This window comes from Toxotes jaculatrix, chromosome 18, assembly GCF_017976425.1.
Source record: "Toxotes jaculatrix isolate fToxJac2 chromosome 18, fToxJac2.pri, whole genome shotgun sequence".
Lineage (NCBI taxonomy): Eukaryota > Metazoa > Chordata > Actinopteri > Toxotidae > Toxotes > Toxotes jaculatrix.
In genome coordinates, this window is record NC_054411.1 from 9644530 (window position 1) to 9783388 (window position 138859).

Genomic DNA, 138859 nt, shown 5'->3' on the forward strand with positions numbered 1-138859 from the left:
CTTGGGATATGATATTTGTCTAAGTTTACAATCCCCTCTTGGCACCAGTTGATTTTGCTCACTGTTGGAGTAGACTTAGGAAGTGAGACTTTGCCCCACAGCCATCTATCTTGCGCTGGCCCCATGAGGACATCAGCCTGTGCCAAGAGGCCGAGCTGGGCCAGTCTGCTGGAACCCTTGGTGAGCTCCCTGCCTTTGTCTGAGGATGTGGAAGAAACCTGGCACCGGCCCGAGGTCAGCGTCACAAAATTATATTACCATAATCCCATTAAGTGTGTCTGAGGCCTCATGAGCCCCAGCTCAGTGTGGGAGGAAGGTAGGTGAGGGCTGGCAGTGGGTGGGTTTGTACTGAGGAACAGTCAGTGGGTAATATGAGATCAGGGTTTACCTGCACTTTTGACATGTAAATTTTAGCCCCCATGTGATATTTTTGTCAGTAATGCTAAATTCAAAGACATAATGAATTTATATATTAGTGTAGATCTCAGCTGAAACCTTCCCAAAGCATGTGTTTTACCACAGTATGTGGTAAACTTTTGTCTATAACACCAACATATTAGAGTTAAAAAAAAAACAAAAACAAAACATATACATGTAAATGTTCCTATGAGCAACATTTACATGTATATGTAAATGTTCCTATGAGCAAGACAACTCTCCATAATTGAATCCAGGAGCCTAAACAAGATGATGGATCAAGTGGGCTTGTCTATAAGCTTTATATAATCAAGATTTCTCATCCTTATCTTTATTATCCCATGCCCTTCAGAAAAGCTTTCTCTCCAATAACAACAAGATTTTCCATCCATCTTTGCATTTGTTTCCAATTCAGACACTGAGCAAAAAGTATGGGCTGTCCAAGCAACCACTGATACAGTAGTTTGTCTTCACTAATTCTCTTGTCTGTACCTGGTAAATCTCCACAGAACATATCATTTTACCCACTCTCCCACAGGCACACGCTGTTTGGGAGAAGGCAAGTCGACATGTCAGAAAAACCGATACCATCCTCAAGCGGCATGAGAGCTGAATATAAGCCGAGTTCTGTCAGTTGATCCTTGAGGCATAACTGTGGCTGTAATGTACGGTATGTAGAGATTATCTGACGTGTAACACAGGAATGCAGCTTAGTTTCTGTGTTGTTTCATTGTTTTAAGTTGTGACCACAACTATGTATAAAATAACCAAAAATGGATCTAATGACCTATTTTTCCCTCATCCATTCAGTCTACTATTTATACAGACATGTTCGGCTACTGACTTACAAACAGGACTGATCCAAAGTTTCTGTTTATTGTCTGTCATAATTATCTTTCACAATTGTCTTCTTCTGGATAATAGAAAGAAAAACAATGTAAATTGAAGACTTTAGAGTAGTTGCACATGAGGTGGACTGTGTGCATATGCATATCTTTTCAGGGGAGCAGAGGTATTAGTTGCTGGTTCTTGTGGTGACTACAGTGAGCCAAGTTTCAGTGTATTATCAGTGGCCATCTCTTTTCTCACAGGGCCCAGTACCTCAAACATACCTCCCCCATGTTTGTCCATTCCATCCACGGGACAACGAGGAAGACTTAATCCCTTGTCCAAATAAGTTAATACCTCAACTAACATGTAAAAGTAAAGTTCAGGGCCAAATGCAGATTCCTGAGAGACAGACAGTCCCTAACCTGGCAGTAAACCAATTAATTACACACAGTGACTCAGTTTGTCATGGAGACACACACACACACACACACACACACACACACACACACACACACACACACACACACTCTCTCTCTTTCTCTCTCTCTCTCTCTCTCTCTCTCTCTCTCTCTCTCTCTCATAGTCACACACTCTAAGGGAGAAAATGAAAAACCATTTTTTTCTTTCAAACAAAAATTTCAGGTTTTCCAAAACTCTGTGTTTTGCGTGGTAGTTTGTGTTTATGTGAGTGTATGTGTATATGTCTGTGGGTTTTCTTTGCTCTGCTTCTCACTCTCTTTCCTTTGCTGACCCCCAGCCCCGGCATGTGTTCTGATATGGTTCGTCTCTGTGGCCTTTTCCTCTGGGAGAAGAGCTTAGTGAAATATGGGCAGAATGCCTAACGGTCAATGGGGTCTTCACCAGCCTCATTTCCTCCGTGCAGAGCGATGTCAATGAGCACTAAGCAGAGCCCCCAGGCCTGATGCTGACAGCACCAGAGGAAGCAGACAGTATTAAGTTCCCTTAAAATTAAAGCAAATATCACTTCACTGTAACAGATAGAAGCAGTAACTCAATTTGAGTAAAGAGGCTAATAAGACACAAGTGTCTTGTGATTCACTGCTTATAGTTTGCTGGCAGATTTTTGTAGCATGACAGCTGACTGCTCCCATAACTGGGTGACAGGAAGGACGGGTGGCAAGTTAAGTCTGCATTAGCTTTTAAACAAAAGCTAAAAGAAGCAATAATTATAATGAACTGTAAGATAATGTAATGGATTTTCAAAAATTTAAACTGCTCAGGCTCCCATTGTGCAACTTTCACAAAGTTCAGTGTGCAGCCTCTTAAGTGTATTAATTGGTAGCAGTTCTGGGATGGGGGTTGGGCAGAGTTTGTGTTTGTTCTGCTCTGTGCCCCTATTATTTTCTCCACAGGCAGTTTAGTGCTTTCCAACTACCTCTGAAGCATCATCAGTTTTGGCCTCATCGTGTGCAGAAGGGAATAGTTTGAAACTAGGCGCAGGGGGACTCTCTGCAGGAAGCTTTTATGTGCCTCTAATTTTAGAGAACAGTTACTTTTACGGACACCAATTCCTTATCTGACAGTTTTATCTTTTTAATAGTCATGTTCCTTTTGTGGCAGGCTATCATTTAGCACCACCCAAGCATTAAAAATTTTAAGATTTAAAACTTGTCCTAATTCAGCAGCTGTCTTTCCAACAAAAATCAAACCTCTTGTGAATCTTTTTCTGTGCTCTTTTTCTCTGCCAGGGGCTTAGAGAACATGGATTAGCATTGTCTCCCAGAGTGCCTTGCAGCAGCAACTGGGGAGAACAGGTGTGTGTGGTGAGTACATAGAGAGGGCGATGAAGTCTGCCACATGTTAAATGCATAAAACAAAAAGAGATGCTAACCTCTACTGGAACTATGGTTTTGTGTCTCTGTCAGATTAGAGTTGAGGACACTAGCCAATACATCTGGAGAAAGAGACAGTGGGGGGAAAAAATTAGAAAAAGGTGCCAGTTAAGTGTCTTTTTGATGTGAGGCTAGATGAAGGAGAAATCTGAATCTCTCGCTTTAGAGCAGGGTCACACAGTGGGATTTCAATAAATGAGTGAGTGCTGTGCCCAAGTACAGAGCCAAAGCTGCCAGACGGTACATCCAGCCCTCTCTCTCTCTCTCTCTCTCTCTCTCTCTCTCTCTCTCTCTCTTTCTGTCTGTCTCAGCCTTTTTCTCAAGTCACTTTCTGTAACTTGCTGTGAAATTCCAAGGAGACGTCAGGAAGAGAAGAATCAGGAGGCAGACATTTGGTTTTTATGTGCAGTAAAGCCAACTTCTTGAATGCATGGCAGGATGTTTAAAAGATTATTTTTCTTGCAGGAGACATTTTACTTCTTCTTGTCTTGTTTCTGTTATCTTTTAACGCTACAGTTCTGTCCCTACCTGATAAATGTCATCTTTGCTTAGTTTAACCCCCAACAGATGAGAGGGGAAGGCCTTGGAATCAAACTGCAGAAAAGCATTTCCCCTTACTCTATTACCACTGGTTGCCACGGTAATAAAGCCTACTATCGTTCATGGTTCTCGATAGCCTCTTGGCAGTGGCTGGTAGCAAGTGAGATGAGGCTCCTAACCATGGGAAAAAATCATGCCCTCTCCTGATTTATGATAGCTGTGAAAACTTCAAAATTCTCTCCCAGACGTGTCAACAAACATCACAGCGCAGGTTCAGATATGCATGTGCTCATGTGCAAAGATCCAACAGTCCTGTTTGACACCTTGTTAAGGTTTTCCTCTCCTTCCTCCTGCCCTCTGTGCCCCTGCACATCCATGCCCCTGTGGCCCTTGGGGCTTTGGGCACTGACCCCAAAGCCCTGAATATCACTGAAAGGAGCCTCCTAACCACCGCAACAATGTGGCAACATTTGGCCTCCAGATTTTTGCCCTGAGGTATCCCCCCAGGAAAAAAAAAAAGCTTGTCTTTATTGTTGTACGGCAAATTGATACGTGAGCAGTGTTTCAGCTGCTCTCTGTTTTTACTGCTACTTTTGACTCTATTAATGATAGGTATCAAGCACAACCTCATCACCTCAGAATCACAAACTCACAGGATTGGTCAAGAACTGAGAAAACAAAACTATTTCTCTACAGCTGTAACTTTGTTTTAAATGAAAATTTTAAAAAAAAATAGTATAAATCAAACTAGGTATTTTACATTTCATTTTTGTTTTTGTTAGTCTGCATTCAGTTATACACCTGATAATTCAGGGGTCTGTTAACCTCTACATTCACAGGTTTTATGTCCTACCTAGATCATAACAAGAGTCCAAGGACCTGTGTCCATGTGTCTAATCTGCCAAAGTACTCCACAATAACCATGAGAACAGACTCTCCTGTAAGATCCAGGAATGCACTGTTGCATATCAATGACCCACATCAACAGAGAAAGACAGGGAGAGAGAGAGACAGAGAGAGAGAGAAAACAAAAAGAGAGGATAAAAGGGCCCCTTACCAACACAGGCACACACACAAACACATTGCAAACACACACAGGCAGGCAAGTCTGTGAAATATGACAGCCCCACGGTGAAGAAGGTGGGGGTGAGGGAAGCCATATTGTAACAATCTTATTCTGTGGTCATTAATCGTATCCTGCTGTTCCAGCCTCCCTGACCGTGTGCGCTGAGCGTATGTCAAACACATTTCCCCTCTCTCGGTGGGCGCACTCCCAGCCAGCTCTAATGCTGCACAAAGACACAAACCCTGAGAGCTCCTGAAGGCAGACAGGCCAGATAATCTCCCTCTCGGACTCCAGCGCCAAGTCCAGAGCCAGGCATAAAGACACAGAGAGACACAGGCCCACAGGGAATGTCCTCTGGCCTGAGTGCTGCTGATGCTGCCATGCTACACTGACAACAAAAGCCACAGACAAATCATACACATTGTGAATGACAAGGAAATATTTCAGCAAACTTCTTCATCTCTGTCCCTGCAGGCCTGATGACTTAAAGTTGTGAAATGCTACTGTTTAAATGTACATTGCCTCATGGTTGCTTTTACCATATGGCTTTCCGTGAGTGGGCTCCAAATTGCAGTGCAGATGGTTTAGCTCAACTATCTGTCCTAGGTAGGCTTATATGATCAGTACAAAGGGACACTATAATGCGACATTGGGTTGGAATGATGAACAAAAGTAATCATTTGAGATACACTTCTGTTATATAACTGATTACAGTTTTAGTATTCCACAGCAATCCCAAAATCTGTTCATTGATAAACATAGACAATATCTGGGCAACCATGGTTATTTGGCAACAGCAAAGTGGTCTTCTCTCTCATCCTTTTTATCCATCCCTCCATCCATACTGCTTGTATTGCTCCCTCTTTCCCCCTCCTGCTGTGAGCTGCCTCATTAGGGAAGTGATGATGTAACCCCTCTGTTTCATCAAGCGCTGCCATTTGTCATTATGACTGACAAGTGCTGAGGTGAGCCAACTGAGCGACAGGAAAAAAGGCCTCCCATTGGCCCTGTAACTAGTTTTATCTATTGTTTCACCTTTCTCTCACCTTTCTTTTGACAGTGCCTCAATGCATAAAGAACCAACTATTTACTTATTATTACTGTTTTGCGCTGTAACTATCATCACTGTCAAATAGCAGTACATAAAAAATATTGTGATCGTCACAGATTCTACATTTCCATATTGTAAGTAGGTCTACATGTGTCTCAAAAGCTGCATCTGAGAACTGTTGCCAGAAATCTGAGAAGTGGAGTCTCCAGAGCAATGGAAAATCAGTCTGAAACCCCATCAATCACGGCACAGGAGATTGGTTGAAAGACCTTCTTTTCACTACCAGTCCACTCTGAGATCCTGACAAGATAATAGATTGTGAAACTGTCAAATTGGCTTGATTGAGAAGATGTATTGATCGTAAATCAAAGACTTTCCAGACTGTGCAGCTACTGTAAGTGATATACTGGAATCACTTCTGTTGTTATTAGAAGAAAATCGTTTTTTATTGGTTCCATTAGACCTGTTGAAGTGGATCATTAAGCAGGCTGAAGCATGGGATATTTTATCCAGAAAAATTTGTCTTTTGTGATATTCCCACCTGACACTTACATCACTTTGTCTTTTCTCGGGAGCTACAAAAACACTGTAAACTAACACAGAAACCCAAGGCCAGCCCACAAGGAAAACAAAAGCTAGTAAGGGCCAACAGTAAAGTCATAGCAAAGAATAAACAACTATCTGAATGTGACAGCAACAAGTAGATGCACAATGAACACTCCTAACATAAAGACACACTTAACATGATCAAATTAGTTTGCCTGTGGTCAAGGGACGAGTATAGGGATCTGGAGATGCCTTGACAGAACCCTTGACCTGTAGGTCTTGGTTGGGGTGGGTTCCCGTCAGTGGGGACAGGAGGGGGGTGATTGATTGTGTCCCTGTCGGCAGGCTCAGCTGGACATCCTAGAGAGATCTCCCCATCCATCAGATAGTTCAGACTCAGTAGAAGCTGCTTCCAGATGGGAAGCATTGTTCCGTGGGCCACCCTGGCAGACGTCCGGAGCACTCTGCAAGACCCAAAATGTTACTGACAGCAGCCACGGACAGCCCACAGCCTCTGCATCTGTGCCTGTCTGTCAACACGCTTCAGGAGTCGTAAGACACACCCAGCCTAATCAATACCATACACCAGATAGGACTTTCAGAAACAATAGCTGTCATTACAATCACTAACCATAGCTCACTGTTCATCTACAGAGTGGAGATAAGAGGTAGCAGTGATGGTGCGTTGGCAGTGATCACTGTGTCTAGTAACTAGTGAGGCGTAACATGCGGACTTAATTGTGGTGCAAGGCCTAATTGCACGGTCAGAACAGGGGGTAATGAGTTAATCCCAAGCCAGTCATCCATGATGAGAATAAGCAAGTCCTCAGCTCAGTAATTACACTGCTGCTCATTAACCTCTAAGCTTCAGGACACGGGAGAGTGTTACGTGTAAGATTTTGATGATATTTTACTTACCATGCAAGTATGTTTGATAACAGGTTGGGTATTTGTTAGCGGTGGTCTTAAAGCTTAAGCAACAGTCCTAACAGCATCCACCAGCCAATCCAGGGAGGCCAGAGGTTCAGTCAGTGATTTGGAAGACCAGGAGTGCTTGCCAGGTTGCAAGCCCTGTTGACAGATTTGAATGTAGTTCCTAGGAGGGGCCATTCAGGGGAAGAGGACCTGGCAGATATTTAGGGGAATGGGTGGGGATATATGTGATCCCCTGGCCCCACTATGACAGGCGTCACGCCGCTCTTTACGTGATGATCTCTTCCATATGGACCTAGGAATGGTCAGTCTGTGTTTACATGAGCTGATCCCCGAAACGTGTCCCAAGACCTGTTCTCTGGCACCACAGTCGGGGTGGAGAGCAGACGAAAGGCGCTTGGGCAATCAGGACACCCCCTACTGACAATCCATTAACACACTGCACAGTGGCACCAAGCAGAGCAGCAACCTGCCAAAAACACCCACAGTTCCACATGCACTCATACACATACACTTAAGTACACACCAAGCACTGTTAAAGATTACACCCATCATATTTTCATAATTGTTGGAGGCACCTGAAGTCAAGGCCAAGTCAACACATTTTGCCTGGCAGCCTATGAAAAGGGCCATTTGTGCGGAATGTATATCAAAAGCATTTCATCTGTGTTTGCTTCAGCAAATTGAAGAAAATATCAGGGTGTCATATTCAGATGGCATCCTTACAGAATCTGAGCGTCTTTGTCAGCCTTGGACTGAAGAAGGTGTCATATAATTTTAATGAGGTGGAAGTCTGAAGTCTTCTAAGCTTCACTGCCAAACTAAATCCTGGCAGCTGAACTTCAGACTGGTACCGGCCACTGCAAAGGTACCTACAACCTCCTGCACTGAAAAAAAGGTGAAAATGTTGAACATTTAGGACCATTTGGTCCTTTCCCGCTAGTATACGAAGAAAGGTGCATTTAAGAGCCTGAGAGAGATGTGTGAGAGATTTCACAGTGACAGAGAAGTCTGCAAACTGAATTTATATGAGAGTTCAGACTCCATCAGCTGAGCTTTTACACAGAAAAAAATGACTGACCTGAAGCCACCAATCTCCCCTCTTTTCTCTCCCTGATAGCCTCTCCTCTATTCAAAACATCAATTCACCCTCAGAGTATAAACCCCTCTATGGATGTTTGGAAAGGGGGGCTCTCCCCATAGTCTACTTAAATAACCACTTCCCCTGGAATGAAAACAGATCCATTATAAGACACTGGTATCTCCTCTACAACTGGGGCACCTCTCTCAGTCTCTCCTGACTGAGTTCAGGGACTGGGCTTAGCAATGGGCGCTGTAATGGCGGAAAACTGCCCCTTCTCTGTTGACTCAGAGCTGGAAGTGAGTAAGCTGAACTCAGGCCTTGTCTCACTTGGGACCAGCCGCGCCCCGCTAATGACATCCAGCCTTGACATTCTTAAAAAGTCTCTGGTTATTAAGGAAAACAAACAAGGACATCAGACTCACTCACTCTCTGTGCTAACAAATACCATCCCCAGGCAATCCAGTGGATTGCTGGTGCAACTCAATAGTCCCCTGTTGAAAATCAAATCAGGTTATGGTGATTTGGAATGTACAGCGACTATAGCCCAGCATCTCTCTTGTGAAGTGAATGAAAGAGACAGCCACAGATTTGATAACACGCAGAGCACGCAGGAAGTGAGTGTGCCTACCTGACTTATGGATTCAAGTTTTAACACACACACACAGATTTGTAGTCTAAAGTGATGTGTCCTCATTACAAGGGGATCTGTGGTGGGATGTGGGTCTCATCCCATTGGAGGGAGCTCTCCCGCCCCCTCCACCTGCCCCCACATCCCTCGCGTCCCACCCGCCCTCCCCCATCTTGCCACACATCATTGCCCCGCTAAACGCTGACAATTGGTGACAAATGGACTGCACTGCACACTGTGCGGCAGTTGCCCCGGGAGACGGTGGCGGACTCGGGACAGGGAAGGAGAGCAGAGGAGGAAGGGAGCAGGGAGTCCTCGCAGCAGCAAGGCGCCTGGCACAGGTGGCTGAAAATCAATACAGATCCGGCCTCTGATTGGGCCTGACAGCACAAGGGCAGTGGAGTGTGGGAATCCACTGAGTACCACACACAGCTAAATTGGATGATGAAGGGCAAAAGAGCAGAGGAGGAGCAGAAGGAAGAAGGAGGGGTGAAGACACGTTATTCCACATTATCAGAATGACATTTTGACAGAGTGACAAGGACACGCTCCGAACGCATGCACACATAATGCAAGATTAATGAGAAAGACACTTTAACAGATTGCATCTGGACAATTCATATTTTGTGTGTTTCTGTAGTTTGTTTAATTACACTACCGTCTCAAGGGAATTACACTGCTCAGGATGAACAATGCAGCTACTAACAGTAGCTAATAGTAGACTAAATGCTCTGGTATAGTGCAAATATCAATGACTCAAGCATGCATGTACACACGCAGCTGACGGCTTGCTTTCTGTCATGCACACACACACACAAACACTTGCTGAGCTTGCAGTCACACTAATTTCCAACAAGGCTAAGTGCACGCAAAAGTGTGGCACTGTGACCGTTTTGCTGTTGCTTGGCCTAAACATGTGATGAGCTATTCTTGCAGACCCAGAGTCAGTGAGCAAAATGAAATGAATATAAAGAACAAGAACCTGAAAAAACGCTTTGTAAAATATGATTACCAGTGCTTGTACAAGGCTGTCATCACCTCTGTCGTGTCTTGGAAGAAATACATTGGAAAGTACACACAAACGAGTGACAAAATTGTTTCAGCACCATAAAGCACACTGTTAAAATTAATCCACTTTACGTCCAAGGAAAAAATAATAAATGTTTCTGGATTTTCCATTGTTTACTTACATGATCATAATTCATCCACACATGGAAAATGGAATAATTCTAAATTTCTCTAGGAGACAGCTTTACCTATCAAAATAAAGTTGGTGATATCACACTTTATCACAGGGATCGAGAAGTACAATTCCTACAGAAAATAAAAGATAAGTGACACAAGGAGGGGTGTTTAATCAAACTTTTATGAGAAAGAATTGCCACAAGAGGTTTTTGGCCTGTGCTCAAACTGTGATGTTGTGATGAATGGATGAGTTCACCGTGACTAAATATAACGTTCTACACAAATCTACATACTGTACTTTCTGGCTGTGGATAAGTCATTTGAGCAAATATGAATCAATGCTGATTAACTCAGGCTCAAGCCAAATGTTTCTTAATCAGATAGTTGGAACCCACTCATGGAGAACCCAGTTCACTGTCAGTCTGTTTGACAGGGAGGAACCTAGAGTTGAGTAAGTGACATTCCCATCCTGCACCCCCTAGAAAAAGACCCCTCCCACATATGACATTACAAATTAATCAAGATCCCAGACAAACCCTCACCCTTCCTGCAACAAAAGGATTTTCCCCAGACCTCTATCGCCTCACCAGGCAATTAAACTACATGTGCAAGTATATGTGCATGTGCTCATGCATATATGCATCTATATCAACAACTGCATCCCATGTCATAAATTCTTATTCATGCATTAAACATGAGCAAATATCTATGTCGGACCAGCAATGTATATTTATGTGCATGTGAGTGTTTGCTTTGTAAGAGTGTGTGTGTGTGTGTTTGTACATGCGTGTAGAGGAAAGTGTGTTTTGTGTGAAAGGGGGGCACAGAGGGGGGCCTCGATCAGCTGTGTGCAGGTTGCCGTCTTTGAGGGGTGGCTGGGTGGGGGTGTGAGGACATGTCGGCCCTGTGTGTGGGAACCCCGCGCTCCTCACTTCTCATACATTGTTCTCCTGCTCCTACAAACCGTTAATGCCACAAAAGATGCTCAGCCTATTGTGGCCCAGGACAGCTGAGGGGGGAGGGCAATGGGGCGGAGGCAGGCGAGGGAGGAGGGGTCTGGCCCAGCCTGAGCCTGGTATGGCTGTGTTGGCTACCTCCCCTCCTTTCCTCTCCTCTCCTGTCCTCTCCTGTCCTGTCCTCTTCCCTCTCTGCTCCCCTGTCCTCTCCTCTTCTCTTCTTTCCTCTTCTCTCTTCACTCAGCTCTGCCACTTAGCCCCTCTCAAGAGGATTTGGCCAGGCCGGATTTAGGGTACCGATGCTTATCACACAAAAGAATTAAACCAACTCAAGGTCCGAGCTTTCTCTTCCAGTCCGCTATGCCTAATCTGAGAATCTGTGAAGGAGGGCTTAGGTGATGTTACATTTTCATTAGACTTCTGATGGCAAACGGGCCACTAATGGTAAGAGCCCCGGGTGCCATTGTGATGCAAATCCTGATTATTTCTTTAATTAAAGCGTCGGAGGGGGGTAAGAGGGGAGAAGGGGTGGAGTTGATAGAAGTGACAGAACTGCATGTCCTTGCCCCTACTAGACAAGGATTCTCACGTCCGTCCCAGACTGGAGATCTGGGGCTCTGGGGGATTTGGCTGGTTTATGAAGGGCTGGTTCGGTTAGGGGATTGGGGCTGAGCCTTTGAATCTGTGACACAGGTCACTTATATTGGTTCAGAGGATATAATTTCATCAAAGCCTCAAACAAGATTTTTGTTTCAATTACTGCAAGAAAACCGACAACATACAAGTGCACATACATATTAAATTGGTACATCTGCAATGATCAGTGCCCATCTGAGGTTTCCATGCTTGTATCATCATTGTATTTTAAGAATGAGGTTAGATTACCTCACAAGAACAAAATGTTCCTTGCCGCTGTTTATATCGAATCATGTTTATCATTGCAGCATTAATTCCTAAAAAAAAAAAAAAAAAAGCCAAACCCCAGAGAAAATGGATTCAGTGGAATAACTGTGAGCTGAACTGGAACCATTCACAACAAACGAGTAAACGGATTGATAGCTGCGATGACTGTCTGTTACTGCAGGGTGAAAATTACGCCAGTTGCTGCTGGTTTCTGTCCTGTTCCCCTGAGATAATGTGTGCCACAAAAGAGGAAGGCAGCAAAACATTCAGTGTTGGGTAGATGAGCGATCCACCCTGAGGATCTGTATTGTTTGTCCTTGCCACGATTGTGGTATTCATGGGAAGACTCTGTGTACCCTTGTGCGGCTGTAGACCAGATGTGGTCCTGAGCTGACTGTGGTGCAGGACAGGGACCAGTGTAGGCATGGGAGACAGAGGGAGAAAGAGAGTGAGAGAGACAGAGTGGTGGGTCAAATGTGTTTAAGACACCTCCCAAAACACCCCTGACCACCCTCCAGTAGTGAGTGAGAACTACGGGTCTGCATGTGTGTGTGTGTGTGCGCACATGTGTCATGGTTGGTGGTGAGTGTGCACTCCTGGAGATGACTGCTGGAGGTGGAGCGATGCTGGGGGGGGGAGTGGAGGGCAGGAGAGGAAGGGGTGTGTGTGGAAACCCTGAGAACTTTTTTTTTTTTCTCTTGGCGTAGCAGCACTGCTATCCAGGACCATGGAGTGTTGCCCCCCTGCAGCTTAAGCCTCTGTCTCTTTTTGTCCCCGGCACAACAGCCTGTGGCATTCCATGGCAGCAAATCTGGCTGTGCTGTCACATGGGGGAGATTAGCCAAACTAAGACCTCAATAGAATGCTCACTTTACTCACCCATTCCAGCAGTGGCCGCCCCCCGTGCCCAAACACCCTCACACACCCAATTTAACCGTTCCTCGTCTAGACAGAGTGCAAAGCGATTATTATTGGCATTATTAAGACTTATAAGCAATGCTCTTTTTTGTCATTGTCACATTCCCAGCGGTACACATGAGCTGCCAAGCAATGAGCCCTATTTCCCACTGCGAAGGCCATTTCCTCGTTGTGCAGTGCTCCACTGGCCAAACTGCAGCTGTTGGGACTAGATGCAAAATATCTTGCAGTGGATTTACATCTACTTCCTATCCATTTTCTTCTGTAACTGTGGTTTGTCATGCCTTCTGGCTCCTCCGGTCCACCTCCCCTTCATAATGCAGTTATTCTGGGCTTGGTCACAGATATTTAGAGTTATTCTAGCCACACCGCCACTACCCACACACACACACCATCCTTATCTGGCGGGGGACACTTAGAGGAGGATCTTCCAGGAAACGAAGCTCCAGCAGGCTCGAGAGGTCTGTGGCTGCCTGAAGGGACCTAGGATGAACTGGAAAGGGGACAGGGGGGAAACAGTGGAGATCTGGGTGGAACAGAACCCTCTCCTAGGGGGTACTGCAAGAACAAAGCCATCTGACTACATTTATAGACAAAGAGGGAAACACATATGGTTCATGTTTGTAGCATGTCAGACTTACACCATTTGCCCCTTTTACGCAACCTCTCCATCCTCATTTACATATGTATTCATGCCCAAATGGGAATTATTAGATTAAGATTTACCAGATATGTTCACTGGTTACGTATTTTTTAAAAAAACGCTTCCATCAGGTTGCAGTTAATGCACTGAAAGAGGACACTTAACAGATTATTATAGTCGACAGAATCTGATGACGGTTATGACATTAGAGTTAAGACCATTGTTCCAGTTATTGGTTAAGTGAATCAATCTTACTCTTTGGGTTGCAGAGATGGGGAAGGCTGAGCTTCACTAGGTCGTGGAGCTGTGGTCAAAGCATGAGTCTGAGCTTGCAGCTGGAGACTGGGGGCCACAGTTGCAGCGGCACAGAAAATAATTAGGTTTATTTTCATGTAATGGTCTACTGCCCAGAGCACCACCATTGCTAAGCATAGGCAAAAAGCTATTTTATCGCTGCCACATAAAAGGACCTCTCTTACCGCCTCTCAAAATGGATGTCATTAATGGACCAGGTCTGGTTGAAAAGGGGTGAGGGTAGGGACATTGCAGGCAGGAGAGAAGGATATATGGGAACGAGCTGCCCAATCCAAACTGGCGAGCCACTCAGGCCGTGGATCAGTGGCACTGCCTCCTTCACCTGTTTTACATTACAGGCAGAGAAAAAGCAACAGTAAACCATGAACCATGAAGTTTAACCATTAAGCACTGCAATATAATTGCCTTCCATATTATATCTGCTCTGAAGTCACGTACTTTAGCTGATGCACATATTGCTGAACAGCGGCATTCAAAATCTGAGCTAGATGTTGACCATTAGGGAGCATACTCCAATCCACACTACTTATGATCTAATCACAGTTCCCTCCCAACACCATGACAGGTCATTTATTTCACTGAAATTAAACATCACAAATAACAATATATTGTTTACTTTCATCAACACATGCACATGAAGTTCTGATAATATCTATGTATTTTAGCTTGTGCTTCCAAACACATCAGGCTGATTTTGTTTATCCTCACCACTCAGTCCTTTGCTTGCTTCTGACGTAGCTATCTGGCAGCCAGCTGTAGCCAACCCAGCACACCGCAGCCCAGCACAATCTCAGCCAAACCTAGCCAAGCCTGCTGTAGTACTGGGCCTGCTGGCTTTTACTGGACACATTAAGTCATGCTATTGCGTCTGGAAGACATTGCGAGACTCGGCGATCATCTAAGCCACCAGTGATCTAACACAACCAGTGGAGGGGACCACCAGTGACGTACATGAATCACATCATTCCTCGCTGAATGCAAAGCCCTGTATCTCATGGACAACTCTGACTCTCCAGAGGGCGTAGCTCACCTTGCACCTCTGGCTCCAGAGTTGGACTTGAATCCACAAGTCATGTTTGTCAGCAATTTTTGCAATAAAATGCTGTATAGTCAAGAAGTGGTAATAATAATGTAAGGCAGAATAAGTCCAAGATGAAAGTAATAGCTTTGGATCACTGCAGAGCTGGGGGTCATGAGTGTGGGGTACTCCTCCTTTGTAGGTCTATGGGTTTTGGGTGGGTGCCTTCATTTTTCACCTCTGTAAGAAATAAGGCGCCTGAGTTAAGTTTGCCGCTTGTCAGGCTCTGGGTGCCTATCAAACAGACAAACCTTAATCACCTCCTCTTGGCAGTTGACCCAGTTCTTATAGGCAGGGTTTGCAACATGGAAGCTGTGGGCATATCTAACATATACATTAAGTATGGATTAATCCCAACTCGTTACATCCCCGGGGGCATGGGATTATCAAAAAAAAAAAAAAAAAAAAAAAAAACAAGAAAAGAAGGAGCGGATTATTTATGGGGAGACCAGGGAATGTTTTTGTCACAGATGACCTCTTGCCACTCTTGTGACGCACATGCACAGAAACACACACACAGATGGACACACAGGAGAAGGAGTGAAGTCAGCGCTTGGCAAAGCAAGGTAGTGTGGGTACCTGAGATGTCAGGCTCCTGGCTCTACTCATTCAGGCTCTTATTGCCCCTTCCTATTCCTTCCATCCTTCCCACTTTCCACTCACAAGAGCAGTGCCTTGCCAGTAGGGTCACCATTTCACACAGCAGTCTCACAATGCTGTATTTGTCCATGATATGCTAATGTTGGTGGTAAAAGCAAGTGATTTTACACAAAAATTGACCAGAGGTTTGTGATGTTGCTCTAACAACTATTCCCCCCCGTTCAACAGACTCTGCTATCAAGCATTTTCCAGCTGTCTCATGTGGTAGCCTTTTGGCTAATAGCACCAAAATTAGTATTCATGAAGCATCCTACACTTCCCTGCTTGTTTGCTCTCTGCTGTGTTCTCACCATAAATTTGGCTCCCGGAACAGCAACTTACAATGGTTGAAATACTTCTTGTTTTTGTGACTTTGCTCATGCTCATGTGTGTGTGAAAGTGTGCACATGCGTCTGTGAACATATGCTTGATATACGTTTGATACATTCTAAGATGTGAATCTGGAATTTCCACTATAACTTATGACCTTTTGATGTGTAATTGTTTTTGTAGTTCACAGGAAAGCTTTTGGAACTTTCTTTCAGTTCTGCTCTTGACAAATTTCTGACCTTTTAATTGTAGTCACACAAACATTTACTGCAACCCTGAGGAGCCATTGGGAATTTTTAACCCTTGCGCTGGTTTGGAAAACATAGAACTACAGAGGCAGACTGGACATGGAAACAAAGGAGTAAGCATGCTGAGACAAAAGCTGTGAATCCCCACTCCTAGAAGGCTACGGCTGGGAATGTGTGAAGTTTTGTACTCCCCGTGGCAAAGGGAATGCACCACTGGAAGCCGCAGGACACCCCCAGCCAGCTCGGGAGAAAAGAGAAGCACAAACCACAGAGGTCTCAGAATATTGCTCAGACACAAATTGTCACAATCATCACGTCACTTCACAGCATGAACGACTGAAAAGCCAGTGTATTTAGACAGACAGACTCAGAACTTCCCCTTTAGAGGCTGGTGAAAAATGAAAATGTGTCTGTATGATATCACTCATGTCAGGCAGACGCGAGAAAGCAGAGAGAAGTGAAAGCGCAGAATGTCAGTGTTCAGCCCACAGTGATGATGTCAAAGAGTCTCATGAAGATCAGACATCTGATCATTCTGAGAATGTCAGACAAATTAAATCAGCAACATCTGACAAAAAAAATTAGGACTGAAACTAGGTTTTCCTTGATTTTATAATGAGAAGTAACATATAATATAATAAAGTAAAATCTAATCTACAACACTACTGACTCAACTTGCTTTTTGTTCTCTTTAGTAACCAGAATTATTCATGTTTTTTTATTTTAATTCTAATAATTCAGTTATACAGTTATTTCTATCACATTCAACTATTTCAGGAAGAATGAATTAATATTACGTATGAGATGTTAAATTACAACTTAAAATAAAAAAAATTCAAACTTTCTAACTTGGATACTATTTGTAGTTACTGCATCTGTGAACATTATGCATCTCTCTGAGCCTGTCTTGTCTACTGACAACAACAGTAACCCTGGCCCTTATTTCTTACAGCTTCTATCCCAGACTTTGTACACCTACTCAACCAACGCAATACAACAAATAGTGCAGCAAATGTGTCACAAAGTCTTCGAGCAAACGTGGGCATGCTACGAGGGAAACACAGAAGTTGTGGCCATAGTACAAGGATTTTTCCAGCACCCTTTCCTGAATGCAGTGGAACTAAAGTCTCATACCGGGTATCAGTTTCCACTTTCCAGCTCCCTATAATTGAACAAATTGCTTTGAATCAGATTTACTTGCATGGTCTGTTCTTTGTTATATGGATTCAGAGTGATTACAGGATCATGACTGAGCTTTGCCTCAAATGATGACAAACTACATGGATTCTCCTAGTAATGTATGTTGTATGTTCTCCTTTGGCCAGCGTTATGTTGCTATACTGCTTGCTTGTTGCTGCAGTATGAAGAGGCCTGCTGACTAGTTTAGGTATTAAAGGAAGGATGAGGATGTTTGTGTTGTTGTTGTGCAAAAACTTAATAATTAAAAGCATAAGCCTTAGGACAAACGTTTGAGAAAATGGCCTTCCAAAACTCACTGAGTTGTTACTGGCTCCAAGGAGCTGCACTTGAATTGAGAACAAATGTTTTCATTATAAAAATTATTTGGAAAGTATTTTTCAGCCAAGCTGCTAAGTTATTAATTGCCCACTTGCTGCTAGTTACTAATCAGGTTACTATACCTTGCCTAAAAATTGCCTTTATGTGAATTGTTTGCCAAATGCAACTAAACCTCCATCTGAACTTCCACACTTAACATCTAATATTATCTTTCTCTGATACTTGCACAGAACTGCCCCATTTAAGTGCATTTAAGTGCCAAAGTGCCACACAAACAGACACACACTTACACAGAGATACAAAATAGACTCTGTTTGAAAGTGAGTATCTTTATTGCAAAGCCTGTGAGGAGACGCTGGCCGACAGCCAGGATGTCACCTCAGAAAAGCTTTCTAACATTTCACTTCATAAGAGAACTTCAGGGAGGCAAACATTTCAATAAAGAAGCTCTATTTTATATTGCATTACTTCATTAAAAAAAAAAAGATATTGTATCCTCTGTCATGTTGCCCAACATTATACATGTAGAAACATGATACAGCAAAAGAAATATTCTTTTCTTTATGTCATTTGAGGAACAATGAGGCTTACACTTTGGATCATCAGTTGCACTGTCCAACAGCAAATCTGCTGGCATCTCAATATCACATTATTCAATAAGTGAAGAACTGAATAGGAAGAACAACAATACACACAATCCCACAAATCCTGCAAGTCATCTTGATCAATTCATTAAGGATTCAGAGCTGCAACATCTTCCCCTTTCCCATAAGAAAACCTCTCCAACAACGTATACACAATAATAGAGTACAGTGCAATAATAGAAATGCATGAGAGTTTCTATTGGAGAGACATTCCCATGGTTTCAGCTGTCCTAGGTGCCTGCCAGGATGTTGCTAGCCCATGCTTCACAGAGCCATTTCCTCCCAGGGTCAGGTGATTGACAAAGACACAACAGGCCACAGAGCCAAGACGACCCACTGCTCCACTGCCAAGCACTCAGGGTGATAGTGCCATTCCCATACTGAACAAAAGCATTGAGCAACTGGAGATAGAGAGGCATATCAATTTCAGTTTTAATGAGCACCTTCTGTACTCAAGATTAATAAGCAGAGTCACCAGCTATCATCCAAGTGTGTTCCTTACAAGAGCATGAAAAAAAACAACTTTTTATGATTACAGTTGTTACTCAAAGACCAACATGAAGTCAACCAGTGGCAGATTTATACTTTGATAATGACAGCATAGTTTATATGGAAGAGAGTAAATCATGTCTTTCAGCTATCATATTTATCTCAACACAGCACAAAACACGATTGTGAAGTGACATGCATCGGAAGTGAGGGAACTTCGTCACGAAAAAAAAAAGTGAGCAGACGCGACAGAGGACCCAACCCTGGGATTTTGGCCTGCTTTGTGTTGTAAACAGCAGCATGTTATCCAGCTTACGGCAATGAGACGTGACCAAGCCTCCCTCCCTGCTGCACATCTCCCAAGATCACTTCAAGGTGAGATACCATCAGATGGCAGTGATAGCATCAGATGCAGGCCCCAAAACATCCCCCCGCGAACAATATCGCTAATTTGTTCCTCTCTCTCACTTCCCCAGAGTTCCACTGAGTGTACGTAAGCTTTTGTTTTGTCAAGTGGAGACAGCGAGACAGATTCCTTGTCAAAACTCTTTTCCTTCAGGCCTCTTTCATGAAGAGTTTGACTTCCAATCTGTTGACTGCACTGACTCCACTCATCTGTAAAGATCTGTGTGTGTGTGTCTGTGTGTGTGTCTGTGTGTGTGTCTGTGTGTGTGTGTGTGTGTGTGTATGTGTGTGTGTGCAAGCATGACCAAACATAAGCCTCCGCATTTCCTTGCAGTAGCTGTTGAGCTCATCAGGTTTGGAAGAGACGGCTTCTCTGACAGGTGTCGTTAAAGTATGAGTAAGTGTATATGTGCACGGGGACGCTCACGGGCTAACAGTTGCCTATTATTAAAGAAAACATTCTCTCGTCACCATAGCGATGGCAGCGCTCTGAGATGACTGCTGGGAGTGCTGACAGGCCTGTGTCAGTGCAGAATTTCCACCCTGCCATTTAGGATCACTCCATCCCTCCACCCCTCTTCTCTTTTCTTTTGTCAAACCACCGACTCTCTCTCTAATACAACTCTTTCTTTTTTTTTCTCTTGTCTTCTTACTTCCCCTACATGCATTGTCATTTTCTGTCTTTTCACTGGACTCATGTCCACACCACTCTTCTTGGCAGTCTCCAACACTCACAACACTATTAGGTCTCAGAATGAGAGACAGGCAGCAGCAGGTAGAGCTGCCTCAGCTTTCACTCTCCACCTCAGGCAACTACCATGTCTTCCCAAGGCAGGTTTTCATGGTTATCATACAGGCTCATTACTTCACTGTAAACAAAGCTGTCATCTTTCCATCAGTCTCCATAGACGTGGGCATATATAGAGGGCATTTATGAATTTGTGGGCAGCTATTTATTGTGTAAAAGGAGCTCTTAAATGTGTTATGATCTGAATGAAAGAGGTTCAAAGAGTTCAACAAACATCAAGTCCTCAAAACATGCATATGTTGCATTCTCACTTTTAAGCTGGCAGACATAGCCCAAAATTCACAGTCACTTGCTGCAATGTTTATTAAGTAGGAAAATAATGGTGGCTAAAGATACTTGTGTGAGTATGGCATAAAGTAGCACATACCAGTTCATGTGTCTCACCCACCCAGCACAGTTTACTGGGCACAAGCTGTCAGCTTATGTGTTCTGCATGACTCAGATTTTCAGATTAGTGGCCTGTTTGCATAGATACAGTGCAACAAGAAACAAATGGGGCTGAAGAATAACTAATGGCAGCTCAAGGGAAAGGACTGGTTTAATGAAACTGAAGGTTCAAAGTACAGTCACTGCCAAGTACCTTTAACATCTGACATCAAAACTAACATTAATTTATATGTGCATAAGATATATAGTGTATATGTATTGTAAATTGTAGTTCAGAGGTGTGTCACCTCACAGAAGGACTGGGCTAATCCATGTCAGTCTACATATGAGTCCTGCAATGTATTGGCAGACTATGGAGTGGTTGGCCTGCGTGCTTGGATAGAGTGCAATTGCCATATCTTTACATTATAGTATAAAGTATAATATAATCGATTAATGAGCGTGCATGTTTGTTGTGGTATATGTCTAATCTACCATTAAACTGTTTTCCTGGTGCTCTCCCTTGCATGATATTTTTGATAGAGTACAGAGAAAAATCCTATGTGTATTTCATTCCTACTACTGACGTAAAAAATGTGATGAACAATCCATCAGTCAGCTAAATAGAGAACCAGGTTCAAACCACCAGCTTAAGTTTGTTGTTTCACTTCATCCAAAGTTTGTTGTAGTTACGACAATGCAGAGAAAAAAACACTGATGATGTATTGCACCTGTAGATGTGTTGACACGTCACCTCACTGAAAGATGACAAGTCTCCAGGCCTTCTCAAATCCCTCAGTCACATGTAACTGAGAGTGGGAGAAAAGCTCAACTCAATGTGCTCAGTATGGATTATATTCCTCAACCTATATGATTCTTCTAACTTCATAGCAATATCTTGCTCCTTTCAATCAGACAATTATAATTCTAGCTGCAAGCTGCTTGTCTATCTTTGTGACTGATCACAAATTACAGAGTCATAAATGTGCTCATCTATTGAATATCTATCTTGTTAAGCACGTCCATCTCAGCATCACTTAGACAGGATGACATTTTTGTGATCTATCTATATTAGGATTTTTCAGGAATTAATGTTCTACCTCTGTGTAACCTGTTGAACTCTGTATGGTTTACTTTGAATATGTTGTAACATACTTGTCTGTTTACAAGTCATGGACGTGTAAAAGGGAGCCTCGGAGAGATTTGTCATTGTACGGCTACGTGATTTATGAATAATTTTCCACCAGTGTGAAATCATCACCAGTTTGCTTTTACAAGCAGGATAATATCATAAAACTTTGGCACCCCCACCCACATCCTTTCATCTCATTCTCCTTTCCCCCCTTAATTTTCCTCTTAATTTTTAAGGCGCATGGTAATAAAGTAGCTAGTAAGAATTGGAACTGCTGCAATCTGTCGACAGATTTATGATGATTTTAGGAAGAGGCTTTTTAAGTGATGCACAATAAAATTGTTACACTTCAAGGCATAGATGGAGATTGGAAACCTTGGTGGATCCAATCTGTTAATGAGCCACGACTGTCTAAACTGTCATGGACGGGGAACAGTATGTATGGTGAGGCGCCATTATATAAATGTAGGGCAACAAACATGTACTTTATTTCTCTTAATCGTCCATCTTTGCTCTCTCACCCAACTCACACATGTGCATGCCAGTACATACAAGTGTGCAAACACTCACGCACACACACAAACGTGTGTGCACAGAGCCATCAGATACAGAGCTGCTGACAGTTCCTTTGGACTGCGACTCTCCAGCTACAGTGACAGGCCAAACAAGTCTGAGCAGCATATATTCATACACCTTTCATTACCGTTGGCCTGAGGCCTTCGACACAGTAGGCAGTTGCAGCAGGGTGGGTCTCACGTACCTATTACTGTGGCACCAAACCTGGCAAGGCAGCACAAAACATTAGAGTCCTTTAGATTCAACACATGCATGATTACGTCAAACCCATTTTACCAATGATAATTTTAACAGTGATTATTTTGTGTAAATGGGGAAGTGAAGGTTCAGTTACTTCATGTTCTACAACAGGAATGCCTGAATCTCAAATCCTCAAAAATTTGTGAAATTCAAGACATCATGCAATTGTTTAAGTCACTGCTGAAATGTTTTATCACGTAGAGCTGCGACATCCCCTCTTACTGACTATGGCCGTACATGACATCCCATAAATTACAATCCTGTCTCATTCTCAAGTGGTTGTGCATCACCAAGACAACATCTATATAAGCCTGTCCTCCCAGTGAACTGTGCTCTGTGCTCTGACGAAGCGAGGGGGAACAACCGCCCTCATGGCTATGGGACAGGTAAATTGCACTGCGAGACAAGGGGCTGTTTGTGTGAGACAGAAACATGACACGTTCTGATGCAGGAAGTGAGTTTTTTTTTCCTCCCACAGTAAAATAAAGAATTAAACCCTGGGAAGAGGGAGCATTATAGAAACAATACTGGCACCTTTGTGTCTGTGAAGGTGTTAGAACAAGGTAATGTATGACTGACAAGCAATATGTTCCCTAGCCATGCATGTCTTGTCATGTGTAAAAGTGCAGTACAGTTTGTACAACAGAGGGATATTACCATTCAAAACTGTATGGTACAACAAAATTGCCCTTGGAGCTTGCCCAGGCAGTAACCGAGCTGTGGAAGTGTAACAATCTTCTGTGTGCAAGTCACTGCAGAGCAGACATGGAAGGAAATCTAAAGTTCTCCTCTTTCTTCTTTACAATTGCTTGGCATGCTGTTGCACTGGGCAACATTAGCAGACCAAATACTAGAAAGCAGGATCCAGCATGCATAATATCTAATTTGGAGGATTCAGCTATTTTATTTTGTCCCATTGCCACTCATCAGCTTCCTCTTGTCCCCTGAGAGAAGTTCTTGCCTCTCCCAACATGTAAAGCAATACCTCCATCATCCATAGTAAATCTCTATGTCTTTATGTCTCTCTCAACTCAATGTAAAAAATACTTAATGTCAGGTGTAACAAGAGAGCTTTTAAGAAATCTGAGGGATATAGTGTCTTCTGAGAAAGCTATAGGTTTGGCTGAAAAGCTGATACCCTTCGGTGACATGTAACAGAATCTAAATATAAAATCCTGTCTGCCTCACCATACAGCCCTGTTTGGCAGCATTGCCGTTATGCTAACATATCACGTCATGGCACCATTTTGTAATGCCAAAATGCAGAGACACTAATGATTTGTGCTGTGTGGGAAAGCTGGTGCAGCATGCATGGATGGGATCTTGAGAGATTCAAAGATGAGTAATATATGACCATGATATAGATACCATATGTTCCTCTGCCTCTCTGCGAGACCAGGAGGTTGAAGGATGATGAGGTGCTAGGATGTCAGATCCTTGACACTCAGAAAGCTGGGTGATAGAGGAGAGGAAAGGAAAGAGATGGAGAAGAACAGGGGATAGGAGGTATGGGTGCTGAGAGAGATTCAAAGACAGTTCCCATACATCATGCCAAGTGCTAGGCTGGGGCATGCAGTCAATGACCTCACTGCTCTGTGGCGGGGTAAAGCTGCTCGGCAACCTCACAGCATCAGCCCCTCCACTTTTGTGGTTTTGTTTGGGACGGATCAAGAAAGCCCAAATGGAGCACAGAACATGGAGGTGGGCTGGCGGCCCAAAAATGAGCCGGAGCCAGCCAAGTACTTGTGGTCGTCTAGTCAGGTCAACCCTGGTCAGGGCAGAACATCGCCCCATCCATCCAGCAAAGAAGGCTTACCCTGGTTTGTGAAATGACTGCGTCACAAGAGAGAAACCCCTTTTTCTGACCCAGACCCTTAGTCTGTGCAACCCTTTTGGACTGAGCTGCCATGCTGCTGTACTGGTGCAGAAGCTGGAGCCGGAACAGGGGCCACAGCCAACTGGCTATGGAGGTGGAACTACTGCTCTAACCCTGCACTAATGTGAAAAGTAAGGCTGTATGTGAGAGCAAGGGGAAGGACCATTTTGGGATTAGGGCACAGTACCCTTTTACTGGATACATTTAAGTGCTGATAGAATACATCCTGCTGGGAGACAAATGGAAAAAAGAAAAATGATGAGGGATATATATTTTAGAAATGAATAGGACATGTGCTGGGCAGAAAAAAAGGTGCTTCAATCTTAAATCACAAATCATCCTCTTGTAGCCATTCTACATGTGCAAAACTCTTTAGCAACCCTGAAGAACTGCAATTCTGTCCCATTTTCTAAGTTGTAACTGCTACAACACAACTGATGAAGCTTGTGTGGTAATGTGAGTTTGCTGGCAATCTTAAAAGCAATAAATAGAACAGTAACATCTGATTTGCACATTCCTATTCCGACTAATGGCATGTAAACATATAAACATTAACATTGTTTGCCTTATTAAATCAGCCTATTAATTACCAAACAGTTATGTTGTATCTCTTTTTCTAGCCCATTTGTTTTGTTTTATTTGTACCCCTGTGCAGCTATAAACCATGGACTGATCTATGTAAACTAAAATGCATTTTGTGTTATTCATGTCCGCTCTATATGATGTACAGAAATAGAGAGATTAGGTGGCACACGTGTAAACTGATTTGTAGGTTTGAAAATGTTCATGGGATGTGTGGCAGCATTCACGTCATGCTTACATTAGAAATCTCTTTCTTTCTTTGTAACTTTTATTCCTCTCCCACAGAGCTGAACTTTGTCCAGCAGCTCTGTCTTGCTCTAGCCAGGATGCTAACCAGTCCCAGGTGCTGTCAGAGCTATGCTAACACAGTAGGCCCACCTAGACTCTGAGGCCTTGGGTTTCACCTCAAACCGCAGGCAGCCCTCACTCAAAGGTCCAAACTATACCATAAAAATGCTGCGGCTAAATCCGGCTAGCTCTTGTGCAAGCATGTCCCGTCATGTATTATAAATCTATCTACATTTCCATCATGCACTATGAATCTCAAACATATTTCTAAGTTATATGGATCAATTTGTTTACTCTTTCTAAATCTTCTTTGAACAAAGGGGATTGCTCAATGCTCTCTGCCAACCAGAGGGACAGCAAATAAAAGATTAACATGACGAAGGGATGCAAAACCTGAAATTAGACAGGTCCTTTCAAATCTAGATTTATTTGTTGTCTTTTGTAAATCCTGATCTTGCTGAATGAGAGTTAAGCTGTCAGTCCCTGTTTGAGGTGTATATTCTGTGTATGGTTGATAAAAAATTAAGAGGCAGAAATAATTTAATTTTTCTTTTGACTTGTTGGTCTGAATGCTGTCCACATAATATTAGTCTTTAAAACCCCAAAAATGTAACATCAATGAGCAGACTGAACATGCTGTGTGCTGTTGAAAGGTAAAGTAAGGCAGATGCTACTTTGATACTCATAATTCTCCACCACTTTGTGCCTGTCAGGTGTGGGTATTCGGCCATGCAGGCAAATGCAGTCTGCACATTGGCTTCATGGCCTTTTGCCAGCAGTGTGTGAAGGCAATGTGGTTGCAGACACAGGTAGGGGAAGGGAGGGGTTCAGTGGCTACGTGCCTGTAAAATGGTTTTACAGGGGCCAAGCTATAGGGGCAGGAGAGAGAACGGAGGGAGGAGGAGGAGAAGGAGGAGAGGATGTACTATGATAAATCTCCTATACAGTACACTAAGCTCTGCCACCATGCTGTGCATATAGATATGTCATACGCATCATGCACAGTGCATATGAAGAATAAGCTAAATAACACGTAATCCCCTCCATATCACATCCATCATAGCCCTTCACATCTGCGTGCGCTCAAATAAACTCCCCTCCACCTCACCTAAAACCTCTTGAGCACCTTCCAACCTTATCTCTCATTCCACCCCCTTTCGTCTTTTCCTCAAGTTAAAGCTAGCACCTTCTATGAAACCAGTGGGTCTAGATAGCAGCCAAAATGCCTTAATGACATCATTGTTTCCACAGCTACTATCGCCCCCATTACCCAAAATCCTGTTCGGCGGTATCATTATCTCACCTGGCATCGGGCCCATGACTTGTTGCCTGTGGTTCTTGCCACTCCCCCCCATCCCCCATTAAAATACACAAGCATGTACGTACACACTCACAGTGCCACCTCTACCCTGGAGTCTGAGCCAAAACCTGCAACAGGCAGCACTGTGAGAACATGTCCCCACACATCCACTTTCTTGGAGGCCATTTTAGCTTGTTTAGCTTGTCTAAGCCTGAGCAGAGGAGACAGTTCAAACCTGTTCTGAATTTGACTTCCAATACAGCAAGGATCTTTTTGATATCACTTTACATCAGCAACACCACGCAGTGAATTGCACAAGGAATGGTATACATCTCTATGACCTCAGCTTTAAGACAAAAATTATGTCACGGTGCCAAGCCGATCCCACCCCACAGCTGCAACGCTAGAGCTTTTGGCCTGTGCTGGAGGCACAGACAGACATCAACCATGCAAGCCCTCAAAGACAAATAGAGGAATACACCCCCACACTCCTAAATATGAATGTAATTGAATCATTGCAAGCGACACATCTCTACTCTAACATAATGAGGTAATTTCCCTCATTTTTTATGTTTTTCTCCAAACCAGAATTGTATCACTTCATCTTAAATGTTTGATGAATCTTCTGGGTTTTTATCTCTCCATTGTTTTGTTGTTACATGGCAGGGTCAGCCACAGGCTAACTGATGTCATGTTTTTTTTTTTTGTTTTTTTTTTGGTAGTGTCTCTATCTGTAGTTATCTCATTCAACTACTGTTTGCTTTTCAACCCCACACAGACACAAGATTCTTGTCAGTACACATACATGACATCATGAATGAGAGGCAGCTCATTAGGGTGTGAGATGTTAAAGAGGTAGGACAGAAAGAGAAGCAGGATACAGAGTGAAAGAGTCAGGAGAGAGGTAGAGCACACAGTAGGCCATGAGTTATGGGGAAATGAAACATAAGCCCCCTTTTAAAGCCACATCCTGTGGAGAGGAGCCCTACAGAGTGTGGGGAAGAGGCCTTTGGTGCCCTCTGTCATCTCTCTGACAACAAGGATTCCTCCTTAACCCTTAACAAACACAAGGATCTGTATAATCATGCAAACCACATTAAAAAGTTGCACTGCTAATCTCAAAATAACTTATTAGAGTGATCTTAAGCTAGCACCAACATTAAAGAAATGTTTATACACGCGGGCACATACAGAACTTGTTTAGGGTAAGGTTATTTTTATATTGTGGTAATTTAAAAGTGAAATGGTACCTAAAGAAAGGACCAAATAAATTCTAATAAACTCTTTGCTCAGACTGTCAATACAGCTGTAATGAGGGCGTCTTATCTTGACAGGTTTTACAGGGGCCATTATACATTATATGTCTCATTACTGAGTGTCATGTCTGAGTTGATTAGTGGGTGATGAGTGACTGAGTGAGTGAGTAACCAAGGAAGAATTAGACAGAACATGAAAAACAAGTATTGCGCAACAATTAAAAAAAAGATCTATAACGCACTTCCGTTCATGCACCTTTGGCAAACATCCATTCATTTCACAGAAAGTGTTTGGCTATGGTGGCTGCCTGGTAATCAGGTGATCAGTGTGTGTGTGTGTGTGTGTCAGTTTGTGTGTAAAATGCTGCCAAAAGCATCGATTGGACTTCACACAATATGTCAATGTGTTTCAAGAAAATTGTCATATCTGTAGCCTGATATGTGTGTCTTCGCACTGTGTTACGCAGGTGCAGGGTTGAGGCGAGGGGGAGAGGGGGTGAAGGACTGCACGGTGTTGCATTGCGAGGAGGCAGTGGGTGGTAGGGGTGGAAGTGCAGTGGAGATAATCCCCGGCTTTTGCCCTAAGCCCTGTGCACGCTGGGCAGATCAGGGACTGAGGGAGGAGTGGTGCTACCCCGTGGCAGTCACCCAGCCCCGAGCCTTCCACCTGACCAACCTGGCAGCCCTGCAGCCTGCAGGCCCGGAGACTCAGAGTTAAACTTCAATCAGGAGCTGCAGAATAGTTATGGCTAAGTCTGGCTGAACAGACTTAGATCCTGCTGTTGCCTCGACTGTGTCCTAAACTGCCCCTGTCCACACAGCATTAGCATGTTTTCTCTCACATGCAGGACCTCCATTTCCTGGTCACCTCAAATGCTTCTTCACAACTCACAGTTGAAGTTTCATACTTCATAATTATGTGTCTTGAGACATATAATAATAGCTTTTGTTACTAGTGAGTAAGGATGAAGTGTTCTGTGTACCAATAAGCAGGACAGAGGGGGTCAGTGGGTTAATGTGTTCAGTATGGCTATGCATTTGACCCGGGGGAGACATGAAGTTGAGAGGTCAACACAGGGGTCAAAAGGTCAGGTAACCCCAGAACACTACTCCAGGCCAAGCACTGATTCAGCTGGAGACCCTGAGGAGAATCTCCTTCAACCCACACATCACCCTGCATGCAGTTGGGAGCACCAGCTGTTAAGAGGAGCAACCAAGGGAAGTAAGGAGGGAGAGGTAGAAAGGGAGCTCAGCTGACAGGATGTGCTCCAGTCCCAAGACACTCTTTCACTCCCACTCACCCCACACTATGTGTTTGTTATCAATCATATTAAGGACTTTCTATGTTCATTGAAAGCTATTTCCCCCATAACAGCAAAGTTTTAACATTTTATGTAGTCTTATAAAACAGCTATAAATAATGCCTTTAAATGGCGTTAAATGACACCAATTTCTGAAGAAGTTCTAGATGTGAAACCGAAAAAACATTGTGGTGTCACAGTTAATTGGTCCCCCCAGTGGCAATAAACCTTGGCTTGTCCTCAGCTGGTCGTAACCTCTCGGTAACCCCACCACCACTGCTGTCATTATGGCCATCACAGGAACTCTAATCATGTGATATGCGAAGTTTGGCTCCAGCTGTGAAGCCACAGCTTCACACCCATGTCCATCGGCTTGCTGTGTGACTCCAACATGCCCTGACTGTAAACACATAAACAAGAACCTAGCACATTGATGCGCTGGAGGGATTCTTTCGATAGCTAAGATGACTGTTTTCCCAGTCTACACCACAAAGTCACTGTCACTTCCCTTTTCCATCATTGTGAATAACACCCTCTCTTGCTTTCCCTCTCTCAGGGGAGTTCCCAGGTGCTTTAAATGAATGTAGGGGGTGAAATACGAGAAGACTGTATCAAAACAGGAAGCAGGCACCTTGACTTTGACTATGGGGTATTTAATGGTTTGATTCTCGGTATATGTCAAGTAGGAGCACAGCAGTGTGATCAGACTGAATTTGAAACAGGTCTCTTAGGTGTAGTTTGAACAAAGGAAGTGTAGTAGTGGGTGAAAAAAATAGCTTAGCATGTTCTTTTCTCACAAGATCGAAAAGCAGAAAATGAAAGGACTCCTGTTAGAGCACCTTCATACACTAATTGTAATTTCTAATTAGACCAGAAGATATTAGCATTATATCCCATGAGAAACTTAGTCTGATCCCAACAGGTGCCAAATTACCCTCACCTGCAAAGATGGCAATGTCATTCAGACTGCTTCAGGTGGAGAGGGGACTATTTGCTAATGGCCGTTCTCAGGAGGATTCAGTGTGGGAATGCTTATTATCCGTCAGTGAGCACAATGAAACTTTTCACATTTGCATTCATGGAAAGAGCTGAATCATACCGTGCAGAAGTTATACTGAAACACACCTGACAGAAGCACACAAACAAAGTAACAAAGGCACAATTAGACGTTTCTGCATTTTCTCAAGCTGGACAATATACAGAATCAACAGCCAGTGTACTAGGCAGCATTTTGTCATGACCAGATTTTCAGAGGAGGCTGGGAGGCACACAGCCCCCCGATCCTGCTCTCCCACACAAACATGTCCCAGGAGAGAGGACACATGGAGCCAACCACTGGAAAATTTTGCACAGTCCTGACTTAGTCACATCAGGCACCCACCCTAAAACACCACTTGCTGTCAGCGATTGATGTGTTTTCATACAGGCCCCAGAAAATCAAAACGTGCCTCAGCATATGAGCATGTCACACAAAACATCCATATTCATGGTGCCTGGCCTTTTGGACTGAAAAGGGGGTTTTTAGTGCCCCACTTTGCCTGATCGGGCTGTGTTATGTGTCGTATGCTGCCACTGACTGACGCTACTGCTGCACTTTACTCCACAACTCTCACTGATTGGACAAAGGCCAGTGCAATGCTTTTATACATCCAAATAAAATTCCCCTAAAATGAATGAATTCATGTTTGTTTCTGAGCACAGTGAGAGTAAACTCTGGGGAGTAGCACAGCTCAAATCGGTGTTGTTTTAGCAAATGGACTTTCTGATTCGTATCCAGACACTTCTGCACTGCTAAAATGTACAGAGCTTAAATTCTAGAAATACTGTGCAGATGTTTTGAAAATATCCATAAAATGATTCATGATTTGACAGAAATTGAAATTAGTATCATCATTTGGAGGATATTAAAACGTCACAATTGAAGAATTGACCAATATCCTTACTGCAAAATCCTATATCATGATTCTGCACCATCTGTACTATAAATAAGTTTTGTGCTATAGACTGATCTCAGCTTAACTTTTTGAAACATTTTCTCATTTTCCCTCATTTGAAGATAGATTTTGATCTCTAGTAGTGCCATGGAGTAATGTAAACAGTTGAAGTTAAACTTTGTTTACAAGGAAACTCCACAGAGCACCTTCAATGATAAAAAGACAGACATCACAGATGTTATTTGCCCTGTTTATCATGCTCATGTACACTGTGCATCTATCTGTGGCCACTATATTTTACACACCATCACATCAAATTATATTTAACTCAGAAGTAGAAAATGAGAAAAAGTTCAACATTAAAAACACCGAAATACTTTCTCTGGTGTATATGCAAAAAAGATCTATAATTCACAGCAGATTCTGATGAACTTCAAATGGGTCTGTTACTGTTATTTGAAAATACAGCTAATGTGTGAATGTGATAATTAGGTAATGTTTTACTCTTCTTATTCAAGATACAACATGAAATGCACCCAAAATGGATTAAACATGATATGCTCTAAAGAATCATGAATGGTGTTGACCCTCGCGCTTTCAAAAAAGTAGGAAGCGTTTTAAATTTCTGGCGAGGACAAGAACATTCTGGGGATCGCTGATAAGATCACACACCGTCAACTTTCTGGGCTACATTTCAAGCGGGATGAACAGGAAGACAAAGCTGCCTTTGAAATACAAACACAAGTGAAGAAAAACCCTGAGTCTGCAGTATTTTGATCATCCTCTGTTTCAAGATAAAAAGCAGGCCTAATTTTGACTTGGATTCCTCCGATTACTGCCTTCAGGATGCACGATGGATTTAACCTTTGCCCTGTTTGGTATTATTTACAGCTTATATATGAGGTCATTAAAATGTGACAAGAGTCATGGCACTTTTTTGTTTTGCAGAGGGAATATTTAATTCGGCCTGTAGCTTACTTTTCATTGCATTGTATTGATTAAAACCATACTGTGGTCAGCGACAGAAGGTGGGAAAGGAGTAGATGGTGTTGATTTGCTCTATGTGTTATGTCCTTGGCTGTGCGCAAATCAGAAGTGTGTGTGCTGAGGGCCTCACTGCATGTGTAAACAGGGCCTAACTACACTGACAGCTGATAGCCATCGGCCAGCCCAGACCCAGGAATGATAGGTCTTATCTGGAACCTGGGTTGACTATGTGAGATACATGTCTGTGTGTGTGTGTCTGTGTGAACAATAACTACAGTATGTTTAAGGCACTCTTTGTTCAAAGAATAGGTTCAGATTTTGTGCCATAAGACATGGGAGTTGCACATAATGCTGCTACAGCAGTGACACACCAACACCATCTTGTTTGTCCTATCATTGTGATAGATGGTTGTGTGAGTTCTAGTTGTTCCTCACCCCTCTGCCAGCTCTACACATCACGAAACGAAATTCAAGTGCTGCATGTAAAAAGGAACTTTGTGTGTGTGGGTCAAGGGGTCACTCCATTCCCTGACCAGAGGATTCTTGCAGTGTGGGATGCAGTAAGCTGTCAGCTCTGTTAGGACTAAATAATGAGATTCTGATATTGTGTGCACTGTAATCACAACTTATAACTACAAAAGGCAAATACAGTCACTGAACACTTGGTGCAGTGATATCAGAAATCATCAGCTGCTTCAACTGTTAAAGAAATAAACCTAGTAGTGACTGGAGGTAGTATTGATAAGCTGGCTTTTTATCAGCCCTTGTGCACTATTGTATATGAGATTTGTGCAGAAGTCTGTGCTATGGATGGTTACAAAAACAAACAAGGTGCTTTACCTGCTTTTTCAGCAGTAGCAGCGTCAACTGTTTTTCTTTTAATGGGGATTTATAAGGGAGTTTTTTTGGTGTCCATGGAAGCAGACATGACCGCCCAGAAATATTCGAAAATATTCAGTTTATAAAGTAAAGTCTGTAAAATCTAAAATATGTGGAACAGTTTTGAGAACAACATAAATTTATCACATGTAAAACAGGCAGTTTTTTAGATGTAAAAAATTTACATCTGTACAGTATCTTGTTTTTGAACATTTGGCATGTCACGGCATATGATTTTCACTTCTGCTTTTTTAGGGGAATTGTTTTAATTCTATGTATTCATCTTAAAAGTACTCCCTAAGATATTTTATTTTTAAAACACAAATGACATAGTTTGGAGTTTGTAATGCTGTATGCACAGAGCATAAAAGATGTGGTCAACTTATTGTGACATTTCTTTGAGACAGCTTCACATGAAGACGTCATTTATCCCTGCAGTTGACAGGTTGACACCCTCTGTCTAAATTCACCAGAGGCATAATGAGACATCTCTATCTGACTGTGTTTTCCAAGGTAAACTCCAGAAAATCACTAGGCTTTCTAACGAAGAGGACAAGTACTGACCTGACCTTTGACTTGACCTTTTCAAAGAGAGAAGAAATGAGCAACACTTTTGGGGAAAATGCACTTCTAAAAATTTTAATGTCTTGCATTTAAAACCGATCCATCCTCTTTGCCAATCAGTAAAGTTCAGGCCACTAAAGCTGTTGTGCTGCTGGAAAATAGTCAGATTACAAGTGAAAAAAGGGAGGAAATAAAAATCATTTGTCATAATTTCCCCCATTGGACAGATCTGGCTCTGCAGCCAGTCGGCAAAAGTTAAGACGTGGTGTTCAGTGGGCTGGGAGTGACGTTTTCACCGAGCGGGAACAACCCAGAGTGTTTGAGGTGGTCTCTCAGCTGGAATTCTGAATCAAGGAGTGAAATGGCCTGTCAGATGATGATGTATGATGCAGAGGGGACAGAGGGCTGGCATCCTGGACTTGAGAACATCTACCATGCCCCTTCATTTCACGCAGACACACAGGAGGCACGTATGCATATGAATTCTTTTACTGTCTCACACATCCATATGAAAAAATATGATGTACTTCAATTCAACAATGCTTTAAATTAAGCTGAAATCTCAAAGAGTAGGATGTGAACTTGCTGCTAATCTGCGCTGACTCTAATTCATTATAAAAGCATCAAGTCATTGTGTCCTAAAATATAAAATCCAAGTGACAAATGACTTGATCAGAAAAAAAAAATGTTCATGATACTTGGCCTTACACGTGATGATGTATTGTATAGTTCCTCTGTCTATAAATATTTCTCTTCTTGTAATCACTTCTCGAGAGACCAGATACGAAGGAAAGGGAAATGCTGCTCTGAATCAAAATGTGCTTGCTCACTAAGTCCACCTTGAATCATCTGCACTGTAACTGAGAGTAAACCCACACTTCTCTCCACCTCACCAATTCTCTCTCGCTCACTCTCATCACAACCTCTTGGCTCTTCTGGTACGCCATGATTTCCATCTTTCCCTGACACCCCCCCCCCCCCCCCCCACCCCCCCACCACCATCCCGCCCAACCCCACCCCCCAAAACTCTCCCACACCCCCTTGCCCCCGCCCCTCGCCTCGCCACTGCCTCTCTGCATTGATGCTGATAATTACCACTGAATGGATCTGCAGATTCCCATGGATGTCAGCAGAGCCTTTGGCCTGTTCTGCTGCTCCCCTCCTCCTCCACCTCCTCATCCTCTCCTGCTTGCCGAGTCTACCCTTCTCCTTCTCAATGGGGATTAAGAGAGAGGGAGAGAGGCGAGGGATGGAGAGGGTGAAAGAGGATGCTTGCCCAGACTGAGGGATGGTTTGCCATGCAACTGCCTCATCTATGTCACCTTGCCAATCAAGGCTGTCACCCTGAATAAAACAGAAACACTGCTGTGTGTTTTATGATTTTTGGGAAGCACATAACCTTAATGTCACTATCAATTTGCTGTTGATGTATTGATAAAGTTCTGACTTGGCAAAATATGGTTATAATAAACTCAAGGTAAATCCCATGACATATTAGAAAGTGAAAACCTGTTGGAAAATAGGTTACCTCTATAAAGAACAATTGTGGAAAATACAGAGAAAAGGGAAAGTAATGGATTCCCACCATTTCTCCAGTGCAAGCAGAGTTGGGTGGATCGACGTCATGGTCACTGGGAGCCCACGCACCCTCAGCATGCCAGAGGTAACTGATACTCCGTCAGCACTCATCCAAGCTCAAAAACCCACTAAAGCTATGCTTTCTTCCAAGGAAGTCCAAGGAGGGGCCAACCCGACACACCACAGTTAATCACATCACACCACAGGGAACGCAAGAAGACTGCAGAGAGGGGCACTTTAAAGTGGGTAAGAGACTTGGCATGATGGACAAGATAAAGACAGAAAGCTGTAGGGGAAGAGCAGAAGAAGAAAGTTATCTTTTTTGTTATTTTATCATTCAAACCAGTATGTGCCAGTACAAACATTACCATGCGTCATCAGCTACTCTTTAAGTAACGTTCTACATGAAATGTGGACCTCTTCCAAGACCAAGTGGTAATTGTGTCATTTTTTCTTCGGATGCAACCCCAATTTGAGGAAATGGTTTGGAGTGTGCTTAAAGGCGTCTATGCTGCAGGAGTGTTTGGAACCAACAAGGTTTGGCTCCGGGCTGCATGTCAACCTCACTTCAAATTATACTCATTAACGACAATTCCAAGGGGAAACGGCCATTTGTATGTGTGTGATACTCTGGTGTACAGGGCCTGTAATAGTCCTGGATACACACCAGCATGAAAAGTGGCATTTATTAGTTAGGGTCACAGGTTGTACCGAACTGAGCTGGGGAGCCAATAGCAGCTCTTCTGGCTCTGAAACTGTGGGAGAACCCATGACTTGTTACTTGACGTCATTGACCGATGAATGGAGGAACACCCCAATTACTGCCCTTTTTCAAATTGTGGGTACATAAAAAAAAAGAGGGAAAAGGGTTTATCTGTGAAAACATGTCATGAATTGGCTTTTTATTTTCAAACTTGGAAAGTTAAATTAAAATTAAAACCTCAACCTCAAAAAATCAGAGTGGCTTTACTGACATACTAAAAAAGAAAAGAACAGATAAAGGTGACAATAAAAACTCCACAGAGGGCAGAGTAAACAGACATAGATCCTCTGCACTGCCACAACGCATTCATTAACTACACAAAATTAATCACAGCCTGTGTGCGATGCCCCATCCCTGCTCATATGCCCCCACATCTTCTGTCTCATGAATACACACACTCCTTCCTTGAAACTCAGGCGAGGGAAAGTGAGACACAATAAAAGTTGTACCAAAACTTGGCAGAGCGTCAAGTGAGAGCTAAGCAGTTGTCACAAAGCTCGACATTAAAAGTTTGTGGCTTGACACTACTTGCTGAAATACTTTTCCAACTGCAGACTTACATCAACACTCCCTATAGAATAGAGGTGGAATGAAGAGAGAACCCACCATTATATCCAAGACAGTGTTCCTCATCCCTCCCCTTTCCCCATCTCCCCTATCATTTCCCAAGACTGTTTACCGCAAACACAAGAGCAACTCTAGCCTGAGCTCATTATGGACAGCCAAGCCGCAATACACTGCCAAGTCCTGCCCCACGGCCTGGGCCTAACTCTGTTGTCTTAGCAACCCAGCATCCAAGAACATGGAGCGGAGGGGGAGGAGGGTGGCGGGGTGGATATGTGTTGGTGCTGGTTGTAATGTGTTGGGGTAGGGGGGTTGCATGATGTCATCCTGTAGCATGGAGGGGGCCAATCAAACCCTGAGAAAATTATGTCACCTTTTGTTGAGCCGGTCCATTCAGGGCTATAGAAGTGCAGTGAATTGAGAGCTGCAGAGAGGTCATTTTTCCCCTGAGCTGTGTATGTGTGTATGTGTGTGAAAAAACGAGTGGGGGGAAAAAAAAGGGGGGCAGGCAGGCAAGCAGGGAAGTGCATTGTTGACATGCTAATGTTGTTGACCGTAAGCAAGCCCATAAGGATGTCATGAAGCTCAACTTCCAAAACATCAGCGCTGGGGCATTCACATCGCTTTTCATTTTCAGACGGCGCTGACCCCGTCCCCCACAAATTTGATTCTTAATATGATCTCTATGAAGCTTTGAACAACTTGTCAGGACATTGTCAAGCGCCAGAATAAAAGCCTAAGCAAACTGCAATGGAGACTAGACCGGTCGCTTTGTTTTATCGCAAAGAGAAAGACAACAATAAGCAACCCCTTGAGGAATAATTACCCCCTTAGCAACTCTGCTACCCCACACTCTCGCACCCATCCCCCTGCAGCTTCTCCCCCCAAGTCAAAACTTATTGAATCACAGCTGAAATTGACAGTGAAAGACAGTTGAATGGGAAGTCAGTGCTGAATTGTTGAACTCACTCAAACTAATTGGAAACAAAAAAAAAAAATGCATTTGTAATGTACCTCGGAATGTCGCTGCACTGTGAGGGTTAGGCTGTGGGGATTTTTATCCACAAAATGGTAAAAACTCCCTGCAGTTTGACTCATGTTGACGTGGACTGTGACATTTAACACTTCTCTGTCAACATCATACACACAAGATTTACAGAAACAACACTCAGCAAACACATTTGCCATGATGTCATCTTTTTCAGCAAATCTTGTGATCAAGGTAAATTAATTTTATTTTTGTGCCATATTTCTTCAAAACTGGTCTTTTATTCACACTGTGAAGTAAAACCCAGTAATTTCCATTAACAATTCAGTTTATCGATGTTTCAGTGTCACATTTGTCCATTTCCACTTTAAAATTCACTTTTATTCTGTGTCTAATTGCCTGAAAAGAAAATGAGAAAGTAAAGAGTGCTGCAACTCCTGACAGTCCCCCAGACAGTAACAGATTGGCAAATACTGGCCTAACTGGTACTGAAGCCAGGATGACGAACAATAACAGCAGACACACATTTGCAGACACATAACGAACAGCATGAAATCATCCTATTAGTTATTAATCTTTCAGATCTGCAGCTGCAATGAGAAAATAAACAGACAGCAGCTTGGATACAGCTTTTTTTTTTTTAAATTTTTGCTAATAGGGTTTCACATACACAACAAAAAAAGTTACAGAGAGCTATAAATCATCATGACAATAAACAACCTGACAGGATTATTAACAAATATTAACACAGGCTGCCAATGTGACAAAGTGAAATGCAGTGTCAATAGGAGACTTTCTGGTTTGGATTCATCAGCACCTTGATGATAATGACTTCTTTGTGATTGCCACAGACGAGCTAAACTGACAAGGAAGCTCAACTTCCAAAACAGGAAAGTAACATTACCTGTCATAACATTTTGAATTATGCATCAATCCAAATAATCCCACTGTGCTAGTACACTATGTATTTAGGTCTTCGTGGCTATAAAACCTCTCAACTCTTCTTACGTTGCACAGCCAGCACACTGGCTCCAGACAGCAATGCTCACAACTCTCCTAGTACTGTAGCTAACATCACACCAACAGCATATCTCAGCAAACTAGAAAGTAAGCCGAATGTCTGGGGGAAAGTAATTTAACATTACCGGACACACTGTTGGAAAGCCTAACCGATGTTAATGCGGCTTTTCGCCTTTGCCTCATAGTAGCACTTCTTTTTCAGTTTTTGGTCTTCAAATGTTCTCCTCTATGGCTGTTTCTCGCCATATCTCCTTCTTCACAATGCGATAATATTGTGGAGCTCAGCACATTACCACACGCTAGATCCACCATCTTTCACTCCCACTGCCCCCTTTCCCCCCATCTCCCCTCTTCTTCTCTTCCTCGTCCTGTGCACGAGCACAAATACCCCCTGTTGATGACTTGCAGGAATAGTGGTGAGTGACGAGGTCCGAGTTTGTTTCTCATGTACAGAGCCAGGGCTGTGCAGGAACACACAAAGAATGGACAGATAGAAGGGACCATGAGGAGATATTTTCGCTGAATTTGACAAAAAGCACATTAGATTAATATCGCTGACTATACCTTTGTTTTACACCACAGGAGGTGTTTATTGTGCACTTAAATAGATAAACTTTATGCGCAGGCGCTGGCATAAGCACTGCCTTCAGTTTGAAAAAAAAAAAAGTCTTAAAATTGAAAATAGCATCTGATTATTTTCCATTTATAGCTCCAGAACTTGTTGATACTGGTCCCAGAATAACACAGTAAATGTCACAACTACAGTACAGTGTATGAGCAACAGTGTGAATAAACACTGGATATCAAAAACAGATGCATATACAGGAAAATATTAATCCAAGATCAATTTAGAAAATGTCAGATAGTATGTAGACCCATTGTGGTAGCTACAGTACATGAACATTCATCGCGTTGACTTTCCTATGGAGAACCCCAGACAGGGTTGACTGATCTGTTCCATAATGTCTGAGCAGCAGAATAAACTCTGCTGTCCCGCTGAGTTTATGTCACAGCTTCTCCAAGTCTAGGCTGCTGGTGCTGGATCCTGAGTGAGAGATTGTCAGTGTTGGAGCTCATGCTTGTCAGCAGCCATGCCAGGAGCAAACATCTGCTGCAGGGGATGCTGGTCCAAGGTCCAAACCAGGATTTAGTGTGATCCTAGAAACATAATACAGAAACTAATGATTGACTGAGGCCAAAAACCACTTGAAGCTTGGACATTGACACATGTTTCTCATACCCATTCTAAAAAAAATTAAAGGATTTTCTGGCAGTATTGTTTTCTTAATGTTAAAGGTAACTGCTACTTTAAGTAACCAGAGATTCATAAAGCCGAAAACTGATCAACACAAACTTCTGCTCTGCGGATTCCTTTAGAAGAACAGATTTGGCTGCCTTCACAAGCTTTCCACACAAAAAGGGCTTGAGGATTCAAACTGGCAGAAAGAAGTTGCAGATGAACCACCCAGAGGCCCATCCACAGCTGAAATTATCACATTATAAGTGGTGGCAAAAAAATCCAGGCTGTATATTTTGCTTGCAGCTGTGTGGATACAAATCACCAGGCCTGCTCAACGAGCAGTTGGAACAGGCTATTTTTCAGTCCAAAACCAGAATTAAGATGTCACTCTAATACTGTTTAGGCCAAAAAAAAAAATCCTTCCTGACTACAAAGATATAAGATATTTCATTTCAGTGATTGAAATGATGTCTACAACATGAGTGTGTGAACAGATCAGGAGAAAGATGGGAAAACTATCCAGAACAACAGCTGGATGAATATGTCGTTGTCTAACGAGAGCAGTGTACAACGTCTGCTTTTTCACAACTATGTCTGAACATCCCAAGGTGAGGTAATGCAGGTAGGTGGCCTCTTGACAACCCTTACTCTGCTTTACCTGTGCTTGCGCATACAACCTCCCACACAATGACATAACGCTGTCTGCCCCCGCACACCATTCACAAAGCCCTGGGTTGTCATGGCAGCAAAGTGGCAGGACCGGCCTGTCCTGCCCGTTCTTTGCCTGGGGATGGAACAACATGTCAAAGGATAAGTAGTCATCCATCAGTGTTTCTCATCTTCTTTCTGCCTGTCTGCACCTCTGAGCTGGTTTACCTGCAAAAAGTCACGTTCCACTAACATACAGGATATGGCCTGATTATCTTTTACTTTCTTCATCTCCCTCCTCCTGCACTTCTCTCTTTCCCCAGGGCCTCACACATCACTGTCTATTACCAGCTTGCTTCCCCTGGCCTAAGCTACAACCACTCTCTCACTTTTTGTCAACGCTGTTATTATCTACATTCATTTTTGGTTGTATGCTCTTTCAGCTTCACCTCACAACAAACTTGTTTTTACCTGATTTTCTCTGGCTCTTCTTTGCCCTCCATTCTGGATTTTCCCTTCCCACGTTTCTCTCCTATGCCTCACTTTTGAGCAGAGTCAGTAGAGCAGCATCAGCATAGAAACCAGGCCCCAACCTGCCTCTGAGCCTCAGCCTGCCCGTGTACGTCTGTCTGTGCCTGGGGCTGAGATTGAGGCCGTCCTCTATCTCCCTCCCTCATCAGCACATCTACTGTACCTGTCTGCTGGCTCCCTGCCATCCACACACACAGTCCCGCTTCACTTACTGAGAGAACCAGGTAGACGAAAAAAAAGAAGATAATGCAAGCCTAAAACCTATAGAAAAAGACTACTCATGTTAGGGTCAAGCATGTTTGACCTCCAATGAGAACACCCACGGCTACCCTGAGAGGTGCACGTATACAGTGCCACTTATTCAGCCTGCTGGCTGCTCCGAACAATCCCATCAACAGGTTTCTTTGAAGGCCACCGACTCTGTGGTGGGCCATCAAAGCATATCTTCATTCAGTTCCCCTGAAAGGATCTGAGGCTCCTGAGAAAAGCCGTGTTTGAAGTGATATCTCTGTGCCACTGCATTCTTTACTGTGCTGTCATGACTTGAGTTACACAATAAAAAAAAAAAAGTAAGAACATGGGCATGAAGCCAGCGCCACCACCCTGATCATGTCTCTTATACATGTGAACTACCACTGCTACCTCCGTTTGATCAGTGAATGTACCAAACTCTGGTTGTTTATAGCAACTGTCAGTGTTCATAATATGACTGTACTGTGAATGATCATATATTCAGCTGAATGAAGATCAAACAAAAACCAGAGTCATCCCTACCTGTAGAATCTTTTGAGATCACGTTTCCATTAGTCAGCCTCTTCTTGGTGCTCCTCTGAAATTATCTGAAAAAGATAAAGCGTGAGGAAATGAAATGACTCGGTGAGGAGCTCATACAAGTGTAAACATAAAAGCTGACAAAGAAACTGAGGAATCAGATTTAATTTAGCCCAGCTCTGTCTAAACTTGCATTTACACGCCATAGAAATTTAGGAAAAGAGTCTTATACTCAGGCTTAGGTTATCAATCAGCTGCCCTGACCACTTTCTTCCTGCATTATTTTCAGGGCTCTTGCTCAATCAAAACTGTTTTTTTTAGTGACCACATGACTCAGACCTTCTCCAGTATCTTCACAGAACATTTAAAAAGTCAAACCTGGAGTGGCGACATAGATCACTGTAACTCTGTTTTATGTAAATCTAAGGTTTCAGTGGAGCTCTGCAGTACCTGGCAGTTTAGGAGAATGGAAGCAGTCAAAGTGGCTTTTCCATTGTACCATTTAAAATTTACTTGGTGTGCTGGTTTTATTTTATAAGGTCAATGGGTTCAGGTAGATATTGGACCGAGAAACTTTCAGGGTTTCTTCATACAAACATGTCTAAGACCCGAGCTGTGCTTTCTGGACCAATGACAGCTCGGGTCCCTCTTCATCCATTCACAGACAAAGGTACTCTCTGCCTCTGAGTTTCACTGTCCCAGACCTGTTACCATGGAAACAAATGCACTGTTTCCGAGTGACACAAAGCCTGAACTTAAGAACCTCCTTTCAGGTTGAAGGCTCCAAGAGTTGAGGGGAAAACAGCAATAACAGGACGGCGGGGAGAGAAACTGAATACCGGCAAATTGCTTCCCAGAGTTTCTGGAGGACATGGTAAAATAATTCTTTCTTTCCTCTCCCTTTTAAAATACCTTTCCCTGGCACCAGGCACCATAGGTAGTTGTGTGCTGGTCCCATTTCTTTTATATCCCTTCTTATATTTCCGTTTTTTTCTCGCTATCGTACTGAGCTAAGTGAGTTATCATGTACACCAGCAGGCTGGAGCTGCATGTGGCTAGGCTAAGCCTCCAGATGAGGTAATGTTTACAGGGTTGGTGAGCCAGGAGAAGGGTTGGTCAGGTCTTGATTAGCTCAGGGGTAGGGGCTCCCTCTAATATTGGACACCCCTTTGTGTGGTAAGATTACTACCTTATGAAAAACTGCCCCTGCTGACACGCCTGATGGGATCAGAGCTTCCTGCCTGCTGCATCGTCCTGCTTATAAGCTCTCCACACATGGGAGAGAAAACACACAGCCAAACACCACACACACACATATGTACCTCTCTGAAAAGACAGACATGAGCACTGAGAGATCAAATACACAACTCTCATGTTCTGTACATGCTTATGTGTAAACAACCATGTAGACAGACTCACCAAAAAGCACACACGGCTGCAAACACCACCCCTTCTCTTTCACTTGTGTATGTCATGACCACATCTGATGACCCCCAGATGGAAAACAACCTGCATTTATTAACAAGGCCAGATGACACAAAAACACACACTCATGCACGCTCACTTGCTTTTACTGTGGTCATCTCCTCTGGCCACTCTTCAATGAAAATCACATGATGGACCACATCCAGCTCTGAAAAAAACAACCGAGAATCTCCAACGCGAAACAACATCAACAAACAATGTTAAAAAAACAGTGAGGATTCAGAGGCAAAGCTTTAAGGGGATTAGATCCTAGCAGTCCTATAAAGAGGGCTGAGGCTATAGGATGATTTCAATTATTTGATATAATTTCTGATGGTCCATTAGTTCAAAATAAAGCTCTGATTATATGAGATGTGTAAACAGAAAGTTGCAAACAAAACCTGCATCAGAGTCTGAAGCAGAGATGTACTTTTTTCCAGATGCGTAATCGACTCTTAATTAGAAGTGGCCTTACTTTCATGCAACCTTTCCCAAATAAATCTTATTTAAAACCAAGAACAGAATAAATGCAGCATTTTGGTTTCTTCAACCACACAGTAAACTTCAACACCTTTCTATTTCTACTCTTTCAGAGCCTACACCAACAAGTGCTCATATTTCTGCAGAGCACTTTGTGAAAACAAATAAATACTAATAGGTGTATGCACACAAGCATGCAAGCTCACACTCACACTCACACACACACACACACACACACACACACACACACACACTCACACTCACACTCACACACACACACACACACACACACACACACACACACACATTCAGGACACTGGCACAACCTTGCGCCAGTGGTCCTTTAAACCAGTCATGTGAAACGACCCGTTCCTTTCTGCAAATCAGATTACATCTCCGAGCTGAGGTCTGAAAGTCCACACACACACACACACACTTAAAGCTTGGGGCTCAGGTCCACCCAACACACACACACACACGCACACACCTTAATCAGATTTTGCCTCACAAACCCTTTCGTTTCAGTAAACGTACGCCAGCCCGGAAATACTGGCTCAAAATATGCATATAAACTTACAGGATACTGTAAATATACAGAATGTATGGACTATATACAGTATACTATAATGAGTGCAGCTAAGGCCACAGATTTCCTTGAGTAAGAACAAAACAAAACAATTTCTTTGTCAAAGAAAATCATAGAGGACTGTGATAAGCCTCCTTTCAACAGCGCTCGACTGCTGTTTGGCAGCTCTGCTATGGAATGAGCACATGTGGAAACATGTTTATAGTGTGTTTGGCAGGAATGCAAATGATAGATGATTTGCAAATGATTCAAGTCCCATTCAAGCTATCAAGTACTGATGTATTAACGAAGGGAAATATAGAAGACTTGTTTCTTCTGCTAAAATTAGAATCAAATTTGCCTGGGTTGATATTCCACTAGGCCCACAAGGACTGAATAAAGAAATAAATAAGTATGTGAATGGCTGAATAAACACAGAAGGTGGAATAAAACTTGGTGAGTATGTAAATACTTTATTTCTATTTGCTTCTATGGTGCTGAACACTTTTAACGTCTTTGCACATTTTAGATTCAGTGATCAGATGTGCAGCTGTCTGAGTTTTCTGCTCCAAGTCTTTCATTCTAAGTCACAGTGCAAAAGAAGCTAGTTGGCTGGCTGCTGGTGGACTGGCCGGCTTAATCATACCCAGACAGTTGGAGGAAGTACAAGTCTCTGTCCATACAGGATCTACATTAAGTCTCCACTCTGCTAATTAGAAAGCCCTTCAGCTACATCAGCATGTCCCCCTGGCCCAACCAACAACCAAATCTCATTTGTCTTTACAACTTTTTAAGGAAATTTGAATTACTTCTCTGTCGAGCCTGGAAAAACCATCACTGCTGCCTCAGTACTCATTATAATAAACAAAATCCTAAATAGATCAGCTGTGTAGCTCATTGTCTGTGTTCCTTTCGCCCTTGATGCCATGGAAATTAGAGGGTGGGAAGCTGTGGGAGGTGAGAAGCTGAGATAGTTGTGGCTACAATGGGGTGTCAGGACTCTGTCAGTCAGCCCAACTCAAGTTCAGCTCAAGCGGGTCATTCTCTCTTCACAGTGACATCTGAGAGGGATGTCACTGTGAAGAGAGACCGAGGGACTGTGCCCTGGGTTAGATTGCACTGGGTGCTCAGATAAGACGACAGGAAAGGGCAGATTTGAGCAGGGCAACAGGGGAAGCTGCTGAGGCTACTGTTACCCCAGGAAGGGCTCACTCATCTCTCAGATCACCTGCCACACCTGTGGAGGCAGGATCTGATTCACAGAGCCACCAGCCAGGAGTTGGGAATTGGTCACCAAAGCCAGAGAATGGACTCAATGTAAACCAATGCAACTGTACAACTGTACTCAGTAAACTGTTGTATTGGTGATTTTACATGCTTTGGTCCAGATACAAATACAGAATGTGTGTACTTACTAACATTACTGGAAAAACATTTTCTCTAGTTTGGTTTTGGTTTACCATCAACTTTTAACATGCATAACAAATTTTGTCAAAGTTTTTTTTTTTTTCCCCATATGTCGTGGGTCAGATTTTGTGACAGCATAGTAAATGAGTGTAATGCAGGCAGCTCCTATGTAGTTTGTGCCTGTACACAGCTGCAACAACATCTGACAAAAAAAAAAGGGAAAGCAGACTTCAAACTGCTGCAGGTTGAATTTTATAACTTACTGAAGTGAATGGAAGTATGTAGCATTTATAGCCTTTTAAATTTGAGGATTTACACTTGTTTTGTTTTATATAGTAAATACATTATGGATTGACAAAAGAGTAAAAACTTGCAAGGCTAATAAGTTAGTGAAAATTGAAAAGCTATTATGTAACTCAAAAGACATATGGTCAGTCTTACAGCAGACATTCCAGACAACACACACAAACACTGGTAAAATAAACCACAATGTAGTGTCTTCATCTGGAGTGCATTTCCTGTCCACCAGGTTGGCATATGGCCGCTGGTTCCTGTTTTGCACCACTGCATCTCTCTGTTTTAGTTCCCTGGCTGCACAGACACAACTGTTTTATAGATGGAATCGGGCCGAAACTTTAGTGACAAGGACAGTGACCTTTGACTTCTGCTCTGGGTGTTGAAAATCTAAAGCGATGAGATATTCTCCACACATCTGGAAAAACCTGACATGGGGGATTATGCTGGTTTAGGATATAGTTTTGACAAGGCACAGCTCCCAGTTTTGCTTAATTCTCTCACCAAGAGGTAGAGAGGTGAAATCATCAGTGTCATATGCTGACCCAAAACTCATATTTGGGATGGAAAATTTAGAGGATAATAAAGTTACATCACAGAGCTCTGTAATAAGACAAATTAGACAGCTCAACCCTCCTCCACTGGTGAACATATCGTGGAAAAAACCTAATTTGCGTGTTGAATTTTACAAGGTGAGAAATGAATCACTAAAACAAAAATGTCACCAAGTAATCTTCTATTACCTTCTTGACCCAGTAGAAGTAGTGACCAGGAGTAGTCACATGAGCTGTGAAATGTTAGTTTAGAGTGAAGGTAAACAGCCTCTCCCATGGTGGGCCTGTACCCTACACAGAGTAAGCACATGTTTCCCATTGTGGTTAAAAGGGAAGGGGATTAAAGCGTAGTGCAGCCGGAGCCACAGCCATACACCCCATGGTGGGATCACAGTAGTCTCAGGTCTTTCAGTACTGCTGATGATGCCCAGTTGGAAGTGGCTTGTGTGTAGGGTGAGGCCATGGCCAGATCTATCAGATGGACTAGTCAGGGTCCTCTTGAGCCTGAATTTGAGGCCTTTTTTTTCTGGAGGGGGGTGCGCTGAGGATGCAGGCATGTTACCACGTTGACAGAACTGCCTGACTGAGGCTGGCAGACACTCACACAAACACAGTGTAGGTAAGGATTATGAAAAGGTGTTGAAACTGAACGGATTTTGCTTTTCAGAGGCCCAGTACTGTCCCTGTCCCATGAAATGAGATCACCTTCAAAACTCTTTTTAACAGAAACAGAGATAGAGAAAAAGTGAGACTGAAAATGAAAGCAGAAAAAAAGGTTAATGGTCGTTGGTTTTGGCTGCCAAATAGGAGGTTTTCACCCCAGGGCCTCAGGGTCAAATAGGCCACAATCAGGTACCACAGGGGACGGTTAAAGCAGGAGACTGTGACTGTGCAGCCAATTAAAGGACACTTTATAAAGGCAAATAGTGCAAGGGACATTGAGGAAGATATGCATAGTGGAGCATATCTGCACTTACCAAAAACTGCCAATTAACCAACACCCCATGAAGCTCAGCTGTGACCGCTTCGGCTGGAAAGCTTCCATGTGCAGTGAGTAAAACTTTCTGTGAAGGGTAGGGAAGGATGTAGAGGGAGGGTCAAACATTCAGCCTGTCAGCCTCACCCAGTATCAGCATCCCTGCTGAGTAGTTTGAGGGATTGATAGTCATTGGGTTTACTGAGAACAAGACAAGCTGATTCTCAAAAAGCTCACAAAAAGCGCACTGAAGTCACAAACAACGACTTCGACTTGACTACCCTAAGATCTGACTTGGCTTGAGATTTGAAAGCCAAAACATTTTAGTGTCAGGTTTTAACCTGATAAAGAACACACAATAAAAAAAATACACAGACGGTGTTCTGTAGGCAATGCATACTTCCACACTTTGAATAATACTTGCCTTAAATCACTTGAAGCTTGAGCTGTCTTTGCTCATATCAAGTCCTGTACAATTTGCTCCACCCAGTGAGATAGGATTCTCACCCAGAAAAGTTTAAGTTAAATATTTCCCCCAAAAATTAACAAATGTCATTCTTAACCTTTTGGCCCACACATAAACAGAAATAATTACATGCTATACATCTGTCAGTCTTGCAGCGTTGATGTATCTGCTTCTGTGTATGTTTGTGGGACGAACTGGGAAGAAGGGACTGTATGCAGGGCCTAAGCGTTTGTGCAGATTTGCAGGGCTTTCTCACCCACAAAAACACTGTGTGGGTGAAAGATTACGGCATGTTAATGAGCATGTGCGTGCTCGCATTTTGAAACTGGAAACAGATTTATGTAGTGTTCGGGATCAGCTCTTTAAAGGTCATACTGAGCAAGTCAGCTCTGCTCAGTAAAACCCTGTTCCCTCTTTGGTCCAGGTGATTGTCGGCCAATAGTTTCACGGCACATGGGACAGACATAAGCACCGCTCTGACCACTTTCTCCTTCTTCATGACATCAATAATTTCCGATGACGCTACACTGACATTCAGTGTCGTTGATTAATTGGTTCTTACAGGGCTCTAAAAGTTTCCATTTGAAAAAAAGACAAAAAACACTTTACGGAGTCTGAATTGTTAGATGCAAACACACACCTGCCAAAGCTGGAGGTGTGAAGCTGGAGATGCCCTGGTATGGGATAAAATATCAGCCAAGGTAACAGTTTTCCTACTGACACTGATCAAGGTGTCACATGGGATGGGACTACCTTGATTACAAACATCCTTAAGAAACACATGTAAAGTGGCACACACACTTATGCATAAGCCCAGAAGCATGCCACTGCATGCACGTGTGTGTCTGCACGTATTTCTCATACACGCATCAACAAAACACACAAAACTCCTAATGTAAATGTCAGGGATGGAAACGGTGGAAAAAGGTGGGATGAGGAACACATCAAGGCTAATCCAGCCAAGGATTAGGAGCAGGCAAATATCACCAATAATAAACAAATGACTAACATTCCCGCTCTGTGTGGTTACAAGCCCCCGGGCTCCAGCTAGAGCCCAGCAGGGTCTGGATCCAATCCCTGCTGTTTATCAGTGCAAGTAGAAGCGGCCACTTGTGAAACCTCCGTGACAAACACTCGGGGGACAAACCCAGAATGGTGAACAGAGCAGTCCAACCAAATCACTCCTCCCACTTTGATTTACAGCTCAGACCTCAAAGACCATAGCCTAATATTCTGACTGAAATGGCCATTTTGTTACCACTCCATTATTCACTCTGACACTGCCTTCTTGTTATCCATTTTCTGTGGGATGACATTTTGATTTTGCCCTAACCAATCTTTAGTGACTGACACATATCGGGCTACTCCTACGTCATTTTCAGCTGACACTGAGGCCAGCACACTGTCTGTATAGATATGACAGTACATAAAGCCAACCTATCTTGTTTATGCAAGTTAAGTAAATGGTGAGACAGAATGAGAAGCCTTGATTTAGGAAAATACAACTCATTCTTTGAATTCAAAATTTACTTTGTATTTCTTATAGAATTAAATGGAGTTTAATATGTCATGCCAACTAGAAAAAAAAAAAAAGCCAGACGTTTTATGTATCACTTGATAAAATTTGAGATGCAAGTGGCAAATAAAGGTCTGGAACCAGGCTTCAGAGTTCTCATGCTCAGGGGCAAAAGGAAATTTATGTCACAACAAGCCAACATGAGAAAGGCAGTAGAGGAGCACACCTGTTCAGCATTATTGACAGATATTGATTGCTTGTCTCGGCGTAACCATAGAGATGATTGCCGAGGAATGTTGGACAGATAAAGTAATGGGCAATAAATTCCCTTAAGTAGTAACAGGGTTGGTTAATTAGCAGCGTGTGATGAAACTGAGATCAAAGGTAAAGCAGTGAAAGCAGGTTGTAATTTGGTCGGTGCAGTTTTCTGCAGTGAGGAAAACATAAGAAAGAAAGGGTTTCCTCTAGAAATGCAGACACAGCATGTTTCCTGCATCTCTTTTCTTTTGTACTATGTGACATCAGAGGAAAGACTCCACTAAGTCTTAATTTAGGTGCATGTTTGGAGGCCTTAATCTCACTCAGTATATGGGTGTGTGTATTTGTGAGTGTGCTGAGGAGAAAAAAAAAGTCTTCCCTTTGCTCTAATCCACCTATTTTGTCTCAGTCCACCATTCAGAATCAAGGTGGAAAAGTGCCGAGACGGCAACGTTTTGCCTTCTAAGTCTGTCTGGCCCACAGTGCTTTACCTGCTGAGCCCAGAGACTCACCAAGTTCTGTGTTGCTTTAACCCTGTCCCTAAGCATGTCCCTGGCTAGCACAAAAGCCATCTGGGGTGCGGCTGAGAGCTTTAGCAACAAAATAACTCTTTCAATCTGCACTCTGCATGGTTCTGACTGCAGGGCGCTGAGGTCGCCAATACCAAGACTCTTACCGGACCTCCTCCTCCTCCTCCTCCACCCGTCTAATCCTGGCCTACATGACTGACTCCAACTGAAAGCTCCACACGCCAGAGGTGGGAGCCAAAAGCACTGTGAGATTCAAAAAAGACCACCTGCTCATCAAACTAAATTGCACTCACTGAAGGCAATGGGGAATAGAATAGAGAGAATGAAAAGGAGGGGAGCAAGAGAAAAAAATGAGTAAGAATAAAAAGAAAGACAAGTCACTGCTCTCCCTCTGTGATCTTGGCAGACAAAAGAACAAATTGCATTTCTGCGTCACGGCACTGGAGGGTCAAAATCGGCAAAGAGTCCCACTCAATACTGTTTGTGTGTGAGCATGTTGATATAGGTTCCATCAGTTCCCACAAGAGAGCCAGAGAGGTGCACAGGCCTACCTTTCAGCCTTTCATCTTGGCTTCTTTTGTATTCCGCTACACTCATGTCTGTTGTCTCTTTCCTCTATCGGGCAGAATTGACTGTTATTATTCCAAACAGCATTATCTTTATTAATGCCACAGGTCTCAGGACTGTGCACTCCCTGGGAGCCAGGTCTGGACAGAGCTGCAACCAATCTCCCTAGATAAAAGCTCAGTGGAGAGCTGTATGCAAGCCAGACAGCTCGGACAGGCCTTCATCCTCCCTCCTCATGCTCAGAGAGAGGTATAGTCCCTACAAAGACTAAGATATGGCTTTAATCTTAGCACTTTCAGTCAGACATTTGAACTGAGAGCAGCACTCTGGGAGGCTATTGGAAGTCACTTAGGGTTGTTACCCACTAGTCAGAACAAACAAACTGTATTATTAGCAAATACATTTATATAACAATTGAAAATTGCAAATAGAAAATGACCCATAATGAAAAAGTTTTGAAAACCTAGGAACAGGGGGAAAAGTTTTGGACTCATATACAAATTATTCAGGTTATAAATCATGAAACTGTATCTTCTGGTGCTACAGTTTATGGGGTTGCCCTCCATTTCTACTGTGGCTTGTGCTGTTGGTGGCTCATATGTACTTGGAGCTGAGGCGGCCATGCGTGACGAGTTATTTTAAAGGTGGTGTGGAGAGCTGACGTGTGGCCAGGCCAGTGCAGGGCAGCGGCTGGGGTCTCGGCTTAGTGCCTCAAGCCCCTCGCTCCAGTGGTCACACAGCATCAGCTCCTGGGCCGAGCCTGGACAATGATTTATGGGACAGGGGGATTACAATCAAACCAGCCGTGAGGACCACCCAGATGGTGGCACAGGATGACAGCCGCACAAACACAGACAGGCACACATGCACGCAAATTCAGATGTACTTATACTTTCACACATCCTCTTATATGTACCTTTTTGCAGAGATACTTACGTACTTAGACAAATAATGACTTAAAGGCAAACAAAACCATGCTATGTAAGATGCTAAATATTAAAGATTAAACTTTCTGGAAATAACCAAGCATGAAAAGCTGCACATGCAATTTGTAATGGCTGTTAACCACTCAAGTGCAGTGGGAGGGATTAGTTCGCTGAGGTTTCCTCATTACCACAAAGCGAGGCAGCTAGCTTTACTCATCAGAGTTCATATGTATCTAAAGGATGTGCCTGGTTAGAAGTAATTCCACTCAATCACATCATACGATTTCTTTTTTTTTTTTTACTAACTTAAATTTGCATGATGCATAATTTAAGCCTGGTGACTTGTGTAATTTTCTATCTCAAGTGACCCAGATCCAAAACAAGACCCCTCCATGTAGTTACAGATGGGGAGCAGAAGCTGGGCTTAGACTCTGGCTCCTATAAAAACTTTAATAAATTCTCTGAAATGGGTGACATTCAACTTGATCATTATATTTAATAATTCACTTTTCAGTTTTCTCAAAGTGGGTCTGGACTAATCTCATTTTCACTTTGAATGCATTTACCATCCTTAATACTTTTCCACCAAGTCGCATTTTCATCCAAGAGCATGTGCAAATACACTGAGCAAAAGAGGAAAAAAGGAAGAAAAGCACATATTTCTCACTTGCCAGGGCACAGCACAACCCAACCTCAAGGCACCAGTTGGATGAACTGAACAATAAGAGTCAATGACAAATCGGACGCAGTGCATTCCTTGGGCAAACACTCACCTCATAAAGGGAGACAGGTAGGCAAACACTCACCTGCCTTAAGCTAATAATGCATGTGGAGACAAACACATACACACACACACACACTCGCACATGCACACACTTGAGCTTGTCGATATGTTGAGACAATGATGGGAATTAGATTGCACAAAACTGTGTTAGCATAAAGCTCGGACCAGATTTGCTGGGACAAAAACAATAATCCCATCGCAGAGATACATGTAGCATTTTTCATTAAAAAAATCACATTAACACAGAAGAATGCAAAAAGACTATGCGTCTTTGTGCTGTATTAATGTGCTATGTGAAGAATGGAAACATGGTACAGAGCCATCATGTATATGATTGCCCTGCTCTGTTTAGGGTTTCTCTTAATCATTGCACTGCAAAATAAACAGATATAGAATGAGTTTAAATAAGGCCATCACAATGGCTGCAGGAGGGGGATTTCCACAGCTTACGCAGAATGTATTATATACTAAGTTGCGCATTATAAACAACATGTAGGTCTGGGCACACAAACACAATGTAGTGTCCTTGAGTTTATGAGCTTATGTGTGTCAGGAAATCATTGATGACTGTACTCACTTTCCTACCAAATAAATCACACACATTTTCCCCAAAGGCCTTCATTCCCAGCTGAAAAAAGCAAAGTCTCAGTGGCAGCACCACTTCACTCAGTCGGACGCACCCTCAGCACTTCCTGACCATGTGACTGCCTCCAGCTTCCTTTGATTGGCCGCTCAGAGGCGGAGAAGATGAAGAGAAGGGGAGGAGGTGGTGGTGGAGGGCGGCAGGGAGCTGGCTGGCAGCGGACACATGAGAGAAAACAAATTCCTGCCCGATTGCCATGGAGATGAGTCAACAGTAGGTCGGGGGAGAGCAGAGAGGGCCGGGGGTTGTGGGGCACAGGCTGACCTGCTGTAGTTAACAATTCATCCCCGTATCCGGCTCCCAAATGATTGGGCAAACACGGAGTGCTGCGGAGTCAAAAGGGCCCCAAGGGTTTGAGAGAGGGGCATCACCCTTGGGTGACACGCTGACAGGCAAACACTGGTTGGTAGAGGGTGGACCAGCTGAAAGAGGGAGTAAGGGATAGGGGGCACTGGTGGGGAGGGAAGGGGGGTGATTAGATGTGGGAGAGTGGCTAAGTACATTGAGTACCGCAGGCTCCAGCACAGTCACAAAACAGTATTGATGGCTGTGGCTTTGTTAAGCAGTGTAATTAAATGATTTGTGTTAAGATGCCATTTTGAGGACGAGGACAACCTCTCAAGTACAACACCCAGTAAATTCTGCTTAAATTCTTCATGTTAAGCTAAAAAGTTAACAATATTTGGCTACCAATTGTGCCAACAGTAAGTATTTAGCACATCTGGGTGAGCCACAAGAGCTGCAAAGTAAAACACTACTGAGCGAAGCTTAGAGATAGGGAAATAACATGACCTTTTGACAACTTTGCTAATCCAGTGATTCACAACCTGTTGTACAAACCAGAGGCTTGTAGGAGAACTTTAATACTGAAACACTACAAACTGGGAAAATTTGCAGTGTCTTAAGAAACATATAAACTCACCAGAAGATCTCTAGGAAGCAATTAAAGGTTGACGTCTTATTCTGGGAACTTGGATTCTTTCAGTCTGGAAAAAAAAGAAAAATCAAATGAGGACAAATGTCACTTCACACACTGACAATGTGGTAAACCATTGCTATATCACTTTAACTCTTCACTCTCCATTTGTTCAGCTGGGTTCATTTAGGTGAAAGTGTGTTAGAGCATGTAATATGATGTGCAAATGGAAAATGGTTCAAAGCCTCAACCCACAGTACCAGAACCCAAAACACTGACCACTTTACAGTGGAGCAAAGTGCCGTTAGACAAAGAAGGGTCAGAGACAGAAAAAACAGACGGCCGACGGGTGGATCTCATCAATGTCACATCATAAGGAGAAAGAACCACAAGGCTTCAATACTGTACTTATATTAGGCTAGACTTTACGTAGTGTTCGAGTTTGTCTCAGTCAGCACAAGTTGTCATATGTAACTTTATGCACTGTCACAGCTTGGTCTGCTCCCCAGAATGGCAGACCAAATCCCATTATCCAATTGGCCATCTTACTTTGAAGGGTTGAAATGCCACCATTACAACAGACCTTTTACTGGGCAGCGGTGTAAGGAGGGTGTGTTAGCAGAGAGGACCTGTTACTGGTTCTCCGCTACTACTCACGTCAGAGTGTTTTCATAAACACTGCTGAAGCATGTTCTTCCTTTAGTGGGAATTAGGATACTCTCTGTAATAATCCACCCAACAAATCTTTTAAATGAAAAACAGTACTGCATCATTTATAGTCCGTCTGTTAGAAAAAGAGAGGGGGGAAAGAACAAAAACAAGGGAAGAAGTAAGATTATGATAAAAATACCAGATGTTAACAAGTCACTTCTCGAAAGGTGTGTCATTCAGGGAGTTTGGGACGAGCTTCTGGCTGCAACTGAGCTCTAAATTTAGCAGATTTACTAAAATAAAAAGTGAGTTCAGTCACTGGCACTGGAAATCACTCCTCCCCATTCATGACCTCAGTGGTGCAGCCGGCGTCACTTATGACGAAATGCTAACCATATAAAACAACAAAAAAAGACCTCCTCAAATACTAGGAGTACATAAGGAAACAGCCACAATTTAATGTTCCCTGTAAATGATCCTATTATGGCAATCCAAGTCCAAATCAACAGAAAAATAAGGTTTTTCACATTCTAATTTTAGAACAGAGTTTGAGCATGAATTACCTTTTACATAACAAACTTTAACAGAACACAGTCTCTAGTGTAAAATGAACAAATTCAATTAATAGACAAGAAACTAAAACCTTTTACTTAATTTCTGATGCAGGTATATCTGACTGTGAATAAAGGATGTATGACACATGTGTGAAGCTACTGTGTTTGTTTACTGTATCCAAACATGTCAGGGATGAGCCTGTGTGTGGCAGGCTGGGGAGGATGCCCCTGGGCCAGGCTGAGGAGTAAGTGAAGCAGAAGTCCCATCTAAGCTCTAAAGCATGCGAGTATCAGTCCTGTAACTAAAACACAAGCATAAACACAGGCGATGTTAGGGATTACACCCTGCAATAACGCCGCAGGAAACCACAGACAGCACAGGTGTAACCATGACACGGCCACGGACACATTCCTCCCCATCTCCATCTGACTGACAGCTCATCATCTACCCTTGTTGGCTGTGTGAAACTTGTGTAAACATCTGCAGGCGTTTGTATGTCTGTGTGTGTGTGTGTATGTGTGTGGAGTGGGAGCCACAGGTGAGCAGGACACACACACAGAAGGATTACAATGGTCTAATGTCATATCAAAGAAGCCTGGCAGCACAACACCACACATTCTTTCAGAGAGAGCTGTAAAATCTCTCCTTCGAGAAATTGCCATCTTTTTTTAGTGTATTTTTGGCTCACCTTCCCTCAAGAGATGACTATGATGTGATACATCAATTTTAAAGATCTATGTATATATATTTATGTATATCTGCTAATAGCATTAAATCAAAGAGATGCACAGAAACATTAAGATTTAGTGTACACTGATTGGATGTTTTTAAAAGCTTTAAAAGATTTAGTAAAAGCAGCAGAGAGGAAGCAAGTAGGTCAGACCATTTCCTCAGTAAACAGCACCCTCTAGAGCAACACCCTACATTCAGTTCTGCACCTCACTCTCATTGTTGCTGACTGTGTCTCTGCATGAACTGCAGAAAATTCCACTCATGTGGGGGGATCATCACAAACAATTCATGTAAAATGCCAAATAATGTTGTCAACTGTTGAATTTTCAAAATAAGACAATCAGGCAAGCAAGCAGGCCTTGCGTTTATTCTTTTTTTTTTTTTTTTTTTTTTTTAAGATACAAATATGCAGGTTGTCTTGTTGGTTGGCTTATTTGTGAGCCACATTACAGAGGGGAGGTTGAAACACTCATTTTCCCAGTGTGAGCTGATAATGAGGCAGGCCGTTATTAAGATGTTTGCTTTAATCGTGTGCAGGGTTATTAGGGGCGGTTTACAGTACACAGGAGAGATTAAGGTAGGCCACGCATGACGGAAAGAGCTGAGGAGGCCAACGATAAGCCAGCTACCCACAACTGTGAAGCAGGCTGAGAAATATGAGCGCACAGTAGGACATGAAACCCTGCAAGACAAACCTCTCTCCCTCTCTCTCTCTCCGTCTGTCTTATTCTCACTCTCTGCTCGCCCCAAATCATGTTACACAACCACAAAGAAATGCCTTGTACATCGGAGACTGATTTAAAACAAGTGGAAAAGAAAAGAACAGTAAAGAGAGGATCACAGGGGAATCTGCACAAGCAGTAGGTGTTTGGTTCCTTTATATTTGTGTAAAAGGACAACATGGCAGGGAGCTTGGCAGTACTGTAAAGACACACAAGTCCAGACACATACGCACCTAACTACTTCACACATGCTTACATAAACTAAATCAGCCTGAGACACACCGTTCTCTGCACCAACCAGGGAGCACTACATGTTTCCTTTATATTTTTCCATGCCATTAATAAAACTAGACATTGTACTGTTTCAATACGTTTTGTTGGAATTCAGGGAGCACTTGAAAATCCATCATTTTATGAGCTTTCAAACTTTCCCACAGAATTCCCACCGTTTTTCCATGCATCTGACCCATACACATTAAAGTAGCACTCAATTAGGCCCGGCACACGGAGGCTGAAATGGTGCACTCATATGCTACTTAAACACGACATATAGCACCCACCACCCATGTTTATGAGACCCGTGTTGCATTAAAAAACGATGCTATTTCCTGACATGCAGACAATGGAAAGTCATTAATCAAAGATTTTTATTTTTATTATGTTGAGAAACGATTCAGGCAGTAAGCTAAGAGTAAAACTGAGATGGACTACTTTGGTAACATCAGGTGGATCCACATGCCCACATTATTTACCCCTAAAGGCTAAAGCCCTTTGATATGAAAGAAAACCAACAGACTTGGTTTGTGTCAACATCATACGTGTCGTCATTGCTTCATGCTATTCAGTTACGCAACAACTAAACCACAAAAGTCCTAGATTAAAATGAACATTTCACACATCCTTTTGCACAGCATGGCTTGACAGCACCAGTAAAAGGTGTGTGTGTTTGTCTATGTGTGTATCAAGTTAGCAGAAGGTCAGAGTGGTGAAGTATTAGAGCACTGTTTGCTCTCTTCCATGTACTCTTGGGGACCAGCCTGTTTGAGAGTTTGAACAGTGACGTGTGAAACCCGTAAAAACAGGACATAGCGCCGCTCTGTTTGCTTAAGAACACCCAAAGAATGGGCTGCCATTACAAAACAAATCCCTCAGCCTGCATTCCTCCTGTCCATCAAACCCTACCTGTTTAACAAGATGTGACACAGAGAGGAAAAGGTAGTTACAAGAAGATTCATGATGGGATGACTTGCAATTTGTTAAAATGTTGTCAGCTCTCTGACCTTCATGTCTGACCCACAGACAGAGGCATGCATCCACAAGTTTGGAAAAGCAAAAATTCTCTTTGTTATGTGCACACTAATACAGAGACACTTACAGTAGGTGGGGAGCAGGAGCACAGTATCTCCTCTGAACCTTCTTTATTATTTCCAACTTCAGTGAAACTTGATGCACCTCTTTGGGGTTTCTGGAGCTGAAACGATTGGTTGTGTAATAGATCGACAGAAGATTAATCAGCAACTACTCAGGCAAAACTTTGCTAATGCCAGCATCTGAAATGTGAGGATTTGGTGCTTTTCTCACTTTTATATCATTGTGAAATGAGTAAGTTTAGGATTTTTGATTTTTGGTGTCACCTTGAGCTCTGGGAAATTGTGGAAATTGATTGGAATGTTCTGGTATTTTAAAGACTGAATGACTTAAAAGAAAAAAATATTAACTTAGAACATAGATTAATTGATCGTTAAAATAATCATTAATTGCAGCTCTAGTGATTTATACTTCTGATGTGCACTGTCATGATAGTAACAATGCCTCAGTGCGTCATGATAGATTATTTCCCCCATAAATTGTATCTTACATTCTGAAACACCAAGGGCAATGGACAGTTTAATAACGGTGCCTTTTTTTCTGCCTTCTGTCCAGCATCTGTTATATGAAACATTTTAATGATGTTTTCAGCAGAGATGCTGCACTTGCTCTTATGTAACATGTGATTAAATCCACAAAAACAAACCGATGGATCCGATAGTAAACTTGGGGTGACACTGGGTGGAAATCCATCAACTGGAACACATGAAAAGGGGAGAGAGGCACCACAAGATTGCAGCCCCCCTCCCCTCAACTCCCTGCCATCATCCTCGTATCAGAGGAGCCACTGGGAGAACTGGATGTGATTTGTATGTGTGTTTTTGAAGAGGGGTGCTCATAAACAGCCATGAAAGGGGCCCCTCTATTCAGCCCGCCAACCGAGATGCGCTTCACTGGGCCGGCCTTTTGTTTTCCCCTCTTCACAAAACCTTAAGCATAGAAAATAAAAGGGGTTGATTCCCCCGATGTGTGCAGGCCCAAATGATGCCATTAGATTGGTGCCCGCTTTGGGTGAAAAAGGCTTCAGTAGCGCTTGAAGTGATTTAAAAGATGCTGGAGAGAGCTGCCTGCAAATCCTGTTTGGGAATAACACTGGAAGAGAATGGGGAGGCAAAATGCCAAGCTAGTGATTATTCTATAGTATGCAAAATTGCTCTCAACTCCATGAGTGCCATGGATGTTAAAACAAAAGATGCGGAACATTCCTTTGTCACGTGATGAGGGTCAATGTGCTGCGGTGGTGCGTGGGGTCAGGAAGTTCACCAAACTTCCCACGCTGCCTCACACCAGAACACCATGGTTAAAGCCCGTAACACTCTTCATTATTGGCAGGGGAATTTAGTTTCCAGAAGGGCCAGTGCCCAAGTGCCCACCCAGGGATGAACAATCAGAAAAAAAAATATACAGAACTTCCTCATCAGCATGACAAGGCTAACACATCAATTATATATCCAGGATGAAAGAAAGACTAAGAAAAACATTCTCACATAAGTTCTTACAGGAATCCCATAGAAAATCTGACAAGTATGTCACAGTGATGCAATGACTAAACACTTTGTATGTCATCCACTGATACTGTTACACTACAATGCAAAAAGACAAAGTGCGCATTTCTGTTTGAGCAGTCTAGAACCAGCCCAGTCGAGCAGGCAGGTGATAATTTGACAATGACACAGTGCAAACCGATGGCATTGTGCGGGCCATGTCATCATGGTGCCCATTTGTCGACAGCAACCTAATAGGCATGAGAACCTGACAGTGTCAACAAAGGGACAGTGCCAAACAAAACCACTTGCTGTAGGCTCCTGAACAGGCTAGGTCCGGTTCCACTACACTCGGCTCAGCTCTCATTTCCAGTTACAATACGTCTCCTGGACATCTCAGAAATCAGGAAGAACATTTCATGTTTGTTTTTCTTTCACAAAGTTTGTGCTATTTTTAGCAGCCACCCACGCTTACTCTCAGACAACCTTTGTCTATCTATATATATAGCTCCGATTTTTTTCTTTTCAAGTTATTTTGTTGTTGCTGTCCCGTGACAGACTGACAGGACCAGTTCATGACTTTTCATCTTTTCCACTTAGAATGATAATCAGGTAGATAAAAGGTGCAACTCATTTCATTGGAGATGATTATTGACATCTAACGAGGGTCTCCTTTATCATGGCTTGGCAGTCTTGAGAAAAATACCAATCTAGGTTAAAAGGTAAGTGTAAAAGTCTAATGTGGAAACATCAGTGGAAAATCATTACAATACACACCAGGTGAGCTAACAGTGAGTCAGCTGGACACATTAAGTGAGTCAGGCTCCAAACTGATGGATTTTCCCCCTCCTGGAATATTTGTCAGCTGTCTGGCCTGCCAACCAACATCACCTCTAACAGCACACAACAGTGTAGTCAAATGCCCTAAATACCTGACTTATCAGTGCTCGTTAGCCACACAGTTTAAGAAGTTTGCGATAAAGTTTCTGCTGTAATCTACAGTCACCTCAGGGATGAACAGATAGTAACTTTATGTGGAGACACTGTTTTCTTCTCAACAGGCTGTCCTATCTATCTGCTTATTCTCAAGGTTTGGGCACCACGCAAGGAGAGGATACAGAAGCTACACGAATGAATCAGCTTCTCAGTTCCAGTATCAGTAACTGACAAATGAAGAGACCTGAACTTTAGGAAGCTTAAACACTGAGTAGAGATGCTGAACGTGACACCACTGCAGCTACTACTGGAATGTTTGAGAGCATTATGTTTCCTGCATAGCTTACACACATGGCATTAAAGAGACAATTAAAAACACAATTAACTTCTTATCAAAATGTGTGTTCATGCAATGCAACCACTCTCAGAAGACCGCAGCAGTCAATCACACTTGGGCGTTCTTCACCAGAATATTCCTGGAAAAATGCCAAGACTGAACTTAAACTAGGAGTGTTCTTTAAAATTAAGACAAACAGAATTTATGTCACGTCAGAAAACATTTAAACCTCTCTCTATCATTCTATCACTGAGATGAACCTCCGCTGATTCTAATTCCAAAATCACTTACGACATTCAACTTTTACCAGCATAGCACTTTATTTCTTTTCAATCCTTATTCTGGCCTCCAAAACGAAAGCAAGTCTTACATCCTGGGTTTCATTTTAGTTGTTAAAGTCAACAACATTCTGCAACACATGGACATGGAATGTGTTCATATTATAACTAATGCAAGATAATATGCACTTTTTTATTTTAAATGCTTCCTTGTGAAACCAAGTAGAATGTTCTCAAGAATCAAAATATAACCTGGGGTGGACCCTAGAGGCCATGATGTCAGTGGAAGTCTTTTCCAAGATGCTTGATATGGGTCCTGTGGGCTCCTGCTGATAAGACTGAGGAGCAGGTCATTAGGAGACCCTCAGCGAACTGCTTGTTTAACAATGCTGCCTCAGTCCCAGCTATCGGGCCATCTCACCACAGACCACGTGTGGGCTAGCCGGACACAGGTAATCAGGGCTGTCAGAATGTGATCAGCTCCTCTTGCAGAAACCATAAACCTCCATCTCCACCCTATAAAACAATTTCTACTGAACATACAGGATAGAAATTTGTGGGGAAAAAAACAACACACATTTAATGAGTTTCATTCAAGAGTAGGGAAAGTTAAAACTCTTGTAACAGCTGGAAACCTTTGCAAGGACTCACTGTGTGCCACATTCAGCAGTGTCAAGCAAAAACTTCCCACTTCTCCACTCTTAAGTGACCCTCCTTGCACAAGCACCACCACGGACTCTCTGTCGAACCGGTTGGTGGCGAAATCACTGTTGTCATGGATACACCCAGGTGTTGCTCACGAGCCAGTGCTAAAGAATCAGAAAGCCAAGGCGCTCGCTAATCCTTCTCCATACCAGTGTGTCAATAATCAGGAATGCACTGCCTAAACTAAACTATTGTTCCTTTGCCAACAAAATCACAAATATAAGCGCTGACACTGCCTCTGGGCACTGCTGTCTCTGGGACTGGAAAAGAAATTAACTGAAGAGAAACAACAAGAGTCAGAGATGGAAGAACGAGGCTTTGATATCTTTCCAGACAGCTTAATACTTTCTAAATCATAAAGCTTTCTACTACAGTGCACGGGGGGACGTATAGTGTTGTATTGTTGGGGAATGACTGAAGCAGTTGAGTAGTAGCTTCTTTATACAGTAGGACAAAGTCAGAGCTCCTGAGAAGACCAGCTGCTGTCAACAGTTGGACAGCTTTGAACTCGCACTAAGCCCTCAGACAGTGGGAAATATCCTCTTCACTTCTTTGAACTCGGCCCCATCAGAGTCCAATTCAGAATATAAAATTTAATAGAAAAATAATCTCACAAGGACTGACACAGATGCACCTGACAATAGCGTCTGATCTTTGTGGACAAAAGCTACCAAAGCAATCTAGTGGCTGCCCACTGTTCATTTGTCTCTGAGTACATTTTTATTACTTTGCTCCTGATCATGCTATGTGGCAAGTTGCCATTTTCAAGATGGCTAGGTGCTCTCTAAAAGTCGTCTGTCCCCTGTGTCATCACCCTTATATGTCTTACTTTTAAAAGGTTAAATGGTAGCTGACATGTTAAAGAGTCATCTTCGCATAAAGCAGCAGCAATTCAACCGTCTTACACAGAACCACAGCTCATACTTTAAGATCAGACAGGCAGACATGAGTAGTCCATCCTATGTAAGACAAGACAATGGCTTGCCTGTTGTCTCTCCTGCCCTGTCTCTCTCTCTCTTCCTTCTATCTGTGTGTGTTTTCAGATATTGCGGTATCACAGAACAGAGAAGCGCAGAATTGGGCAAACGGATGCGGCCAGAGTGGTGAGACCATCGCGGAACGCCCCGGCACTGAAAAGGTCCTCCTGAGAGCTTTGTTGTGTGGGGCAACTAGCCGCAACCAGTTCTGTTTCCCCAAGATGCAAGGCCTAGCTGCAAGCCACAACAATGAGCATCTTTGTCAAGCAGCACTATTATCTTTACACATTATTGTAAATGACAGGAGAGGGTAGTGCATTGAAGATCCCATTTAATGAGCTCCAGGTATGTGCTTGTCATAAAACAAGAAACTAATTTAAACATCTGCAAAGCTAAGCTCATGAGCCTTCAGTGGCTGCCGTTACATAACATCGTTTTAGAGGTTTTAGCTCTGAAGAAATGAAGTTTCTTTGGTCCAAACCTTAGAAATGTTTATTTTGCAGAATACATTTATTTTGTTTGTTTAAGTTAACACTGCCAATTACAAGTGAATCACGGCTTGAAATCAAAGGTTCTATGTTGTTATTGGACAGAAAGCTAAAAACACAGATCACCTTGTGGGGTAAACAGGTCAGAGGCCATCAGACAGACAGAGGCACTTGACCCTCTCTGCCAGATTACAGCTCAACCTGAACTTCACCCCTCTGTCACCTGATTTAAGTGCCTGCATTTTAGATGGGGAGGCCTGGTTGAGGATTATCTGACCTCAGACTTGTAGAACCTGGCCCTCCTCACTTGGCAAGTGCTCACTCGTCCTGATGTCATGTGTCTAATTGCTCGCGCTGCGTGGGATGTGAAGTCTGGTATAAGGTACATTGTTGACTGTGTGCATGGGCTTTTATGTGTGTGAATGTGTATGTCATCAGGAACCAAGCTAACACTTGCCTGCAGCAACACACACACACATGCACTCATGTCTTCACCCGCCACAACCTATCATTACCGCTGTCACGTAGCCACCTCCGCAGCGGGCCTCACAAGCCCTGACAACCACCGGCACACACACCTGGAGGGCCAAACACTTAGTTCCCAGCCCTGTGCTTCGTAAACACAGCCTTTTAACACACACACATATATATAAACACACACACACCTATTCATATCCTGCAGCCTCAGCTTCTAACTTGCCCCTCCCATCCTCTGTAAAGTATGTCTCATTTTTCTATCTCCTCAACCGCAAATGCTTTAGTGCTATTTAATTTATTTCCTTTGTTATCATTTTCCACACCAGCTGAGTGATACAGCGCACACACTGCAGAGCCAGGTTGGCAGTCCCTTCCAGGCTGCTCCTGTGACTACACAAACAAAAAGCCACAGTATGTATTTGAGAGCAAGCACAGTACGGAGAAATGAATTCTAAGAAGCTGAACGGTAGAACTCAACAAAAGAAAAGGAACTACTGCCTAATCCAATTTCAGGTAGCAGATTATGATTCTATGAGCCTGATATTTAGCCCTGATGGCTTCCTCACATATGTTTCTTCATCCATGTTTGCTTGAGCCAGAGCTACTTGAGAGTGTACACGGTTGAGAGGACACATAAGACCACTGAACAAACATGTGGCTGACGTTGCACACCTGAGCCCAGCCTGCCTGCCGCACATGCGTGACCTCTACAAAAGCTGTCACCGTGACAAATCAGACACAAGAAAAACTTCTGAAGTTCCCAGCCTACTGGTTTAAGGCCCCTCAGTGCAAACAGACACTTGAGGCAGAGTTAATCGAGGGAACAATGGAAGACCTCTGGAACGTGCTACCCCAACAGGAGCCTAGCCTTTGAAAAAGACAAGAATCATGGTGGTGTTTGCCTTCCTTTGTCATGTTACAAGGTTGTCTTGGGCCTATGCTTGCTTTGCACCATGTTTTATTCAAATAGGGCTTAGTGTGTAGCAGGTTGCTCTGATAGGTGTGTGAAACAGGAAACTCACAGGCTTTAGAGGCAAACTGTGCAAATGGAGAATCCAGAAAAACAGCATATCACACATTGCCAGCTTCAATACCCAGAAACCAAAAGCAGATTATCTAAAAAAAAAAAAAATATATATATATATATATATATATATCAATACCTTTTCTTGCGAGGTCCTGGAATGGGGACAGATTTTTTTAAATAAATTACATTACATTACATTACAATTGTGGCGTGCTGTTTGATGGCATGTATAAAATATAGAGTGGTTGGAAGCAGTAATCTTCCAAGCATGTTGAAAGCTATGGCAGCAACTAAGCCAAGAGAACACATCAGACATCATCTTCGCTGGAAATTGAATTCAGCTTTTCTAATGCATCTTGGCCTCCATCACCTGCTCCCTTGAAGGACAGTTTTACATTTTTTCATGGCTTGAAGGGGAACTCCACTGAAAAGTTGTATAAAGCCTTTTGTGGCTTCAGAGGGAGCTACGTAAAGTCTGAAGACCTCAAGTTTGAGAATAAAAAAAAATCTGAGGGTATAGAGTTAGAAAGTGAGCTTTCCTAACAGATGCAGAGTCTGAATGCACACTGTATGCAGAACTAACCTAAAACTGGCCTTATGCAATGCATGGTGTCCTTCTTTTTCTCTTACCTTATTTCTATGCCAAGAATTTTGTGTATGTGCGTTGCCTATGTGTGTGTGTGCGTGCTGTGTGTTATGAATGACCTCATCAAACCCTACCATACACAGCAGAGGGGTCTGGGCAACATCAGGTCCGAGCTACACCACAGAGCCCGACGGTGTCTCCCCGCTTCATTTACATACAACAATATACAGGTCCACAGCCCACTCCCAAACACACATACACAAACCATTCACGGCACGCTAAACTCAATCTTAGTCAGAGCACGTCTGTGGACGAGTGTATGTGTGTGCTTGTTTGTAAGTGGGCTGAAGGAAGGGCAAGGTTCCCAAAAAACATGTCATCTTCATTCAGTACGGTGAGCAGGGTGTTTAGGAGGCATAAAGTGGGATGGTACAATTGTTTTATTGTTCAAATCGTTCATTTAATTTTTTTTTTGTCAACTGTACAACACACCACAAGGGCAGTGTATTCAGGCTCAGAGTGTGATTGCTGTGAGAAATATGCAGAGCTGTCTCCAATGAGAGAACTGGGGGAAGATCCAGCCTCAGGATATATATGTGTGTGTGTGTGTGCATGTAGAGGGCTCAGGCATGATCAAACAAAGCACATCCAGGTACAGTGTGCCATCTGCACTCCCCCCTAGCCCTTAAAAAATGTACTCTCCCCCACCCTCTCCATCTCCATGCAGAGTCTTTGCGGTATATGGAGTGTCAGAATGAAAGAGGCCTTGTCTAAGAGCCTAATCCTTGGACGATTAGTCAACGCGTCTCGATTAAAAGCTGGCTATGCTGCCACGCCCCCATCCCTCAACTCCCCCCGCAATGGAAATGGCAGCCCACAGGTGTCCATACAATGTGTCTCATTAGAAAAAAAAACGAGTGGCAGGAGGTGGATCAGGGGCAACTTTCACATGAAGCAGATGTGAGGAACGAGGCAGGAGCAAGGCCTTAACAAAAGGTCTGACTGCAGCGGCAAGAATGCCATCACAGGAGCCTTGTAAGAACAACAAAAAATTCTACTTTGCATATATAGTTTCTCCCATGTTATTGGGGGTTATTGGCTTTTTCTGTCTTGAAAATGTAAGAACAAGAAAAGCCAGTAAGAGAGAGAGAGAAAGAAGTGGCACATATATTTTTCACAGATTATCCCTTCATCATCAGTGTTTTCTGTAAACAGCCTTTTTGAAATGGAAGGATTGAGAGCAGAGACAGGTATTTCACCTAATCAGCCTCATACACCCTCGCTTTCCATCAACATAAATACCTCATCCTAGGGGTATTCCCATGCCAGAACACGCCACCGTTGACTAAAATATTCTGAAATATTCTGACTTGTGTACACTGACACACTGTACACAATCAGGTATGTATAAGCTTGCGATGCTCGGAAGGAGCTTCAATGCACAAACGCTAACCATCTGGCAAAGATACAATACATTTGTGTTGAAACAGATGAATGAACCTAAATCTATGAGGTGCTTTTATACTGAATTATTCACCGCTGTTAATCACATTAGAACATCTTAAGGGAATTATGTGTTTTAAAGGGGAGGCAGGAGATGTGATGAAAAAGGCTAAAGGCCTTTTTTCCAACATGAAAAAGAAAAAAATCACGAAATATATACATATGATGATTTCTTTTTCCCCACTGGCTTGCTACTAGTCACAAGTACTGATCAGTTTATGTAATTACTGAGTAACTACATAGCTATCAGTGGCTTAGTTCCTCCATTGTCACTTTGCGTTTAAGCCATTTTTCTTAATCTGTTCCTAGTTAACCCGTGGCAGCTTGAGTATCAGGAAATGACCTTTGGCCCTGGGGACAGACTACTGTACTTCCCCAATCACATCCATCGTGTGTCTAACCTTGAATGAAAGCTCAAAAAGGGAGGTGTGTGTCTTTAGAGACCGGACACAGAAAGGAATCACTTACCACTTTCCCCCAAGAGACCCCAGTGGAGTTACACAGAGAAGGGATTCAAATAACAATGGCAAGAGGAGGGGCTGAATGTTTCCTGAGATCACAAGAAGACCACAGCACTTGCCAACTAGCCAGCCAGGCAGCCAGACTGGTTGTGTGTGTGTGTGGACGTCCACAGGGTGAGAACACACATGGTTTGAGTTTGGCTCCGTGTAGGATTGGGAGGAAAGAAGGGGCCTGGTAGCAGGAACCCTCCAATTCTCACTTCCTGCTTCTGCTGGAAACGTGATCTGCGTGCCCATCGTCCCCATCAACACAGAGCACAGTGTTCACCATGCAGCCGAAGGGGTTCGCATGTTCATGCACAGGGCACCCCATCACACCAAATCAGCCTGTCAGCACCCCGAAACCCAGGCTGGCATTTCCCCAATGAGCTGAGGGGATACAGCAGAGACGACGCCATCAGGTGTCAACCTTCCTGTGCCACAACGACAGGTTAGGTGACATTTCTACAGGAAGCGTTTTCCAACCAGAGGGGCTGATAATAAAACAAGATCACGGGAATGTTTCTTCCTCATTTTTTTTATTTGAGAAGTATCATTTTGTCAGCAGCTACACCATAAACAAACAAACAGTATCTTAAAACCCATGAGGAGATCAGTGACCTGGTTTTCAACTACGTACAGTAGATAGATATTTACAGCTGATAAGTGTAGAAAGAGAGTATATACATGGGTGGCTCATAGGGAAAGGCCATAATTACAAGCTTGGGCAACCGTCTTAATTACCTTTACTACCTGAAAGGCAAATCAGCGTCACTTAAACTGCTCCTGGAAGAAAGAACTCCAGCTGACCTCCCTGTCCCTCCCTGACAGCGGAAGATGACTCACCTCAGAAAACCACAGGTTACATTTGGCCAAGTAAACACACTACACTAATAAAACCACTCGAGAGGGCCCACATGTATGCATCTTTGACCTGACTTTGAACTAATCATCTAAAAAACTGACAGGCATATAACACGTCCATTTGGTCTCAAAAGTTCTGGGAAAATGCCGCACGATATTTAAGAAAGCTTTTGGGTAATTACAAAAGTTGCGTGGGGCAATGTGTGTGCTGTTGTGTGTCCATGTGTGCCGTGTGTGTTGCCAAGGCCCTAGCTCCATTGTTTATGCTCTGCTGTGTCTGGGTCAGCAGGGCTCTTGACTGAATTCTTGCCCCAGCATGCAGAAAGTTTTAACAGTGTTGTTGCAGGAGGAGGAATGATTACATTATAAAAATACACCACACCATATGTCCTAGTGAGAGCCCAAACCACACGATGACATAAAGTAGAATCCAGCAGGCCTTTAACCCTGCCTCTACACCTCACGAGCTGACACAGCCTCACCGCGGCTTTGGGTGATCCACTCACCTAAAGTTATTTTCAGAAAACAGAGAAGATGAAGTGACTTCCAAGACAGCAACTGCTTATTCAGCAAGTCTCTGGGTGATGGAAAAATGGGATTGAAAGACATCACAAGGGAGAATTTGTGCTTAAGAAGGCCCTTGGTTAGCTAAACCTCTGATTTTCAATCATCTCTGTGACCCCAGATTCTGAAAGTTTTACATCCAACCAAACACCTCAGAAACTGCGTTGATGTCCACACTCCCTCCACTTCTCTTTCCTTTTCTTGATGATCTGCCAGTCAGCGGAATTAGCTGATGTAGTGTGTCTGGCTAGGTTCAAAAACATGCTCCTGGGTCTGGATGACACTATTCAGTAACAGAGTTCGGCACTGTGGGGAATGTACCGGCAGAGAGGAGTAAATGCAAATGTGGCTTTGGCAGCAAAGGTCATCAGTTCTACTTCACACGTACACAAGCACAGCACAACCAACACAGAGATGGCCACATAGATTTTACACGCAAAGTTGCCCCTTCTATGTGAACCTTCCCACACAAGTTCATTCTGGTTAGGAGCCAGTCAGTTACCTCAATCAGAATCTCACCCTCTTTCTTCCCCGTCTCCATTTCACTCTCTCTGTACTCTCCTTGTGTCTCATAACAAGACAGAGCATGCTCACTGTAAACCTCTTGGGGGGGTGAAAGGGATTGGGAGATTAGATTTATTTTGAATTCCTTCCCCTTAATGTGGCAATTACCCCCTCTTCCCTCTCCCTCACCTCTTCTCTCCTCTCTCAGCAGCACAGCACGGAGTCTGTTCCAAAGCACATCTAGTTTATGTTTTGTACACAGAAAGCGTTTCTTTCGGCCCCAGCCGAATCTCAAACTTCACAGTAGAAACGGCCTGCCACTCATTCGACTTAAGGTGGATTAGATGTATGTGTACTGCTGAAAAAGTGTGCGCTGAGTATGAATTCCTTAGTTTGAGAAGGATAAGAAAATATCCAACCAAAATCATTGCTAGTTATCACTTGTGAAAGCTAGATAAATCTTTGTATGTTTGTATGATAATGAAAGCAGACACAGACCTACTGAGTTTGGCAAAGCCTTTGGAGGGTTTCAAAGATTCATATAAATGCATTTAAATTCTAAAACGAAATTAAATTATGCTGCAAATCGATACTTTTCACTTGAGAACAAAACACCATTAATAGCTACATGTACAGCATACCCGTGTATTTATTTCTTAAACTTGAAGTAGTTTCCTGCTCATGAAAACTCAGGGATTCAACTAGTTAAACTAGTCTTGTGAAATATTTTTTCCTGAATGAGACAAAAGTAGATGCTAAAAGCTCTAAAACCATAATTCTATGGATCCTAATCACACCATTTTGCAGCGTCATAAGCCAGGTCATTTGTGTCTAATCTTAGTAAGCAGATCAGAAACTTTGCATGTGTGTGTTTGCTGTGCAAGACGCCGCTGTGCTTTTTTTTTCTTTTTTCCTGCATCCAATACCAAGGTCAGGAATGCTAAGGTCAGCAATGCTACAGTTGCAAAAGTGTCTGATTGTGACGTCTGAAAACCCTGATTTAAACCACTTGTGTAACAAAAGCAGCTGGGGATGTGAGATTTCTTGACTCGATTTTTGTGCTGCTTTTCAGCAGTCTGCATCTAACCTCTCAGAGGCGACACACACACACTCATTGAATCCCATCAAAAGGCTCCATTTCCCTCCTTCTTTGGTTGGAGGGCCAGTCACAACCCCCCTTTTCACTGCATTTTCACACATTCCATGCATCCAAAATGGTCTCATTTTCTATCAACTAAGCTTCTTAATTGACCGTTCTATACAGGGAGGGATTAGCTGATAAGAGGGGGTAAAGAAAGAAAGAGAAAGCAAAACAAAAAGAGGAAGTAAACAGTCAGTTGGGGGGTGGCAAGACACCAAAGGATTACCCCTGTCATCTGTTCTGTGACAAAAAAGAAAAAATACATCTTCAGATGTGTGGGGAGAAGGAGGAAAGACTTTGTGAGGCATCCAAGAAAAACGTGCACTATCAGGCACTTCGGAGGCAACCTCTCTCCAGGAGAGAACAGAGGAAGGCCCCTGCAGTGAGGATTCAGTATTTCCTCCACCAGTAGCTACAGTTAAGACACTCTGAGGACCTGAAACTCTTTCCACAGGTCTGTCTTCCATGTTCTCTCACAATGCTTGGCCCACATCTCTTCGGCTCTGTGTCTTTATGTTGCTTTACACAGCTGCCCAGGGCCCATTCGTGCACCAAATATTTTGTCGTCACGTCATGCTGTAATGTTCTAATCTGTTCTTTCCATTGTTTGCTGAGTTGCCAGTATATTCTATGATTTTCAGTACAAACAAGGAAAGCAGGGTCATAAAAGAAGGTTTCGTGCTGTTGTGAGATCTCCAAACTCTTTAGAGCAAAGCTGTAGAATGACTAAGTACAACAGGGACTGATATAGTCTATAACCTGTGAGCACACACACACAGAGTCACACAGTGCCAGCTGTGCCACTGACGTAGGTGGAGTCCGAGTATCAAGCCAACACAGGCCTTTATAATCGTGCTAGATTTATAGGTGTGGTGCCTTGTGTTCTATATCTAATTACAGATTTTTACAATGATAGCATGTTAAGTGAAATGTAATACAAGAGTGTTAGAACCAGTGCTTTGACCTAGACATAGCAGTCTATGAAGCCCTACCTTTTAATTTCACTATATAGGGTTTCAGCGAAAAAGAGCTGATATGCTTCCTCCTTAAGGTTGCAGAGGTAATGTAACTGACAGAAAAGTAGACAGGAAAGTTTTTTTTTTCAGGCTGTCCTTCCTTCAATCTGCCTCTCATTTTCAAGCTTATCACTCCAGTCTCTCTAAGCTCACTCTCTCCCCTCCTAGTCTCTCTTTCCATGCCCTCTGTCTCTCTCTCTCACACAAAAAGGTGCACATTTCTTTTATCTCGTATTTGACAAACAAAGGTGCCATTAAGTGGCATGCCTTCTGACAATATTTAATGAGGTTAAAACAAGTCAAAATCGCCAACTCTGACTCCAGGGAAATTCCAGCTGGGGATGACAAGGGCTGCAGGGGTAGTGGGAGGGGTTTTTGGTGGGGGTGAAGAATGAAAGTCGAGCTACATCTCTTTTTGACAGATTGGTACAGACATGTGGAAACTTTACACGCTGCTTATTTGACCATGCTTTCCGTATGCACGTATCATATTAAAAACCACAAGTGTCGGGAGAGGAGTCAGAAGAAAGGGCTCTTTCCTTCCCTCAACAATACCCAAGCTGTTCAAGCTGATATATGCAGCACGAAGGTCTCAGCGAGGGGAGAGAAATACACACTTTCATGTGTCACTCACTTGCGCTCTGGACTGCCACCGTCGATCTGCAGTGACGCACCGAAGATGTTGCGTACACAAACACACATAAGCACGTGGACGTATGCACACACACACACACGCTTTATGTAGACACACCGGTGCATCTGTCAGTTGCCACTATAATCTTCAATCTGACACCTGGTGATCAGCAAACAATTATAAAGCCATCAAGCAAGCAAATCCTGGTGGTGTTGAAACCATAATAAAAAGGCCAGGAGGTGAGACTGCTGGCAGATTTTACAATGTAAACTAGGACAAACACATATCTTCTAAAACTCCAATAAATTAGCAGATTATAAGTGTGTTGAAAAGAAGCATAGAGGCATAATTCTTGGCCAGTGTTAAAATGCATTTTCTTTTACATCTGCAATGAAAATATCATATTTGTCAGCAGTATTCAACATCACAGTACATCAAACTTTGTTTCAGCTGAGGAATCCTGGGCTCCATGTGCTCCCACATTTGCAGAGCAGATGTCTTGATTAGAGCATACCAAGAAAATCTGTCATTCCCCTCAACAAGACAAGGGACATAAAAATGCACACAGACAGTTAAGTTAATAAAAACTGCATTGCGCTTAACACGAAAACAGTTTTGTTTTCTAATAATGACACAGTATCCTGATGATTCAACAACATAGGTTATCAAATTGTACAACAAATGCTTTTAAAAAAATGTTGGATTCAGGCCAATATGATTAGTGAAGAAAACTGAGGACCACCCGTGTTTGCTCATATAAAAAATGTGGCTCTCATGTCCAATCATGTATCATAGATCAGACTGTTTATGAGGCAACCTGTAAAGACCAGAGGCAGAGGCTCAGCCACATGTTTTACTGCTCTGTTTGAATAATCAGGTACAAGTAAAACAAACACCTACAGAGGGGATGTTTAGCAAGGAGCTCAGGATCCAACTCGGGGTAATAAGTGTTCATTAGTTTTAATAGCCTGGCTCCTGGACCAAATGAAATGAAGACCAGGAGACCACATCCAGCTAATGTAAATAAACCAAAAATCTCCTCCAATGTCTGTCATGAAACATTTCTCTCACTTTCTTCACAGCTTGTGTAAAAGTAAAGCAGGAACTGGAAGATTATGCCATCATGACTGAAAAGTACACTTTGTATTCTGATAGGATTACTAATGAAAATATGTATAGGCACCATGTGCATGTATTCATCTAGGAGAGGAAAAACAACTAACAATAATAAAGCTTTTAACAACATGAATTAATGCACTTTGGGTCCAGATTCAGAGTAAATAACCCTAATACTGCAGTGACTCCAAAAGCACAGCTGGATCTGGATCTTCCTTTTTCTCCTCTGTTTTGTTTTTAAGTTCTTTGTTAGGACTGCAAAGTGTTAAAAAATGTGTGGGACGCAAGTCAAGGATTGTTTAATCTTCAATAAAAGTTTAAAAAAATATATCTCCAGTGACCCAGTGGTTATGTTTTAAGCCCATGTTAGTCCATTAAGCAGGAGCTGGCGTTTGGTGGCACATCTTGATTCCACCTGAGCTCGGGGAGCAGAGAGGCAGGCCCAGTGGTCCAGATGGCCCCCCAACACAGGCCTGAACATAAACATGGCTTGGGTCTGGTTGAGGAGAAGGAGACCCCGTTTATTTATGGATATGTCTGGGTCTGGGACACAATTATAGAAAGATAGATAGAGGAGGTGAGGGACAAAGGAAAAGCGGTGCCTCCAAACTCACACGTGGTTGACTTCCAGTATGGTCAGACAGTTGTGCGTTCTGGCCCACCTACACAGCAATAGCTGGATATTAGTGTGTGTCTGTGTGTGAGTGTGTGCAAGGTTAACCTATTCCCACACAGTATTCTTTCTTATCTTCAGACTCAGTCCAATGTACAAACTATAAAGTAAAATATCTTTTTAAACTGGAAGGGGAAAAACAACAACTCGCTCATTTGAGGAACTAATTGAACTCTCCGTGACGTCAAACATGCCACAAACAAGCCCATCTAGCCAGGGGTATTGGCTGCAAGGCGGCAAAAGTAGAGTGAGGGTGTGAGGCCGGGGAATTCAAAGAATTTTCCCGTCTGCTTACCGGTAAAAACCAAGCCCACTGTAGGTTTATGAAAGTATGGCTGAGCAAGGCCCTTTTCATCTTTGCTGCACTCTCCTCAACTATATCGGTTCAATCTAGATTTTTACAATAGGCCTTTACAGCTTAATAGCCTGGCTACAGAAACCCAGACATCGTAAGGTGTTTTTTATGGCTCTTGTAGCTCCTTTATGACTGGGCCAAATGTCATTGCTTTACTGTACAGCAAAAAGGGCAGGTAGATTGACAGAGGATGGACTGGACAGTTATTTTGCTTTCATAATCACTGCAGGATCCTCAACACACACCTGAGAAACTGTGGTCGGGACGGGGAAGGCTTGATGAGTACATCATTGGTGCTGGCACACACATATGCAAACAGTTTGCACTCAAAGACCACAGCTTAAACTACACTACAGCACATTGCCTCACAAATCCTGCCAGCTCATGTGTTTTCTGTTGCCTTTCACGAAAAAAAAAGAACAAAACAACAATCCAATATGAAAACCAAGTTACACATTCAACCAACCCCTATGGGAGGACTCTGCAAATCTGAAAGATATTTGTTAATTAGGAAAGGAAAATAAGTGTCACTTCTTTCTCACTTCTAACATTTTTTTTAATTTTAGGGTAAGCACAATGTTGCACAATAAGGTAAATATACAGCTGCTATTGTACTTTATTCTTGATGACAGTGACAGTAATCAGTCATTAATGTCACTGTTCTTCTGCCTCGTTGTGAACGTCCTCTGCTTGTCTCACCTCGGCATTGTTACAACATTGCACGGGGCAATAAAACTCAGGCTAGGTGATTAGCACGGTGGCCTGACACAACATACGCACACATACACACACACACACACACACACATACACACACTGAAGTATAAACATTACACAATCGCACCAAACATATGAGCAGCTTCAGCTAATTAAGACCACGCTGCCTTTTAATGCCTGTTTATATGTGACTCTTAAATGAATGCTGCCCCTGGAGCTCCTTCCAAAACAGCTCAGTCAAAGAGCGGAGGAGAGGGGAGGAAAGGAGGTGATAGGGAGGTGGGATGAAAATTACAGTAGGAAGGGGACTGGCAAATGATTTTGCCCCGCAGTGCTCCACAGCCAAGGTTTTACCCATAAAAACAAGGCAAAAACATGAAGAAAAGTTCATCATTGAATTAAAATCTTGATCAGAAAAGCAGTTCAGCCCCCGGATAATGTTCATATTATTTTAACAAACCTGTTCTTTAAGTGATTAAAGAACTCTACACCGAGGCAATCTGAGTAAGCAAGACATTTGAGGCCTAAACGTGCCGTGTTGTTCCAATTTCTTTGATCTTCATGATTCATTGAATGAGTGAACACAAGCGAGGGAAACAGAACATTAATACCTCTAAATAAGTACCAAGTGGGGCTTTATTGGTGTGCCGCTGCCATTCTTGCTGCCTTGGCGGGCATGAAGGACACAGAGACCCAGGGGGCAGAGGGACTGGCCATCGCTCGCTCACATCGTTAAAGTCGATAAGCTGGCAGCTGGCAGGAGGAAAGCTTGCCATCAGTAACCACCAGGTCCCTGACCACCTCACTCACATTTTCCAAAACCTCTCAATCTGCTCACTGCCTCTCCTCCCTGGTTCGACCTTACTCGGCCCTCCAGAGCACAGGCCAGTTGGTCTGATGTGTGGCGCCACAGTTCTGGGAGTAGTGGAAAAGCCCAACCTCACCTGAGTGACTTTTGCCCTGTCCTTAAGGCCACCAGGCTCTCCGTCAAGCCTCTGAGTAGCAGTAAACAGCTACTTTGACATCAATACTTCCACATACCTCCATGTCTTTACAGGCCACACAGAGCACATAATACACAACTAATACAGTTTATCCCGATTTTAGAAATGTCACAGTTGTAATTATATTTGGAGGTGGATTATCCATTTTCATATGCACAGATTTTGGGACACAGGGTTTGGATTTCAAGTTGTAGCTTGTACGGACTTGGGGATTAACTGAGAAGGTGGCGTAGGCGTGAGTGTGTGTGTGTGTGTGTGTGTGCGAGAGAGAGAGAGAGAGAGGGAGAGAGACAGATGTCTGGAAGGGGCTATGTTGGCAGAGTTTACAGTGGAGGAGTGCAGGCTTTGTAAACGAACAGAGGAACACACACAAACATACGTACCCACCTCACACAAACTCCCCTCCTTACACCGCACCAAAACCCAAGCTTACAACAGCCGTGCACCGCTGTAAGTTGTCATTTATGTGTGCATACATATGTGCACTCCGCGTATGCTACAGGTTGAGCTCCAGATGCCGCCCCCCACCCCCCCAAACACACACACACATATGTACACACACACGTGCACTCCATTTAGGCATTGCGCTAGGGTTTCCCCTGGTTTATAATTGGGGTAATGCCCATGTTATCCATAGAGAGTGAAAAAGTGTTGAGTGTGGGGGTGCACCATACCCTAAGAAGGCCTGTAAAGGAGCTGCTGCCACTAACAACACCCCATTAACATCAACCACAGGGAGCAGCGACACAGAGCAATAAGAAATCGTTACAGAGAAAAGCTTACCATGTAATGCTTTATTGCACAGCTGCAAAATGTGGTTAATGCAACGGCCAGAAAATGCATTTTGAGGTTTAAAATGAGAAAAATGCAGCTAATGAACAAAGGTTTTCCTAAAACCTTGCTTGCCTGCAAAGTACACAAAGACAGTGAACTCCAGAGTCAATTATTAACTTGAACAGTAGACGAAGGTTTACTTGAGCCATTGACTACATAGACATACACTCAGACTTCCTCCTTCATATCTCTACCAAAGCTCCATCTTGGCTTGCTCACTCAACCCACTCAGCCATGCCTCAACATATTGTTTGTAATAAGCAGCATGGGGAAAAACATGGATCTCTGCCCTACAGGCAAGAGAGCTCCAACAGTACCTGCCTGCCTGCCTTGGACACGTCTAGTCAGGTTCTCAGCTCAGCTAGTCCGCGGTAGCTGTTATCAGAAGCTGCTGAAGGATTTAGATGATCGATTATTATGAAGAGATGAGTATGTTTGGAGAGCTTAGAAGAGATGGCAAAGATAAGCAGCTGGGAGCAGTGTTGCAACCATTCACTTCTGTTGTGGGTTAGCAGTTGCCACTCGGAAAATGAATGAGATTTGACGCAGGTGCTAATGTCAACAAGTTCTCCACAAAGACCTGAAAGTAAACTGTGGGCAGTGCAAGCTAGCACTTTCGCTGAGAATAAATAGAAAAGAAATGAAAAAAAAAAAAAAAAAAAGAACAGGAGCGGAAACAAATAGTGGCCAACAGCTCTGATAAGCCCACAGATTGGAATTTGATTTTGGTTTTGGAAAGAAAGAAAGGAGTTGATGAGATCCGGAGGAACTACGCAGTGTTTAAAATATTGCAAAGGTTATGTAGAAGGCTGTGTCCATGCTTTTCTGTTTGTGTGCGCACAACTGCATAGCACAGCTCTTCAAGGTGGTTAAAGTCCCTGTAGTGACAAATGCAAAAGGAAAAATCTGATTAGCTGTAGATACTGGACAGCTTGTACCAGTGCACGAGGTGTGGCTATGTGTATAAAGCATGCACACATACAATACTGATACACAAATGCACTTTACCAATTCCTTAAGATATCTTACTGCACATGTACAAAATGATGAAAACTACTAAAATCAAACACGCTGCATGTGCACGTAGATGAATGATTCATCTATAATCACAACTTCTTCCCATGACACCCTTTCCCATAATCGCCAACTGACAGGAACCTGAATAACTACATACTGTGAAATCTGATTTGTTGAAGGCAAACTGGTCAGCATTCAACAATGTAGTGTACACACTGAGAGGAAACGGAAGACTGGTCCTTCCAAAATGAGCAACACGGCTCTGAAAAGAAACTGTTCAATATGCAAAAGGAAATTCATTCAAAATCAGGAGCGGATGAAATAAAACTATCATCTTTCAACAGTGGCTACGAGGTCAAATGCCAAAGAACTTAATGCCGAAAAACTGTAATTCTTTCAAGTTTGATGAGTTTGGTTACAAGCATGAAACAACAAATAACAATTAGTGTGACCTACCAAGTAAGCCTGGGTATGTGCCCAACACATACCTGAAATAGTACTAAACCCCACATATACAGGACACCTGTGGGAACTGTGCTGTAAGTGCCATTATACTCGTGCTATTACTGTCACCCAATCATAAGTTGCCCCACCTGTTCCCTAACCATGTCACCTGTGTATTTCTCTCATTCATTCTCTGTGTTCTGCAATGTCTGACACTCACAGGGGTGGAAATGGGCCAACAGAAGTACTTGCCAAGTTTCCGTATCATTATTCAAACAACCAAAAACCAGACTGGTTTCTGTTGGTTGTTTGCTGTTTTCACATTGTTATTTAGTTCTTCTGTAGCTTTTTTTTTTCTTGCTGAACTACACTACCATATATTTCTCGAACTTTGCTGAAATTATGCTGAAAGCCCTTGTGCGTGATTCCTTTGAGCAATCCGCATGAAATGCTGCACAACAGTCGACCCTCTTGGTTCAACAGCATTTCAACGTGTAAGGCCGGAAAAGGGTTAGGAGCGACAGATGTACAAAGTGAACAGTTGGCTTTATTGAAGTTCACTCTGGGTTTATCACTGTCGGTACACACAGAGGCACACAGTTACTTTGATCTTCAAAGGGAGATGAGTTAGAATGAGGGGCAATAAGAAGATAATAATGCCAGTGTACATCCATTACTCCATAGATCACAGGGTTACTGACATGCAAAGAAGCTTTTACTTTCCTCAGGGAAGCTGTTTTTCATGTTACCGCATTGCCATCTAGTGGTGCAACGTAAGACTAATATTTTTTCCATCATGGAGGAACAGAGAGATGATATGCACAGTACGAGTTATAGATGTTTGACTTTACGTACTAATTTAAAAATTAAACAAGCTGACAAGTCTATAAAGCAATTTGTGAGGTAAATTTTAGCAAAACAGATTTTTTTTGTATGAGATTCTACAAATTCCTTTCTCTTATGGATTTTAAACACTGACAAGTTAAAGGTGTGAACAAATGCTATCAAAGCATTTGTAAATATCAGCACTGTGAACATCTAAGAAAACAGAAAGTGCAAAACTGAAAAGTTCTATAAACTGTTGAGGACTTTGTCTACTCATTTATAAAGCCTTAAGCAAGAGAGACACCTTGTGGGACAACAAGTATAACACTGCACGCACCAAGAAAAGAATGTCTGTTGTTGTTGTAATATGTAGCCAAGCTTAGAACAGCAAAAAACAAAAAAACACACACAGGACACAGGAAGGTAAAATCAACTTCGCACCTCAAAACAGTTTGATCTCAGAAGGTTTTCCACAAAATGCAGAGTTTTCACTTTATCTGCTCAAATACATGTGAGACAACAAAGTGTATTTTTCATGCCACTGAGGAAATTACATAATGTATGACCACCAAAGCTGTATTGTATTGTATTGTATTGTAATGTGTGTTTACAGTAAGTGAGTGAGCAGTGAAGTTTTCCAGGACAAGGATTTGGACAAGAATCAAACACTGACCTCTAGTGGTGACATGAAGTAAGGGACACGCTGTTGTTGCTTGAAGGTATGAAGTATATATCTGTGGTAAATGGTAAACAGACTGGATTTATGTAGCGCTTTTTCTTATCTTGTCAACCACTCAATGAGTTTTACGCTACATGCCCTATTCACCCATTCACAAGCACATTCCTTCCTCTACATAAAGCATACTAAATACATAAAACACACATCACACGCACACACCGATGATACATGATCTATCTATACACTGAAAGTATTATCAGGAAATTGTAAAAACTAATCTAATCACCTACTGTTTAAAGTAAAAATCTGTAAGATTTAATCCACCTTAAAACCCATTACATAAAGCCAGCCAAGAGATCTACTGCAGTGGTATAAACATTATCTGCATTTCTGAACATGTTTTAACCTCCTGCTCGTGTTTTAGAGAGGCAGCTTACTTTTCATTTTCAGTGTAATTAGAAAGGCACTAAATACATTTGCCAGCCTGATTTATTCTTTTTTTTTCTTCAGTTGTACTGAAGATGCTCACAAACACCTCATAAACTATGCAACTTCTTTCTTTTTTTCTTTCTTTCTTTTTCTTTTTTTAAACATCTGGCAAGGAGTTTATCAGACTTAAACTGTTTTTCAGAATCAAATTAGTAGTTCATATTTCAAGGCTTGATTCTTGGAATTTAGATACACAGTACAGTACAAATCACATGATTAACTCAGACACAGTAGCAGTCTGATTAATCTTAGAATTTGTGTTCACTGGTATAGGTTTATATAGAGGTGGCAAATGACACATCACTGAATATAATTAAAGACTTTTTTTTTTCACCTGCAACACGCAAATTCTGTTTTTAATGTGGAATGTGTTCTGAATCTTGATAAGGTCTAATTTATTTGACAGTACAGAGATGTAAAAATAGCACCAAACATTAGGAGCAGCAGCTCAGTGACAGTAGTCATTGCACTTAAAATTCAATTATAACTGGAAAATCATAATGTAAAGAGTAGAATATTTCACACAGCTTCTATATTTCTTAATACTATGGACATATGGGCATACCAGACTTTGTAAGGTTGTTTCTTTAACCACAAAGCGGCACACTGAAAAAAAATCATCCATGTCCTAACTAAAGTTTTAAATTTTTAAACACCAAGAATCTTGAGCGGCCAAAGAAGGAACTACAGCCCAGTAAACTAATATTCTGTTGTTCTGTACACTGTCCACAAGGGTGCAGCAGAGTCTAAAAAATGCACATTGGCATTTTCAAAATCAACCACAGACTGCACTACAACATTGTCATGGTTTCTCAGTGCCTTTTTCTCCTAAATAAATGTTTTATAGATAGATTTTTTATTGTCACAGAATCTCATTTTGTGTCAACCAGACATAAAGTTTTAATCCTCTCAAAGGTGACACAAAAATCCAAAGAGCAAAAGCCCAATGAGAAACATGGATGTCTCTTTTCCACAGCCTGTTGAGTGAGTGATGCCCTGTGATGACAGCCTGACGTCTGGACAGCCTCCAGTCGTTTTAGCTGTCATTACAGCACTTTGGCACTGAATGCTTGTCTGAGATTCTGGTCAGGGACACTGACAGCCACTTCTTCCACTTCCACAGCATGTCTGTCAGAAGCTCAGGGCTCACTGTGGTAGCTTGACCGCCAAGCACACGGGCCTACTAGGATAGCCTTGTACATAGGAGCTGCATCTGCCTCCCAATCGCCCTCCTTTTATGTGACATCGTTTGTGTGCACCTTCTATAAGTCAGGACACTAAAGAATCCACCTCAATTGGACTTTTTATGTGGAGAGGAGGGTAATTCAGCCTCATTCAATATCCTTTAAACAAACCAAATAAAAACAGGCATGCACCAAAAGCTGTCAGCATCACACAGATCTTCTACACGAGCGCAAGAACACACACATACACAGTCGACTGAGGAGCCTGGTGGTCTGCTGTGTCCCGGGGAGGTCACACAGGAAATTTCACGCTCCTCTTCACACTGAAAATGTCTCCTTTATGCTCCCCACTGAGGGCGAAAGAAAAGGGAAGAGGAGTGAAAGAGTGGATCGGGGGAAAAAAAAGTCCCAACTCCTGAATGAGGATGGCTTACTTGTGTAGGTGTGACTCACTGAAATGCAGTGATACTGCCATAGTGACCCAGACCCACTAAAATAAAAGTCCAGCATGGTCACAGGTCCAGTGGAATGTGACATTTGTGAGAGCAGAACACAAAGGGAGGAATTTCTCCTCCGAAACGAAAAATTGAAAAGAACAAGTGAGGTCATCTTGAGAGAAAACGAGAGGAGGAATGTCTGGTATTTAAAGTATTGCAGATGATTTTGATTTTTGTGCTTGCAAGGCAGGTCAAGAAGACACCTGAAAGTCCAGCTTAGACTCGACTTCTGCCTGCATCATATGCACACCAAAAAAAAAAAAAAAACAGTAAAGGATTGCAAAAAATTGGCACTTTCTCTGTTTTGTGCATGTGAGGAAAACCCTGTGCTGCAGAGAACACGTCTACACTGCAAACAGCTTCCTCACCTGCATATATTCCAGTCTAACTAGAAGACTTTCTGACTATACTTAGCATCTCTTATTCACTACTGTTCTGCAGATCCATAGTGTCCTTGTAGTAAGGTGGGTGGTGCGTGCAGCCTTCCTGTGGCGGGACTGTGAATGGAGTGCTGTCTGTGTCCAGGCTGACAGAGATGCCCCTGTGCTTCACTGTGTGTCTTTGCTGTTTACTCTTTCTGTGTCGAGGTCATGTCGAGAAAAAAAGCCTGTCCTCCACCCATCCATCTTTCACCTTTCTGTGGTCTCTCCATCTCCCCTGTGCTCTCTTTCTTCTATATTACTACTACAGAGTTCAGCCTGGCCATGCTTACACAGGAGGTCAAGGATAGAAGGGATAGCGGGATTCAAACGAAAGTCAGAGGTGTGCCACATTTAATAACCCAATAGGGAGTGGCAGACCCTGTAGCAGTAAGGTACGTTGAAAAGGTCTAAGCACCAGGTGCAGAGGGAGGTTTATCAAAGATGGCAAACTTTAAGCGTCAGACCCAGAGGCATCACTCTGGAGAATCCCCACTCATGTTCACCACTTCCTCTAAAGCACCCTGCCACACTTTCACTCAAGCACTGGCTGTTTGTCTCCCTCAACCTCCCACTTCCTGATAGCTCCCAAAGCAGGATAACATCCCCCCTCATACACACATATACACACACCACCCTCTAAGCTGTGGTTTCCCTGTCGGAAATCAGCAATCTGCTGCCATTACCCACCAACATTTACTCCTCCTCTCTCCTCCTCTTCAATTCCTCTCCCTCACGAGCATCATTAGAGAGAAGACAGTTGTTTATAAGCCTATAGGGAAAAAAAGCACAAAGATTGTGGCAACAGCCCAGAGGAAAACACAAAATAGCTAATTAGTCTGAAGAGGTGGTCTGATGTAGTGGCATCATAGAAATCTAAAGTGTTGTGTACTATCATACACATACTAAGGTGTTTATCAATAAAAACACCTCTAGTTGGACACCTCTGGAAAAAGAAGTTTTGTGAGTAAATGATCTAAAAATGAAAACGGGCCTTCAAAACATTGTGCATTTTATCTGCAAAATGTCCAGTTCTTGGCAGATGCTAGACAGGATGACTACTCCGGAAATTATATATTATTAAACAGCTTTTGTGACAGAGAACGACTTAACTCACCCCCATTCCTTAATTCACATTTTCCTAACAGCTGAATACTGTGAGAATCTATTACAACACTTGCAGCTAAGAGAAAAACACAAATGGAGGGAAAATCACCAAAGTGCTGAGAAGAAGAAAAAAACAGTGCTCCCAGCTTTTCAAAACCTCTCTCCTCTCTCTCACACACATAAACACATAGGCACAAACACATACACCTCGAAACAAAGGTGCCATTTTACTCAGGAAGGGTCAGCAGTTCTCTCCATCAGACAGGGGCTTGTTCTTGGTCAGAGGCTGCTGCCCAATCTCAGGCCACCCTCCCCTGGCTCCACTGGCCCCCTCTGGCCCCCCTCTGGCCCCCACCACCCCCGGAGACAAGCTCCCCATTGTTCCTTCACTACTAATAAATGACAGTTCTCCTGTTCAGACAAACTTTAGAGCCCATTCTAAATACACACACACACACACACACACACACAAACTGAGTGTAAATGGTGCTCTCTATGAAAGGATACACAACAGATTTTTTACAGACTGATATTTCTCATGGAGCTCATTAAAAGGTTATCTGACACTAATGATGGACGGATATTTTCCTGTGATTTGAGCTTCGTGCTCTGCAGACCTGATGAGGTAATGCTGAGGGCACATTTGCTACAAAAACAGGGTGTCGTTAATGCATTATAAATGTTTCTATTGCTTTCCTTTTCCCTTCAGTGGTCGGAAATAGTTATGACATCGAGACACAGTTCACCAGGAGGTCACGCCGCTCAGTCAGCGTTGTCACCTGTGTGCAATGTCACATACAAACATATACACATATACATATACACACACACACACACACACACACACACACACACACACACACACACACACACACACACACACACACACACACACACACACACACACACACACACACACACCAGATACTGAACTTGATCAAGGCCAAGGACCAGAGGTGAGCCCTGAGTTTGGACATGATAAATCACCACTCAAGTTAAGCTCATAAACACACCATTAACACGCTCAACCACAGCAACTCGATCTGTTTACCTTAACCACTGTGCTGGGGACTGCTGGTCTCTGGGCAGGCCTGTGTTAGCATGCCTGGGGGCCTGATGCACGGGTCTATCACTGGGGCTGGCCAGCTCGAGCCACAAAACTGTCTCGGTGGTGCTGCTTCAGCTTTCTCTCAGTGCTGTATGAGGTAATTTTCCAGCACTTTGGGGTCACTTTCAAACAGACTAGGTTTTTAACTTCAAGGGCCAGACTATAGAGCTCTATGGAATCACTGAATTGCACCTCCAGTGTGGAAAAAGTGTGAGTCTGTTTAGTCTTAGGTGTGTGTTTTACCTAATTTATCCATGTGGCATTATAAGGCAATGGAAACTGGCTTTAATTATCTCAAAAACATCTGCAACTTGTGACTGACAAAACTGAAGGTCTGAAATTAGCTCAAGTATTAAACAGATGACAATACAGCTGAATCTGAACTTTAAAAAAATGCAAGTGGTGGGAACGTTCCTCGGAAATGTTGAGTGGAGTAAATACAGGGTTGTTAAGTGAGTCTGACCCTGGTGTGTATATGGCTCTCTACTGCGGTTCACCACAAGCATATCATATGACAGCACAGCTAGCACATTCAGCCCTGTGAGAAAGCAAATTCCTGCTTCACTATTCTCAGCTCTGGACCCAAGACATAAACAAAAGTATCAAAACGGAATTACATCTATTGAAATGTTATGGCTGCTTTGATGTCTAACAGACAGTCGTGGGTGTACGCAAGTGGGCGTGCATGGGCGTATCTGCGTTTGTATGGCGCTTACACAGCACAGGGGTGATGTTGGCCATGTGCAGGACAGATGCTGGGCGAGCAGGGTCACGTCAACAGACATGCTCCCGCTCTGTCGTTCAAATGACAAAAGGAGGAGGAGGAAGAAGAGGCAGAAGTTGTGAGAAGAGAAGTGTAAAAAAAAAAAAAAAAAGCCCCAGTGTTTAGTCAAGGCCTGCTCACTGACACAAAGTCTGTCTTTGTCTGCCTCCCAGGGTGCCAGATAAAGGAATTCTTGTGTGTCGGGGGCTCTGACCGAGTTTATTTGACACTTCAGCTCCTTTTGTGAAGCAAGTGTCCCACCGTCAATGCTGGCCATGAGAGTCACTTGGCATTAGACAGAGGGTCCCTCTTCAGTGGAGAAAGGGGGTCTTGTTTGGAGAAGATTTTTAATGGAGGGGGTGTGTGGGGGGTGCAGAGTTGGAGCGGGGGTGCTCGGTCTGTGCTCTGCGCTGTATACAGACATATAGTGGGGCTCTGTCCCCTGCTCCAACAATAGATGGAATTCTTTAATGCTAAGGAAGTGGATGAGATTGACTGAAGGAAGAGGAAGGTGCTCTAAGAGGGTGAACACTTCATCAGATAACTTGCATGCACATACGCTCACTATGAATGCAATGCCATTATGTCAAAGTATGCTCCTTAAAGATGGAAGTGCCAACTTGCAGAACAGGTACAAACACTTCTCTGATATGATCCTGACCACCATATAAGGTTCACCGATTAATATGGTCACGTGCACCTGCAGGTTCTGCTCAAATGAAGCATCTAAAACAAAATCCAAATCTTGCATTGTATCAGCCACAGTATAGATTTCATCTCTTATACATGCCATGTGTCAGGCAACAGCAGTTTACTAATGACAGGCCTCCCTGTGGGCTGAGTTCTGGAGCTCAAACAGATTTACTCTCACCTGAATGGAGTCACTGTAGGAGAGGTGGGTGGACAAACATGTTGCTTTCTATGGACACTGTCTCCACAGCGCTTATTTACTTGGCTGCACCTGGACTTTCACAACCTATGACAGGTCACAGCTCTGTGGTTGGGCAGTGGACACCTGGCACTGCAGGTGTATGGACAGGTTATAGGGGTGTAAATTTCAAAATGGGTGGATTAGAGTGCGGGTGTCAGGCAGGGACAGAGTTCAATTCACCCGTCTGAAATACAAGTCAGTTTTGAGGGGGAGAGATGCGCACCCAATGAACCCAGAGAATAACGGAGCAGTGAACAGGTGAACCTAAATATGTGGAGCAGACCAGGAGTTTGACAAGGCTTCTCATATCAAACATGCCCATCTCCACAGAGACAGATTAGACATAGACCCCAACTTGATAAGAGTTTTTCTAAGGAATCCCATGCCAGAAGTTTGATTGTTTGTAATTTGGTAGTGAAGATATAGGCCAATTGGGTGTGTAGGGAGATAACGACAGAACCTTTGGTCAAAACAGCCACTGGTAAACATTTCATTGTATTTGTTAAATAATAGCTGGTGAAATTTAAGTCATTCCTTACTGGGACCCCTCAGGAAAACTCTTGGCTCCTAGAGCGAACTAACTGCTGCACGTTTTGCCAAAGCCCCCCCTTAAAAAAAAAAAAAAAGAAGAAGAAGAAGAAATGACAGCATGAATTCGTAACAGAAACTGTGTATATCCCTAACCTTTCACTGCCAAGAGGCAGAAGTAGGTAATTTAGTTTTCTCGCGTACCTGCTGGATGAGTTGATGCGTACTGTCATTATCCAAATTGCTGGACATCTGCTGAGCATCGCTTCCAAAATATATTCCAGGATATTCCTTGCCATGTGCCAAAATCCACCACAACAAATTTCCAAAAGAACATCATGGTGTTAGCCATTTATAACACTGGCTTCCCTTAAACACGCGTGAAATATCCCAAGAGACTCGTCTGTCCGACAAACTGCTTGTCCAGCAGCAGGACTTGGGCAGCAAGAGTAAGAGACACCGTCCATCCCGTGTAAGAGACAGTATTTCCTTATATCCTACAGGACGGTCCACAGCTGGACTCTTGAATCCATCAGTTGCTGCCATCGTGATCAAGTTTTACCGATAATAATAATAAACAGTAATAACTCCACGCGTGTCAGAGCTGTAATGTATTTAATCCTCTTAATTCGTCCAAAGAATCCTTGCGTAAACTTGTCTGTGCTATGAGGAGGAAAAAAAACAGCAGATCGATCAGTGTGTTTATTTCCCACAAAGAATAAAAGAAACTGGTTCCTCGCTATGGTCCAGCGTGGTGATGGTCCCAGCTTCAGCTCCAAATAGCTTCTCTGTGGCTGATACGATGCTCCCCCGTGAAGAGACCGAGCAGGACTGAGCCATAGTTGGAGCAGAGCAGTGCAGCACATGCTGCGCTCAGCCAACGTAGACGCGCAAGGCATGATGGTACTTGGAGTTTATTGTTAAGTTGCTGACCAATATTTTAGAAAAGGAGAATGATACTAGATTAAAACCTTCAGAAACAGCGAAAACAGTAAAAACACTGACATTCATATGCAATGGTATTATACATAATCATACATAATACAGTGGCATTAAAGTATGTATTTGTTAACTTACAATAAAGCAATGCTGTGAACATAAAACATTGCTTCTAGCATTGTCAATCATTTCAATTATTATTATTTATTTATTGTATTACTACTAGTATTATTATTATTATTAGAAGTAATAGTAGTAGCAGTATATTTTTATCATCATTATTATTAGTAGTAGTAGTGGTAGCATTAACAGGCAAATAAGTTGTTATGTCATGAATATAGGCTGATATAATCTTGTTTCAATCACTCATCATGTGTCAGTTTGATGCCAGGTTGCGTGTGAGCCCTGTGTGAGCGGTGTGAGTGAGTAATAATGATCATCTGTCGCTGTGCAGAGATACAGGGATGTCGGTGCCTTGAATCACCTTCCCATGAATGAATCTCTTGTCTTCTTACCTCACTTTCATGTCCTAACCACCTCCAGGCTTGCTTGTATTTCAGGGATCATAGCTTCCCTTAAACCTCAAAACAGGGACTGGATTCCTAGGAATGGAGTACAGACTCAAAGACTCAATTTAGAGCATAACTGAACTTCAGTTTACTGAAGATGGCTGATGGCTGGGTTTTGGATCATTAAATGTGCATCAGAACAATATTTACCATTGTTAATGGATTTGTCCTGAGAATATCTGTCTTAAATAATAATAATATGAAAAAAGTACACTGATAACATAAATTAGTTTGTTTCACTATAATAAAACCATTGTGCGTGCTATGCAACATGGTGTTTAAGTGATCACAAAGCTGAGGAAACTGTGTGTAAAGTTTGACCTAAACAAATGATTGTCATCAAGCAAATAATAAGAAAATTAATTTTATTTATATCAGCTTATATGTTCCAAGTGCGTAGGAATTTAGATCATCCGATTGGATATCAGCTAAAATGCTGGATAAACTGAATTAAAGTGGCTTTCTCTATATCTTCCACACACAGTGTGTTTAACATTCTAAGCAGGTAAAGCTCCACTCCACCTTTTCCTTTACTCCCCATTTGGCTGTGCTCCAGTACAATCCAGGAGTACCTGAATTGCACGCGATTCTGTCAATTGCAGGTACTTGATGGCTTTCTTGTGTGCAGGGGTTGAAAAGTTGCTGGAGGTTTGCGCACACAGCATTGCGTGACTAGAGCTTGGGATGAAAACACAAAGACATTGTTTGTAGTGATCAAACCCCCTTTATAGTAACTCAACAGCATTCCTGTCTCACATTCCTAAGCCACCGCTGCTGTGTGAAGGTTTTTTTTTCCTTTTAAGAAAAAAAAAAGAAAGAAAGAAAAGGAAGGTTACACATTTTTATCTGGTTCACTGCGTTGACCTCGTCTTGCACAAAAGTTCTCCCATAGCTCATTATTCATTAATCAGGGCTGAATTTAAGTATTAGTAGAGGTAATTATCTTGTAGAAGTAATTAAGAGGTAATAATCTCTTATCTAAAACTATGTGGTGAATGTGAACAATAGAGCCAGCGGTTCCTCCTGCTTTTATGCTTAGTAATCAGTCTGTCTCGCAACAGAGCCAAATGAAATATAAATTCATTATTTCTTATTGTGTGTATGTGTATAATTTATGTGTCTGCAGGCTTTCCATTGTGTGTACACAAATGTCTGCAAGTGTGTATGTGCCCACTTATGTGCATCCTCCTCCACCATGCCTCCACTCACGCCAGTGTGTGTATGTAGGTATGCGCTAATGTGCACACAAATGTTTTCCAGATTGGTGTGACAAGGATAATCATATCCAGAGAGCACAAAACCATCCTGAACTCTGCTCACATACATGGGGGGAAACGGGGGGAATACATCAGAGAATCCAGGGGAAACAAGGCTGACTGAGTGAAGAGAAGCTTCAGATATTTTTAAGCAGCATAAACAAATTGTTTATAGTACATCCACATCACCACACAAATGCAAATTTTGTGACACATGGAAATCTACTGTGTCCAACTAAGGGCCCGTATAGGTGGCACACTGATCACCTGGCAGTGGTGGAACAAATCTATAATATTTATTGGAAGTGATGACCTCTACGACCTCTGCTTTCAACATACAAAACATAGAGAGGAGGACAATGGAGTCAGTCATATCTCCAGTGTGTGCTCTGAGAGTGATTAAGACTAGAGGACATTCATTACTGGCCTGGCTCAGACAGAGAGGGGCTTCAGAGCAGAGCTCTTGTGTTGGACTGTTTGGATGTCCTATCCCCTTGTATCTCTTTGACTACCTCCAACACAAGGCTCTATTCAACTAGACTGGGAACAAATGTTTCCTTATGTGGCTCTGAGTGCCCAAACTCCAGCGACAGGATAGAGAGCAAGAGCCTACGAGACCAAAAGACAGAGAAGGTTACAATAATGCAGGCCATACTGCGGCTGTTTAACGACTCAACCCATCTTATAATATGATGTGCGCTGCATTATAAGGTGAGGGGGGGCAATGATGTCATGGAAACCAAGGGGTAGATTAGAAAATGACAAGTATTTCCCAACAACAGGATGCCCTTTCACTGGCAGGGCCCCCACCACTGGCTTGCTAGCCTGCCACACTCGGTTTCCCCTTCCTTATTTTCCCACTCTCCCCCTTTTCATGGGTGTTATTATTTCTACATCCGCCTGGGAATTAATTCGGTAAATATCAGCCAGGAAACCTGAGGTTGGATTCAATGTTGGCAGCTCATGTAACTTCATATACGGCCAACATGCAGACTTCCATCAGGTTACTTGGCCTCGGCATGGGAACGGGCAAAGTGAAGCTAAACAGGGGTCACGGTAAGGTTCCAGAGTGACGTGGGTGCAGATTACTCACGTGAAAAGTGGTAAAAAAAAAAAATGGCTTGTGCCTGCTCTATATAATAAGACATAATGTGGCGTGCACCTCTTTTCTTTAGAATCAGCCAGGATAAAGAGCTAATCCTCTGCTATGAGACTGATAGTGCTGGACTCCCTCCAACACCTCAGGGAGTCAGCTCTGCAGAGGGGAGGCTCTTTCAAAGGAAACCATGTAATCAATGACCACCACCACCACCCCCTCCTTACCATGTTATTTGTCACGTTTGATTGGTGCTAACCCTTAAGATTTTGGTAAAATTATTTCCTTTACTGTGAGCGTATCACCATCTCCTTTTATCCCTTGTTCCCATCAGGCCTTTCCCCTCTCTCACTGCATTAAGATGTCAAACTGTAATAGGGGTTCTAATGTTTACTCAAACATGTTTTCCCACTAGAGGAGAAATTAAATGAACTTTTGGCCCGGACTGGCAGTATAGTACAACTGACATGTGCATGACTCATTCCTTCTTCCTCCCTAACACACACTCTTACACTGGGCAAAGGGGGAATTTCTTTGGACAAACACAACCTTCCTGGAGCCCTACCATAGCTTGACCATGAGAATTCCTTACCTGCAGGTGCCTTGGCTAACTGGGTTTCTGTGTCGAAGACCAAACCTTGTAAACATTACATTTGAAAGCACTAATTATAAATAGAGAACACCTGAATTTCCTGCAGGAAAACATCTGTGAGTGTGCAGCTGTAAACAAATGCAAATTTAGACTACATTTGTGTAATGTTTTTAATTTGCTCTGAGGGACATTAATTTTGGCTTTGTAATTTGTAAAATGTCCTGTATTAAGGTTAATTTAAGGTTAAAATTTTAGTTAGGAAAAGGGGAAGGTAAGGCTAAGGGTTAAAAAAAAAAGTATCTACTATGAGGAAAGAAATGAGTAACTGTAACCAGCACGTGTTTATGTGCTCGCTTTTGTCTGTGGATGCTTTTCTAGGTGTGTGTGTGTGATCTCAGTGGCAAGCAGTGTGTAGGCAGCTGGGAGTGAGGCAGGGCTATGCGTGACTAGGAGAAATACACCTGTCTCTGTGCTCAGGTACGGAGGGGGAGCCAGCACGCAGGGGCCTGCCAGCTGAACAATACTCCCCATTGTACCTGCGCTCTGACTGCAGACGCTCACAGGAGAGGAAACCCTGAGCGCAGTGTGTGTGTAGCTCTCTCTCTCCCTCTCTCACTCCCTGCTCACACAATCACACGACATACACAGTGAAATTATTTATAGTACACATATTGTGCTGACCGCAGGCGCCCTAGGCTAAATCCCAATAACTCTGCCTTTTACACGCAAGCTGCCAATCAGAGCTGTGATGGACAGATTTTACTTCCAATCAAAGAGAAGAGACTCGAAAAAAGGAGAGAGCTTGTGTGTGGTTAAATGCGTAACTGTCCTGAGAGCACATCATTAAGTGGTATTTCATAGTCCTCAGTAAATGGAATAACAACTTGTCTAAATAAGTCCAGGTTCTGCATTTAAAAGTTTATATTACAATACTCCTACACAGAGATGCTTCACGGGTGTTACTGTAAAGGTCTATCATAATACAGAGCACATTATTCTAAATATAAACCCATGATGTGACCATTTGTCAAGTAATCTATTATCAGCCCTACACCAGCCCAGGCTTTTCAAGGCTTTTTGTTCTCAGTACAGATAAGGCAACCTTGAGATGGAGTGTTAAGATACTGCAGATGTAGAGACAGCACGACCCAGAGAGAAAGAAAGCATGAGAGGGGCCGTCTGTCGGTGAATCACTGGGGCTCTCTGTGGTTTCCACAACAAAAGCTGACTCTCATTTTGTCATGATTTGTTGGCCAATTATGGTGAAAAATGAACAGGGCAACCACAGAGAGGGTCGGGGACGAGAGGGAATGCTGAACATCTGCTTTCAGAAGATTTGGTTCTGGGTCGAGCTTAGATGGACACAAGTACCCCTTCTGTCAAACAGAAACTCCAGCTGTTCCACAGATGGGGTCGGTTATTTCGTTCCATTCGGGGTATTACGTGTGGCCACAAAAGAGTCCGAGCCTCTTTGATCCCATTATCTGGAAGTCACAAATACTTTCTTCACCTCTTTTATGTGCTATTACATGGGTAACTGCAGTGTGAGTGCCATCATTTAGTTATCTATTCCTGTTAAGTTCCTTGACGCATGTGTGTGTGGTATCTTACGTGAATATGAGCGTGTGTGCTCACTGACTAACGCAATACAGTCTTCATAAAGGTAGTATTGTTAAGTTGCGTGCGAAGCTCATGCTTTAGGCTTTGGGTCCCCGCCCACCCCTGTAAACCACTGCCTTTTTTTTCTTCTCCTTTTTTTCCCTTCTACACCTTCCCCTTTCTTTTTGTTACAGGTAAACATTTGATGTCCGCACGCAATCCCCAGAGAGTCTCCTCCCCTTGTTCTCTCCTCAGCTCCCTGGCTTCCACTCAGCGTTACTCACACCCTCTCCCTCTCACACACTCACCACACACGTACGCACACCTCTCTCTCTCTCGCCCATGCACACACAGACACGCTATCCTTCCCTCCCCATTCTTCTGACATTCCTCTCCTCACTGACTCAGCACCTGTTTGCTATGGAGTTTATGAAGTTTCTCTCTCTCTCTCTATTGCTGAGTGACTGGCTAAATTTCTGACTGACTGCAAACACTTACCCATTTATACACTTTGTGCTTTTTCTGTCTTCATGAACATTATTGGATTCTGGATCTTTGTTGCATCTTGTAATGTGTTGTAACTATTTGTAAAATAATTTGTCTTTGAGGGGCCTGGACATTTGTCATGTCATAGCAAAGTCAACATGTGACCAAAACCTTAACTTGATACTAGAAACAAAAAAAAAGAAACCCCAAATTCACACCAGACAGCGCTACTGAAGCATCCATCTATTCACAGAACCTGACCTCTGTTATGGAACCAGCTGTTATAAGCGGTTGCTGCCAGCAGCACAGTACACAAACACTTAACTGTACTACCATTGTGTAACCAAAATAATGTTAACACGCAAACTAATATCTCGTAACCCTAAAAATAAAAGACAAGCCTTGTGACAAAAAATCCCATTACTTTTCATAGGTTATGATCCAAAAATATAACCTCTTTGTATAAACAGTGAACCATAGATAATGACCAATGAAAAATCTTGGCTTCATTCAGGTTTTTTTTTTTTTAATTGATTCATATCACGCAACAATAAAAATACTATTAAATCACTTTAAACCTTTGTAATGTTTAGTTTGGTAATTCATGTGTTGTTGCCACAAGGTTTTAAGTACAGCTTATGCAAAAACAATATGTGTGAATAACATCCAAAGTATTTATTGGTGCGTGTGAATGATTGTGATCTAACAGATGTTGAACACTGAGGGAAGCTAATAAAACAAGCCCAAATCTGGTCTGTGGACTCCAGCTCTGTTACAAATGCCAATCTCAGTCACGCACATCCCTCAAGCTGCACTCCACAACAAACTCCGAGACCGAGGGAAGGTCTGACTGGCTCCGACACTCCAGGGGTGACCATCATATCCAAGCAGAGAAAAACACAAACCACTCTCCAAGTGTTATCAGCAGCACATATGACTTCAATCAGCGCTAATGAATGTATGGACAAAGAAGAATCTTTTTAGCTTGTTAGCAATATCAAACACACCCACCCACACTTGCATGTCTGCACACATACTCACATGCTGTGTACTGACAAACCCAGACATGAGGGCTAACTTAGAGCATGGTGATTTCAGAGATTCTGATTGCATGGCTTCCAAACATACTGCATTGTTCCTTTATCAAGATTCAGTCACACACAACCATAGATTTGGTGATTCCTGTACATTAAGATATTTTTCTAGGCCTGAAGTTCAGCTGTGTCCTCCCTGTTCTTTATGTGGAAATGTCAGAATGTCATAAAGGAAAAGAGAGTCCCATACAGGCATAAAAGAAATTATTTCAATCCCTTCATTGTTGTGTCTCTTATGATAATTGTGGCTGCTGCTCACTTTCATCGGGGGCTTTTGGCTCCCTTCAACCAGCCCAATTAGTAGCCCTGCTGAGGTGGAGTGTATTATGCAAATACAAACAGTTACTGTACCAGCATGAGCAGCCCCCATGGGTAGCCTGCAACAAGGCTATGTTAAATGAATATTAGATTTGTTGTGCCTACAACAAGTTACCTATTGTTGTGCTGGCCTTGCTGCTGCTCCGGAAAAGCCATTCAAACAAGATAATCTGTCTGCGTCTCGTCAATGCAGCACACTGTTTCCCCGTGCTCGGACGAAACACTGAGACAAAGGGGCTGTTTGATTGGGAATATGAAGCAATTGGTGTGGGATAAAAAAAAAGGGATACTTCTTACAGTCTCCGCTGTTTGTCACTGGACCCCTGCGACAAACACTGCGATCCAATCAAAGATGAGAAATTCTAATTTCCCACCCAAAGCTTATTCAAATTCATATACAATTCTGTAATCTCAACTTTGCCATATTTTTCCCATTTTACCATTTTTTCTAAGCTTTCAGCTCAATCTTGCTGTGTCCTGTCTGTGTCTATTGTTTCATGCTTAGTTCATCACTGTTGATCTCTGTTCTCAGTGGGAACAATTGCTTTTGTCCAAGAAGCCTAGGGATGTCCACAAGGTACGCTTGGAGACAGACCAAAACGGAGGCAATGTAATGATGAAACACATTTTCTTTTTAGATTTTTGCCACATGGCTGCTAAAGAAACTGTTGTTGCTTTCCTTTCCCCTCATTAAGTGGGTACTGAAATATTTTAGGATCCATTAAAAAAAAAAAAAAAAAAACACATGATGGTGCCTTTTGGAAGATGGAGGGGTGGTGTGATGTCGCCTGGCATCTTCAGACTTCACCATAAAGCCAAACAAATTATAACAGTTTTTTTTTTTTGAGAATGTAGACATCACCGGTTTGCTCCAATACACCTACACAAAGGCTTTATTTGACTTTTAACAGTCAAATTTTATCAGTAGAAAAATGTAATCCAGTCACACAGGCAGAGACAGACAAGTTTGGGGTGTGCTGCAATACATAGCATGTGTCACTTTCTCTCTTGGTCATGTCAGGCAGCTGTTTGTAAACAGTACTCCCCACACCCCAGCCAGCTAATGACAGGGTTGAGCCAGAATACAATGGCTGCTTCCTGGCACGCTCTAGCAGAGAAAAGAACAGCACTGACAAAGCAGCTTTGAAATGAATACAAGAGGTTCATCAGCAACAAAAATTCCAGCCGTTTTTTTAAAAATAATAATTATTCATTTCATTGCAATTACACTAAACCTCTTCTACATGCATGGCTCATTTAGTAGCTCTATCAGCTGAGCCCCAACTCGTAATATCTAACAACACAATGACATTTCTGGAGGAGCAAGTGCATTCTGGCCATCATTAACAAGAAACACCAAACATTTCCTACAAAGCAATTACACACAATGTTAAGCCACACGTGCCTAACTAGCTCATCTTATTTATCACTATCAGAAATCAGAACGGTATTCCACTTCCCCACCAAGTCCAAGTGCTGGCATTTGGTTTGCAGCTTGCTTGTATGCAACATATGCCATACAATTCTGCTTCACTTTGTATGCCTCAAATGCTAACACCAGTTTTAACTGTACAGCTGCACAACATCTGAATAGAGGATTATCTTTGGTGTTGTGTTGCCTTCTGTGTTTCTGTGCTATGCAGGAACACCCACAGGTAACATCCACTTCAAAGGAATAATGGTGTTTTTCTGACAAGTAAATCCAGTATGATTAGCATTAACTCTTATATTGTCATTACTGCCTTTTGTGTACCTCACAACAGAGTGAGATCACCCTTCACAACATTTTTGTTTGAACCACGAACTAGCTCAAAAGAACTGCTCAGGAAACAGCACTGAATATGTGAATACCACGCCATGGAGGCTCACCGTATGGAGTCACTTTAGGCTGCCTTTGATGTGTGAGAACGGTATGCTGAGGTCCAACTTCTCTTGCTGACGCTGACTCACTCAACTGTGAGCTAGCGTGACAGCCGAGGCAGGTTAGTGTGTTCACCCTCCAGACAAACACAATGAAATACGGCTGACGGACTGTGGCCTTAAGGCAGAGGACATGAAGCATGAAGGAAAGAAACTCCTCTGTTTGAAAATTTTGAGGGTTTTCATTTGCAAGTCCCTTTTATAAAAAGCAATTACATGGGGCTTATCTCCTCTTTGTGTTTAAGAAGTCAGAGCAATTAGTGTGATATAACACACCAAACATCCACAAGTGAATGTAAATCCGTCCTGCCTCAGGGCAGATAGAGAGCACTCTGAGCTGTTTAAAAACCCTACGAGTGCCTAACATTTATGTCACTACTAATTCTACATGATATAAGCATTTCATAATAAAAGTTCTTTAATGTGAAGTTTCAATATGTCTAATGCTGATTTTATGCTGCCGAGTTAATCTTGAAAATACAAGCCACGAGTCTCAAACACCAAGGACACACAGATTTCTAAAGATAAAACTGACGAAAAGCACAAGTGACACTACTGTTACTTGATGACAGATTGTGAGAACAATCACAGAACAGTGACATATCTGACTTTTAAGGCAAATAGCTGTTTAAATCAACCTTACAACAGTCATGTGTCACACACATGGCCTCTCAATGTCTGTGTGTCTTCATTTGTATGGAAACTAGCACACCTTAAGAGAAATATTGTCTGAAGTCAGGAGCAGTGCACTTTGAGGCAAAAATGTTTCATGCATAGATAGCAAATAATCTATGGATTATTTCTTAATATCCATCTAAAGCTCATGTGTAAGCCTGCAAGTAACTGTGACTTTGCAACATATTTCACACCATCTGCAATACACTCATAGCACGTTACTGTGCACCCGTATAGCAAGACAATGTGGGTTTGAGCAAAAGCAAACCCATAAAGAGTGGAAACCATATCAACATTATAATCATGTTATGTTTATTTAGTCGTAAGTGCAAACCGTGCATGGTTCCCGCTGCTGGATCACTGAAGAGGTGGGGAACTCTTGAGGAAAAGCATGGTGGTCCGGCTATGTAGAAGTGAATGAGCTATAAAGGATCTGAGGGCAAAGGGAAGTGGGTAAGTTAAGTAGTATGTGGTGGTGGTTTGTAGAGGTTGGATGATGTGCTCTAGTATGTATGTGTTTCAGAGTGGTTGATGGGGGCTGAATGGGGCACTTGTTGTTAAGAGGAGATATTGCAATACACCCACTGATGGTGGCCCCTCCGTTCTCTTTATTGTGTTGATCACACTATCTCTTCTCACAGGAAAGGAGAAACCAAGGGGGAACTGGTTTAGAAAAAGGTTTGTGATAAGATAACAAAGAAAGCTCCCACCCATTCATAAGAAATACTAAGCCTCTGAGACACACATGCACACACACACAAAAACAACATGCTCATAGTGCAGCACAAACAAAAAGTGTTGCTACACAGCTGAATCGCCAATCTCCTGCTCTCTCCTTCTCATCTCACTCAATTGACTGACATTTATAGCACCAACAACGGACTGTTAACCTCACAGTAGCTCTTTATGATGGCAAATCAGCTGCATTTTTATGAGGGGTAACTGTTGAAATTACCACTTGTTCTACTCCCCTGCGCTGCATTGTGTGATTTCTGCCTGCGACACAAAGTCCAGAGTCTGCTGCCAACACACTGAGGATGACGCGGAGGATTGGTTCACCGAATGAACACCAGTCAGTGCAGATTACTGGGACAGCACGACAGTCAGGTGACCCCTGGTTTCACTGGGTCAAAGTGTCATCCAAGTGACTGACAAATGCAGAATAACAAGTGGGTACACTCATTTTGACCTAAAATAAACAATTACGTGGAAAAAAATTCAAACACATAACATAAACAAACAAAATAAAACCAAATTAACAATTTTTGTTGTTGAAAAAAAGAACAACAAAAAAAAACTGAGCTTGTCTCTAGATACTTCTTAAACATTAATGTTGAACCACATGTGTCCAGAGAAAAATTCCAGGTATTTTTGCTTTAGGTGTTCCTTCTTGTAAACAGTATTGTTATGCTAAATAGGTGTGTATGGCTTGATAATATCACACTCAAATGTCAACAGCGGTTGACTGACTCATGTATTTGTAGTTACTATAATCATTTCTTCCCCTCCCGGAAGCTGCTGCAGGCAGCAGGCTGTTAAGGCTGCAGGTAGTCTTCGGAGTGAAACAAAAAGAAACACTGATGATTGTATCAACGACAATTTGCTAATTAAAATTTATTGAACAAACTGAAAAATTCAAAATGAAAAGATTTGGAAAAAGACAAATTACTTTGACTAGAAGCAGCGTGCATCCGAACAGCATTTCGGACGCATGTTGCATCTGCAAATAAGACCGACTGAGTGAGAGAACGCAAAAAAGAGGTAGGGTTCATACGTGCCAACCTGCATGCCTGCATGTGTATCTAAATGTATGGATATTAGCCTAGGTGTGATGTGCGAGGCCGCATCCAGACTCATTCCTTTGTTGTGTGGAGCAGTGTTACCCTCAGGGCTGCAGCAGCGTGAGTGCGAGCTACGTGGTGCACTGGAAACAAGAAAAGCGGCTCTGTTTTTGGATGGCTGTCTTGGCTTTGTATGAGCACTTGCTGGCACGCAGTCAAGATCCTGCCCCTAGAGAGGGAAGATTAATGACAGCTAGTCACGGAAAGGCTTTACAGCAGCAGAGAGCAGAAGAGAGGAACAGAGTGGGAGAGGGAAGATGGAGAGAAGGGGGGGCGGGGGACAAAGGTGAGGAACTGCTGTGTTGAAGTGGGAGTGATTGGAGAAGGTATGAGTAAAGGGTGTGTGACTCTATGAGTGTTCGTGCCTCAAAAAAGAGCACAGTACAAACACAGATTAAACAGATTAATGCAATCCTCATAAACGTTCGTAATAGTTGTAAAAACATTGTGAATACAATGACTGGATGCACTCTTGACAGCCACTTAACTCACAAAACCTCACCCTACTCCTCCACCTGTGTTCAAGCTCTATATGCCCATCACCTCTGCCAAATCCTGGGGAGGGTAAGAGATGGTTAATTACACAGGTTTTGTTTAGTTACGGTCTAGACATTACATGTATTCCCCATCCTGTAATGACATCTGAACAGACAGTGCTGTGAATCCTCGTCTAGCACATTATTATCCCCTTTCTCAGCGTGTGACATATTGTGCTCAAGGTTCCTTGCAGCCAGTGATTTCTTGAAATGACAAGATATGTATGTGTTTTATCTTGTAAAGCAATTTCTCTTTGGAGAAACAGAGACTGAATGGAGATGAGGCAAAGAGAAAAATGAAAAACAGTTGCTCTTTTAAAAGTAACCTAGGCCACAACTAGTGCACAAGGAATAAGCCAAGAGCTGAGGAGAGTGCGCTGCCGCCAGGGCTGACCTCTCTCCCTGTATCCCTGCCTAAAACCCCAAACCAAGGTCCTGGGCTCCAGGGCAGACACAGGTCGCGGTGAACTCACTCTCCCTGAGCTCTTCTTTCATTCCCTGACCACACAGCTAATGACCTCACTCATTTTGGAATCCCTTACAAAGTTAGGTCTTTGTATCACAGATGAAAAATGATCCTGAGTAAAGTTTGCCTAACGGGACCAAAGATTCCTCAAATTAAGAGAGGGGACGAGAGCATGTGTGTCTGTTTTTCAAAGCTGTTTACTTCATTCTGCAGACATGCTGGATTCCTCCATCATAATGCATGGTAAAATGCTCCATTTCATGGTGCCAGGCAGTTCTGACCACAAGAATGAAGGGAAAGTTATTCTTTTAAACCATTTTCATCCGGAGAACATCTCCCTGAGCACAGAAAATGACTCCATAAGACATTCTGTTGAAATATCAAACTAAGGGCTGTATTCAGCTCACACTTTTTGGGAATAACGTTCAAATTGGACAGTTCTGCAGTACATAATTTACTTCTAATGCCAATGTTCTGTGGCAATGCAGAGAGAGCTGAAAGGTTTTGCAGGTGGTGGTAAATGGCCCTGTAATGTGGCTGACTTTGACCCTGACCCCACATCCTGTCTAAGACCAGCAATCTTTGTTTGCCTTCTTAAATATTTAATTATGACAGATCTTTTTCTAACCTTAATGCCAAGTGTTTTTTAGTCACCAAACCAGGACAGTCCCATTGATTTTACATGGCCAAGTATGTTTACAGCTCTCGGGGAGTACTACTGCTATGTGAAAAACATTGCTGCCATAAGTTTTTTGGGCAACTTAGGGGCCGCAGAAAAAAGCTGTGAACACAATATATATCATCACCTTTTAAGCTGATGTGGCAAATGTTAGCAAATAATTATTACACATCCAGGAGACACAAAGCAAAAATATACAGCTGGAGTCATGTTTTTAACAACCTGATGTAAGTCCAATATTGACTCTCTTTTAGCTCTGTTTTTGGCCCTGTTCCAACTCCTGAGGGAAATGTCTGACTAAATGCTCCACTATGTTAACCAGCTAGTCACAAACTGCTTCTGTCTACTGTTTTGTGCTGAGCAGGTAGCGTGCACTGGGTTTTTAGAGCTTTTGCAGGGGAAACAGCTGCGTGCTGCAGCCAAAAACAACACTATGAAAGCCATGAGAGTGAATCAAAACAGTAAAATTGTGGTCCGGGACCGCTAAACAATGTGCTGTACTGCGCTCACTACATTTGGAGCTCAGTGTCACAAAACTGAGAAGAAAGAAAGAAATCTATAGTATATCACTCACTAAATCCATTCAGTATTTCCATTGCTGCACCTGGAGGAAATTAATTTAGCTAAGCAAAACAGTCAAAGCCAATGGTACCTTTCAGCACGTTTTATCTGGCAGACTACACTATGCATACAATCCACAGCTGTGATATCTCTGAATTGGTGCGTGGAAAGGTTCAAAAACTCAATCTATAGGTCATATACAGAAAACAACAGTGCATCTGTCTAAAAAGATGTTCCTAGCTTGGTACATCAATACTCTTTACACCCTTCCAAGCTAAGTCCAATACATACTTTCAATCCCTTTGACGTGGAATTTTACCCAAACACCTGCCACCCATTCTGCCGACATGACCAGGACAAGAGCAGAGTGGGCGGCAGTGAGGGAGGGAAGAAGGGAGGGGTGCTATTGTTGGCAAACTCCTGCAGTTCTGTAGGCTGGGGAATGTGTAGAGGTGGAGAGGGGGATTAAAAAGAATAAATATTATTCTTTTACAGAACTGCTTTGAATCAGCACCAAACACCTTGTTTAAAGCTGTGCAGACCGGGTGAGATCATCCAAAGAAAAATGCTGCTATGGTGACCTATACAAAAAGGGAAAAATATGTTCAGTGGTAACAGGAGAACAGAAAAAAGTCAACAAGAATGGCAACAAAGAGATTGTGAGCAACTGAGACACGATGGTGAGACAGTTACGTCACCCTTCACCCCAGGAGAGATACTGAGAGAATTTGGAGGCAGCGTTACTAAGGGTTGTACAGAAAAAGTTTCCTTGAAGCTACTGCTGAATGATGAGACTGTGGACGTCTATGAGTGGCAGTGTCTTAAATAAATTATGAATAAAGCTACAGTGATTTCTACAGTGCAGCCTGTACTGGGACTTTTTGTTATGCTTCACTTTATTTTCAGGTTCAAGGTCTCCATTTGTCAGATCCACAACAATTAAAGGCATGGCAGCACTGGGTAATGTAATGGCATACTTGGGATATACAGGACTTAATGGATTAAGTCTACAGTTCTAGGCTAGGAAGATATTCAACTCAATCTTCAAAGAAATGTGTTTTCTTCTATGACTTAACACATAATAAGTCTGTTTTTCTTGTACTTGTACTTTTCCTTTAACTTTACTTTTCTGCATGCTATAAGAAATCAAACCAGGGAAAGTCAGGCCTGAAATCAAAGTAAAAGGTCAGGCAGAGAAAATTAAGGATTGCTGGGTTGGGGTAGAGGTAGGCAGGAAACTCTTGGAGACAATTTCGGTTTATGCAAACCAGAAGATTCCAGAAGATTACTTCAGTTTGATAAGTGGGCCCTGGTTAGATCCACAGCCCACACACAAGGGTTAGCTCTCACTAACTGACTGTGCAGCTGGGTTATATGAGCAGTCTTAATTCATGTTTTATGTTTTATAACATCTAGATAGTTCCAAGTGTTTTGTTAATTTTGGCAAATTACCTCTGGCCCTATAGCAACCGTTTCATTCTTGAAGTCACTTTGAACAACTCCAGAGAGATTAAGATTATTAATGAGTCGGTTTAGCCAATGTTATTTTCAGTTATTAATGACAGGAGAGGGGAAAATGGAGAATTCAAGAGTGTGAAAGTTAAAAAGAGCATTTCTAATCTGCTTCTACTTAGGTTAGTGCTTAACTTCATTTCTTCTTAACTGGTCAGACTTTGTTAAGCCCAAAGCTTCTTCTGAAGCTCAGGTTGTTATTATAGCATAATAATAAAAATCTGATTGTTGACAGACCTGCTGGGTTATAAGGACTCAGTTTCCAAAGTCAGTTTGAAGGGTGGTGTTCAGCTTCAGCTTCAACAGCTTCAGCTTTAGCTCAATGATGTTACAGAGCGCACTAGATGACGGAGGTGTAGAGGGAGAGGATAGCTGGACCAAAAACCAACCTCCCTTGATTTAAGCAGAGGACACTCACCTTTGCAGGTGAAGGTCTCTGAGTGTCACACAGCATCTCTACAACTGACCACAGGAATGGTGTTTGCAACAGCATTAGTGAAAGTGCTAACAAGGATGTGGACGGTAAGGAAACAATGAAGGATTCAGTCATGGACTGTCTTCTCCAATAACAGACAGCAGCTATGAGGAATAAAATAAATACAATTTGGAGAAAATAAAGGCAAACCACCAATCAGTCCATCATCACATTGCTGATGTATCCTTGATTAACCTTTTGACTTGTGTTGTTTCTGTTTAGAAAAGAAAAACAATAAGACAAGCTTTGCCTGGAAAAATAGAACCAACCACCAATCTTAGCAGGTGGACATGCTCCACCACTGGACTCCTGCTTGGGCTCAGTGTCTGCAAATGTATTTCAGTTACAGCAGCTCTGACAGTAACTGTAAACCACTACCTCCCCACATCATCCCGTGAGATTAACCACCCCTGCAGGCAGAGATGGACAGTGAACTGGAGATTTGGCTAAAGTGGTCATGGGGGTGATGCAGTCCACAACGTACCATAGCAAGAAAGAGAAGCGATAGCTGGTCCTGGGTTACAGGACACAGAGAGGGCAGTGTCTAGAGGAGAGAGGAACTCTGATGAACAGGCACAAAGGAACCATTGGTTTGGCCGAGACGCAGCGGGAATCCAGTTGGAGTTCCGTGGGAAGAGTTGAGCTCAATGAGACAGATCTCTCTCCCTCTCTCCCTCTCTCTTCTCAGTGGGTTTGTGACAGAGAAGAGGAGATGGAGACATCAACAAAGCCTTTGCAAGCGGTGCTCAATGATTCAGTGCAGGCATTATTTCAAACTAACATGAGATACGCACCATTATGATTCTGCTGGCGGGGAAGTAACACTTATTAAATACAAGGTAATGAACACACATTTAAAAAGAAAAGAAAATGAACTGTACTTCTGGAACACATTATCTGTAATTATTAACACACACTTCTCATGTAGATGTGTTCATTATCTGTAATGTTGGACAGACATGACAGAAAAGTATGAAATGGACTGAAATGAAATCAGAGTTGCGTTATTGATACTCTGTATGTCAGTACCTGGAAAATCTGGATCCAAAAATAAGACTGTGACCAAGTTCTCCCTCAATTTTATCTGTATCCTGACTCAAGCCAACACATGTTGCAATCCAAAGCACACCGATTCCCATGAAATAAAAGCATCAGTCTGATCCAAAACTGCTACAGAAATCCCATTGTTCTTCATCAAGCAACACTGACCCCCTACAATCAAGCTCTACTGGGAAACTCTGCACTCTTGTTAAAAACAGCACAGTAATACACATGCAATTGAATTGAATTGAAAAATACTATTTTATTCCAATATAAGCAAGAAACATAATTTTCACCAATTTTCACTTCCCTAAATGTTTCCACTCGCTTCTACAGCGGTCTCCCCTGTCACTACCTCTGTCTCTCAGGGGGATGTGTGGATGGCCCCTTACACACTGTTTTGATTGTTATCACGCACCATGAAGGGCTTAACTGTTTTGGGCAGCGTGATTGTGTCACTGCTTCCCACTTTACATACTGTACACCTACTGCCACCTGTGGCACCTGACCTGAGGAACCACACAGACCACAAGGTCCAGAGGGAGCTATTCCAAACAGAGCTAACATTCAATATCCCTAAGAATCTACCCTTGGGCATCAAACTATCCTGCACTGGAAACAGGAGGAAAGTCAAAAAGACTCACACTTGCCTTTAATTAAAACATGCAGTGATTATTTAAGACCAAATTTACACTAATGATGACTACATGCTTCCTTGTCCCTTCTCTCTTCCTGGCCACTACCCAAAAGTTAATTTACTCTCCTCGCCTCTTGCCCCCTGCAGCCTTTTTGACCCCCTCTCCTGCTCAAGCACCGTCATGACCTCCTGGACTCTCCCCTGCCTCCTGCCTCCTGCCCCCTGCACTTCCCCACCCTCCCGTGCCCTCCCTGGCACCTTTGCCCCACGGCCCGGCCTCATTCATCTAGCCACCCCTCTCTGGCCAGGGGAGCTGAAGGCCCTCTTTGTATGCACTCCCTGGGAGATATTAACCCCCCGTCTCCACGCTCCTACCAAACAAAGGAAGCACTTACTAACCGCTAAAGCCTTAACAAACAGCGCCTTTCAAATGAACCCTGCTCCATGCGGTGCAAAGGGAGGGGAGCGCCCAGGAGAGAAAAGCCCAAAACATTTGCTTGTTTTCGCAGATTACAGAAAACCTGGTGGTGCTGTACTCGGATCTTGTCGAGTTGACTTGCTACACCGCTAGGTTCCTGCTTGGAGTTATATGGTTATTATTGAAATGGGAAAGGAAGGAAAAGTCCACATACATGCACACACAAACACACACCTTCCAGGTATCTGTTTTTATTGACATAGCAGCCCAATTACTTATAGTCCGTATTTCTAAATGTAACTGTACACTTCTACATCCATTACTCTCAGTCTCTTATCCTGACCACAAACTCACTGCAACTGAAACTGTAACCCTAACATTAGTGTTTGTTGATTTGGTTCTCAATTAGTTACTGCCTCACCGCAGCAAGTTCTCCAGGAATCTAAAATACAAATTGCCAAAACCCATGACAACTCACAACTACTCCCTTAACATCCTGTCATTTTTGATGAATATATTTCTCAGCAAAACACCACAGAAAAATCTTTGATGATTGACAAATTACTATCATCTTACAGTATGTATTGTAATATCGCCCAACCCTTAATGGTAACAATAATCACCCTGAGTTAACACCTTAGAATGACTAAGTATAACATTGCATGTTGAAAGACAACACCGGGAAACACTAAGTAAACGCTACCAACACTACTTTTGTTGGTTTTGTTGATCAGGACCCATCAAGGCAGTAAAAACATATAGTCATGTCTTACACAAACAGGCACACGCACAAAAACCCACACACCCAAGTCCAGTGAGTAAGTTTCTGGGCAAGTATGTAATGTGGTTGAGGTTCACAGCGAAAGCCAAAATCACCCAAACTGCCTCCCAGGTCTGAAATAAATCCGGCAATGACCTTTTATCCCCTCAGAAATGTGCACTTAATATGATGGGGGAAATGACTTTATGATGACTTTGCCCTCAAACGTTTTGGCGAGAGAACTGCTCTCTGGTTCAGGGCACGAGAGAGCAGGAGAGAGAAGAAGAGAGAAGGAGATGGAGAGATAGAGTCCAGATGCAGTGTAACTATGGAGATGAGATTGTTTTGCCGTTTTGTGAGACTGATGATACTGCACACCTGCGAGGAACAAAGACAGAAGAATCACACGCATTGCTGCCTAATGAAGTATTCTGCCAGCACGTAGTTGAACTCAAGGTCAACAACCTCTGAGCACTGCCACTCACAGCAGTCTGAGTTTTACGCGTACAGTACAATAATATTGTGCAATTACAGCAGGAGAAATAAGAGGAACATGTGGAATAAAAAATGAAAAATTGTGTAAAATTTCGTGATAAAAATTATTGTGTTTGACCAACATCTAATATAACAGCAACTGTATCAAGAGTCAAATGGGTCACTATAAACCACAGGCAGTTGCTGTAAAGAGCTTTACAGCCTTTGTTCTGCTGAGGTGATAACCATTGTTTAAACTGCAGAATACGACCTTTGTTGAACTTCATTTAACTGCAACGTGGTATTGGTTTGCATTTCTTGTATTGTGGATTTCATGTGTGACATTATTCTGTATATTTGAGACGTGAGGGACAAACACTGTGAGTTGTATGTAGATGTGTGCTTTTGAAATACAATGGCTTTGTTTTATTTTGTTTTTCTGAACGTCTGGAGTGTAAGTAATTTTTTGTAGAGCACCTGTCTTTTTGTTTCCCTGAACAGTGAGTCACATATAGAGCAGATAAGAGGCTTTGTGGGCAAGTGAGCTGTCAACAAGTTGCCTGTCCTCCCAAAGTGTGCCATCACCTTTACAGCTGTCAGGCCACTGACTTCTGGCTTAAAGCTAGATTGTACCCACTAGCTGGCCAAATACAACATTAGCAGACAAGAGGATGAATAAAAAGGATACTGGTATCCTGTAAGTGATCCAAAACATACACATCTGTTTGACGTGCTAACAGAAAGGATCTGTTCCAAGTACAATGTAGGAAATTAATTTTTCCTTGTAATGTACCGTACATACAGTACATTGCTCATTTTGATTGACATTCTCTCCCATCAAAAGTCAGAAGAACTTCATTCTCAGCACTGTCTAAAGGGCAACAACTCACTGTCTATGCTCCTCAGACAGGAATACAGCATACTGAGTAAATGTCCACCTTCCCACTGTGCAATCCAACATCCTTCTATCCACCCAAAGACATGTGGTACACCCCCCTGTTCACAGGACAACATGAGACCCAGAAGGAGTGGACCGGCTCAAGTCCACTCCTTCACAGTCACAGGAATCGTCTTCCCACATCTGAGCTTTCTGCCAATGAATGAGGCTTTGTCTGCAGAGGAATGAGATCCATATCTCCCATTTGGCATCGCTCATGTCGTCACTAATCAGAAGCAGATGAGCAGACAAGTTGTGCTTTGCACTGACTGTGTGTGTGACTGACTGTGTGCACGTTTGAATGCGTGCATGTGTGTATAGGGCTTAGGTGGGTTTTACTGCTGAGCTATGGAACATGACTGGAGTTAAAAACATGGTTTATGTAGAGATCAGAACACTCTGATGTAAAACATGCACTCTGGTCTGTGTCAAATTTTATGACTACTGTCAGCAAATAAAAAAATGTCAAAGAAAATAAAAAGTATGAAAGTGAGCAAATGTGGTGTTGCTCTGTGCACTAATAGTATGTGCATGTCCTTACAACAAATAAATAAACACACAGCAAACCCTGTGTAGGTCAGGCCTCATGGACTTGGACACAAGGGATAATTTCTGGTGTCATACAGTACAAATACCTACAGTTAGGCCGCAGCACTGACAGGGAGGAAGAACTACAGCCATCTGCCACCCATAGGTCAGATGAAGAACAACCACAAACCATTTTCACATGGTACAACAATGGAGATGATTTAGAGTATACTCTGACTTATCCTGCTTTTTGTTGTGTAAACAATATAACAGTAACAATGTAACGCGTGTACCTTATCTCTTGTTATTATTGGCAACACCCACAATGTCAATGGTTCCACTGTGTTAAAAAAAGAAAAAAAAAATCAGCAAATAAGGAAATAAAATAAAAATTGAACACATCCTTGAAGAAGCAAATCAAGGAAAGAAATTTCCACCTCTGTGTACAATAGAAGCTCTGGGTGTGAGAAATGCAATTACATACAATGCAAAGTTGTAGCAGTGAGTATAATACTCAAAACACAAGGGGTTTATATTCCAGCAAGTTCAATACTAATGTAAAACATCCAGCAAAGGAAGAAGTGTAAATAAAATAGACCCAAGAAACATGTTCAATGAAAAAAGTCCAGTGAAAAAGGTTCAGTGCAATAGTTCCATTAATACGTCCCATGGGATTCATTTACAAATGTTCACATTAAAGTGGCTGCAAAACACACTGACGTGCAAACAACCTGTTTTGAGCTCCAGGGTTCAAGCTAACTGCCAGTCAGCTGCACGACAGTGTGTGCAATGAGCTGGTTGGAGTTCACCGTGTTGCTCAAAAGAACTTTAGTACGGCAGAGCACAAGAGACGGAGGCTTTCCAGCTGAAGGTCAGTTTATGTAACCACAACTCCTGCCAAACACTTTTGTCATTTTGATGACAAAAGCGACTGTAAAGCTGACTTGAAGACATTTATCATTCAAAGTGCATTTTTTTGGTTGAGTTCCCACACTAACACGGTGTGGAGTGACTGGCTGTCTGTCAAACGCAAGGTAACAGACATATGGCCAACCTCAAGCTCCTATGTTGAAAGTAGATGGTTTCCAACCAGTGGGGCTTTTTAAAAGCAACTTTGTGATGTTTCCCAAACCATGCAGTTCCCAAACTTCTCATGGCCACATTCATTCTGTACAAAGGATCTCTGTTCACTCTGGCCTCTCTCAGTATCCCTTTGTGAACTTAGTCGGCAAGTCCTCCGCACTGGAATGCCTGTTCTCGGGGTTAGGAGGTAAAACGCACACAGGGGGACACACATACACATACTCTTTCCCACATATTTCAAAGACACACACATTTAGATGTAACTGAAAGCCGAAGACAGGTCAGTGTGCTGCCCAAAATGAAGAAATTTGTCTCCTCTAATTGATACCTGTGGACATCATTGTCATTCTGGTTAACCACAGCTCATAATGTTTAATGATTATGTGATTCTCAAAGACTTGAGTGGAAGAACATTTGTTCCAATGGAGAGAGAAACGGAGAGAGAGAGAAAGTTTGAGAAGGGAGGGAATATCTGAGAGAATGACAAGAGATGTGGAGGGAGAGAGAGGAGGCAGAAAAGAGTGAGAGCTTGGGAGCTTCAGACGACCTCTTCACCAGTAGAGACTGTATGAGGGGGATGAATGTAGTCCTTTGTGCTGGGCAGACTGTGGGCTCCAATGTACGTGTGTGTGTGTGTGTGTGTGTGTGTGTGTGTGTGTGTGTGTGTGTGTGTGAAAAAGAAAGAGAGATCTAGGCGGCCCAGGCTCAGGGCCTACAGATGTCTGGAGCTGCGCCGCTCACCCCCAGCTTCCACAGGCAGCAAGCAGCTGTTGTCAGAGAGAGACAGGCCGCCCCGGAGAGACTGGGAGGGGGCCAATGGGCAGAAAACAAGAAAGAGCCTCTTTCACAGCGTGGTATGTCCTTCTGGATCCCCACACAATGTATCCTTTGAGGACCCAGAAGAATAACATTTAGATTTAAAGTTTTCTCATCCTGGGAAGTTTGGGTCAGCTCGCTCAGTCCTCTTGCTCTCTAAACTGTTGAAGGGTTGGTGCTGAGGTTAGGGCTGGGGCTCAGGGAAGACCAGCTGGAGTTAGGACAAGAGCCGTGGCTGAAGTCTTCAATCCAGAAACTCTAGCAGATAAGGTGAGCACCCAGAGATAAGCTCCCCTGGAGTAATGCTACGAAGGAAATGTTAAATATGTTGTGAAAACAATTCTAAGCCATACAGTCTATCACTCACTATAACCCAGACAAACTCAGTCTAGTGTCAATCAGCCAGGATTCAGAGCTCCACACACTCTACACTCCCAGCAGGTGTTTATGAAATGTGCTCCCAGCACCTGCAGAGTCAAGGGAACTGAGCCACTCTGTGTTTCCACCGCTCAGAAGTCAAACAGGGCACAACGCGTTACTTGTTGTAGTACAGAATGTGTCTTGGCAGTTTTGGAGCAAGGATTGCCGAGATATTTCCACTGAAGAATTAAGGAAGTAATACACTGAGAGTGTCCAGGGAGGAAAGGTTTTCTCTGTGGTCTCTGTGAACAAGCTTTGTCAGCTGGAAGGGAAAGGAAGGAAGGAACTACTCTTTTCAACTAAACAGCAGTCATAAAAAAAAAAAATCAGGCCTGTCATATTACTGAAACAGCTTTGAGGTTGCAGATTTTTACTCACCGATTCCCTGGTTAAGAATGATTCAGCTGAGGCAAAAGAGTAAAATCTACTCTAGAAACGCCCATTAAATAGGGTACAGAATATACAAAGTTCATGCATAGCACATTTAATTCTTAATCATAAGCCAGTATCAGAGCATCTGACCTCACTTCTGACCTCCAGTACAACCCACTCTAAAAATTCAAGTTGAGAAAATCTTCAAAGGGGTATGTGGGAAGAAACTATGGGAGGTAATAGCTCAGGAGAAATGCACTCATTGTTATCTAAAGCAATATCATTATGCATTTACCAGTTTATTGTAATGACAGGATCAGAAGCTCAACCAGGATATAAAGCCTGTTGTAGAGACAAAAGAGAAATTTTAAGAAATAGATAGGCAGAACTGCTATTTATGACCATGTATGGAAACCCAAGCTGATGTGGTGTAATAGGTGTAAAAGTAAAAATAGCAAAATAGATCATACAGAGTGGGATACTCGGCCAAGACAAACACGGGGTATAGTCAGGAAGTCACAAGTCTGCTTGCCATATATACCCAGGCCTTACTAAAAACACTGACGTGCTGGGGCAGGAGTTAAACCCCATAGATTAAGTTAAATCCACTGATTAGGTCTGGCTGTAAAGGAGACTAAACTAATAAATGCTGTCAGACAGAATTCCAGAAAGTGGGATATGAACTGTAAAACTCAAACTGGTAACTGATCGAAATCTCTGTTGATCCGATCTGGTCATTATAAAAAGCAAATTCTGAAAAGCAATTGCAGAAAATGCACTAGGTGATACAGCAGTAAGTGTTACAGTACTGTATGGTATCTGTGCTCCATAAACCACCTGTGTCCCTTCCACCATCTCACCCTGGATGTGAGTAGTATGGGATCACCACCACTTCAGGGAGGACTGAGAATCTAACGAAGACAGAAGGCCTTTGGTAAATTGCACTAAGATGATTCTGATTTCTAAAATGCAGAATACATTCCAAGAATGTATGTATTTAATTGAAAAATTCCAAGTATCTCATGCTCTCACACTGCACATGTCCTAAAACAAATGTCCTAAAAACAACCATGTGGGGTACCGTCACTGCTTACGTGACAAAAGCCACACATTGAAAGACAAGATCCGTAAAGATATATTACTGAGTAAGATATAAAGACACAGTAAGAAAATACTATATGCAGGGTGTGTGAATAAACAAGTCTCTTGACTCAGGCTACAGACTGAGTCATTGTCTGGTCATATTTCAGGGAACAGAGGTGTAAGAAGCATTCAAATCATTATTCAAGTAGAGATAGCAATACAACAACAGAAAAAAAACCCCTTTATGTAGTCAGTAATTTAAGTAGAGGCCCTACATTCAAATTTGTACTTCAGAAAAACTAGAGTAGTATTAGCAGTGAAATGAAACATAAAAGTACTTGTAGTAAAAAGTAGTACAACTCTAACAGTGTTGACACGTTCATCTGTAAAGTTTGAGCTAGTTCAGGTGGTGACAGTTTTAAAAAAGTTATATTTTATTGGGTAGTTAAATCTAACTAAGTGCATATTTGATGAATTTAGTTTAGATTTATATTATGATATTTTAGGCAAAGAGAGCAATAGCTACACTGTAAGACACCTGGAGAAACTTAAAGATTTACCTAAAAAATGTGGGCTATTTCAAAACAAATATACTCCAGTAAAGAAAAGGTATCTGAAACTATCTGAGCAAATATATTTAGTAATGTGGTCAGTTTCCACCTCTGGAATTGAATGAGGGGGGTGATCATCAACAATATCCATTACTGTTATCATCAAACAAATCTAGCTGCATGGTTTATGAAATCATCTGTCTCTGTCTCTATACACACACTGTATGTTTGCCTGCTCACAAGTAAAACATCAAACCCATCAAACAAAGATAGCATGGTAACCATGGCATCATATTTGACTGTGTATGACTCAGCAAACATGAGAATAAGGTGCCAGTTGTGCACACCCAGTTTCATACTGACAGACAATGGATTCAGATAGAGAAAAATCTAAAACAAGAAACATTTAACCAAGGGTGTACACTACTTCCATTATTTATTTACTAGGAGTCTGAAATTTAATGTTTAAAAGCTTTTATGCTGTAACTGTACTTTGACTGAGCACACATACTCCTATGTAGCACACTTCAGATGCGCTACATGGGCTGCATACATTACAATCAGAGACAATTAAATTAACTGAACAAATGTTGAAGGATATGTTCTCTATCTATTTTATAACATTGAGAATAGATATGAATAGACAGAGGAACTGTGGAAAGAGACAAGAGGGCAACCACAAGGAAGGGAAGGGGACAAGAGAAGGAAGGAGGAAAAACGTCTGGAAAATGTCTGAGAGAGACAACAGGAGAGAATGAAATATGGGAAACTAAAATAGCTCAACCACAAATAGGCCCTTTCACTGGAAGAATGTATAAACGTACGGTTGAGTTTCTTGGGAAATCTGGCTATCCTATGAATGGATTGTTTGTTTGTCAGCCACTGAAACAATGTAGGGAGCAACACATGGACAGTTACAGAGACAGAAAAAACCCCAAGAGCTTAATGTGGATGGCTAAAGAGCAACTGATTAGAGCAAATACCCCATCAGTTTAACTGCTCCCCATATACTCACAGCAGAGCAGGCAACGTGACCTCTGATCGATATTGAATCTGTCACATAACGTGTAGAAACTCTCCTACTGAATCTGATGAGAAGTTAAAAGAGAGAGTTGGCACTGTAGAAGAGCAAATAGCAGAATGATGGTCAGTCTGGCTGGAGAAAATGAGAGGAAGATCTCTGCCACCTCCTGCTTCCAAAAGCCACTGATCAGGGCTGGCAGCAGAGCTCAGGACCCAGTGAGGTAATCAGGGCTGATTAGGAAAATAGTTAACCACAGAGACTGTGTGTGGGAATGTGTGTGTGTTCTTATACTTCATTTTTCATGAGGACCAATTAGAGGTTTAGGACCCTGAGAGTGAGGACATTTTTGACATTTTGGCTGGTAATCACTTCCTCAAAAGACAAGGGATGTAAAGAAATATATTTTTTGAATAGGAAAAGATGGAAAAAAAATATCAAAATCTTTGCAGTAATCTGTGCGCTGTGAGAGCAAGTTTGACTGATGTCATTGTAAATAGCTTCCTTGTTTTTTTTTTAACTTGGGAACTGCTAGGGAATGCAGTGAGGATCTTTAAAAGACCTGCACTGAAGAACAAAAATCGTTTTTTGTGTGTGTGTGTTTGAACAGCATGCCTGAATGCAACGTCCATTTGCACAAGTTCACATGTGTTTTGAGGTGCATGCAGCTGTGTGTTTGTGTGTGTATGTGAGTATGTGAGACTAATGCTTCCATTAGGACCCAAATGAAGATGGAATGAGGAATCCAGACAAGGAGACGAGGAGATGGAGGAGAGGAGGGAAAGGACCCCTATGGGCTTACCAAACAGCCCAGGAATGCAGTGGTAAAAATGAGTTGGGCTCTCTGGCACAAGATGGCCCGTGTGACTGGGTTTAGATGATGGCCGTGACAAAGACTCCTTTCTTACTGACTTTAATAACTACAATACGCTGTGGAGCCACACACAAGCAACCACTTGTTATAGAAAATACGGATATACACTGACAAGCCAATACACCCATGACCACACACAAGAAACACACCCTTGGTGAACAATGGAACGAACTTTCATCTTTTCTATGAGGACAGCAGACACATCATCTGTTCAGAACGCATATAAGGTCGATAGGTCATTTCATTTTTTGTTTCTGTGTCTATGATGCTTCCCCTTTTAAGCAAACTTCAGTGTTCAGTGATGTACTATAGTATAGGCAGACTTCTGTGGGAAGCAATTAACGTAAAACAGAGACAACTAATTACAGCTCATCACTACTGAAAAGCTGCATATTGATGCTTTTTTCCAAAGGACCAAAGTTGTGAAAGAGTCAGTTAGTCAAAGTAGCTCCTGCGTGCACAGACCTGAAAGCCACTTATTATGAAACACATACTTTTCATGAGACATAGCTGTTTTCTTATACTGGACAGTGGAGTCACCTGACAACAGTAATGTCATAAAGTGCATGAGATGTGAATACAATAGCTTGTATGCCTGCAAATATAAAACTGACCTCTTTGAGAATGTAATTTAATATTCTCAATTGCTTCACAGTCTCCAGAAACAACTTTGTATTAGGATGTGTTGTGCATTTGGTTTGTGTTTGTGCATGGTGTCCATTTACTCTAATGTGTGCATCCATGCAGTTGCATGCAATACAAAGATGTTGCTTATTATTACTATGGTGATCTGCTCCCCCTGTACTATTCAATAGATTCCATTTTAGCAACAATAATTCTAATGCAAAATGTGGACTGTATTGTCTTTGTTGTGTTGCTCAATTATCCATTCCTGTTTCATTGTATTTCTGATTAGAACATATGTTACATACCATGTCTACACTGTGCACTAAAGTCCCCCACCCCTATCCCAACCACCACCACTACCACACCCACCCTACATCACTACCCATATCCCCTACCCCGTCTTACCACTACACATCTGGACAGTGGTTTCCGGTGCATTCCACGGGGTCCCATGCCTCTCAGTCACTCTATTCACATCCCCTGACTGGCCTGCGTGACGTGCACCTTACATATGTGTGAAAAAAATTCCTAGCCATCCAAATGTTACTCCACGTTTTTCCTTGTTTTTAAAAAAGAAAGACCTGAAACTCCCAGCTCCTGGCCACCGAATGCACAGGGCACAAACCTGCTACAAGGAGGCTAAAATTGTTCTGTGTACTTGAGCGGGCCTACTCCCTAATATATCCCATCTGGACTGGAAATAAAGTAATACCATTCACTCTTCATAAAGTTCCTACCTGGATCTATTACAGCTGATTTTAGTGGAACAGCTGTGAGAGCCCGGGGGCTTCCAGAAGTTTTAAAGACTTTCTTATTTAAAAAATATGACTATGCCATGATCTTGAAAACAGTGCTCAGTTCAGAGAAGCTCTCAGATCTGAACATGTTGAAACTTCAGGCTCTCTATGAGAACTTTGTTCTACTGACAGTTTGAGGAGGTTTATTGCCACAATATTTCTGAAAGCAGTAGTCTGTGAGACTTCATAAATCACCTGCAGGTGAAGATTCAAACTTGAAAGTATTTGTGTAAAAAGTCAAGAAAAACGACTAAAATGTTACAGTCATTGCCTTGAATCATCAGACATAGTATTCCCGTCTTCATATGACTTTAAGTATAAAGAGAACACAGCTCAGCTGTTGCACAAAAGTTAAACCATTTTTCTTTTGCTGTCCATTTGAGACAGAAAGATCACATGCTTATGGACTTTTGACAGAATTGTTCCTTGGTCAGAGACGAGCCATTTCCCATCTCCTCCTGATCAGTTTTCAGCTCTGCTACCAGTTCAGGTGTTACCCTCAACAATAGTCATCTTGTCCAAACTGTCACCCTTCACATTCCTAAACCCGTGTAATCCCAGCTCCACTACATCATAGTGTTACCACAGGTGACGAATATTTCCAGCAGACACAGTGCGCCCTTTGTTTCCCTCATGTTTGGTTTTTCTTCTTAAAAACATGGGATAGCCAAGAATGGACACAGGCGCTGGTGAACTACACGGGGTGGGACTCATTAGGAATTCGAGTCAAAGACAGGTGTACAGTTTTGAGACTGATACCCAGCACCTGTTGAACACACACTTATCAGTTTGTCAGGACTCAAGTCAAAATATCTCGAAGAAATTCAGCTTGTATCCATCATACACCAAAGACAGAGCTATATGACTGAATCACATATTTACAGGGTGTGTTTTAGAAGTCTGCAGGTTATTGTGTCTTTATCAGCCATGTCGTAAGTCCACAGAGGCAGCTACAGATGGGAAAGTGCTATAAATCACTCTAACAAAGGAAAGCTTTGTCTAGTGCAAAGAGAAAACCCATCGTGTGCAAATACACTGTAGATCTGTGAGGCTGAACAACCAAGATGTGCATGTGCTAGGAGCCTTGTCTCAGACTTTATAACATTGCTGATAAGAGACAGGAGCACTACGGTGTTTCATCTTCTCATCAGAAAATGGTGTACAGCCACAGTTCATCCAGTAGGTGGCATCACCACACAGTTGAGACGGGCTGACACTTGTTTACACACAACACACACACTGGCACACAGAGAGGAGGATTTTTCACAGGAGTGGTCATACAGAAACGATGAGTCCTGAGCGTTTGTCGCTCTGCTGATGAGTTATATCTAAAGCATTCGCTGTGTTGTTCATATGCATCATTGAAGCAGCAGGGTAACGTGGGATTACATTAAGACACAAGAGTTTGTACTGGTAGGAAGGCAAAAATAAATTAAAACAGGGTTATAATCTTAACTATTTTGTGTTTTTGAGCAGAATCAAATATTTAAGCTGCCAAACGGCAAACCAGAAAAAATATATAACAGCTCTATCACTCTATCAGCACTGAATCTCTCAGGTGAGCTGATCTATGCCTCTTCCATCATACATCCTCTATCTTTCTTTAGACAGCCTTCCATCTCTCTCTCTTGGATGATGCTCTGATGATTTCTTCAGTTCTGTGTCATCACAGTGACTGTGCCATTGTACTCTGATAAATCACCCCTGGCTGTGTGAGCTCTGAAGCCTCCTGCCAGCATCCTGCTTCATTCATGAGCATTTACTGCTTCCAGACCATTCCTCATAACAACACAGCCTCGGTTCCTCTAAAAGACACAGTAAATGTTTATGAGAAATTCCACTGCTTATATCTGCAGGTGGGAGAGGTTTAAGAAAGAGAGAAGCTCTGCAATCAATTTTACATACTATACATATTGACTGTATGGCCCCCTGCTGTGATCTTCGATTGTAAATGTATTTCTCTTACACCAGTTCTTTCCATTTTTACCATACCTGCAAATGTATTGCAAGTGAAGATTTTGTTCTTTGTCACTGTTACTGTTGCTCCTCTTCCTGATGAAGGTGACTGTATCTGAACGTAATCACTGAACGCACCAACCTGAATTAATACATAACAAATACAATATTGCAAAAAATCCCCAAAACACTAACTTCATCACCATGGTCAGATTTTAGTTCCCTCTCTAACCTCACCATCTTCTGAGTTGACACTCTCCACCTCTGCACTGGCTCCAAAGATGCCTGGTAAAACAGCACCACCACCGCCAGGGGCCATCTGTGCCTTTCTGCATCAGTCTTGTCTGCCAAGCCCCAGATCACCAAATTGCTCTGTAAGTTTCTCGCTGCATATTTGTCCAGTTCCTGCTCGGAGACAGAATGTGACTTCAGAACAAATGTGGGAAGAATGTCTAAATAATTCAACCTAAAATCTCCTTTTGGTTACATGAAAAGCTTGTTTTGACTGAGATCCCCTGCAGGCTGCCGACTGAGGTAGATGTGTGAGAGATCATCCCACGTTCAGAGGGCTTCACCAGATCAGTAGGAAATCACAGGCATCCATCTAGCCTTGCAAAGACATCCCACTCTCCTCTGATGCAGTACAAGAGCTTAAAAAAAAAAACAAAGGGGGGGACCAGCTTGTTGATAATCTCGTAAATCTTTGAGGATAGGCTTTGAGCTCTGCGCCTCCAGATTGAGCAAATCTCCTAGATAGATCTATAGGGCTTTCAGAGCCGTCTGCTAAAGGAAAATAACACTGCTTGGACTGCATATAGTTACTTGTATATCTCTTGTATATCTTTTATTCCTGAAATCAATACTGCCATATCTAGACATGACTAGGGGTTATTGCTATGCTTATCATGAGTTACTCCAGCTGATAGAGGCAGTTTCTGAGGAACATTTGTTTTGTCACAACTATTTATCGACAGACACAACTACAGTGCCGGATGGAAAATGGTGGAGTAAATGCAGATAGTGGCATTTTGATGGAAGTCTTGCTGTTGTGTAGGCGCTAATCACACATCTCTGTATGTGAAGTCAAACCACAATGATAACCCATCTTTTCTGACATCACCAAAGTGCACAAAATCGCTAGCAGAGAAAAACGATGAACACTTATGAACACTTCTGTGACATGAGGAGGGCTGCAGGGAGTCCTTGTCTGTCAACTTCTGAATGACGCATTAAACTCAGAAAATTGTGATCTCCACAAAATCCCAATTCACATAAACACTCTGTGCCTCTGATTTTACATGACAATCTGCGAGAGAGAAAACTGCATTTGTTAAGCAGTAGTTTCTGTGTTTATTTATTATCCACATGAAATTCACAAAATTGAAAGAGAGGAAACAATTTTAGAGCGAGAATACATCAACAAGCTGTAACTGATGCTGGCTTGTGCCATTATGGCCTTTGCAGCTCTCTGAGGACTGATCCAAGTAACTATCCTGCAGCCAAAACCACCATCTGCCTTTCCCCTTCCAACTCTTTTCTCCTATTTTTTTTCCCATTGATTTGAACAAAGCCTGGGACACCAAGTGAGCTATGTTGATTTTCTAGCAGTCAATTCTATCAAATTACTCCACAGTTCTTCGTTCATTTTGCAGACTGCGCTTTTCAGCTCTTCGGTCCTAAGGTTCAATGAAACACAAAAGCTAAGCACTGCAGTCACTGACAAGGGACATTAAGAAACAGCACGGCACCCAACAAAACACTACAGTTATTTCACAGCAGGAGGGTCTCATCTGCACATGGGTCGATCCCGCGTGGAGTCTGCAATTTGTGTTTTCAAGTAGGTTTGGGAGAAGATTTTCACTGCTCATAGGTCTGAATGTAAGTCGGATCATGGTGAATATGCACGTGTTAGCACACTGATGACCTGTACAGCGTGTAGCCAGTCTCTCGCCAAGTGCGTGCTGCGACAGGTTCCAGGCCTTCTCTACCCTGAACTTGATCAGCAAGTACAGAAAATGCATGTTTTCATTGTTGTTATACATGCTATTGGAAGGAGTCAAATGTCAGTCAGTCAGTGGGTCAGCCATTAGGAGGATACATCCTAGTGACTTCAGTGCTGCACTGACCAGTTTTTGGTTATTGACTGAATATTTGCATTTTTCCCCCCAGCCTCAGCCGTATTTTGGGTTCAGAGTCTGATATGGTGGTCAGCATTCTACCTGATAAAAACATCAACATGTTAGCATTGTCATTGTGAGTATGTTAGCATGCTGATGTTGGCATTTAGCCCGAAGGACTGCTGTGCCTTGGTAGAGCTTCACAGAGCTACTGGCATGGCTGTAGACTCTTCGTCCTGTTTATTCATCCAAAGGAAAAATAAAGATCAACAGGTCAGACCTGTGGTATTCAACAGAAGCTAATGAGAACTGTTTCGTTTTAATGACCTGGCTTTATACAGCCTCCCTTCTTGCCTGGCATTTGAGTTTATAGCTAGCCGGGTAATTGCAAAGCTGTCACATTCCCACAGACACTGTCATAAGCATAGCGGGCTGTCACTGTCTTCCTTTTGTCTTTTATAATGGAATACTCACACTGTATTAAAAATCACCTGGATGAGCATAAAGGTTAAATCCCATAGGGACATATGTGAAGAGAGTTAATTTGTTCATATCATGGCTTAGAGACTCATAGCGAGACTAAATAAGCATCATCCCCAAAACAATGTTCATCCAGATGAGACACTGTGACACAGAATGAAATGCTTTATCTAACTTACTTCTAAATAGTATAGAAACACAAATTGTTAAGCTAAGTACAGAGGGGGAAATGGTAAACTTATATTTGTTAAACAAGTCACACACACAAGGGTAAATACAACAGAAAATGAATTGTCATATCTGGATTTTAGGTACAGCAGTATTACGCACCTTCTGTAGTTTCAGATGTGTAACATAATACAAAGTGTAAATGTAACACACTGTTCCTATTCACTGTTGTAGCATTTTACTTGCCCAGTTAATTGACTTAATTTAATTTTCCTTTATTCACATCATAGTTGCATGAAATTAAATGCATAATTATAAGTGGCTCAATAAAGAAGAGTCCAAAAGCTTACAAAGTGGAGAAATAAAAATATAATGGAACATAAAGGTGAAGAACAGAAAGACTAGGAAATACATTATTACGGCATTCAATGTACTTATTACATAAGTATTTCAATTTATGACAGTTCAATCACATTTTAGATCTTTGAAATATTGAACTGATAACTGTACTTAATAATAGATCAACTATAATCACAGTCTACAATTACAAGGAAAATGCCTTACTCTGTTAAGGTATGGTAATGAGCTGAATAAAAACAAATAATTGAACCTTTGTGTTGTACATTGTGTCTGTTAGAAACTGATTACTTCTAGATATATAAACAGGGTGAAACAAATTACATCAACAAGCACAAATACATCACAGGAAACAAGCTCAGCTCCACTTCACCTCCTCCATCTCCTGCCCACATGCTTCATCACCAAGTAATTATCGGGAAAGGTGGCAAACAAACATTATACCATGAGTAGGTGAGGATATCAGTGGCTGGCTGCTATGGCAAGCCAAAGGCCAGACAAAGTTGTGATCACAGGCTTATCAAAGGAAAATTCTGGATTTTGCAGGATGACTCTCTGGTTCAACTTTGACCTGTTGCTTTCACCAAATGTGTCTCTGCTGAATTCTACTACTTTGCTGTATAACTTCACAGTTATACCCAAGGTCTGAAAAAAATTTAAAAAAATAAACAGCCAGTCATGAAGCTGCTTTTGAGTTGAAGAAAGCCAAATGTAGAGATTCTGCTATTACTAATGATGACCACCCAGGGCAGTAAGTCAGGATTCTGTACTTTGGAATTCACCTGCTGACACAGAAAAACAACCCTAAGGCTTGTCCAAAGGCAATTTTATCTACAATATGCAGGAAAGGGTTTCAAATTTAGAAAATTGGGGGCAAACAACATGTAGTATTTACAACTGTGCCTCGAGTGGTACTTGGTGCATCATGGTTGTCAAGTGTGATGAATTCTTCAGGTTGATTAGATTTTGCTCCAGTATTGCTTTAACTTCTGTTTGCCAATAGTGTCACCTCTCAACAGATTATTTTGACTCTTCTTCAGGCAATACAATTCAACCAAGATTCATTAGGTTGTGGAGCCAGAAGATGAGGCAATAAAGTGAGACACATCTCTGTTTGAAAGCACCTAAAGAGGTCAGCAAGCACAGTGGCAAGCTGTTTGGATGCTCCTCTGCTGGTGGCAATAATCTCATATTTGAACATGTCATCTGCCAGCAGCCCATTTCACACCATGCCAGTTTCTTATATAAGAAAAGAAAAGAAAAGAAAAGAAAAGAAAAGAAAAGAAAAGCAACAGAACAGCAGGCAGTACTTACATTTGATTTAATCTTAAGAAATTGGGTGAGATAGAACTGTTTACTAGAGGCCAGACAAGCATTCGTGTGAAACATTAATCCTACAAATGTTATGTTATTTCAGTCAAGTCAGCAATCATTCCTTTGACATTTCTGCCGGGGCATCAAAATTGAACCACTGCTTGGGGCTTCATTAATGAAAAAGCTAATTATCCCAACTCTGGTAGAGTGAACACGGTCAGAGTGAGAATGGAACCACAGCAGAGCTCAACATCCATAAAACATAGACAGGGTGCCCATATAGCTGTGTGTGTGTGTGTGTGTGTGTGTGTGTGTGTGTGTGTGTGTGTGTGTGTGTGTGTGTGTGTGTGTGTGTGTGTGTGTGTGTGTGTGTGTGTGTGTGTGTGTGTTCAAAAGTGAGTCACTGTTAATACAAGAGAAAGTCAACAAGAGTCTGACAGCTCATATACAAAACACCCTTGGTCCATTGTCCACAAATTCAGATCAATATGAAAATTAGATTGGGACAAACTATAGTGAGCAGACAGAAAACCAATAATCAAGAAAAGTTTTTGTTGTTATTGTTGTGCTCTTTTCATTTCTATTTGTAGTATAGACTGTCTTCATTCACTTTGGCAAATAGGCAAATGATTCACATACTATGCTTATCTGTAAGCATGAATGCTGCTGAATTCAACAGCGGACAGCATTATAAAACAATTTTGGGATTTGCTACAGCTTACTCGTGTGAAGTAACAGCTTTAGAAGAGTAAAAAATTTTAGGTTAGTTAGGTTATACACCTCATCACACAGTTCTCCATGCTATGTGGCAGCTTTGCAGCCCTGCTGCTCTATGACTGACTGGGGAACCAGAGCACAGTACAGGATGTCTATCCTGAGGGGCAGCTGGCTTGACAGGGAGAGAGGGAGGTGAGAAGTTTCTGTCGCTCGCCAACTGGTCTGACGTCCTTGTAAAAGATTCCAAGTAAGACTGAGTTCCTGAATGGCATGTATGTCATGAAGTTTCCATGGCGATGACCCTGTGAAGTCAGGAGACAGCTGACAGGATTTTGGCACATGTTTGATCACAGCAGAAATCTTCGGTGAAGAAGTGTGTGGAGGCTAATTGTGAAGGTTGAGGAATACAATGGTGCATCCTGGTGGCTCAGTTGGTTAAGACACACAATATAGCTTTGTAGCAGAGCCACCCTGGATTCAGTGACGTTACATAATATCTCCTGCTCTCTGTTTCTGCTGTCTGTCCAGTTCTCTACAAAAGAAACATCCATAAAACAAGAAATGTGACTATAATGATTCATTCCTAGTGCTAGAGAATGTGCCATTTTCACTGCATTTTACATATCAGAATTTAACCTATACCTCGACCTTGTGCAACTTTTCTTGTGAAACTTTTATTATTCCTTGGAGCAAATTCTCCTAGTAATCAAGTAAAACAAATTGCACAAACCAGAATTTGTTCCACTATGAAGCTGACCGGTTCCAAATGAAGAAATGTGACTCACTTTTAAAAAATATAGATTTTACTCTGCCCTCTGATGGGTTGGCTCACTTGCTGTCAAGCTGTCTTTCAGTTAAGGTGACTGTTTCAAAATGCAGCGTGAGAACTGCAGCTGAGGATTTATTGGCCACAAACGAAGACTGACAGGTAGGTCACTGAGACTAGTTGTGAAACCTAGATAGTGTTGCACTATAAGCAACTCTGGGTGAACTGCCATACCTGTGGAAAATATCTGGTGTGGACACAATTTGGATGAAATGACTGGTTTCCTATAGCAAAGGAAGAAGTTAACAAACATGTAAGCAGACTCCCAGCCATGAACCTTAGGTCTACTATATGTACAGTACTGCCATCTACAGTACATGGACTGATTACAATGACTACAATGGTAAAATTACTCTCATGCACAAACTTCATGAGGCAATAAATTTATGTCTAAAGACACACAGACATATTTCATGTGTTTAGAGGAGAATAAAAGTATATCAAACAGTTTACATATCATACCAATCTGCCTGAGTGCAAAGCAGATAACACCGGATATTACCAGGAAATTGCAGACCAATATCAGGCCTGTTTCTGATATTCTCTGCATACATGTTTTTAATCTTTCAGTTAGCTAATCCTGACGCCTCTCTCCTTGCTGACACCTGTTCTAAACACAACTGAGGTGCAGTCACTAGGTGATCTTTATATTTCTAAAGGGCAACATATTAGGATTAAACAATGATACAAAGGGCCAAAATGGATGTGTAAGAATCATTCTAAAGGGACTGTATCCCGGGAAGCAAGAAGGAGTTTTGCTGAAAAGGAGATGCCCCCAGCTATGATTTAGCTATCTTAGTGTCTGCCTATCATACAATATGTGTGAAATTGAGAGGGGGAAGATGCAACATCTGGTGAGAGGATACAGACACTCACAGGGACGTATACAACACCATGTGCATGCTCTTGCATGTCTGTGTGTTGTTGTACAAAAGAACTGTTTTTTTTTTCTTGATAATTATGTTTTGCCTAAATAATTGTGCAAACGTCTCCCACCAGCTTCTGGCTTTCAATGTGACACCTCTTAACGTGCAAATGAAATCCGAGACCTGTTAGCATCAATCTACAGATAATCAGCTTCTAAAAGTAGCACTGTTACAGTTATGACATCTTCAGTAAGGAAAGCATATCTGGTGTTCTTAAAGACTGTTTCACTTCATCTAGGCTGCTAAAATCACCTGGATCCCCCAAAATCATAAATAAAAAGACTAAAAGTATAATGAGGAAAGGGAAAATGTCTGAGGCAGGTCATGTTAAAGCTCCACTATGTCAAACTGCCATTTTCCATTTGTGTAAACTGATCTGTGCATTTTAAAAGAAGTGAACCTCAAGAGCTTGTTTCAAGACACAGATTACCTGAGCGATCTGGATAATTTTTTTTAGTAGAGCTCCCTCAGTACTTCATTTATTGCTCCCTCTCACCACACCACTTGGCTCCTCTCCATTCATGTATTTCCTTACTTCCCTCTATCATCCCCCTTTTTCCCGTTGTACTTCATCAAATTAAGTAGCATTCTTCTGATTTACCTACACAGGAGCCGATCAATAATCACTGTGCTCCGTATGAGTCCAACTGGCTGCTCCAGTAGCCTGCTGCTTCAGGCTTCTAGCACTGATGCCAGCATTCAACCACCACCTGTCCAAAGATGTGCAGCATCACAGACTAGCATCTGGAAATGGAGTAGTAACTGACCTAGATGCTTGAGTTTCCTACCATATCCCTGACATAACCCCAGATAAAGATCTAAATTTTATCAACAATGCTTTACATCCATAACTTTCTCCTGTTTTAAATTCCACAATATTGTTTTCATATTCAAATTACTGATTTAAAGGGGAGAGGAATGACAAATCATATAACACAGTCAGATCAGTACATGTTCTATGACTGAATGTTAGGCTTCAGTTCAGCTGTGGCTTCCTATCAACTCACAGCAGTACCATCATTTGGCACATAGACGACAGTTTGTAATTAATGTGAGCTCAGGCTGATTCATCCTACATTACTGGGCAACAAACAGTAGATCATCATTAAAGTCAAGAGTGCTGAGATGGGAAACTGGAGAGCTCATTTTGTCTGTTTCCACACAGTGGTCATCACCAGGTTTTAGATGTGCCAGACTAGGACTCATTCTGCCAGCAAGGCAAATAGGCTGGCTGAGAGAGAGTGTCCTGGAGGGGCGATAACATGCAGGTGCTCTGAACATACTGTAAGTGCTTTTCATAACCACAGCAAGAGAACCTGCAACATCTAGTGGCTGATTAAAATGATCTAATGGGTGCAATTACATGATAATGATAATAAAACTAATGGGTGCATGAATCCTAACTTTATTCAACATCTTGTGATTGTAAAAGCACACTTCAAACATTCAGAGAGAGGAAATTTGATTTTAAAAAATATAAATTCATATTCAGATCTTACATTTCAAAGACACTGCATACATAGAATTGATTGCCTCTATTAACTGTGTTTTTGGTTGCAGCTGCTAACCAATTAGTTTCTTTTGCAGTTACACTGGATCCTTGGACATGCATGCATCTTTTGTCTGAGACAAGGAAGTCGTGACTATAGCACTGTGGATCAAATACCTGCAACGAGCAAAAAACCTGCCAGTTTACAATCTGCCTAAACAACCATATACACATTGTTTTGAAGACAAACAGATGACAAAAATGTTGTCTTAATAATCCAAACAAAACATTAAGCAAGTATTTGAAAGTAGAAGGACTTCTTCACCATGCTGCTGACTGAACATTTATCATTTTGAAAGAAAAAATCATTACAGGTAAAAAGAAAAAATAAAACCTAAATGGTACAATACTATCATTTCCACTTTCAGAATCCCTTATCTTGTGCAGTCTGCAAATCAAAGCCCATTATTACACTGTTGGCTATGAACGTGTTTGTATATTTCTGAGATCAGCTGCTCATACACTGATTGTGGTGGGGCTGACTGAAAGCACTAATGAAACTGTTTCTCATCAAGCCTTCTATCTGCTCTCATAATGAGTGTCATGAAACACACCATTAACCCTTAACCTTTCAGACAGAGAAAAAGGAAACTGTCACCATTTCTCTTGCTAACAAAGGCTGCCTTTGTCTGTCTGGGACCCATTCAGCAACCGTGTTAGACAGAGGAAGGCTGCGGCTTAGGTTTGGGCAATATCCTTTCCTTATGGTCTATAATCTTTTAATGTGTGATAACACATCAGGTGTCCATGCTATGCGGTGCTATAGCTGAGCCAAACACAGATGGTTATCGCTGACAAGCATGAAGCCAAAAGGAGAACATCCAGTGAGGACGTGTCTCGGCTGATATCACTGTAGCAACAGAGATAAATCAACAATGTAGAACTTCAATATTGGGTGCAATTTACTATATATACTAGCAGCATACTGTACACTAATGTAAGTTTGTACTGCATGTTGCAGATAATGGTTTACATGTTGTAACAAACTAGATTGATAAGCAAGGACAAATACATGATTAACATAGAAATTCTGTGGGAGCAAAGTATGATTAGCTTTAGTGTGAACACATTCCAGTAAGTCTGTAAAATAGGACTCTAAGGACATGTTCAATAGCTCAAAACAATAGTTTGAAACAAAAAAGCATATCAAAGAAAAACTGACTGAATTACATAAAATCAATTACTCTTTGGGCTGTAAAATCTAAACAAAACTGTATGAGGTACAAACTGCACAAAGCACATTCAGAATCTCTGCTTTTATCCCCCACAGCTTCATAAACTGGAAAGCATGACAAAACCATTAAGATGAACAAAGAAAACTAATTTAGCTGTCCTCAAATTATCAGACTGGCAAACTGAACTGGTGTTAAGTTTTCTAATAAGTACATTTCATTCTAACAGAACAGTAAATAATATGCAATAAATCATTGGTATGTATATGAATAGTTAAAGCAGCAGGAAAATATAAAATACAACAGAAATGGCAAGATGCACTTGTAGCTGTCAAGACTTAAAGTCATTTTCCATGGTTAGCATTAGAGTTCACCTGATGGCCAAATATTGCTTAACAAACATTTATCAGTATCAGCACAGATGTTGGCAGATATGCACACAAGAAACTGTATTTAACAGTTATTTTCTTAATTGTTAATATATCTTATTGCATTTGTTAACCATAATAATCAGATTTTAGGGATCTTTGCAAAAAAACTTTTTGAAAAAAAGTAAATCAGCCAATATACTATTAGGAGACTTGTTTCAAATACTCTATAATACTCTCACGAACTCTGTTTATCTTTCCAATGAATTATCCCAAGATGCCCACTGAGTCAGCCAATGGCCAACCCATCACATGTCCATCTGTCTGTACCACAGACGCTCAGCAGCCCAGAGTGCAGCAACAACATGCAGTTAGCGATATCATCCGTCCCACAACTGGCCTGACCACCATACAGATGTCTAATGAAATTTCAATCTTTCTCAACAGGTACATTGTAGATAAGCCCTCTGGGTCTCATTTCCAGCTAAATTATACCCAAGGCCTCCAGAGATATTGAGTTTGGCCATGCAGAGAACTGCAGGAAAAAATATCAGCATAAAATATATAATTTATCAGGCAATTAGAAAGATGGCAATGAGAATTACAATGGACACTGGTTGAAGACAACACATTTGTGTCTGGAGCTGCACTCCACAGGGCTTAATTTTATTGAGTTTTGTAACCGTGCTTCATTTCTCATCAAGAGAAAATCTATTTTTGAAAAAAAACTTTATTTCATTTAGACTGCAGTCATCAGTGAGCTGTTACAGCTATGCGGACAAATGAAGTCTTTTGTTCTCCTTTTCTATTGTAAGATAAGAGGGTGATGAGTAACAGTTTTATTTTTGGTTTGCTGCTTGCACTTCAGTCCCCTGAAAAACGTCACTCAATAAAAACAAAGATCTGAATCTTTATTTGGATTAGGCACTCAAAAATTGGTCGCTGAATAGAAATCAACTCTCTGTGGATTTTTTTTCTTGAAAATGTTTAGGGTTTATTTACAGATATTGCGCTTTGCAAATTATCAAACAAGTTAGAAGAAAGTACCACATGAGCCAGGGAGGGAAGTGGGACACATTTCTGCCAACAACAGTGGGCTGTAATTTGCCAATAAAAGGTAGAAATGTTCTAAAAAAGAGGAGCAGAAATAAGACAAGAAAACTACAAGTTGATATATACAATTTGGCACAGTCATCTCAGGGATGATGAATAAAGAAATAATGCAGTCTCTGAGTCCTTTCCTCTTTTATAAGGAACTCACCGAGGATGTCCCCTGCTTACTTTTATTATTTGCCTCATCAATCAGTCCTCTGGCCTTTGTCATCAGGAGTCACTATTTAATTTGGGGAAAACGTAAGAGAAGTGTTTGACAAACAACATATTTTGTCACACAATGTGTTTTAATGAAAAATGACGTAAGTGAAATTTTGTTTACGATGGAAAACTCCACAGGACACCTTTAATATTACAGGAAATTCATAAATGTACTGTATGTACCCTCAAAATAGATGATCTAGCTTTTCTACCACACCAGCAACGTTTTGAAGGAATTCTATTGGCTGGACGAAGTCTGGCCTTTCGGCACTACATCTGCTGGACACTTGATTAATGATACCGAACATAGGTTTCACTCCCCTGATCCTGAGCCTATTTCTTCTGAAACCTTAATAAACTTTAGCACAAACACACAAACATGATACAAGTATACACACACATACAAACACATACACACACACACACACACACACACATATATGTATATGTATATATGCGCAGCAAGATTTTTGTCCCAGCAGGGGCAACCTAATTGGTAACAACATGTCTGAGAGTTGTTAAGACATGCCACCAAAGAGGTCATGCACAGAATTTCTTGGTCTGCATAGACAGGGAAAAGTAGAGCACCAGCCTGGAGCCGCTTTAATGCTCAAAGCACATCACAGACTACAGGGGAGTGGGAAATCCCCAAGGATTTTTATCATGTTTTAGTTCGAAATCTGTGCTTTGAAACACAGATAAATCCATGCAAATGAACTGTTTTCTATACAATACTGAGAGTGAATGCTCCAAGAACTTCACAGCTTTCCAACTTATCACCCTCTGTACAAATGAGGCTCAGTTCAACTTAATGTGCTTTCAATAAACACTGGAATGAATTTTTTATGACTAGCACAACAGCATAAAAGTCAAAATAATAAACTGAAATTTATCAACTCTCAGACTGTCGACAAACCACTGTAGTAATACTCCTTAAACCCAGTCACATCTCTTTTCATACCTAACAACACATAAAAAAGCAAACCAAAAATGCCCAGTGACATTTATAGAATTTACTGTGGCTTTTTTCACCCAGCACTTGTTGGTCTTAGATTTTTAGTATTCTGTTTGCATAGAGAGGTTGAAGCATGTCTCTGTTCATTTCAACTACATCTGAATGGGTTACTGGGTTAATATAAAAATCTCACTGTTTGGACCCTTGATGAAAAGATGAACAACTGCACATGAATCCTAGACCTGGGGGGGGGGGGGGCAGATCCACTCTGAATGCTTAAATCCAGAGGCAGCACATTTTCCACTGAATAGATAAAGGCATAAATTGAGTAGTTGGAGGAGAGTTTGATTACAAGATCTCACAGCAGTGGTAAACCAAGTTAAAGTGGTTTCAAGAGGAATCTGAAGGAGCCATGTTGCTTTCAGATGTGCAAATGTGCTTGTTGTGCCGGCTGCATCCTCCTGTGATATAGCATATATTATATAAAGGGCTTAGTTGTAACTAATGGCTTGTTAATAAAATAATTAAGTAATTCTCTCTCTGATTAACTATAAAATATTAATAAAAAATATATGGGTTGGCAGTTTGCAAAAATACCTGTGGTATGTGTAACTGCAACTACTTAGGTTGCAAAACATTGCACCCAAAAAAAAAAAAAAAAAGATAGACAGTCATGAATTGTATCTTTGGTGTTCTTTAGTGTCTCAGCTTTCAGTCCCCTGAGCCCTTCATCTCATCATGCTCCCCCTTGTCTCTCTAAGCCCTTAACAGAGTCCATATAAACCCCCTGCTAAAGCCACAAAATGTTGACTATACCCTGCAAACCCATCACCACAGCAGTTCCCTTGGCAATAAAGCAATTTCGGTTCCACCTTGAAACAGTGGGGGATGAAGCTATGCATGCTGTGACATCTCAAACCCATCAAAATGCCAACATATATTTTTGATTTGGCGGATTTATCCATCACACTTTGAACAGTATGTCCTGCGCACAGCTTGAACTCAGATTTTTTGCTGGTAAGATACAGATCCTGGTGATTTTGTCAGTTTTGTTTTTGTCTTACACAGCCATATGGCTGCATGATGGCTGCAGTCAGTCATCTAAATGCCACAGCTTTATGTGTCTCATTTAACTAAGAATCACCCTTCTGCTCAGTGGCTTCAGAGCTGTTTTGATCTACTTATCATCATATGTGCTCCGTTACTTTGCTGAAAGTCAGAATCTTTGGGGGGGAAAAAATGGATGGGTTGGGAGGTGTGTGTGAGTTTGGTACACTAAGTCCTAAATGACTCTTGACACCTGCTGTGATTAGCTAGGTCACGGCACAGTAGTTTTCTGCACTGATGTCACGTCCATGCTGACACAGTTAAATGTTCTAATTCTCCACCCCAGTCACACTTCTCCTGTGACCCCTCTTTGAGAAACACGAAACCTTCAGATGAGAGTTGTGCGGAGTAATGTTCCAACACAGCCTGCGAGTTTATGCACTTTCTTAAGGTGTATCGAAAACTCAGAGCATTAGGTCTTTATTTACAGGTTTTCAGCCATTTGCATGACAGTTGCAGAAACAGTGAAAAACTATAGTTTCAAAATGATTAAACTGGAAAATAAAGATCAAAATGGTTGCATGCATAAATGATATTAGGTTTTGCTGGGACTTGGATGGAAATCCTCTATTTATTATGAGAGAATCCAAAAACAAGCCACCTAAGCGGCCATCATTACTCATGTTACATGTAATCCATAGACAATTACAGTGGAGCAATAATGCATGAGATTAACCATAGAGGATGGAGATCACAAAGGTCCAAGTTAAAGTGACCCCATTTGTAATCCAGAAGAACGTATTAGAATGAAAAGCAGGACATTATCAAGCTTGTATTGTGGCATCTTTGGATTTCCTCGGCTTACAAAGAGTAATAGTTTCCAACATTGATCACAGCATGAAACCACAGTTCATCAATTCTGAATATTTAAAATTCCACAGAAAAAAAACAAAAAGCTGGATATCACATTTGTCACAACCTGCCCTTCTGTGACACAGTGCTTCACACACAAACACAGTAACAAAGGATGTCATCTTCTTCACCTCAAGCTACAACATGCACACTGTGTGCAAACATGTCACAGCCTCACCTGACGGACATCAATGGACACTGTTTACTCTGGAGACTCCACGGTCTTCTGCACCGTGGAAGACCTAATGAATGTAACAGAGCCACTTCTGTTGTTTTCGTCTCTCAGTGTACACTCCTTAAGGCCCATCCATCCTCATCAGTTCACCTCAACAGAGACAGGTACGAGTGTCAGAGCGCAAAACTGCCAGCCAGAGTTATGTGAACGTAAGCAATGAGCTGTGGATTCTTACCCTCAGTAGCGTAATGTGACAGTGATTTGAAGGGATTCTTATTGGGTAGCATTTGGTGCGAACAGAGTGGGCAGACTATTCTCTCGAGCATTGTTTTTAGACGGTGGAAGCCAGAAAGAACTCACAGCTACACCATACATCTCAGTTTCCTGTGTTGATTTGTCACTATTTGCTCACATACAGTGCTGTTAGTGGCATACTGCAGCAACACTACAGACATGATTACAGTTTAGTATACTGTATTTTAATGAGTCATAATTCATGTGAAAGTAATAAAAAAAATGGAGTTATATACTAAATACCAAACCCTATTAGCTACAATGGCTGGGTTATTTATATTTCATTACTGCATCATTTACAAATCTCCTCCTCAATTACACAGCCCAAAACGCATGGCAGGTTCCAACAGCAGCAATGCTCTAGGTTAATTCAATATTAAAGATTCATTAGGAGGCAGGCGATGCTTTATTGAAATAGTGTCTGCTGCGGCAGCCAGAGGCAGCCGAACTCTCCATCTCTGTCATTGTGTCTCCGGTTGCGTATGACAACACACATAGCCGCTGCCACAGGAAAGCAACCTTCTCGCTTTCTTGCGCTCTCTCTTTCAGTTTGCCACTTGCCGTGCTTGTATATCTCCTTGCACAGCCATCTGTCCCTGGACTGCATGTTTTGTGATCTGTGCTGCTCAGCAAACATTCTGCAGACCTTACAAATACAGTTTTCCTAAATCCTAAGTTGTTACTCACTGGGCAAATGAAAATATACACACAATATTACTTACTCTTCTAAATAAATATATAAGTAAATAAACAAATGCAATCAATCTGTTTCAGGCTGAGGAACTTGGCCAGTAAAAAATACATGAAATCTCACACTCCCACCTGCACAATATGTACAAGGCAATAAGTTCAAAGAACTGTTTTTATGTTTAAAAAAAATTAAAAAGAAAAAGGAAAATGAGGATACCTCTGCAGGGCAGACAACAGCCTGTCTGTATCTAAACCAGACTGTTATGAAACTACTGAACAATGTGTAGGTATTACACATACAGTACACATCACAAATCTGTCCCTCAAACAGACAACAGGGAAAATACCCGTACCAGAACCAAGCAGCACAGACATTTAGAGACAGCTTGTCTGGATTTATTTTTGTTTTTGTGCAGTGAGATGCTAAATGCTGACAAGTTTGACTAAAAACAAGGACCTTTTTAACAAAAGCAAAACATTCAACTCTCAATATTTATTAGAGACTTTTAGAAAAATAAACCCAATGTCACACATCAAAGGTAAAGCGGCAGCTCTGCCATGGACTATAGGTTTAGCATTCTTGCAAATTGGCAATTTGTATAAATCAGTTTTTGCTTCTTGATTTAAGACAGAGTTTGAGACTGCTGTTCACTAGTAACTGACAAAAAAAACTAAACAGCTACCAAGTTGGTTTTAGCCATCACTCAGGAAGTAACATGATACTTTGAATTTTGTAAAATGGACATTTTGACAGAATTTATTTATTTATTTATTTTCATGCCACATGAAGTTGCAGACAAGCAACATTTAGTGCAACTAATTCCCTAATCTCGCTCAAGCAGCAAACACCGCCAAGCTAAGTGCTTCCAGCAAAACCAGCTTCAACAACAATTATTGTTTGATGGAGCTGCCACATGTCATGGAAGCATGTCTCCAAACAAAGATAACATCTGCACAAAGGGATTTATAAAAAAAATACTATTTTACAGAGGTAGCTCACTTAAACAGGATATATATATATATATATATACACATACATAAACAAAAGCACAACCATATTTTGACGTTTTAGTTGCGGAAATGCACATTATTCATGTTATAATCTGAGGTTTTGCATAAGTGTGTGTGTATCTGAGACACTCAAGGCAGTGGCATTTAAGAAGGATAAATATGCACATGCATGGCACCGGAGATAATCCCCACAGGGCCACGGGGTGTACGTTGTAAGCATGAATAAAGCCAGTGCTGAAAATGTCTCATCGTAAATGCACAGACGGACAGGTGGACAAAGACCCTCAACTGAACGTTCAGAAAAGCCCTTTCAAGTCCTGACCAACTCTTTCTCCCTCACCCTGCACCTATGCTGTGTATGTGTACAGATTGTGTGACAAGATCTACAGGGCTATTATATACCACAACAAAGAGGACACCAACAAATTTTTAACAGACAATTTTCTAGACAATAAAATTTACAAGCAAGACTTTGAAGTATTGACAAAGGTAGAATTTCTCCCTGATAGGATCCAATTAGGTTTAAATGCATCAGTCTGAATGCCTGATGAGTTCACTCCACAGAATGCACATAAAAGGCTTCACAAGAAATGGACTGAATCATTACGAGAAAGCTCATCAGTTAGCCACAGAGGCCTCTTCTCTCATCTGCAGCAGAGACGCTTGTAGCATTTTGAAAAAAAAAAAAAAAAATAGAAAGTAAGGCAAAGAAAAGCTAAAAAGCAGATAGACAAAAACTCTTAACTGAACTGGGGAAACAAAGACGCTTTCAGAATGCATGCAAGATGTAAGAAATATTTGTTCTAACATCATTAGTCTTGTAACTGTATTCATTAAAGACTGGTAACAAGCTTTGCTGAATCTTGGCCTATGAAATAATCAGTGTCTGCCACTGTGAACAAAACTGCATAATGTAGGTGATTTATTGGCTCTTGCACCTCTTTTTGCTCTTCTGTTCCTAAACTGGTTTCACACCTGGTTGACTGATGCTGCTGTTGTGTATTTTTTTTAGCAATTTCAGGCTCAGGGACAGTGTACTGAATCATGGCCATTTTTCATGATTTAAGTGCCAATAGGCAGGTTGCACAACCAGTCGATAAAACTCAGTATTCACTCACTGGAAAACATAAGAGAAGATGAGGAAGGGAATATGAGATTTAAGTTGAATTGGATCCTCTCAGGTGCTTCAGACAATCTTGACCTATTGTATATGTGATGTCGTGCCAGCTCATGTAAATTGAACTGCTCTCTAAACACAGTCTTCACATTTCTGAGGGCCAAATGAAGAACCAATAAAAAAAAAAAAAAAAAAAAAAAAAAAAAGCACAAGGGCTTGAAAAGTCTTCTGTTGTGCAAGATACAGAACAGTATGAGATGGTGCGAAGGGATGAATATCAGCTTGAACAGAGAGCATCAAAGTCAATTTAAAGTCTGTTCTAAAGATGCAAGCTTTATGTTTTATGAACCTTGGAAGGGTGAACTTTAACATAAACTCTTTTTAGTTTTCAGTTTTCACTTGTGTTTTTTTTTTCATTTGTGTATCTGCTGTCCATGGTCTGTGAATGTGGATGTTAATGTCAAGTATTATGTTGATTAACATTCATTTTCTTTATAGTCGAGTCACGTGTCTATATCCAAAGAGGATACAGTGTACAGGTTGTAGGTTTTAGGTATATACAACTGAAGCACAAAAGGATATGCAGAACTGTTATTGGAGGATAAAGCTAAATGGATTCATTCGTTTCCAGAGGTTAACTTTCTGAATATCTCCAAATGTCCTTCAGCATGACACATTTTAATGAATTTCCAGGTATTTTATCATTAATTAAGTTCAGAAAAGAAGAAACGGCACATCCACAGGCAGTCAGAGGAGGGCTTCCTATTGCCAAGCAGATTGTTCTAAATGCAAAAATAAATTAAGATCAAATGCCCAAAGAGTAAAAGCAGAGTTAAGGCTATTACAACTTAAAATTTACTTTCTGAACATTGGAAGGTATATCAGTAGTAGTTGGTAGATGAGAGGTCTGTGTTGTGCAGATGGCTGTGCATTCTGTTTACACCTCTCCTCGAGAACAGTGCTGCAGCCAGATCTGCCTCCCCTGCCCCAGTCTGAATGCTAATATATTAACTGTACCGCAGCCTCCTTCACACACACACACACACACACACACACACACACACACACACACACACACACACACACACACACACACCCACACACACACACACACACACACACAAATACAGATGGCTCTAAGAAGAAAATAATTCACAAAATCAAGTCCTTAAAAAAAAACACACTCTGCTGTCTTTACAATATTTGTATCACCCTTTGTCGACTTGTGGGTTTGTTCTTGTCATCATCCAGTTAATCTGGATATTTCTATTTATTTATGCATTTTGCATTATGCTATTTAAATTCAGTGTCATAAAATGATGGAATTTACTGTCAGATCAATGAAAGGTACAATACATGTTTTTGAAAGTAAAGGACAACAACACCACACGCAGTTAAACAGGTTCCATGGTATTCAGTAAGGAGTAATAAGGATTAGAAAAAAGGCTACAAATATATACACATCTTAATTCAGTGACAACAAAATGCCTGGGTTGCACAACATAGTTTGGCTGTGAAGGTTATCAGATTCAGATTCAGACAGTGTAATAACAGCTAATCGACAATTTATCTGAACATTCATCACTTTTATGTGAGATTAATCAAATCATAAATTTGGAGTCAAAAACCATGCTGCACAAAACATTACCAGCCTGGTACTTTATCATCAATTTGTAGCTTCAATAATATTTCGCCCCTATGCACCAAGTTTTAATCTATCTTTGAAGAAAGAACAAAACTGAAGAACTTTGTTTGTTGTATTATTCGCTCTATTACTTTCACTACAATCCCAAAGCAATTTCATGAATAAAATGTACTTTGAATCATACATCTTCATTTCTTCATTTCAGGCATTTTTGTTTTTTTAATGTGGCAAATTACAGCACAACATTTATTAGAACAGAATCTCAGAAAGTACAAAGAAACTCACCACATCACTAAACTTTGTGAAGAGCCCAGCGGGTATCAGGAGAAAAATATTTTTTCCAATTGTGAGACAGTTCAGTAGAATAGTCAACAAAACAGAGGAATTTGAGGTGACAGATTGTAAGTAAATTTCTAGTATTCACTTTATGCTAGAAGCAAAAGAATAGGTATTTAATTATTGAATTATATGAACTATTTTCAATGTAGAAGACTGGCAAGTGTAGGTATGAAGTTGCAGCAGCAATTTCCCATTCTTTAAAGGAAGCCCTGCACACCACATAATATGATGTTTGGACTCAGTGGACCTGGGAACCTAAAATGATACCTGAAATAAAAACAAATCCACTGTATGAATGAGGAGGCTTTGTTTGTCTGCAATGAGTGTTGATTCTAAGATTATAACTCCTGAGGGGGGATGTTGCCAGACACTGCATGGTGAGTCACAGACAGCCGGGCAAGGTGGTCAGTGCCACTGACAGCTCATTCAGAACGAGCCCACCTGAGAAATCTGAGCCGACGCCTGCCTCCCTCCATAAGCTACATTATCTATCATCTCGGGGGTCTGAGAAAAAAAAAGAAAGCTGAAAACCAATTCTGGTTTCATGAGATTAGAAAGCTGCACACAGTGACCAGGAGCTCTACTACTCAGCTTTTGCTCTCAATTCTCAGTTCACATGTCATTGCTGTCTGGATATTGCCTCATCTGTGGATGTGCATTTTCAGGGATTCGTGTCACAGGTGCGAAAGACTCTTGGAAGTGGGAGGACTAAAGAAATTACATAAGTGCTGTTCTGAAAACAAGAAAACACCCATTGCAGTGTGGAACATTCTGATAATATTTTTAATATTTATTTTCCTTTCATCAGGAAACATTCAGATATTTTACTTGAAGCAAAAGTTCAGCGTTTTAGGAAACATGCTCATTTAGCTCTCTGGTGAGGAGTTAGACGAGAAGATCGATACCAAATCTCAAATCTGTCCATTAAATATGAAGCTACAGCCAGCAGCCAGGAGAGGTGCAGAGATTAATGCAACTGTGTCTGATGGTATGGCAATCTTGTTCTATGGGATGGGCTAATTCTCAATGGTATGCTGCTGGCACATGAACCACTGGCATATGATGCTGCTGTGTGACACATAAAATGTATATCACTGATGTGTAGCAGTGGCAAACTAACGATCAGAAGAGGCGTGTGCCAGTAAAGAATCTTCATAAGTCACTGGGGCTTGTTATGTGTCAAACGAAGAGGAGCGACATACGGTTTTCATGTGCCACATGTCGGCTGGGCAGCAGCAACTTACCACTAGTCAAAGTGGCATGCCACTAAGCATCGGCATGTGACACTACCAGTGTCATCTGCAACTTTTCTATCTCGGAACTGTTGGCAGCCAGTTAGCTTAGGTTAGTATTAACACTGGAAAGGGGGAAGCAGCTAGAAAACTTAGCTGTACTTAGATATAGTTGCTTTTGATTTTCTAATTTTTCACTACTGGGTTAAGTTTATTCTATAATAATGCATCATATTTTATAATCAGATCGTATGTTTTACATATAAAATCCTAATGTGTAAAGTAACTTGTAACTGATACTGTCAGATACATGTAGTGGAGTAGAGGTAAAATGTGGTATAAAGTGGAAGTACTAAAGTACCTCAAATATTCAGTTGAGTAATAATAGTAATATTATCATTTATAGAAAACATTTCAAAAAGTACAATATCTGAGTTAGTTATATGAAGGAGTGAGTCACACTACTACTGCACTACTACTCTACTATTCAAAAACAGAAAAAAAAAGTATCTTACTAAAAAGATAAAAAATATTTTTCTTGCCATTTTAATGATTGATTCTTCTGGTTCCATTTTTTCACTGGTTTGTGTGTTTTTTTAGGGTCAGTTTCACAACACCTACAAGGTTCT

The 138859-nt window shown here is 42.0% G+C and overlaps 1 long non-coding RNA gene across 1 annotated transcript; it reads right to left on the bottom strand.

Moving 5' to 3' along the window:
* Positions 1-35782: 35782 nt before the first annotated feature.
* On the bottom strand, positions 35783-87307 carry LOC121199037. Its single transcript, XR_005896398.1, has 4 exons — positions 86701-87307; positions 53765-53828; positions 41416-41480; positions 35783-39380 (listed from the first exon to the last, which is right to left on the bottom strand). It is a non-coding gene; the product is annotated as an uncharacterized LOC121199037 (long non-coding RNA).
* Between the last annotated feature and the right edge of the window lie 51552 nt (positions 87308-138859).